We start from the raw sequence: 131,614 nt of genomic DNA on the forward strand, positions 1-131,614 counted from the left end.
GGGACATTTATGTCCATTTGTGTTCATATTCATAGTCATATTCATATTCATTTCATATACAGAATATGAATAATAATTTAAAATATTTCTCTAAAAACCAGGCATCATTTCATGGTGATAAAACTTAAGTTACTACCAGTTAACTGAGGCCTGTTATTATTCTGAACAGTTCAGTCCATATTATCAGTAGTAGGGCTTAATTGGCAGCACTGAATATTATAATTTCTGTACCTGTCTTTAAAAAAATAATGCAGTATTATAAGAAATATGCTTATTTACTTCATTGCTAAGAGATATAAGAATGATGGCACTCTCATTTATATCAAGTTAACATGGTTATGTGAGCTTTTGGAAGATAAAACTTCCTAATAATTATGGATTAGAGGCACAGTTGGACAGAGGACGGTTGGCCTTTTCTTTACATTTGGGCTTTTAGTTGAATCTCAGAGATGAGAGGGGCATCATTTTTTTTTTTTTTACTAAAAAAGTATATTACCAATTTACCCACAAACAGACTAACTATCCCTTAAATTGTAGATTTGTGTACATATTCTTGACACCTTTTCCTCTGTGAATTCCCAGCGGGATAAAATAAAGCAATCCCAGTTGACTTGTAGGTCACCTGATGCGCTGGGATTTTACCCCCCACTCCACCCCCACATGCAGCCACCAGGCAAATGTGATGTAACCACCCCTTGATTTATTGAAGGATCATGACCACAATTATATTTGCCATGGGTAACGTTTTTCTATCAGGCTTCTGTCCCAAATGAGGCTCCTGAAAGTGCTATAAAACTGTCAAACATACCCTGATTTATGCTGAAATTCTGTTTTACCTCCTCCCGGCCATGCGTGCTGATATGCAATTGCGTTTCGGCTTTTGTGTTTTTGTGTTTGTGTGAAAGTGTGTGTGTGTGTGTGTGTGTGTGTGTGTGTGTGTGTGTGTGTGTGTGTGTGTGTGTGTGTGTGTGTGTGTGCGCCCGTGCGTGCATGCGTATGTGCGTGTGTGCATGTGTGTGTGAATCCACCAACTTCACACATTTGTTAAGGGTCCAATTATGATGATGATTTGTTCCTTGCAATGGTTTTACTTGGATGACCTAATTTCCTCATAGAGTGTGGGAAGAAGAAGAAAAAAAAAATCTTCTCCTTCTGCTCACTCCTTCCTCTACTTCTGCTTCCTCTGCTGCCATGACGCTGCAGCCATCCGTGCGCTGACAAAACAGTGCTGTCGTGAATTCCAGCAGCGACGCCGTGACACAGCCTCTTAAACCCGTGTCAACCCCCCCCCCCCCCCCCCCCCCCCCTCACCACAAACACACACACACATGCACCCAAACACACACATCCTGCATGCTTTGTGGAAGACTCTGGTTTTGCATGACGACACACCAAGGACGCACACACATATGCAAACACATGCAGTGACAATCCACTGACAGAGTTGACACCAGTCTAACAAATGTCTGAAATGTTGTCATATGTTTCTTTATGCCTTTATGCTCATAACTCTATCTGCATCTGTCTCTGTCTTTTGACACCCGTCACCCTTCTGACTTCACATATATTTCCACAAGGAAGTACGGATTTCTTCCCAGCCTGTAATTTATTTGCAGAGGGATTCTTCTTTCATTCAATTTCCTTTCTCTTTTGACCTCTAGATTCTAACCCTTCACCCTGATTAGCCTGGCTGGGTCAGCTATTCTTCATAATGTGCTGCTAACCAGCCAACTTATTTCTGTGTTATTTCCTTACAAACAAATAAACACATTGTTGTGAAGTTTCTTTCTAATAAAAATCAAGAGAAGTTACAAACTCGGGTAAGTACAAAAGGCAGTGAAGCAGGAGTGTGTGCTGCATCCATGTGCTATTGGCGGCGATCGCTGCTTTGACAGGGGGCAGAGGTGATGGCAGGGTCGTCTGCCTTGCCAGGAACTCCCCCGTCAGCCTCCACACTCTCTATATACACACACCCTTAGCCCTATTCAAAGCCACTCACTCATGTGGTAATGTCTCTATTGTGACAGCCTGAACGCTTTTTGGGCAACAGCTTGGTGCTGGCATTTGGGCAGAGGCATGTGTGCGCATATGAGCATGTGCGTGTGTGGATGCGTCTGGCTCATCCACTGAGGAATCTGCCCATGCAGAGCTCGAAGCATTGAGCGAGTTTTCTGCCTCAGCCTGGTGACAAACTAAGGGAGATTTACAGGGCAAAGGACGGGAAACTTTGGCAGTTTCAGGTACCAAGATTAAAGGATGAGAAAGCACCCACACCCACACACACGCACACATATGCATATATCCGCACTCACACGTCAATTCACCTCACTCTATTCTTAACCTCTGATATTTCCACCATCTCAGCAAAGAAGGCAAAGCGATTCGTCATGTCAGAGAGGCTGGTGTTGCCATACAACAAAAGGTGAAAGGGAGTGTGGGAAAGGGCTCGTGCACAAAGCCCTCCCTGCCCCTGTCTGTCGCCCTGTCTCGGTTGCATACGCGGAGCTGAGAGCCCCTTCAGCATCCCCCCACCCTGCAACATATGAGGCCCCTATCTGCAAAAACACAACCAATCACTCTAAACCGAGATGTATGCTCCCATATCTCAAGCTTACTTATGATGCAGTGTCCCCTAGTTCAGGCATCGACACTAACACAGCTATGAGCGATTTCTATTCTAGCCAGTAATCCTAAATATATACGTTCATAGATAGTGTGCCAAAATATCTCAACATCAGGGTTCAGCAACATCTAAAAAACAAATCCTTTAACTCAGGCCAGACAGCCATTCAGCAAGAGAGACTGAGGGAGGGGAAGGCAGCGGGACAGAGGGAGGGAGGAAAGAGATAAAAACAGCTATTCAGGGAGAAAAATCTGCTGGTGTCCATCAGCTCTGCCCAGAAAAAGGGAGAAGGAAGGAGAAGGAGGATCTCCCTGAGACTGACGCCAGCGATATAGACAGAGAGGCAAACAGACAGAGAGGCAAACAAATAGAAAGGCAGAGCAAAGAGGATATTCACACTGTTCCAAATGTCTCTTCATCTAGGCATCTATTTGTACACCTGATTCATTCGGGTTGCTTACAAACAAACTGTTTGGGACACACACACACACACACGCACGCACGCATGCACGCACGCACACACACACACACAGAATACTGCTGAGTCGTAGGCAAAGTGAACATTGTCCGGCATATAGCTGAGCCCTGAGAAAGGATATTTACTGTAAGTCTGCTGGGGAAAAGCAGTCAGTGTCTTGCCATCTTAATTGTGTCCTTCTCAAACAAAGGAATGAATTAACAATCAATGAAAACTGACCTTGCCTTCCTGTATCACATCCCCACTGGAGCTGACCTATTAGTAGCAGTAGATGTGAGCAACAATTTAAATAACATGTGGGATCAAAGCAAGGTTTTCTCCAAAACATTTTCCCACCAAATAAAAGAAAATCTCTCTTTATGTCGCCCACCACATTATCTCAAATATGATTAAAAACAAAAGGGAGCGAGCTAAGGTGTATATGTTATTAGCTTCAGCCAATGTCACATCATTTTAATGGTGTTAAAAGACAGAGAAATGAATGGATTAAAGGTATGTTGGAGCCAGCGTGATAGATTGGAGCATTCCCAAACCGTGACAGTCTCTTGGCAAGAGAAGAGGGAGAGATGCCCAATTCTAAGCTCCCCTTGCTTGCTTAGTGCCAGATATCAGTACAGTGGTTGGGATCAAGTAGAATCATACATCATTCATAACAACTGCCAAACTTTTTTAGTGGCTGATCCCTCAATGAGTTACTGTTTTGTACAGTAGCATTTAGGTGGAGCTGCCTCTGATGGCACGTTTCCCATTTAAAGTGATTACTTTCTTGACCATGAAGATTCTGGATTCATAGACAACAGGTCTATTTTACAGAATCCACATGGACAAATATTCATATCAGTTCCCTTTTGCTACATTTTTTTATTGGGTTTGGGTGTTTTGCTTTGTGTCCAACAATTTGACAGTTATACTGGGAATAACCGAGTTATTCATGTCCATGGCGACATTGTGTCTTCTTGTTACTATCAGGTTTTTGTTTGTTTTGCAACAAGCCCTTATCCTGTTTTATGGCGTACGCTTATCATTCTTGCCCAAGTTTCCAGGTGCTTTATGTATGAGTGTCAACAGACTGAGTAAAAATATATAAACAAAGTGTCGTTGTTTCCTTACTTATAATTTCTATTGCTTGTAATCATATTATTAAGATGCTCTTTAGTCAGAAACTGTCTTTCTTTTGTTGCTTCTCAATAATTTGGTAAAATTTGAGACAGAAAAATTTAATAGGGATGCTGGGGAACTTTAACACAGACAATCAGAAACCTGTATTAACAAACAGGAATAACTGGATAACTGGTACAAGTACAAGTAAACATGCTCACTAATTTGTTGAGCATACACTGTGAAACACAATAAGTTAATGTAATGCAATAATAAAAAAAAAACTGCATTAAAATTTTGACATGAGATTAACTTAAAGTTACATTTATAAAAATTAAGTCCATATTACTGGGCATTTTAAAATGGTGCTGACTTAATTTTATATGGTAAAGATCATTATTAATTAAGTTATTTGTACTTCATGTTTCAGGTTCACTTTAAAAATCTAGTACAGGTAAATTAAATGTTTCTGTTACCTATATAATAAAGTATTTAACTTATTATTATTATTATTTTACAAATTGTTTACTTTGCAATAACTTAAGGTTCTTAAATTTAAATAATCTATACAAACTACCCTTTCAGTAAAAATCTTTAGTTATTCTAACTCAAAACTGACTGATAGTGTATTTTTCTTAAAACCAATTACACAAAATAATAAATAATAAACATTTAATAAATAATACACAAAAATAACAGGAGTGAAACACTGATCGACAAATTCAGAAAAAAATGTAAAAGTCAAGGTGTCATACTGATGGTCTAATCCTAATGAGAAAAATCCCACTATGACCATAATGAAGGTACATTCTGTCATTCAACAATAATACATTCAAAATTACTGCAGAAGAGTAAAGCTGACAAAGAGATGCAGACATCTCATATATGGACTGGATATTGATCTGATTGTGACTCAAAAAAAAAAAAAAAAACTGGACCCGGTATTGTGAAAATTCACAGTTGACTTCAGTTAAATTCTGTGCTGCTTTGTTCACTGTGTCAGCAGCAGTGCAGTGTTTGCTTGCGGGATGCCTGGAGGAGTCAGCAGTTTGGTAGTATTTCACACATGCTACACCCACAGTTTTATGTTCGCAAAGCTTTTTGACTTGATCACAAACTGTGGTCAAAGTGAACTGACACCACTGAAAAGATGACATATTCCCTGTTCCCGTCTCGCTCGCTCTCATCATGTCAACATACACTGGGAAGCTTTCACTTATGGAAACATATCAAGTTCTTGTCAAATGAATTCAAATTGTTTCACATGATCCATCTCTGTCTGTTCCCCTCCATGTTTGAGGAGGAACTCAGCGCATGAAACCTTTCTGCTGTGAAAAAGACCTTTTGTTGATGTCATCAAGACAAATGTCCACAGGACCTGTTTGATTATGAATTAAACCCTCGGCCGCTCCTTTATTCACAAAGGGTCACCGCTGCAAGTAGCTCCACATGTTTGATTTGGTAGATCTTTTTACATCAGATGTCCTTCCTGACACAACCCCGAATGGATTTGTCCACTCGCGGGATCTGTATTATGAAATCATTTATTTTTACAGATGTTGATATGGTTAATGCTGAATTTTGAAGAGTATATATTTACATAGTTAAAGTTAACTTATTGTGCTCATTTCTAGCTTCATGTTTATAGTCTTGAAAGTAGCTTTAGGTGAGTTTTATTTACAATCTTTGGATTGTAATGATATTAATATGACAGTGGTTTAAAAAGTCATTGAGGGTATTTTAAAACACTCTACACATTTATCATTTCAAACTGGTAAATTTCCACACAAAACTTTGACCTCTGTACAAATCTGGCGACAAACACCACAAACTGCACGCCTGTTTCTTTACTCTTCCAATTCTCAAAAAAATCTCAAAAAACTGGTTAACAACAGTCTGGGGAAAAAATTAAAGAAAAACATAAACTACTTACCAAGAGTCAGTGTGGGTTCAGATCAAGCAGATCAACATCATTGGCACTACTAGATGCAATCAAACACATCACAGATTCCAAAGAGAAAACATAATATGTGATTGGGCTGTTTTTAAAAACTGGAACATTATGGAATCAGGTTGTAGTTTTAAATTGGGTTTGGAGTTATTTAAGAAACAGACCACGGTAAAGTTCAAAGGTTGTTGTTGTTTATATGTGGGCATTGCTTGGGGTGTACCCCAGGGGTCACTGTTGGGCCTTAAAATGTTTAATGTTTATACATTAATGACATATGTAACATGTTCACAATGTTAAAAATGGTACTGTTTGTTGATGATACAAATATTTTCTGCTCTGGTGATGATTTGCAGCATTTATTAGATGAAACTGCTGCTGAAATAAATAAATTGAAGATGCGACATGATTTAAACAAATTATTAAATATGAATGAAACTAAAATAATATATGGAATCAGGAGATGAAATGCACATGTAAAGGTTCAAATAAATTGGGGTGATATTGAAAGAGTCAATGATGACAGAAATCTTGGGGTAATAATAGATGAGTAACTTAGTTGGAAAGCACATGTTAAATATATTCATTCTAAAGTATCACAAAGCATTGCAGTACTAAAGGCCAAGTAGGCATTAGATTGGATGTCCCTTCATATCATCTACTGGTCACTGGTTTCACCTTATTTAAGCTATTGTGCAGAGGTCTGGGGCAATAACTATAAAAGGACATTACATTCACTTTTTATTCTTCAAAAAAAAAAAAAATCAGTTTGCACCATTCACAATGCAGGTTATATGGATCATACAAACTCACTATTCTTACAGCCTGAAACACTGAAATTTAATAATAATAACAACACTGATTATCTCTTCATCATGGCACCTGTAATTGAACATTTTAGCCTCAAAGTTGATGTGTTAGAAGCAGGAAAAACGGGCAAGCGTGAGGATTTGAGGGAGTTTGACGAGGGCCAAACTGTGATGGCTTGACGACTGGGTCAGAGCATCCTCTTGTGGGGTGTACCTGGTCTGCAGTGGTCAGCATCTATCAAAAGTGGTCCAAGGAAGGAACAGTAGTGAACCAGTGACTGGGTCATGGGCAGCCAAGGCTCACTGATGGGGAAAGAAGGCTGGACCATGTGGTCTGATCCAACAGTTACTGTAGCTCAAACTGCTGAAAAAGTCAATGCTGGTTCTGACTGAAAGATGCCAGAATACACAATGCATCATAGTTTGTTGTGTACTGGTCTGCATAACCGCAGACCGGTCAGGGTGCCCATCCTGACTCCTGTCCACCACCGAAAATGCCAACAATGGGCACGTGAGGTCCTGGGTTTGAATCCACCATCTGGCCGGGGCCTTTAATTTGCATGTTTTCCTCTGTGTCTGTGTTGGTTCTCTCCGGGTACTCTGTCTTCCTCCCACAGTCCAAAGACATGCAGTTAGTGGGCTTAGGTTAATTGGTGATTCTGCAACAAACTGGTGACCTGTCGAGGGGCTACCCCCCCTCTCTAAGAGTGAAGAGTACATTTAGCAGGTTGGTGTCTCTCAGGTGTTAAAGCCACATTAATCATTTAGTCCATTTAATGGCAGTAAGCAGCAACAGCAGCAGGCTACATAATATTATTGTATTACAGGTAGAACAGAAGCTTTCCTGCTGCGCTGACTTAATTCAATAAAGTGACGTGCAGATGTACAGAAAGTCTCTCTGTTTGAGTCTCGCACACCAAAACAAAGAGCTCCAACTGGCTGAAAGCTGCTGATACCCTTTCATAAAACATATTTGTTTCAAAATAAACATCTAAATTACTTCTTAAAGGTAAATACATATTTTCCAATGAAGTATGGGTTGTTTCACATTTTCCTCATTCACAATAATGAACAGAGAGCAGATGCACATGCTGGTGTGATTTGTCACCATCTCCCTAGGCCTACACTAATGGACAGACACTCTTTGTGTGCTAAACAAATTAGCCCCATTACTAAGAAGCAGACAGTAAGGGTAAGACAGACACATTGAGAGAGAGCCAGAGGTTTAAGATAAGGGACAGAGAAGGAAATAAATGTAGTGAAAAGTAAGCATGAAAGGGAAGCAGAGCAGGGAAGAGATTTGTGTATTCTATACATTGATTAAGCGGGAATGCCGTCTTATCCAACACCATTTTGTGTGAGTGTATATGCGTGAGCCAGGCTAGACATCTAAGCACTTCGAGCCCTCGTGAGAGAGGGCAAATGTGCATTATCGTCCATCCATCAGTCACTCATTACTCATTCACTTACTTACACTGAGAAACACACGAACACACACACACACACACACACACACACACACACACACACAAACACACACACACACACACACACAAACACACACACACACACACACACACACACACTCACACACACACACACAAATGCTGATACGCCCTAATACATGCACTTAACACCAGACTGGATGCGAGTGAGACACATTTATCTCCATACAGCTGTGTGGAAACGATTCTGAGTGCATTTGCGAATGTGTATATGTGTGAGCGAATGTGATCCAGCAGGTTTCAGGTCAAAGCAATTCTCTGTTAATCTGATTGACAGGGAGACTCCCTCATCTTCTCCGTCTTCTGTCTTTTCCACCATTTATCACCCATTTTCTCTTTTTTCATCCTTCCTCCCAAATACATTCCTCCCTTCCTTTTACAAGTTCTCACCTCTTCTTGCCTGCTGTACGTTAGACATGACTGTCCTCCCCTCCCTTTTGCTACGCTTCATTCTCCCTCCATCCTGTCTCACCCTTGATGATATAAACACATCATTCTGCTTGTGCCGTGATCACATTACCTGTGGTAACATGGCTCATAACCACAGCACCTCTGCCACGCAGAAGTAAGTGTGTGTGTGTGTGTGTGTGTGTGTGTGTGTGTGTGTGTGTGTGTGTGTGTGTGTGTGTGTGTGTGTGTGTAAGCTCCTCAATGCTAGCTTGTATAAAAATGTGCCCTGAATGGTCAAAGTTAATGGAAACTGAGGCACAAAGACTTTCCGCTCATTGATGGGAGTGCTGTAGTGGCCCTGAATCTTTTCACTGGAATTACTACAGTAACATATAAAGTTGTATTAAGTGGAAGGTCATTGCTTTTCAGTGTTAACATTTCACAGCACTATGGAGATATCAGCTAGACCTCATTGAAAATTAAATTAATTTGAATATGTTTGTTGCATGTCATCCTCCCGCTCTCTCTCGTCACAGTTCTATTTCTAATTAAGGCATTAAAAAAACATATTGAACACTGCATCACATAGTGAACATATTCATAACCTGCATTTCTTAGACACGGAGATGGCAGTGTGGGTCGGTCTCAACAATTTTGTCTTTCCAAGAAATTTGTCAGAAATGGGGCAATTACTGGATGGATTGTCAAAGAAACTTGCTGCAAACACTGTACCACATTTGGGTATTATAAGGCAGGCTTAATACCCAGCTACAAAACTGTAATGATTAAATTTTTCATAAACACCAACAACTTGGTTGAAAAACGGAGAAATGTGTTTTGTGTAAAATATTCTTGCAGGTATTCTCATTCATCAGTGCTCTTTTCTCATAATTTTCTAGCTTCATTCAGTAGTTTTCACAAACAGCACAAGGACTGCTGTTTAGCAGATTGTGACATGCAGATTGAGCTTCATTTACATTGCTGGCAAAGTGCTCCTTTAAAAATAAAGCTAAGAGAGAAAACATCAAAAGAAAAAGAAAAATCCATATTGATCCTGTGAAGGAAAAAGGTGCCCCGAACCAACACAGAGCCTGTGAAGACTCAGAAGAAAGATTCTGAAAGTCGTTTTTTTGTTTTTGTGCACTCATCGTTGGGTGAATGCAGGAGTGAGCCTGACATTGAGGTCACAGTATGCTGAACCTCTGCACCTATAAGGTTGAAGCTATTGTATCCTAATCAGCAGAGGTTCCACAACTCTGGCCTAACAACTTCTAACCCTTTGTATGGATGTATTTGAAGTATGAGTCAAAGGTGATGATGCAGCCAGAAGTGCAATACTCACACAAATTGGCTCGTTTAGAGGCTAAAAAAGAGAAACGCTTTACTGGTGTCTCCTTAGACATTATCATAGTGATTTAATGATATGCTGCAGGCCTCATTTAAACTCTTAGCAGCTGCTTGGGATCTATACTGCCATGTCACTCAGCAATCAATATCTCTTACACGCACACACTCACACCCATACAATACCCTGGGAGGAATTTCTTTTATCGGGAAACATCAGATCAAGCAGATACACTTGAATGGCTATTGGGGCCAGATTGACTCACAGTGAGGGGACTCAGGATCAATGTTTTTGCTCGGAAGCCAAACTTGTCCTGTTGTTTTGTGTGTGTGTCTGTGTGTGTGTGTGCTGGAGCGTGTGTCTAGGGAGTATTTGCCTGCTCAACCAGCTGTCTGCTTATTCATGGCATATTAATATTAGGATGGCAGTGGTGAGGATCAGAGGGACAAACCGGCAGCTCCAGAACAGGCCGAGCGGATCCGTGGGCTCGCCTGACAAGAAAGGCCCCTAGCTGAGCTCTCCCGCTGGGTTTAAGAGACAAAGACAAGTGCCTGTGTTTCCAAACATCAGACCCTCTCACCACCCAGAGGTCAGGAACTTGAAATAATCTAGCTCAAGCAGGAGGGACCAGACTCACACACACACACACACACACACACACACACACACACATACACACACACACACACACACACACACTTAGGGATTAAAGCTTTGATACGACCCTGCTTAACCCAACAGCGGAACAAATGGCGGGGCGTCACAGGGGAAGAGGGGGCTGCAGGAAGAAAGTTCTGAAGGGTGGGGGGTCTACGTGGGCAGAAAGACAAAATATGACGGTGAAGGGGATTATGGCAATCAAGGGGCATATGCTTGACAGACAGATATCTAACGCATGTTCACTAAAAGACTTCAGATGAAGCAAGAGGGTGATATGGACTGAATGGACTACATGATCAAAGCAGACAAATAAAGAGAGGACGAAGAGAGAGAGGAGACCTTGATGCAGTGAGTTATGAATGAGCTTTGGTGGTCTAAAAGCGACTCGTGCTCTTTGATCTGCCGCTAATAATGTTTCTCAGCCACAACCTCATCTGAAATGCCACTGCCAAAGGGAGACAAATGTCCAACAACCAGATACAAAAAAATCAATCAGTCGAGTCATCAGCTGTCTGTGGACTGCATCACTTTTTAAACACAACAAATCGCTAGACTATATTTAAGCACTGTGATATTTAGAATGGGAAGTCTAAATTATTCAGGGCCAGCTGACATTTTTTGGCCTCATGCTATACTGAAGAGCAGAATAATGTCAGCTATAGCCTAGGGGTTGCAGTGGTTGTTTTTTTTTGCCACTCTAGACTACTGGGCTAAATTTGGATGACTCTCTCAGAGCCTGTCAGGCGCTTGCTTTCATTTACTCACTGAAGGGAAAGTATGCCATCTAGTGCACCAGTATGAAAGTCCACAAATCAAACAGAAGATGTACGTCAGAGGAGTTCATCTCTGTGTGCGTCATCCACGGAGAAGAAGTGACGCTTTGCATGAGTAAGAAAAAAATGATGATTGTAGACTGCGCTGTTTCATTCTCATTTAAGCTTGTTTATGACTGGGTGGAAATGCTGTGTCCATGAGGCTAATAACATTATTTCTTTCATTTTGTTTTCTTTGGGAAAAGTTTAAAATTAGAGGGCGCACTGCAAAGACAGTTATGCACCGTGCTGATCTATGATCACAAGATGACAAAAAGATAAAGGTGGATGTAAAGTAGGCCTTGAGAATTGCTTTGACCTGACAATTCAAGGACTCACCAATGTATGTATATATTTTTATATATTTTTATACATTCTATTTTTTGTATATTTTACACATGGTTTATTTCCGTATATCTCTTGATTATATTGATCATACTAGATTATAATATTTTTATAATATTTTTATTTTAGAGAGTTTGATTTTCTGTTACATGGCACTGAACAGGAGTGGCCCTCCAATCTCATTGTACATCCTGTATAATGACAATAAAGGCATTCTATTCTATTCTATTCTATTCTATTCTATTCGACAGATAAAAATGTAAAGAATTTCAGGTGCAAAAATATTTAAAATCTTATATAAATTCCAAAACTCCCACAGAGTTTCAGTGGTGTACCTCTATGGAGTCAAATTTAATGAAAATGCACATAATTTACCATATTCTTAGGTTTTTCTTATATTTGGAAACAGGGTGAAATGAAAACTGAAGCAAACCTCCTCAACATCCACTCAAGAGTACTATATATATAGTTCAGATGCAAAAGACGCTAAACCCCACCTCCTTTCCAAATGTACTATAATTTTGCGTCATAACCCGCTAAATACCACCTCCGCCTAGCCTGAATTATTTGTGTGTCCTCAACAGCATCTAAACGCCACTTCCCATTGCCCGCAAAAGCCTCTAGAGCCCTAGAACCAATCAGAACGCAAGATCGAGTCACATGACTCACGGGCTGCATCGAGGAGCCCGTTTTTGTTGGTGGTAAAGATTGTTAATAGAGCTGTAGGTGAGTTTAGCATTGTTTTGTGTGTAGAAAAAAGTTGTAACAAGATTTCCGTCAGTGAACCTGCGGAAGGATCGTTACTGGCTGCCAAGCGTACTCTCCAGCGCAGAGCCAGCGGCGCTCCAGTTTCCTTCGCTGCTTAGGGTCTCTCACATGGTCGGCTTGGTGTGTACCCGCATGCGGGTGGCGCCGGTCACAGCCACTGTTTGCGTCTCTCCACCTAGTGATGTGAAAATGAAGCTTTTGTGAAGCACTGGACCGCTTGAACAAATTGCTTCGTAAATAGGTTCATTACTCGAAGCTTCAATTATAGCGCCCTCTCCTGGAAAAGTGCAATGTTTTAATCTACACACCTGCATGTGCACGCGCACACACCTCAGTGATCTGAAGCATCTTTGCACTGTTTGAGGCACACACATTATGAACAAATATCATGATATCAGGTTCTAATTACAAATGAAGATGGACGAATGTGTGTGTTGTGTTATTGAGCAGAGTGCTGGGAAAACATGGCACTAACTGGCTGTGCTTGTGTAACTACCGCTTTTGCGTTAATCTTGATATGACAGCGTCCGTAATCACGTTGAAAGGACGAGCCAGCAAAGGTTGTCTTTAAATCAAACTCAGCAGTAACTGTTGGCCATAACAACGCTAAAACTGTGCGAGTATGAACCTGGCTCACTGTCTCGCTCTCGCTCCTTCATTCTTAACCAGCCAATCAGCTGAACCAGTCAGGTGATTCATTCCGAGAACATATGTCACATGATTTTTTTTCGTCCTGAAGCAAGCTTCGAAGCAGTGCTTCTATGGAGTTGTAAGCCCAGGGTTCGAAGCACGTATCGAAGCTTCAGTTTCAAACTCTCATCACTATCTCCATCGTTGCGACCACTGCAGTTTAGTACCTACTATTCTGTTATTGTTAAAACAAATATGCTGCCATTCTGTGATGTTGTGGTTGTACTGTGTGAATCTATGTAGAAATCGTTTTATGATAGTCTAATATTTGGGACTTTTGTCTTGATTCATACTGGGCAGAGGGCGGACTGAAGAGAATAATCGCATGTCTTATTCAAAAATGTATGGCACATAGGTATGGATATGGATAAACCTGTCCACCCCATTGATTCCCAGAAATGGTGAATTTCTAATTTATTTTGTGTTCTTTAATCATATTACGGTTCAATCAAAGGTGATTTTGCCACTCTTAACTATGTCTGTGTGGAAGAAGTGGATGTAGCAAAAAAGAACCTCTGGATTTAGCTGGTTTTGCCACAAAACACCACAGTATTTGTTAAAAAGTAGGGAAATGACTATATTTACATTTTTTACATTTACATTTACAGTTTGTTCTCTCAATAACAACCTCACCATCGCCTATATATAAAATGAAGAGCCTCAAAATATATTTTATCTATTCAATTGATGCTTAAAACATCACATGAAATATAATTTTATCTTGTTTTTTTCATCTTAATCATGGTCAGTAAAAGAAAGAAAGAAATACAAAAAAAATGTTACTTTGTATACTCCTGCTCACTTTCTACATATTAAATTGAGGCAAGTTAATTTAATATTTCTTTTATTTTAAATATGCTCTATCTAAGTACACTATAAACTGCAGCAATACAGACATGAAATCTTCATTCTGGGGTCTTTTGCAAGATACACAGCAGAAGCACAACATGAAATGAAGAATGAATGCAAATGCTGATATTGTCCTCTCTGGATGTTCTTGTAACACTTGACAATTACAGCAACGATGAAATAAATACTCTTGGGCTTGGAAAAAAGTATTCACCCGTTCCTGATTAACACCACAAAGCACACAAGGAAAAAGTGCACCTCCCCCTCCCAACTAATGGGCCCTTTTTACCAAATCTATGGAGAGGAGTGGACAATTTGCTGTCTATAATAGCACTGGCCAAAAGAGACAGGTTACTCAGGCGATGAAAACCTACTCCATCTGAAATGATCATGCTGGATCAGCTGTGGCATTGCCCGTCTCCCAACCGTGAAGAACTGTGAGCCGAGGGCTGCTATAATTAAAGCGCTTATTGATTAGACTTTGCGCTCCTGCGTCCCCTGGACCGTGAGCCGGAGGCGTGGGGCGGGTCAGTCACACTCACAGACATTCAAATCACCCCAGAGCCACGAGAGCAATGTCTATGCTAATGTCTATGGTAATATAGCCCAGAGTTTAAGTCGATTATTGATGCTTTCTCTAAATGGACGGTTGATCCACAATTGAAGCTTTATGTGAATGGGTCAATAGCAAGGAGATTGATACCAGGGCATGGGGTCAGTTTCATTTCAACCCCACCGGTTTTAGGAAATGAATTGGGAATTACCCTGTTAATTGGAATATTAATTGGAAAGTAAATGACATTTCTCAATTCCAATAGGGATTTCTGTTCATCCCCTGGTACTGAACAGAAATGTACAATATCCATGTATCAAGGCCCTGGGGAATAGGTCAGAGACCCTCATTTGCTGAGGATCAATCTGTCACTAGTTTTAATTCAGACATTTATATCCTTTTTAATAACCTTTGTCAAATTGTGTGTGTGTGTGTGTGTGTGTGTGTGTGTGTGTGTGTGTGTGTGTGTGTGTGTGTGTGTGTGTGTTTAAAAAGAAGACAGAGGCAGAGAAAAGCGAAAAATGCATAAGAGAACATACAGTAAGTCCCGAGATAAAAGCCAACAAGAGAACTGGGCTTACATATATTCGGACCAGACAATAACAGCGGTTGATGGTTGATGGACCTCTGGTGGGTGCTGGTGTTGGGGCCAAAGCAGAGCATCATGCAATCAGTCTGAGAAAGGTCGGCGTATTGATCGGTGCCCATGGCTCCACTGTTACATATCAAAAACATCTTTGCTCTTCCCAACACTGACTTGATGTGCACTGCTCTTTACAACACTCCTTCCCCAGACGCCCATTCTACTTGTCAACAACATCATCTTCTAGGCCCAAACCCAGACCTATAGCTCTTTGTTACCACACACATGGCCTTTATAGGAGGCTGTTTTTCTTATTTGGGTTTGAGATAAATGGAAAAATGTCTATCTGATCACAAACAATTACAGTCTTTCACAAATTGATAAATACAAATCCTCTGTGTTGGGTGGGGGTATTAAAATTCAAGCTTGTCTGGAGTTGATTCTTCATCAAAGAGAGGAGACTCAGCCAACGGTACAGTATGCATCTGATGAAACATTTCTTTAATGACTGGCATATTTGTGAGATGCCACTCATATTGTGCCTTTGCCTGTAGGTACTTTGAACTGTTCACTAACCACTGATGTATGTCATGTGGGAAAACTTTTTTTTGCCCTCGCCTGTTCCCACACACCCGGTATACATTAAGAAACTAGCACAGAAGAGTACAAAGCGGGTACAACCCAGTGTGACTCACCAGTAGGTGTAAATTTAGGTCTCTACTCTGTGATGAGAAAGTAGTGGTTTGAGGCACAGGTTTTTGGCTTCCTTAGTCTTTTTTAAAAAAAATGGCTTCTGAAAGAACAACTGCAATTAATGCAGCTTCATAGTGCTTCATGTGTAAATATGTTCTTTAGCAGGGCCTCGTGTCCATGTACAGGGGCATAACAGTGTGCTTCTCATTCCCATTTGCAGTCGATATTGGATGAGGATATGAGAGTCGGTATTGATTGTAATTTCCTGCAACGCTACGTTCCACTCTCTTGCTTTATCAGGAGAGTAATTCCTATCAGCCACGCTGTCGGCCAACCAGCGGGCCTACTTCGGCTACTTCCCAGGACAGCCACTAATGAATAAGAGAGGAGTGAATAATCCGGTGAGGCATTTCTCCTCTGACAAACAGGTTGCCACAGGGATGATAATGATGAGTCTGGGATATTGGGTGTGGGGGAAATGTGTATGCGTATAAGTGTACATCAGCAACCAGGTTATTGTGTGTTATTAAGTGTGTGTTTTGCTTGCATGTGTGCCTGTGTGCTTTTGTTAGGTGCATGTGTTCTCCAGTGAAGGCTTACACCAGTCAAGTCTTCACTGCCTTGGGATGTGCTGGTGTTGATTGAAGTCATCAAGGGCACGAAGCCAGTATTTCCACACTGGCAGCAGATGGACGGCCAGTCAGGGGTTTATTTTTGCTATAATTGTGGAGCTAGTAATAATAATGTGCTGCCTGACATGCATCAGAGCTCAGGTTATATAGGGAAGGTTTTAGTTCTCTGCTGTTTTGTCTCAGTTTTTCATCAGCTATATCTATTATATACTATATCCATGGCCCTGATATCTTCTACCACGTCATTCATTCTCTCACTTTCCTTTTAAATGTCACCTCATCTTCCCATTCTTTGCTAGTTTAAATTTACATTATTAATCTCCGTGGCAGGCTGGTGAAATGCTGCTTTAAAAATATTGCACTGGCATGTCCTACACTTGCTTCCTGTACACACTGTTGATGCCTGCTCTTTCCTGTACACAACTTCCTTTCTGCGCCCCAATACAGTTTTTAGCCTTTCTTCTTTGTTGTTCAAGTTTAAAATAAAACTGCCTGTAATCTCTCTCATCAAAGACTATGCGTAGCCCCTCCTGTGTTTTCACTTATTGTAAAAGTGAAAAAAGCACACACACACAGAACCCGTACAGGTTTATCCACCCATTCAATGATGAGAACAGGCCAAAAACAATTTCAGCCTCTGATGGAGGTTTACCATAGGTACACAGGGCCATTAAGCAAAGCTTATTTCAGAGCATTTCTTTCATTTATGTTTGTATTTGTCACGGTCCTGGGCCGGTGGCCCGGTGTTTTGAGTTCTCTTAGTGAAGTTCTGTTTTTGTTGTATTTTCTGGTTGTGTTTCTGAGTTTTTCTTACAGTTTAGATTCCCAGTTTGCTGTAGTTTCTGTACTCTGTTTTTGGTTTTAGTAATTGTATTTCATTCTGTTTTCACTTTGTCCTTGTTTTCCTGTGTCTCTGCGTTCCTGAGTCTGTTTTCCTCAGTGTGTCTGTCTCCCTGTGTCTTGGCCCCTAATCCCATGTTTTGTGTTTAGCTTCACTTCCTGTTGTTTTCCTGAGTGTGGTGTTTAGGTTTCCTTTTAGTTCTCCCTGTGTTTTCCCTTAGTGTCCCTCCCTTATGGTGCGGAGTCTCTTGTGTCTGTTTTCCCCTAGTGTGTATGTGATTCCTCGTGTGGTGTCTTGTCTGCGTTTGTGTCTTGTTTGGTCACTTTCTGTTTTATTTTGACAGTCCTGTGTTCCCTGTGCTTTGTGTTTGATTTTTGGTTCCCCTGTTGTTCCCTGCTGTTTCCACTCTCCCTAATTTCCTTGTGTGTATTTAATCCCTCAGTTTTCTTCTGTTCATTGTTGCATCATTGCCTGTGTACCCTGCCTGTTGTGTGTGCTTTCTCTTTTAGTTTCCAAGTGTGTCATCTTTTGGTTTTGTTTATGACCTTGGATTTTGTTTTTTGTATTTTTGGAATTTGAAATGAGTTCCAGCATTAAAGCTGCCTTATAACTTTAGTCCGACTCATACGTCCTGCATTTGGGTCCACCCCTGCCAGCCACACAGCCTAACTGTGACAGCATTATTGATAAACTCAGTCATTTTAACTCGCTGACCGACTGTAAGACATGACCTAATTAAGTATGTTAAACTGTGTAGCTTGTGGCTTTCAGAGCGAGTTATGTGATGAGTATCTGTGTGTCTATGTGTACAAGTAGTTACAATCATATATGTGTGGCTGTACCTGTTGCATTATGGGTAGACCTGTGGTGACTCCGTAGCTTGTATAAGTGAGTTTGACTGTTCCTCTGATACAGGCTGCACAGGTTTGCACTGGCAGAGTCTAAGAACAATCCCAAGGTGGAATACGGAAGTCCAGCCTGGCTGTAACCGCTTTTCTCTGTTTCACCACCTGGATGAGTTTGGTCTGCGCAAGTGAGTACTGCAAGAGATAAAGAGTTTTTTATTTACTGCATGGTCTGAATGCTTTTCAGAATAAAATTAATGTTGCTTTCTCTATTTCTGACCATTTCAGTCTACAGACCTGGAGCAAGCTGTTGTGTCCAGTGGTCCAAAGCCAGAGTCCCACTCGAACGAATTGTGAATTACACCATTCAGTCCGAAGATACTTGTTGCATCAGAGCAGTACTGTAAGTGTTCATACAGCTTCACACTGTATTGAAAAATATATATATTATACAAATATTCCTAAAAAGAGCAGCATGAGATTGTAGAAGTTAGCACTGTTGCCTCGGTGGTTCTTGGTTCAAAGCTGTTGGCCAGCTGGGCTTCCCCAGTCCAAAGATGTGCTTGACAGATCAACCCGTGACTCTAAAATGACAGTAGGTGTAGATGTGAGAATTTCAGTCTGTGTGAAATTTCAAAATTGAGTTATTCTAAGCTGTTAAAAAATAGATTTATATTATATGTTTCCCGCATGAATTTTGTTGTATCTGTAATCCAGGAACTCTGCATATTCTTCTCTTATCACAATTTACTGACAGGTCTGAGTTACCATGGGTCTTAAGTGACTTTAGACATTTTTAAAATTTTTAACGTTTTCAGTGCCAACAAAAACACAGGTTTAAAAAGCCATCAGGCAGCAGGGTGTCTCAGTGGAAGAGCAGGCGACCATGTATGCCGCGAGGCAAAAGCAGGTAGCGCAGGTCCGCATCCTGACCTGTCGCTCTTTACTGTGTGTCTTGCCCCATCTCTCCTCCCACTTTCCTGTCTCTCTGTCAAATAAAGCTGCTATGGCCAAAAATAAATAAAATAAAAACGAGCCATCAGCTCTGTTTTAAAGCAAGAAGGTTCTGGTTCCAAATCCAGTTTGTGCCATTTCTGTGTGGTTTGCTTGTTCACCCATGTCTGTGTGGGTTCTCTCCAGGTATTTGGGCTTCCTTCGACAGTCCAAAGACATGCGTGCATGTTAAGTTAACTGGTGATTCTAAACTCACCGTAGGTGTAAATGTGAGCATGAATGGTTGTCCGTCTCTCTGTGTGTTAGCCCTGTGATGGATTGGCGACACCCCGGACAGGTCGCCAAAGTTTACAAATTTACTGAGTGTTGAGATTGGAAATTTTCAACCATGTTACAATTACAGGTTACGGACAGTACGTGGAAAAACAATTTGCTCCAACCCTGATGCTGAGTGGACAAAAAGAGCAATTCAGAAGGTGGGCAATGAGACGAAAGCACTGCAAGAGAAAAGACAGAATGAAGAAGGATCGGCTAGCCTGGGGCTTCACTTAGAACTGCTTTGTTATAAACACGTGTGTACAAGCATTTGGAATGAGAATGTGTTGCATCCCACCAACCGGAGAACCAGCCCACCAGCCCATTAGCAGCAGCATCAAAAAGCACACCGCAGAAGAAAGAAGGGGGGAAAGGACAGAGGAGGACCAGGAAAGAGAGAACACGTGTGTTTTAAAACTGACAACTCACAACATAAGTCAAAATTACTGCCGTCAGCTGTGTTTAATCGAACCCATCGTGGTATGTGTATAAATATGCACCAAGGTTTTAGTTCTCGTTTTCTTTTTCACACCTGTTTTTTTTGTCAGCATTTCTTTCAGTGTACTTTAGTTGATAGTCTTTGTGCTTCTGTTATTTCTGGCTCTTTGCATGTCCATTACCCTGACCCCCTTCTACTATATATAGTATTCACTCACTCAGTCATTCTCTCCCTTTACTTTTTTGACTTCATCCATCTTCCCATTGTTTATCTTAAACTTTAGAATGAGACAGTTACATTATCGGCCTGGCTGCTTGTGAAATGCTGATCTAAAGTTCTAGAACTGGCATGTGTTGCCTTCTGCACACTCTTACTGATGCCTACTCTTTCCTCTTTACCACTTCCTTCCTGCTCCCCAAAACAGTTTTTACCCTTTCTTCTTGCTTGTTCTACTTTGTAGGTAGTTTTATATGATACCAGTCGCTTTCGTGAAACAACCCCACTTGTGTTTTCACTCATTCTGAAAATAAAAGAAATGCATTACACCCATAAAGTCAGTTCATTGGGTTCCACACACTAAAACCGGTGATTTCACAGTTTTAATAGTTGAGCTAAAACAAATAAATTAAGCTTAACGGCCGTCACACACCTATTCAGTGATGACAAAGATCCAAAAATAATTTTTTGCCTCCTATGTGGGTGTACCACGGGTGTGAAGGGCTATTGAGCAAAGCTTAGCTGAGAACCGCTTTTTCATGTATGGTTCTGTGGTTGACAGTGGGATGAAAGAGGCGACTTAATTCTCTCACTGATGTTTCTGATAAGAATTAATCAAATTCACACACTCATTGATTTCAATTCTCTGATTGACTGTGAGAAAAATTCCAGTTCTAATCAAAATTAGTTGAAATTCAATGCTTCTTTCGGTTGGTAAACTTTTCAAACTGAGTGTTACCTAAAGTGGAGGCAAGTTGTGGCTTTCAGATTGAGCAGCAAAAGGAAATGATGAGTATCTCTGCGTCTATGTGCACACGTAGTTATGTTTATGTGTGTTTGTACATCTCAGCGACACTTCTCTTGTACTTCTTGCATTGTGGGCAGGTATGTGGTGAATGTACCAGATGTCATTTTTGGCTTTTAACAGATGAGCTCAATGTTTCCTCTCCCCATCGTGCGGACGTAGTGACTGTCCCCCCCATGATGACAGGGTTTGGGTGAGGTGGGGGAGAAGCGGAAGGGCTTACAATTTATAAGAGCCAAGATCAGAACTTGAATACTCAGAAAGACGGAGATCTTCTCTAGTTGGAATCCTCATTCACCCTACGCTTGCTGTGTGAGCAAGACTGCTTTGGGTTGGTACTCTGCTATCTGATCAGGCAAGCAGTGAGATTACAGAGCTGGGTGTAAAAGTTTGTGCAGACAGAATCTAAGCTTGACTTCTGAAGAACAAAACGAAGGTGGAATACTGAAGATGCAGTCCAGCCTGGTTATAGCCGCTCTTTTCTGTTTGACCACCTGGATGAGCATGGTCCATGCAAGTGAGTACTGCAAAAGATAAAGAGTTTTTTTTTTGTTTACTGCATGGTCTGAATGCTTTTCAAGGTAAAATTAATGTTGGTTTCTCTATTTCTGACCATTTCAGTCTATAGACCTGGAGCAAGCTGTTGTGTCCAGTGGTCCAAAACCAGAGTCCCACTCGAACGAATTGTGAATTACACCATTCAGTCCGAAGATTCCTGTCGCATCAAAGCAGTACTGTAAGTGTTCATACAGCTTCAAACTGTATTCTAACATATATTTTATGAATATACATAAAACAATGGGCAGTATGATATTGTAGAAGTTAGCACTGTTGCCTCACACAAGTAGGTTCTGGATTCAAAGCTGCTGGCTAGCTGTTGTCTCTCTATGTGGAGTTTGCTTTCCCAGTCCAAAGACGTGCTTGATAGACTAACTAGTCACTGTAAATCAGTATTGGCCCTGTAATGGAGCGCCAACCTGTCCAAGGCATATTCTGCCTCTCGCCTGAAGTCAGTTAGGATAGCCTCCAGCATCTATCCCGAATCTGAAATGTACGGATGAGTATAAAATAATTAAAAAAACAAAAGGAATTATAAAAATTGTCTCTTTAAATTACACAACAATTAATTAATTTTCTTTTCTTAACTTTAGTGATGTCTAAGTTCTATTTCTTGTTCTAGTTGGGTATTCAAATCAGTCGGGTATTCAAATATATGAGATTTGGACTTCGGCTGCCATGGAAATGGGCTGATGGGAATTACATAGTTTGTTTGTTCATCGCACTCAAAATTATCCAGCAGATTCAGCAACACCATTTCTTTCCAGAACATGTGCTAGCCATTCTTAATAATCCAAAACCTCGTCAGCACTTGTCACTGGAACCACTTCGTATTGAAGGAAAACTGCACAGCAAGAGCTGCAGATTGTTTAGAGTACCAGATACCCGCTCTGCAAAGAGAAGAGGCAGGAAAAGTTTCTTAAAAACAAAATTTCTGAACTTACAGATGTTCAAATATGAACAAGCAAGCAGCAGAGCATTTATTTGTTATTATTATTAACCTTTATTTTATGCAGGAAGTGAAACTCTTTAGATCAAAAAACTATTTGTGGGAATGTCCTTGGCCTAGATACGCATCAATTACCTCTGATATTAATGACAGAGGAACCCAGAGCACAGAGAGAACATACAAACCACACACACACACACACACACACTACCCAGATCGGAACCCAGGACCGCCACACTGTGAGGCAACAGAGCTACCCAATGATCGTCTGTGCCTTCAAGCTTAACACCAGTATATATTTAGAGATGCTGTCAATTATTAATCACTAATGACTGACTAACAATTGCAGGTTACGGACAGTGCGTGGAAAGACAATTTGTGCCAACCCCGATGGTGATTGGACAAAACAAGCAATTCAGAAGGTGGACAATGAGTCAAGGGCGCTGCAGGAGAAAAGGCAGAATGAAGAGGGATCAGCAAGTGAGATGACACCAGTGGCATCCACAGCATCCACAAAATCACAAAGCACCCCTCGGAAGAATGGCAGGAGGGGGAAAGGACAGAAGAGAAAGTACAGGAGAGGGAACAGGAGACAGAGAACGCATGCTTAAAAAAACACAAGACAATTTAATGTTACTACAGTCAGCTCAGCACAGTTTGCTGTGGTTTATTCAACTTGTCCTGCTTTATTTCTTCAACAGTAGATAACATTTATATAAATAAATTACAAAAATAACATATCAGCAATACTTTATATACGTATATATATATTCCTTGTTATTCCTTGTTTTCATATCATGTTTACATAAACATACAAAAAATATGTATTTAAAGCTTCACTGTCGACTGCCAATAAAGCACTTTTTGTGATATATTGTTTTTTTTGTTATAAGCAGTTAAAACACAATTTAATCAGCATTTGTGGAATAAGTTCTTGTGAACTCCGATTCAAATTGTCTTTGCTTGTACCTTTAACGGCACACTAACCACTACCCTGTTTTCTGTGTCAGCCTGAACCTGCTCACTCTCAATCTACTATAATAAACTGGTGTTGATTTAACTCAGCCACTCTTATTTTATATTTCAAATTGCCTCGATCACATCTTTATTTTGCCCGATGACATAATCATCATAGCTGGTTGCTGAAATGTTGCTGTGAACTTTAAGACTGATACTTGCTACGTTTTGAATTCAGTCAGTCTGATTGATTCCCACAGCCCGAATTACAACCTGATAGTTCACCTAAAATAGAGGCAACTTGCGGCTTCCAGATTTAACATAAAGAAAAGTGATGACCATCCCTCCTTTTATGTGTACATGTAGTTAAGAGTTATTAGGTTATTTATGTGAGTTTGTACTTCTGAATAATACTGTAGCTGTACTTGTTGCACTGTTAATATTGCAAATGTAAAAGGTGAACTCAATGCTTCCTCTCACCGCTGTGTTAGGAAGTTGTGAACAAGCTGATCTATTTTTATTTGTCAAAATCAAAACTTGAAGCGCAGAGAGGACATCAGAAAATGCCACTCACGCACTCACCACGCCTGTCATGTAGGTGAGACTGATTTGATTCGATACTCAGATAACAATCGGGGAGGCGCAGAGATTACTTAGCAGGGTGTAAAAGCGTGTGCTGACTGAACCTAGGCTCAATCTCTGAAGAAAAAAACCTATGGTATGATACTGAAGATGCAATCCAGCCGTGCTGCAGCCATTCTTCTTTGTTTCACCACCTGGATGAGTTTGGTCTATGGAAGTGAGTACTGCAAGAGTAAAAAAGTTTAACATTTGCTGTCTAGCGTGAGCATTTTTCAGAGTAGAATTAATGTTACTTTCTCTCTGTGTGACCTTTTTAGCCCACGGACTCGTAAAAAGCTGCTGTGTCCAGTGGTCCAAAACCAGAATCCCACTTGAACGAGTTATAAATTACACCATTCAGTCTGAAGATACTTGTCGCATCAGAGCTGTACTGTAAGTGTTCATACAGCTTCATAATACACTGAAAATATATATGAATTGATGGGTTGCACAGTGGTGCAGAGATTACCACTGTTGCCTCACACAAGGTTTTGGGATGAAAACTGCTGGCTGTCTGGTGACATTCTGTGTGGAGTTTTTATATTTCAGCTTCCACAGTCCAAAGACAAAGACTAGTGACTCTAAAGTGACAGTGAGTGCGAATGGGCGTCTGTCTCTCTGTGTTAACTGTGATGATCAGGTGACCTCTCCAGGGTGTAGCCTGCCTCGCCCAAAGTCAGCTGGCATGGACTTGATATATAATAATACATAAATAATATATAATATATATAATAATAGAGAAATTAGATTTTGACCACTACATCAATTACATAGGGCTGATGGGAATTTCATCTTATTACTTAAAATGATATCCAGTAAACTCTGCAACACCACTTCTAGAAAATGCCCTTGTCATTCCCAACCATCCAAGCATTTATGCTAGCAGTTGTCATTGGAATCACTTTGAGCTGAAGGAAATTCTTTGAAAACCTGTTCACAGCGAGACCTGCATAATTGTTTAGAACCAGCAGAAACCCTCTGCGCAAAGAGATGCTGCAGGCAAAGTTTTTTGAAAAGCAAATTTACTGTGTATTAATATTGGAGATGTTCAAACATGAAGAAGCTAGAAGTGAAACTCTTTAGATCATTTGTGAGTGTGTCCTGGGCCTAGATAGGTGCAGAATGCAAAGAGAATATACAAACTAGCTGTGAGGCATCAGTGCCAACCACTTATCCTCTGTGCCTCTAAACCCGACTGACCCTGCCAGTGTATACTTAGAAACAATGCATTACAATGCCATTAACGGCTAACAATTACAGGATACAGACGAGGCTCGGAAAGACACTTTGCTCCAACCCCGGTGCTGAGTGGACAAAAAGAGCAATTCAGAAGGTGGACAATGAGACAAAAGCACTGCAAGAGAAAAGACAGAATGAAGAAGGATCAGAAAGTGACGTGACACCAACAGCATCCCCAGCGTCAAAAAACACCCCTCAGAAGAACAGCACAGTGGGAGCGGACATCAAGGAAGGAGGAGCAGGGAGCTGAGGAAATGCAGCGTAGGAATGACAAAAGAGTTAAAGGTTTAATCATGCTTTGTTGTCATAAATGTGTTTGTTAATGTAAAAATATTTTTGAAGCTTTTATACTATCAATTGCCATTAAAGTACTTTTCAGCAAATGCGCAATAATTGTGTGTGTTGTAAAGAGTTAAACGAGATCTGCATTAAAATTTGTCAAAGATGTTCCTGGGAACTCTGGTTCTTAGTAGCTCTCATTGTCTTTGTACAAAAAATAGAACTAACTGATGTGCAGGAAGGAAGCTGAAATAGATAAACAGCTAAACACTGATAACAATCTAGATAAAATGCAAGCTTCATAAACCCAGCTCTCATTTACATCAACTGGGCATGTGCAACAAAATTGTACCAGCTGCCAAATAAACCTGTGCCAGTGGCACATGCTACCTATAATAGTTGAGTGATGGTTTCTATTACCTATTCAGGGGTTAAAGGAAGGTGGTATATGTGGTTTTGATCTTTATCGCTTGCCTTCACCAATATACTCAGCACAGCTCTCTGAAGCAATCGCTTCACTTGGATGTCTCTGTCTCAGATGTCTCTGTCCCATCCAACATGCTGCTCAATCAATCAAGCAACAACCAAATTGCACAACCAATCAAGCAACAGCTGGCTTCATAATACCACTCTAATCAAATGCTAAGGCAACATACTGTCCCAATCACATTTTACAGCAAGCTATCTCAGTCACCCACTAACACTTATCTAAAATTATAACAAATATCACTGTTAGTTATATAATTAATATGCAGTGACCTCACTTTGCAGCATGAAGACTGCATCATCCTTTTAGGGAAAACTGGGATCTACCACGGCTGGCGTAACAGCTTGCATTGACAGACAGCTCTTTTGTACCTCACTTAGCAGATAGGCTTACATGTGTTGTCATGCGTGCAACGATTTTTCTTTCTGTCTGTGGCAATAATAATCTACAAATCATCATCTGAGCAGGTCCAAGCTGACGGTTTACTTGTGGGTGTGCAGGAGGACAGACACATGTCTGATCATCATGATAACAGTGGGCATTTGCCACTAACATATATTTGAACATTCTAAAGAAGCTAATATTACTGCTAGCCATTTCATTTGTGAATTATCGGTTTTAGAATCTGTAGGTTGTTTTCTGCATGTCTCAACATCTGATCAGCCTGTGACGCACGTAAAATACCACAAAAACATCTCCAAAGATCACACGAAACCCAAGGCACTGTATTAGTTGTATTTTATATTTTAGTATATCCCTTTGTATTTTTTTCCCCCCTGATGGATATTTGTTAATGGAAAACTGCTGTTTTCCATAAGTAAAAAGAAAATGAAGCAAAATTCAAATTAGGTTTTGTTGTTTTTAGTGTGCACATAAATGTTTTAATAGTTTAATACTATTGCAGCAAGTATAGTAAACATAGTAACCAGGTCATATTCTGGTGATATTTTCTGTTTCAGGGCTGTGTTTGGTTTTCTTTGAAACTGTGGGCCTGCCATACCACGCTAACCACCACATCCTGAATGCAATTGAACAGGTGGGTCTGTATGAGTGTGTGCTTGAGGGGTCTAATTTAGCAGAAGACTAATAGAGGGGCTCTTTCCGCTCTTCTAAGAATATTAGGTGCAGTGTTAAAAAATGTTTCAGTAGTCAATGCAAAATGCAATAGCTCTACACGCAATGCATACGCACAAAGACACGTTTATTTATAGGGAGACTTGAATACTTTTTAGTACTGTTGCATTAACAATAAAAAAAATATATGTATACTGTGTGTTCTGTGTGAAAGATGAGATGAATGTAGATATGAACAAATGGAAGATTTCAGCATTTTTCATCTTATTGTTTTGATCTTACAGCCTGCAGATGTCCACTTTCCTCATCTACGCCCACAGAGCTTGGAAGGAGGCGAGGATCAAAAAAGCATCAGATTCCCTGATGAATCAAATCTGTAGATAAAAGGTGAAATCTTTATGAACCATAAAATGATTTATAGGAAGCGGGTGCGGCATTGATCTGACCTGAGACTTTAACACACACTGTAATGAGGATAAAAAGCACTTCAGGAAGATGTTTTTGGAGTCAGGGCCGGAAGGCGATTCTGAAGAATGATGTAGAAATGCAAATATTTATTTCTGGCTTGCAGCTCTTATTAAAAGTGATAAAATAAGTTGTGTGTTTTTGCCTGCAGGTATAGACTGGCATGTGCGCTCTAGTATTCTCCACCAACGAGCCGTTTTGTGGTAGACTGGTGAGGGGAAAGTGCAATCTCACATCATTTCATGCAACGCATGACTATATTTTAGTCACACGTGTATAGGAAGATATTTATTGTCACCTTCCCACCACACATGTGTGCACCCACACTCGTAGCATTCACAGCTTCATGAATAGGTTTGCAAAATGATGCAGCGCTGTTTAAAATGAATAAAATTTTACAGATATTTTTCTGAACCCTGCTTCATACCTCTCCATGCACATGTGTATGACAACTGAAAGCAAAAGTCTAGTGTTTTATGATTTTTACCATACTTTTTACCATACTTCTGTTTAACCACAGTTTCATTTGTAGTTTATTGTTTGTGTCCAAATGCTTAACAACTCAGTGATGCAAATAGCAACAATGGTGGACCACCAAGCTGGGTTAAGGACTGGGAAAAACCCATTAGTCTATAGTGCAAGCAAATGTCTCATCAACCTCAAACGCTCTCCACTCAGCCCCTCAGACCTCCCCCAGCTCTAGCACACTGAGACAGAGCTGTACTTTCTCTTCCTACCCACACATAGTAAACGCGGTTTTTAATTACCATCTTTTTTTTTTCTTAATCACACATCATTGTGTTAGCACACCCAACTGACGGAAATCTGCTAACTGAAAACCCCTAAAACCTTCCACCTGGTCTGCTTGAAGCCCACCATGTCTTAGTGAGGGGCATGGAACACGGCGACCAGTAAATAGGCAAAAATGATTAAGATGACACTGTGACTGACTCACCCCAGGTCATGAGATGCTTCAGACTTTTGATTGGTTTGATATCGTGTTTGTGGCTTTAATTATGATTTATAGAGGTGACATTCTTTTTTTTTTTCATGAGTTTATTTCTGGATCATTTTATCTCAGAATATTCCTTAAAAATACAGATCATATTATACCAGTTATCTGTGACTATAGGTAATGAGATGGTTAAAATATTGGAAATGTTAGCTCACTCTAGTCTGCAGGTCATCGGGTCAGTTAGTTGGGCGATATGCCTAAACTGAATTCTCATTGGTTGGACAATCACTTGCTTTCATATTGAGAAATGCACTAAAACATTCGTTTTTACTATGTTGGATTCTTCCAAAAAAGACAGATAATGCATTTACTGAGTATTTACTCTGAGTCCTCCCTGTGCTCCCTCCCTGGCTGCACTCCCTGAACAGTGCAGACCTGAGGATGGACAAACAAATGCTGGGGGGTGTCCATGCTGAGCGGATTATGGTTCAATCAATATACAGGACTGGTAAAAAGAAAGTACAGCTTCTGTCAGTTTTACTCATCAGATCATAAAAAAAAAAAAATACAGTCTCAGATGAACAGCAACACAACATATTACACCATGCTATTATTTATTTAAAAAAAAAAAAAACAGCATGCAAAAACAATGTATGAAAAACTGAATCCACACCACGATTCAGTAACTCCTAGAACCACGTTTCAGAATCAGAATCTTTATTGTCATTATATGTCAAACATATAACGATATGGCGTTCCAGAGCACCCATCCAAGAGATAAGTGTCTGCGGCCTTGGTGCCATCAAGAGGCGCTGGTGTTAAAAGGAAACAATAGCAAACACAATGGGGTAGGTGAGGAGAAAACAAGCATCTCATACTTTGCTCCGTAACAGGGTACAATATGAGGTTGGAAAAACCTCTGCATACACTGTAAACCCAGATTTTGATTCCACTTAAAAATACTGAGTTCATATTACTTAAAATTGCCTAGAATGTGAACATTACTTGTTAATGCTGAGTAGACTGTACTTTTTGATGGTCTATCTTATTGTAATCATGTGTTTGAGTTCAAATAACTTAATATCAAGTTTTGCACCTGCTAAAAATCTAGTTCATACCAGTTTTAACAGAGTGGATTAACATGCAGCTGCATGGTGGCATGATGGTTAGCAGTGCTACCTCACAGGTAGAATGCCATCTAGAAGGTCTGGGTTCAAATCCTGGCTTGGCCCAGGCCTCTCGCTGTTTGGAATAGTTGACATTTGGTGTTTTTGTTTGGTTTTCGTTCACAACGCTCTCTAGTATGGTTTTTTTTATTGTTCCATGGACAAATGTCATTTGTAAATGTTAATGTACCAGCATTCAGCATTGATTGATCAAAAGACATTCTATTTTTTCATGAAATATAAAAGATAAGTTTGGTCAATTAGAACATACAATTTAGTTCAAGTGGATATGGAGTAGTGCTTACTTAACAGGCTGAGTTAATTAAACGGTTTCATTACTTAAAAAATTTAAGGCAACAAGTTACCTTGGTTTTTTTTAAGTAGATTCAACTTATCCGGGTTTACAGTGTAGCGTAGTGCAATAACTTGAAGTAATCTTTTCTGTATGACTTTATCAGTCTTTCACATCACTGTGAAGGAATTCTGGCCCACTCTGCCTTATAATGTTGCTTGACTTCACTGAGGTTTGAGGGCATTTGTTTATGCATAACTATACCACCGCAGCGTTTTGGTCTGGTTGAGGTCTGGACTTTGACTTTTCTTTTTTAGCCATTCTGTTGACGTCACTGACCCGTTGCGTGACCCAGTTTTGCCCAAGCTTTAGTCGTCAGAAGGATGGTCTCACATTAGAATTCAGAGTTGGGTATACAGAGGAGTTCATGGTTGAGTCAATGACTGCAAGGTGTCCAGGTCCTGTGGCTGCAAAACAAGCTCAAATCATCACCCCTCCACCACCGTGCTTGACAGCTGATAAGAAGTGTTTGTGCTGATGTTGTGCTCGGTGTGGTTTTTTTTGCCAGAAATGCTGTGGTACATCATGGCCACTTTGGCCTTGTTTGTAACGTTGACCTAGAAGCCTTGAAGATTGTGCAGAGTCAGTATTGCAAACCTAAGCCATCAGGTGGACTATGTGCCTGCCTTTAGATCAAGCTTCCTGCAGTACAAATTTATTTAGAATGTTAAAATTTGCCCAACCACACTAACAGTATAATGCTGATTATCCATTGTTCTGTCACCACTGATGATCCAATTGTTAAATATATAATAAAGATTACAGCGGGCATTTTTAGGCCCTGGAGACTTTTTCCTTTCAGAGTGTTATTATTCTTTTTTAAAACAATACCTACTTTTACTTAGGTAGCATTTTAAATACAGGACTATTTAGGAGCCTTCCAGTACGGTATTCCTGCCTCTGTTTTAGTAAAGGCTTTGAGCTATAAATATGCTGAGTGTCGTTTTCTATCCAATTCTTCTGGGATCTTTTGGCTCACCATTTACAAACGTTTAAGCGTCAATGAGCGTGACATTCTTCATCGACCCAGCCATCAAAAAAAGGGGACTTTTTTGGTTTTGTGACCAGATACGCAAAGACATGTGATAAAAAGATAAAGAGATGTTAGACGTCAAGCTCCAGATAGAGCTTTTCTCTCTGCACGCACCTACATGATCATTTTTAAACATCAAACAAACAAAAAATAATTCAAATCACCGCAGCATAGCCATTAAAGTGCGACATTTATTACCCAATATCAGTCCATATCATTATACAATGGCAATAATAATTTATTTACATATTTACAGGCAGATATCAAATGAAGAAAACTGATATTATATTAACTTCACAAGAGTTACGTAAGATAAGGTCAAATAAGCAGACATTCAAAGTCCTTGGCAAATTCTGTAGTTGCAATAGTACTGTCATTATGGGGGAACATGTATATTGTATCACTATTTCCTTTGTGTGTTATTATGTATTCTATGCCAGTTCTTTCCATCGAGATAAGCCATGCTGGTCTGTGTCCACAGTTTTAAGGTGGTGGAGCAGATTCTCTTGCCGCTCACTGTGGTGAATCTGTTGAAAAAAAAATCACAGAACAGAAAATAAACAAAAGCAATATCAACAATTTTGGGTTCTGAAATGTAATACTTAGAAAAGGCCTACGGAACTTAAAGACAAACTTTGCTCACAAACTTAATATTGGCTATTTTTTCTGACTTACACCACTGCTGTTAAAGAACATGACGGCGGCTGCTGCACGTAGTAACTCTTCAGCAGGTCTCGGTGGACTTGGGTATTTGAGATTTTCTGACAGCAACTTGAAATCCCACCTTTAAAAGAAGACACAAGATTCCAACATTATCATCAGCATAGCCCTAATCTAACATGAAACAATGCAGAAACATATTAATTCATAAAAGCATTCATTAATTACCTTGAGCAGTGGCCGTGGACACCATGGCAGTTACAACCAAAAGTGAGATAAATGTGAGTCTCGTCATTGTGTGGCCGTAGCTGAAACAGATTTGACTTTGCACACTGCTGCGAGCCCTTTTAAAGAAGACCACCAACACACTCAACATTCATTTATGCCTCTTGCAAGCTGAGCAGCACCCACAGATACGCACACGGCTGGAAAGTAGAGTAGAACAATTTCCTCCCACAACTGCTCACCAATGCGACGCTTGTCTCTCCACTCGCATCCCCGGTGGTCTGAGGGTGTTAATGCATTTTTTCCACTGCAGTAGGATGTGGTTTGAAACATTCATTATAATTTTTTATTCACAATGCAAATTATATGGAAAATACCAGCACCTGGAGGATCTTAGAGCACCTGATCTTCCTAACTGTGGCCAGTGAAAATGATCTTATTCCTCTTTGCTTAATTTCTTTCTTTTTAATTAAAAGGGCTCAGTGTTTTGTTGTTTTTTTTTTCTACACATTAACTGATGAAATATGCAAGTCTGGATCCACTGATAATTTGTTAAGCTCAAAACCATTTGGAAAATGTGATGGAAATGAGACCAACACACACAAAGGGAGGACTTTCATGTAACTGCAAATGTTATGGTGAATTCCTCTCACTTTCTAGCACGGAAGCTTTCTACTGTTAGGTTTTTGAGGTGAGCGTTTCTCTGTGCTCTCATTGCTGATGTACTCATTTCTGCAACCACACTGCAGACAGACGGATGAAATACATTTCCCTGTGTTGGTGTCATGGCATTTAAAAATATATGTGATGTTATACACAAATCTGCACTCATGCAACGATGCTGGAAATGTTCCATTGTTCCACTTTAACCTGTATAGTTTAAGGTCACCTATACTTTTATGGATCTGATGAAGAGCATGGCAGGATATATTTAACTCTGTTTCAAATTTGAGTGTCCCCGGTGGCTTGTTCATAGCTGTTGTGCAGTTCAGCTGTTAGACAGATATGGATAAAAATTATCAGATGGTAAACACACCTACATTAGGTCACAAAAATCCCTGACATACCTGGCAGCAGGTAGAAGTGAGGATGGTCATTCCTTTGAAAAAAAAAAAAAAGAGTTGTTTTTTAATAGTGATACTAATGCTAAACCAAAGAGTTATCATCCTCATGAATGTATTGAGGCTCCATATATGTATATTTACAATGATTAGTCCTACCAATCACACATTGGTTAATTATATGGAATTTTTGCAGTTTTCCAAACTGTCCATTAGATGGCGCTACCACCAGGTCTCAGTCTGTGCTTCATTACAGCATATCAAAAAGGATCCAAATATGCTGTCATTTTAATCAAGAATTAACTTGTGAGTGTTTTCTATGCTGATGTTGGCTTACATTTGCATTTATAACATTTTCCTGAGGAAAAATACTGCTGGCCTGTTGATTCATAGCGCAGGTTTCTGCTAAGTAATACTGTGACTACATTTAAATTTGAAATAGGAATGACACAAGAATAAATATTTTAATATTAAGTTGTAAAATAGGCAATGGATGTCTTTACTGTAGATGATTTAGGCTCTTTTTTTCAAGGTCAGACTCTGTAAACGTCTGAGAGATGCTGACCGGTGCTGGAGGTACCAAGATATGAGTCAAGGATTTTCCAGGTAAGCTTCAAAAATTGAAAGCTGTGCTGAAAATGACTTACTGTACAACTATGTCAATAAAGCCATTTGCACAAAGTTGCTAAAACATATATAGTCTTTGCTTCTCTGGCACATTGACCCCTACACAATGTGCTGCTGTGTCTAGTTGATGCTTCAGGAACCTCAAACCAGAGCTGAACTGGGAAAGACTGCTTTGCTCTTAGTGCAGCAATGTAAGCTGCAATGTAATTAAACTCAAAACTTACATATCTCTGTGTACCCTAAAGAATTGAATAACTGTTTTGTGTGTGTCAGTGACTGTATTCACTGAACTGCTGTACTGTCTAATATTATCTTAAAGTTAACACAGCATTATTGTAAAAGAACACCGGCCATGTGTGAACAAAGGTGAAAAATGTTAACTTCAAGTAAACACGAATCAAAGAGAAACAAACAGATATGGTCATAATTGTGGTTTGGTTTTTGAAAAAATTGAAATCCAAGCTTTAAATGTTGAAAACAAGTGAGGAAAACAAAAAAGTTGAAAGCACCTCAAATCCTCATTAGTAAATTTTGTCTATTGATCAACATGAATTTAGTACTTTTCTCATTTTAAAGTGCCTGTATTAAATATTTTATTAATGTTACTTTATTAAAATGAGCAGCCATTTCCCAATGTGTAAGGAGTCACTCATCAAGAGTCTATATTAAATAAATTTAGGATTCAGATCATTTTAATTAGTGAAAAAAAGGCTTTCTGTCTGATTCCGTGTTAATGAGGTTACTGCAGCTGTACCAGCCTATGTTACTCTCATTTGTTAAATTGTGTCTGCCACCACAGGCACTTATTAATGTCAGTGGAAACCCCCCTGACTCACAGCCAGCGGTGGACCACAAATACTATATCAGTGACTCTAATTTTATGCAACATTTCAAAATTAAACCTGAATGACATTGTTCTCAAGAATTAGACATCGATCTAACATGTTTCACATTATTAGCTTTATTTTGACAGACACTGAAGTACGATGTGTTCCAGATGCAACAGTACATGAACTTTGTGAAGCTGAGACACCTGTGCGCACTGCTGAATAAAGACACACACAAACAAAAGCTTTGGTGCTCTCTGCAATTTTATTATGCACAAAAATCTGTGCAGAAAAGTAAAAAAAAAAAAAGCGGAAACAATGTAATATAATGTAATACATCTGTGGCTTGTAAGCATCTGCATACTGTTCACCTGTTCAGCTTTTGCTTCCACATAAAATGAATGAATTCTGTTGTATTAAAATAGAAGTATTGAGGATGCATAGCTTTACTCTAAACATGACAATTTCTTCTTCATTTGCACAATCTTATTGATGTATTGATTATTGTACTAAAATATCTTGTGCATTTCCAAAACACTCTATCGTGGTGTACTTATCATGATAGCGTTGTGCTCTGAGGTCTCCTCTGTTTTCCGATTCCTAATTATTACCTATTGAAGTGATCATAAAACAACTGTTAACTGTTTTTCATAATGGCTAAAAGGCAAGAACAATGTGGGGTTTTTTTTTTCATTTTTAACAATTTAGTGGTTGCATGATTTGTTTTCGTAACATTATTATAATTCACTCATGTCTGTTTTAGTTATTATCCTTTTTTATATCACAAATATTTGTTATAATCTTTCACTGCATAACACAAAGATCATGGAGGTCAGAAGTGTTAGGCTGATTTGTTATTGTGTGTGTTTTGGGGCTTTTTATGCCAGTTCTTTCCATTGAGATAAGCCATGCTGTTCTGTGTCCACAGCTTTAAGGGGTGTGAGCAGATTCTCTTGCCGCTCACTGTGGTGAATCTGTTGAAAAATCACAGAACAGAAAATAAACAGTCAACAATTAGGGTGCTGAAATCCAATGCTTAAAAAGACCTACACAACTTAAAGGCAAACTCCGCTGACAAATTTAATATTGGATACTTTTTTCTGACTTACACCACTGCCGTTAAAGGACACGACGGCGGCTGCTGCACGTAATAACTCGTCAGCAGGTCTCGGTGGACGTGGGTATTTGAGATTTTCTGACAGCAACTTGAAATCCCACCTTTAAATGAAGACACAAGATTCTAATGTTGTAACCACGATACAATACCGTAACTGACCATAATCTAAAAACACACCTTTGAATAAACACATGAAATTCAGATGTTATTGTCAACATAATCCTGACATATTTAACATGAACAAGTTAATTCCTCGTGCATAGAAACACTCAAATTGCCCTCACCTTGAGCGCTGCATTCGTGGGTAAGAAGCACAAGTGAGACGAAGATGAGAATCACCATTGTTGGTCTGATATGTAGTCTGTCGTGCGAGCCCTTTTAAGATCCTCAACACTGATAGCATATATTTGTGTGACTTGGAAGTTATACATGCTTTGCCCTCTGAGAAATGTAGAATATTATCTCCTCCCACCTTACACCCACCCTCCACACCCGTAACCTTAGGTAAATTTTTACTGTAGTAGTTAAAATATTCGCAAATTGATGCAATATCAGGATCTTAGATCACATGCTTTATTTAAGGAATCTGTATTTTTGTTGACATTTTCTAACACATCAGTTTTCTTAATGCTTTCTAGCTGTTATTATTATAACCTGAATTTATAATCAGGGATGGATGACTGGAGTCCAGCCTCTTAGAGGAACAGGCACCACTGGCAGACCTGCCATTTCTGGTGTTCTTGATCAAATGCCAGCTGAGCTGCCTGGCGCTGATCTGGGAGCACAGGCCACACTAAAGGTCATTGGGACCGCATGCCATGCTCATGGCATGGGTTCATGTTTCTGACAGTTTGGTAGCTCCTGTTTGGCCTTCCACAAAGTACTGGTTCTGCTGCTGTGTTGATGCCATCCTGAAGGAGCTGTCTGCCTCGGCAACCTGAAATGCGCGCAGTACTATCAGTAGGGACACTAGCAAAACTAGAGAAATGTCATTCAGGAGGGATCAGGAGAGAACAGTGGTCTTTGGCCACTATTACATGTTTAGGGGTTGTCTTCGTTTTTCCAGTGCACCTGTTGTCACTTTCATTTGCACCAAAGCAGGTGAAATGGATTGGATGGATGTTTTATGCTTTATGACAAATTGATTCATGTTACATGTGCCTGTGGATTGCTGCTTAGCGATGACAAACCACAAAATATTCTGGATTATGTCAGTGCTTTCCGTTTTAAACTTCACCAGGCCCGCGAGATTGCAAAGCAGGGGATAGGGTGTTTGTTTTCTTTGTCAGTCCCGGTGCCAGTCTGAGGCGCATTATAGTGGCCCTTACCTTGTGGAGAGAAAAGTTAGTGACACTGATTTCATCATTGATACGCCGAATCGAAACCGACAAATCAGACGGTACTACGACCAAGAAAATGTTTTTTCTTGTTCGGATCCAGTCGGAGATGTGAAAGCGTGTTCATTTTCGTGTTTGTGTTGGCTCCGCAGCTTTTGTGATTAAGCTGGACCTCTCAAAAGGCTCTTGGCAGGTGCCATTGACTCCCAAGGCCAAGGAAATATCTGCATTTGTGTCGCCAGATGCTTTTCTACAATACACAGTTCTGCCTTTTGGAGTGCGCAATGCACCTGCCACTCTTCAAAGGGTTGTCAGCCGTGTTTTGGCCGGGGTGCCAGGCTGTGAGGCACACCTGGATGTTTACTCGGGTTCTTGGGAGGAGCATGTTGAACAGTTGAGAGTGGTGGCTGGCAGATGCAAACTTGACCATAAATTAGTCTAAGTCTGTCTTATCTTTCAACCCCAGCGAGACCTAGTTTTAATTTTAAACTTGAAAGAGTTCCTTTATTTTTATTTATTTATTTGTATGTTTTAAAGTACAGCACTTTGTGTTGTGGTTGTTTGTGCTTTAATAAATAAAGATGGTATGGTATAGTAAGTGCGAGATTGTGCACGCTACGGTTGTGTACCTGGAGAAAATTGTGGGGGGGACGACAAGTCGAGCCCGTCTATCCAAAAATCTAGGCCATTGTGACGTTTCCGTGCCCTCATCCAGGTGTGAGCTGCAGCGCTTCTTGGGAATGGCAGGTTATAGCAGAGGTTTCCGTGAACAACGTTTCTGCTGTTGCTGCTCCACTCACTGACCTGTTGAATCCCACCGTGAAATTTACCTGGTCTCCTGCATTTGGAAGTATTAAAGCTCGCGCTCCCATCATCGCTGCGCCACCGTTTACGCTCCCGTTCAAACTGGACGTTGATGCAAGTGACACAGGAGCGAGCGCTGCTCTTCTGCAAGGCGGCTCTGATGGCGTGGAGCGCCCGGTGTGCTAGTTCTCATAAAAAACAAAACAAACAAACAACAACAAAACGACCGTCACCAGAAAGTTTACTCCACTATTGAAAAGGAGGCTCTCGCGCTGATTTTGACATTTGGAAGTTTACCGCGGCTCCTCCCACCGTCCGATCACGGTAAACACGGGTCACAGCCGCCGGGTTTTTGTTAATCAAGTGTTTAACTTAAAGTAGCAGCTGATGCGTTGTGCATCGTTAATTACAGTCCTTCAACATCATCATCCAGCATCATCATCCATGTTATGTTTCCCCATTGGGCGGAGGTTTTACGCACGACCGCGGAACGTTGATCCGTTATTTTGTTGCTTTATTGTCACCCTCATTAACCTGCCCTGTCACGTCTCTGATTTATTCTTAGTGCTGATTGGTTGGTGATGGATTGCTGCACAAATATAAACCCGGAGGAGGCGGAGCATTGGCGTCCTGGTCCTTTCTCTCCTCCTGCCTGATCTCCATCAGCTACAGCTTTGCTTATTAACTCTAGGTTGAGTGGGAGTTACCAGCACTACTGTGGGGTGAGGTGACAGCATGGTTGCCAATGTGTTCTGGCCCTTCCTGTCTTTTTAAAATCTCTGGAAATATCACTGGTGGCTCACCTCCACTCAGCAGCTTCTTCCTAATGTTAACTTAAAACAAAGGTTGCATCAGACATTTATGTACATATAAACTTTCTTTTGACACTCAGGAAAATAAAACATATATTTGCAGTTATAACTCAAAATTTTGATAGCTTCATTACCTTGCAGTTGATATTTGTTGATTAACGGATATTTTCTTCAATTATGCAACAAAGTATTGATGTCTCCAGTACAACGATTCACTTAAAGATTGTTCCAAGTATCGTCTTATATTGTTCTATTATTTGGCAGCAAATTGGAGCCCATAAAGATACATTACATTGCCAAAGGTGTTTGCTCGTTTACCTTCACGCACATATGAACTTGAGTGACATCCTAATCTTAATCCAAGGGTTTACTATGATGTCGGCCTTTGCAGCTATAAAAGCTTCAACTCTTCTGGGAAGGCTTCCCGCAAGGTTTAGGAGTGTTGGTGGGAATTTTTGACCATTCTCCCAGAAGCGCATTTGTGAGGTCAGACACTGATGTTGGATGAGAAGGCCTGGCTCAGAGTCTCCGCTCTAATTCACCCCAAAGGTGTTCTATCAGTTTGAGGTCAGGACTCTATGCAGGTCAATCAAGGTCCTGCTTTGTGCACAGGTGTGCAGTCACGTTGAAACAGGAAAGGACCATCTCCAAACTGTTCCCACAAAGTTAAGAGCATAAAATTGTCCAAAATGTCTTGGTATGCTGAAGCATTAAGAGTTCCTTTCACTGGAACTAAGGGACTGAGCCCAACTCCTGAAAAAAAACCCCAAACTACAATCCCTCCTCCACCAAACTTTACACTTGGCACAATGCAGTCAGATAAGTACTGTTGTCCCTGCAACCACCAAACCCAGACTCATCCATCAGATTGCCAGGTGGAGAAGCGTGATTCATCACTCCAGAGAACACGTCTTCACTGCTCCAGAGTCCAGTAGCGACATGCTTTACAAGGCTGCATCGTGCTTGGTGATGTAAGGCTGCTTGGCCATGGAAACCCACTCCATGAAGCTCTCTCACTGTTCTTGAGCTAATATGAAGGCCACATGAAGACTGGAGTTCTGTAATGATTGACTCTGCAGAAAGGTCGCGACCTCTGCACACTATGCGCCTCAGCATCTGCTGATCCCACTCTGTGATTTCACATGACCTTTGGCTGAGTTGCTGTCCCTCCCAATCGCTTCCACCTTGTTATAATACCATGAACAGTTGACTGTGGAATATTTAGTAGCGAGGTGGCATCCTGTCACAGTACAACAGTGGAATTCATTGAGCTCCTAAGAGCGACCCATTCTTTCACAGATGTTTGTAGAAGCAGTCTGCATGTCTTTGCTTGGTTCATACGCCTGTGGCCGTGGAAGTGACTGGAACACCTGAAATTAATGATTTGGATGGGTCAGTAAATACTTTTGGCAACATAGTGCATGACGCAGCGTATGGTAATCTGGCTGAATTCTTAAATTTGGCAGATCACATGCAACCACACCTGGTTGAAATGGTAGAATATACTATTAGATTAGGAACCTGTTGCTGGATGAATGAAATGAACAAAAAGGAGAACTCTCTTTTTCCAATTCACAAATCAGAAAGTGAACAGTTTCTTATGCAGTTTTTTTTTTTTTTTAAGTGAAGCCTATCATGCTGGTCATGCTTCCTTCCTCATTGTGAGTTATCATTTCTGCTTTCCTTAGACAACTATTTTTAACACTTTATTAAAAAAAAAACACTATATCCAGTAAAGTACCACATCACCTGACAGTACAGCCAACTGATGTCAGCTATTTAGAAGTCTATCTGCACACTGCGCAGTACTATAGGTTCTGAAATGCGTTTTCAGAAATGTAATTTTTCAGATTAGTTGACTGTTACAGGTATAAACGATATGATTTGCAGGTGGGAAGGTGGAGAGAGTCTGTCATTAAAGACTGTTGTCAAAGCATAGTGTTTTCTTGGGAATATAGAGGAATATTTATTTATTATTTTTTAAATTGACACCATGTTGTGCTTTTTTTTTTGTTTGCTTGTTTGTTTTTGTACATGATGCATAAAGACTTCTAAGAAAACATGTCTTTAGGCCACAAAGTGACGCAGTGGTTAGCACTGTTACCACCTACTGGTCAGCTGGGCCTTTCTGTATGGAGTATGCATGTTCATGCGGTTGCTCTGGTGTCATCCCACAGTCCAAAGATGTGCTTGTTGGGTTAACTAGTGAGTCTAAATCGTATATCTGTCTCTTTGTTTTACTGTGATGGGGTGGCGACCTGTCTAGCCTTTACCACTGAGGACACTTGCAAACAATCTAACAGTCCTTGTGCAACAAATGCAACACATGACACAACAGCTTGGTAAGATTAAAGTGAAATAAGAATGACAGTGTTTCCCTGAGCAGGTGCGACTTTGAGATGCCAGTGTGTCATACATTTAACTATAAACTTGGTACTTAAAATATAAGTAAATTTCTTACTTGGTTAAATCTTAAAGCCTCACTGGACAAGTTCAGAGATGTAACTGTAATTTGAGAGGATGGAATGACCAAATTTGGGTGGAGGATGCTGGGAAATCTGTGGTTTGCAGTGGAAAGCCTTCGGACCGCCGTCCTTCCTTCCCCTTTCCCTGTGCTTGCAATAACCAAAACCGTCAGCACCAGAGGAAAAGGAGGGAGAAAAAGTGAAATAGGTGACACATTGTGTCAAGCAACCGGCACATGATATGTGCAAAATTGCTGAAATCAGTAGATTTATGCCTAATTCAAATCTTGTAATATCTGATTATTAGACAAAAACGAAACCCTGTTAACTTTAACTTCAGGTTAAAGATGACTGTTACCTTAATATGAATGCCCATCCACCCAAAATATCTGGTCTCTGTTCTTACTTACCTTGTTAAAGGTAATGATATGGAGTGTTTCTCTGCAGACACGATGCTCAGAGACTGATTAAACACTTTACACTTTGCTTCATGTTTTTTAACTGCAGTTTAAGAAATCACAGAGAATAGAACATTATGAAATTAATAATAGTAAACAAAGGCCACCCACTGTGCTAAACATGCTTTTATTTAGTGCCCATATATTTATTTGGGGATTATGGCAGGTGTGTATTAGTGCAATTTACAACGTACATCACTTTGTTACTCACTTATTACATGTAATAATAATAATAAAAATATTAGAAAAAGTAATGCACAATCACAAAAAAAAGGAAATGGGCATCTGTAGTGTCATCGTTTCCTCCACCCTGATGCAAACACATGCTGTAGAAAACCTGAGGACACAATTCATCCGGTCAGTGGCGCCCGGTTCCTCTTTTCATGGGATAAAAGCCAGCGGTCTGCTGCAGGGAGTCGGTCTCCTCCATCTGCAGCATCTACAGGTCAGCTTCTGCACAGAACCTCTGAAACATCTTACATGGCAACCATGCAGCTGTGCATCAGACGACTCGCATGCCAGGTCCTTCTCATCGGGGTTGTGATAGCGGCAGCAGCCGCTGGTAAGTTTCTTGCCACATCGTTGTTATATTATAGTTCTAACTCTGCAGTTCACTGCTATAGCTGGCATTACCTGCTGAGACATTTATTTAAAATTGTTTAAATTCTGAAAAAAATGGAAAGACTCTGCTCATAATACTGAACAGATGCTGTTGTTTCCTAAAAACAGAGATCAAGACAAGTACTTGCTGCAAACAGGTCAGCATCAGTCCCATCACTGCCCCCATCATTGGCTACAGGATCCAGAAGAAGAATCCACCCTGTGTCCGTGCTATCATGTGAGAGTTATTGCCTTATTTTATCTGAAATAATCAAAAACATTTATGCATTAATAATTTTTATGTAGATGAAAAGCAAGTTTATGAAAGTAAGTCAAATGAAAAATGTGGGCTGAAGGATTGAGAGTTATTTTCTTTTCTCCACCCAGATTTGAGACGACAGAAGGGAAAGTCTGCAGCTACTGGAAACAGGACTGGGTGTTTGAAAAGATCAAGGAGCTAGAGTGAGTCTTATCTCAGTCTGTTTCCTGTTTTGAGTAGTTATTGGTGTCTTTGCACATAATGTTGCCGAGGTATATCACAAACCGATTTTAAACGTTATCTACTGTGTGCGTGTTTTACAGGCAGGCCCGCAGAGCAAGGAACACTCTTAACACTACTGCTACTACTACCACTACTACCACTACCACCACTACAACCTCCAGCCTGTAGAGAGCATCCTTCTTCATCATAAAGAGCTACAGCTACTGACATTTGTTTTGATTTTAAATAATTTAAAATGCTTTCTAATCAGTGTTTGATATTTATAAATAGAGATATTTATTTTTTCTGTTGTGTCTTTTTCTTTATAATTTCGTGCCTATGCTGTTTGCTCGTTGCATAGACACACTGTATATATATCCATGATGAGAGTAATACATCTGAGAGTTGGATGGTGTTTGTCATAAATAAAATGACTAATCCTGTCATGTATCCACAGTCTTGCTGTTATTCTCTCCAATTATCTGATTTTCTGTACAAATTAGCTATAAAATGTTGTCTTAATCTACTCTCACAAACAGCTACACTGAGAGCACACAAAACCCACAAGTATGCTGACATTTGTATGAAGTAATCAGGAGTTATTTATTACATTAATACAAAAGTGTTGTATGGTAGTGCTCGTGGTTCCTCCCACACCCATTCTTAAATACGGCTTCAGTTTACACTCAGCTACACTTTACTGTTATTAATAACATAGACAAGCAAACATAAATATTCATGCCAAAGTACTAAAAGTCACCTTTAGTGTTGTTGTCTCAAGGACCACATTTGTCATGATACACAGCCAGGCAGCAATGGACAACCCCGTGTAAATAGATTCCTGATGATGTTTTAACCTCAGTTCATAGTTTAAGGCAGATCGTTTCAAAATGTTTTCATGGCCCTGTTGCAATGACTGTCAAGATGTTCGACGTGGCTAACAAAGGGATGCTGTTTTACAGAGTCATTCTGCCATCTAGTGGACGCTTTAAATGATAGCGTGCATTCAGTCAGACAAGTGTCTCACTGAGGGAGTCACCTTGTCAGACTGGAATACCAGCGCTCACATCATGCAGTATCAGTATGATGCTCCATACCATCTGCCTCACCCTGCTCATTTATGGGCTTCCTGTCACTGGAAAATATTCCCTAAATCAATGACTGTGCTTCCAATCCAAAGGAAGGATACTGAACATTACTTGAAAGTTTTTAATTATTATTATTTTTTTAATTGTTTAACCAATGCTAAAGGCTCTGAAATAAGTTAGAAATTCATTCAGTGAAAGCTTCACAATACTTCATAGTGACAGGATCTTTTAGTTTGATTACATAAATGTAGACAACAGTGTTACACTACTGTGAAATAACTTCATTCATTTGTGAGAAATGCAGCAGATTCGTTTCAGTGAATGAAACAAAACAGACGTTCATGTGAAGATTTATTGAGCGACTGAGTAAATAATCAACATTATTTGGGTCAAATTTGTTCTTCTCACTTTTGATACTGCAGGATTGTATTAGGCCTGAGGCTATAAAGTCAAAGCAAAGGCCTTAATCTGGTTTTTGCTAAAAACAACTTTCAGTGTTGTTCAGGAAAGTCTCACTTATACAGATAAAGTATCCACGTCCATCACAAACTGAAGGGTTTCCAGTTTCACTCATTGAAGCTTTACTTCCATCTGAGCCAGCCTTCTCCAGTTTCTTGCATTTTGATATAAAAAAATAAATATTTCTTACTTGCGAAAGCTGCCAAACAAAACCCCTTTCATTCAAATGTATTAAGCTTGTCTTGATCTTGAGGTGTATGTTTGCTTTAAGGCTTTAAAACAGGCTTCTATATATATATATGAATCAAAATAAGATAAGTAACAGCGAGACACAGAATAATGTGCTATAACCACTCTATTCAAACACTTTAGTCAGTGATTCATAAACTGCAGGCTTTGGAAGAGAGAGTCTTACATGATTGCCTCAGTATGTCTCCGATGGCATATTGCTCTCTGTATTCCTTTATATGGTTGAAGGGCACTGGCTTCCTACTGTAGCTTATACCTAATGCACACACACACACACACACACACACACACACACACACACACACACACACACACACACACACACACACACACACACACACACACACACACACACACACACACACACAGCAGGAAATCACATCATAAATGAGTCTTCATGTCAGATCTGCTGATTGACCAAAAGTTAAATGTGACGGAATAAACTTACAGACAACTTCATGGAGGTGGAGCTTCATGCTCAGTGTGCAGCAGAGGAGCAGGGCGGTCATTGTGATCATACCTCCTGGAGCCATGTTGACAATGCGAACACGTGGCAGGGCACTCACTGAGTGCGTGACCTCTGCACATATATATCTATGTAGTTGTTCAGCTGCTGATGTTTTTGTACCTTGTGGTTTCTAAACTGAGGACAGGAAACCCGCTGTTGCATCAGAGATTGAAACCTGATTCAAATTTAGACATTTACTTTGCTACTGTACAACACTAAGGTTTGTTTTATGTCAGACTATAAGGGCCCGGTGCACTGGTGCATGCAGTTTATACATGTCCTTGTATATTTCAGCATGTTCCAGCACATGGCTGCAACTTTATGTCTCAGTGTGTATGGCTACATAATCACACCTAAATGCAATTTGCTATGCAAGATATAAGTTTATATATTGTTGTGGTTTATTTATTGTTGAAGTGCTAAAAAATGACTGTCATAGCCTTTGTCATACATTGGTTTGACATTATAGCATAAAGCAGCTGTCAGGGTGTTTTACATCATCAGCAATCTTGAGATTGTTTTGTGGTGAAAACTATTCGAGTATGAGAAATTTGCCAAATTTCCCCACCCCCTTCCCCTGGTTAGGATGACCTATTTAGTCTGCACAAAGGCGACAACTTCAAATCTAGCTCAACTGCAACATCTTCAAGTTGTAAATGCTTTCTAGCATGCAGTATGTATAAAGAAAAATGTCGTGTACAAGCTGCACAGAAAAATTAAAACCTGACAGTAATTTCTGCAATACTTAGACAAGCATTTCTGAATGTTTTGCAATCAACATGAGTTTATTTGCACCGCATACTCCATGCAATTGCTCTTTTTCAGTGGGAAATCAGGGCTGGAAACACATTACTGTCACTGTAGCTGATAAGAATCCATAGCCTTGCTCAATGGCACTTAAGAAGCATAAATACCTGTTGACACACGATGGAGACAGCTGTAGAATGGACTACTTCCTGAATAGCAGTTATTAAAATGAATCAACTTTATGGTAACCATTTTCCTTCCCCTGAAATTAACGGAGTCTTTGAGTTTACAGTAATTCATTAATCAGAGAACAACATAATGCCTGAAATTTATTTTAGTTTTGCTATTGTCTTTGCATGGTTATAGTTGTTATGCAGGATCTGATTATACAGTTAATCATCGTGTCCGGACCCTTGAGCCTAAATTAGTTCTGACTGTTCTGAGCTTTGTGTCATTATGACTTGCTTCTTGAAACCTTTGCTGTCCTCCTACTTGGCAGGCTGACCCACACATCTAATTTAGAACATCACGCATACACATGCCACGTTTGATGATGGAGGACACCATGCTCAAGTGACAAGCAAACCTGGCCACTTTTTATGACCCACAGCAGTATCTCACATCAAGAATCATTTTATATATGTTTTGTAAAGAAAACAGCTTATTGGGTTGAAAAACATTTCTCATGACAAACGTCCATTGGTGTCATTCTCCTAGTAACAAAGGTCATGGTGTGGGAATCACCTAAACATTTACCAAGATTAGTCAGGTACAAATCAAACAAAACAAGATTACGATAACTCATCAACACCCTGCCTTCTATTTCATCCTGTCTGTGTTTCTACATATGTAGGCATATGCATGTCAAATCTACAGCATATACTGATAAAGGGAAAGGTGACATGACTCAGCAGTGTCTCTGTTTAACATCCTAATCCTTAAGAATCCTCCATAAAACACAGGTACTTACCATCCTGTGGGAAATTTTTAAAAAGTCCAGATTAATGTAATGTCTTGAAATAGTTACAGTGATCTGACACTTAAAGGTTCAGCTCTGGCCAACCATTGCTTTTTAACAGCTCCTACCATCCAGCTGTACCTGCTAAATTCTCTATCAAATGCTCAATAACCAGTCCTTTAGACTATCCACCACTGCTCAGATAGTATGAAGTGTGCTTATGAGGCATTTCTCATCAAGAATACTTGATTTGTGTAGTTTGAAACATAGTTTCTGCTGCTACAGTGAACTGAAAAGGCAACACTAGTAACACAGTGCTAAAAGAATGCATCACAGATGGGACTTTCCATTTTCTTTAGGGGTTTATCACTTTAAAGAACTCCTTCACTGACTTGACCCTTGCTTATATTTGTCATTCATGCTCATTTGAACATGCTGACTGAGCCTACACATATTTAACCTGCATGTTTAATTAAACTGGACATGGCAGGAGTTGTCCCCTCTTCATTGTTAAGGCTTTCATTGCCAGATTGCTCACAAAGCTACTGAAAGCTTCTTCGCTCTACAGCCTGTTTTCACATGTGTTTATGTGTATTTTATGGCCATAAGATCGCAGATCAACTTGTCTAGCCGACTGGTGTCACGATAAGCAAGCGGAAAGGACCCAAATGCAGATGCCACAGACAGACTTAAGTGAAACAAAAACCAGAATACAAAAGTACAAGAGCCAAAACTAAATACACAGGCATACTAAGAAAAAGAAAACTCAGAAAGCTCTAAATCAAAGATTCAAAAGATCAAAACTCAGATTATAACCAAATCAGAGAACAATTAATTACAACATAGTCCAAAATACACATAATACACAAAACTCCAGGTCCAACATCCAGGACTATGACAGCTGGTCCCCAGTCAGTCTCCCATCAACAACCAAAGGTTTATCCACAATGTAAATCTACAGATAAGCAGAAAAGGCTGCAGGGAGCAGCTTGGCATGGAACAAGAACACATAAACTATTAATTTCAGAAACTTGAAATCAAGCTAGTTTCCAGAGATAATAGCTAACTGCATCCACAATATAAGTTTAATATGATTGCTGCAAACAGGCAAAGGGACTTTCTTTATGAGATGAAAATCAGTTTGAGATGTAACCTTAAATTTGATATGTTTTGTTTGTTTGTTTGTTTGTTTGCTTGCTTTTTATTTATTTCACTGGTCAAGCACATATATATATATATATATATATATATATATATATATATATATATATATATATATATATATATATATATATATATAGATATATATATATATATATATATAGATATATATATATATATATATATATATATATATATATATATATATATATACATATATAAAATCAAGGTAATCAGTCTATAATTTTAAAAGATAAAATCTAATTAAACTCTTATTTTTTAATATTTCTTACTTAATGAAATCATAAAGGTTCACTGACTAAATTCAGACATATAACTGTAATGAGAGAGGAAGGAATGAACATATTTGGGGGAGGATGCTCAGAAATCTGTGGTTTGTGGTGGATGCCTTTTGACCTCCTTCCTTCCCCTTTCCTTGCACTTTTAATAACCATAACTGTCAGCAGCAGAGAAAAAGGAAGAATAAAAGGCGAGATATGTGTCAATATTAAAGATTCCTTTATTGCCACTTTGTTAAAAAAGCCACAATGTGATTGAGATCTGGGATTAAAACAGTTTCTTAATCATGTAGTGCATGCTTTGATAGACCTGTAATGTTTGTCTGAGGGAAGACATTCAAACAGCTGATGCGTGGGGTGAGATGTGTCCTTTAGGATGCAACATTTTTTTCTGCAGGCAGCTTGATGTGTGTACTGTATGTATAGGCAGCTGTGTTTAAGTAATCGTTTGTGACTCTCTACAGATCCTTCTTATCCACTGCAGAGCTGTTACCATACCATGTCAGGATGCTGTGGGTGTTAAGAAGTTGGAAAGAGTACCTTGAAGAGATGATGAGGAAAATTTGAGGAAGATGGATGAAGGAAAGATGAATCAGAGAGCAGAGTTAGCAAGGAGGAAATGAGGGTGAAGAGTAGAAAGTCAGCTGGTCCAGATGACGTACTTGTGGAGGTATGGAGATGCCTAGGAGAGAGGGCATAGGACTGTTAAACACAATCCTGGAAAGTGAAAAGATGCCTGATGAATAGAGACAAAGTGTACTGGTACCATTTTTCATCAACAATGATTCTGTGCAGGACTGTAGTAACTACAGAGGAATACAGTTGATCAGTCATACCAGGAAGATAAGGAAAGAGTTGGTGACTCTACTGTAGAAGAAGAAAGGAGGCAACAGTTAGTGAGCAGCAGTATGGCTTCATGCCAAGAAAGAGCACTCCTGACCCTATCTCTAAGGGAGAGGCCAGACACCCTTCGGAGGAAGCTCTTTTCTGTCGCTTGTATCCATGAGCTCGTTCTTTCGGTCACTACGCTAAGCTTGTGACCATAGCTGAGAGTGGGGACGTAGATTGTGGATGCTAAATTGACAGCTCCGCTTTCATGCTCAGCACCCTCTTTACCATGATGGACTGGTGCAGCGTCCGCAGCCCCAAGCCGTCTGTCAATCTCCCACTCCCTTCTCCTGTCACTCCTAAACAAGACCTCAAGATACTTAAACTCCTCCTACTAGGGCAGCAACTTGTCCCTGAGCCAGACTGGGCACTCCACCCTTTTCTGCCTGAGGACCATAGTCTCAGACTTAGAGGTGCCAATTCTGATATTAGCTGCTTTACACTGCGAATCGTTCCAGTGTCCGCTGGAGGCCACCGCCTGGTGAAGCGAGCAGGATCACATCATCCGCAAAAAGCAGAGAGGAGATTCTGAGGCAAGTTTATGAAAGTAATTCAAGTGAAAAATGAGGACTGAACGATTGAGTTATTTTCTTTTCTCCATCCGGATTTGAGACGACAGAAGGGAAAGACTGCAGCTATTGGAAACAGGACTGGGTATTTGAAAAGATCAAGGAGAGTGAGTTATTATCTCATTCTGTTTCCTGTTTTGAGTAGTTATTGGTTTCTTCAGACATAATGTTGTTGACGTATACCAGAAACTAATTATAAACATTGTCCACTGTGTGTGTTTTACAGGCAGGCCCGCAGAGCAAGGAATACTCTTAACATTAGTGCTACTACCACCACTACAACCTCCAGCCCATAGAGAGCATCCATCTTCATCATAAATAGCTACAGCTGCTGACATTTGTTTAAATGTAAAATAATTCAAAATGCTTTCTAATGTTATCTGTATATGATATTTATAAATAGTGATATTTATTTTTTCTTGTGTCTTTTTCTTTATAATTTCCTGTCTATGCTATTTGTTTGCTCTTTGCATAGACACACTCTATGAATCCATGATGAGAGTAATACAGCTGAGAGTTGGATGGTGTTTGTTATAAATAAAATGAATAATCCTGTCATGTATCCACAGTCTTGTTGTTATTCTCTCCAATTATCTGATTTTCTGAGCTCAGTTACAACAATCTTTCTTGACTTCATTGAACACATTCATAAAACAGACAAGCAATAATTTAAAAGCACACCAAACCCAATGTCTGTGACCATTTGAATGCAGTAACAGCTATGCTATCACTCCTGGTAAACAATTACAGTGAAGGAGGCTGAGATCATTCTTCCCCACTGAACCACATATCAGCCATCTTCTTAGGATGTGAATGACTCTCTTGAGGTTAGTCCAAAGCACTCTCAAAGACCAAATTTTGTTTGTTTGTTTGAAGTCGTTCTGTAGAAGAGTCACTTGAGTCTTTGCAGTCACTCTCTTGCTGCATAACTGAACTTCTGGTGAGCTTTAGGCAAAAGAAATCACAAGGTATGATGCTTCTTCCTTTCTAACTGGGGCATTATCATGTTGTGAGTTCTTCGCACATAAGCTTTAGTTTTGTCAGTCTAGTAAAATGTGTGATTACTGTTGTGATGTGTTCGTTTGCAAGCTTCATGTGCACAGTAGTGCTGCTTTTTAGCTGCGTGGCACAAGGTGTCCGTGCAACCCTGAACCATTTATTTAAACTGAACTGTTGAACAAATGATTCCTTTAAACTTCTGTTATTCTGTTTGTCTTTTTATTTTATTTTATTTTTTTTGTATCTGTAACACAAGACAAATAACAATTGGTTTAAAAACTGACTGATGAATATCGTTTTTAATTAATTTTCCACAATTTACAGAACATTGAAACATTAAAAAGAAGAAGATCCCTGATTTTTTTTAAAATATCGACTTTTTTTTTTTAACAAAGCTTTTATACTTTGAACTTAGTCTTTTTATTGTTTCTTTCCCAACTCTAATTAGCTTTGGTTAATGTCATTACATTAATTGTTTGTTAGACACCATCCATCCATCCATCTGAGCAAGAATAATATAACTAATACTGTGTAATTACTTTGAATTGAAACATACAAAGCAGATCATTTCAAAATGTTTCCATGCACCTGTACCCTGACCTATCAAGATCTCATGATGTAGCTGACAAAGGTATGTTGTTGTTTTACAGATTCACTCTGCCATCTACTGGGTGTCTTTAAATGACTGCCAGTGCATTTTCAGTCAAAGGAGTGTGTCACCTTGTATGACTTGCACATCAAACTCTTGGGAACTTTACATGAACTCAGAAATAAGTACTGCTCATCGAAAATTGCTCACCTTTCAGCAGTCATGCTTTTCAAAGTACACCGGACACTCATGTCACGCCAATAAAATGTATACTATGTGCCTCAGTGTACTCATTTGTGGATCTTCTCTCACTGATTGATTGGAAAATATTCCCTAAATTCATGACTGGGTTTCCAATCCAGAGTAAGGACACTGCACATTACTTGTAACAGTTTATGAAAACTGTGCTAAAGGCACTGATATAACCTATAAATTCATTCAGTGAAAGTTGAATGACACATTTTAGCGATACAATGTGAAATAAATTCATTTATTTGTGAGAAATGCAGTATATATATATATATATATATATATATATATATATTTGTATATATTAGCACATTATTTTAATCAGGCAGCAGCTTCATCGCAATGAATGAAATAAAACAGATGTCAATGTAAAGCTTTATTGGAAACTGAGTGAAAAATCATCGTTTGTCTTAACTCCGTTCTTCTTGATAGTGGAGTATTATATTAAGTCTGTGGCTGCAGAAGTAAAAAGCATAAAGTAAAAGCAAAGGTATTACACATTTTCTCAGTTTTTAAAATATATATCCTCAGCATAACTTGATTACATAACCTTTTCTTTCAAGCAAAGGTATAGGTGCAGTGGGCATTACTTCCAGCTGTCTAAGGCAACAACCAGCTTTGTGCTAATAAAACGTGAAAGCCTCTGTTGCAGCGGCGGAGTCAGATCCACTTCCATCACGAACTGAAGGGTTTCCAGTTTTCCTCGCTTCAGTTTTATTTCCATCCGATCCAGACTTGGACAGCTTCTTCAGTTTCGAACTAAAAAAATTAGTAGTTCTTACATGTGAGATCCCCAAAACACATTTTCATTCAAACTCATTATGCTTGTCCTGATCTTTAGCAACACCTAACTGATACTTAAAAGTGAGTCAGCATGTCATACCTGAGTAACTCCAGAGTTTTCCTCACCCACTCATCTTTGCGAGTGGCACACACCTGCTTGTTTGCAACAGTGTAGAAGCTGTAATAGTGAGACACACAATCAGTGTGACGTAGAGTATCATAGCACTAAAGTGTATAGATTTATATTTTATATTGTTTTTTTACAATATCATAGGCCAGAGTCAGTCCTTTAATGCTTTAATAACTCACTTTAACGATTTTAGATTTTAACATATATATGAATCAAAATAAGACACGTTTACAAATGCATCTCTGATGGATTTCAGAAGCACACAAACAGGAATTTTATGTCAAGTTAGTTTCATGACTTTGAGGATGAATCTGAACATCAAGTAGGAATCAGTGAGGAAGGTATTTGAGGGAATCTTACTAAAATATTCAGAACCTCACACTGAAGACACATTTTGGTCAGTATTACAAAAATATTGAGGTTTGCCCAGCTCTTTTGTGCGTGTGATTGAATCTTCTTGGATTAGATGGATTTAGAACAAAGTCAGTTGTAACTTAACTTTATAATTAAACTAAATTTTAAACTGTTCAAAAATAATTGTCTTATTTTTAATAAACAAGAATCTGCAGAAATAAAATTAGTGCTTCTTTCTGCAAACCAATTCCCAGTGTTTTTTTTGTTTGTTTGTTTTTTTTTTATATCTTGGAATAAATCCAATCCACCCAGTTTGGCCCTCACCAATCGGTTTGCAGATGTTTGGCTTGCTGTGACCATTTTAGTCACATATTACAGTGAGAGATTAAAAGGTTGCAGGCATAGTTGGATGGCTTGGAAGAGAGAATCTTACATGATTGCCTCAATGCGGCAGTTTTCCTTGAGAGATTGTTCTCTGTATCCCTTTATACGGTTGAAGGGCACTGGCCTCCTGCTGTGGCTTGTACAGCAGGCTGTGCTCGAACGGGCACCTAATTCACACACACACACACACACACACACACACACACACACACACACACACACACACACACACACACACACACACACACACACAGATACCAAGGCACCACATCATAAACATGTCAATTCATCTTTGAGTCTTCATGTCAGATTGACATTATTGATTGACAGTTTGTTAAATGTGAGGAAATAAACTTACATGCAGCTGGAGCTGGACTAAGTATGCCCAGTATGAAGCAGAGGAGAAGCGCCGTCATGGTGATCATACCTCTGGGAGCCATGTTGACAATGAAAAAAAGTGGCAGGGCACTCACTGAGTATGTGGGCTCTGCACATATATATACTTTTTCCACTACAGATGTTTTCGTACCTTGTGGCTCCTAAATTGAGGACAGGAAGCCCACTGTTGCATCATGGCAGCCAAAGTTGCAGAGTTACAATTCAGGCATGTACTCTGCAATTAAACAACACCAGGATTTGGTTTTGTGGGATGATACAGGCCTGGTGCACTGATACATTCGGTTCATGTGTCTCCATTGGCTCTGAAATATAATTATACTTTCTGGGTGAATGATAGTACAGTGAAGTTCTTCATATACAGCAAATTCTAATCATTATATATATTAACTTTGTTTTAATGTCTCCAATATTCCAGAACATGCCTACATCTTTACATCTCTGTGCTGATGCCTACATGCCTACATGTAAATGCAGTTTGTTACACATGATACTGCCTCATAGTATTGTAGTGCTAACAAAAAAAAAAAAATCACTGTCATAGCCTTTGTCATACAGTGGTTTGACACTATAGCTTAAAGCATCTGTCGGGGTGTTTCACACAATCAGCAATCTTGAGATTGTTTTGTGGTGAAAATTAATCGAGTATGAGAAGGTTGTCAAACTCCCCCACCCCCTTTCCCTGGTTAGCATGACCTATTTAGTCTGCAAAAAGCTGACAACTTCAAATCCAGCTCAACTGACCTAAATAGGTGCAACATCTCCAAGTTGTAAATTCTTACACGTGTCAAACGTGGCGTGTACAAGCTGTTAACAAGTAGATGTATAAATGAACACCTCAATTACAGTAACACACTGACATTAACGTATTTAGACACGAATATGAATACATTGAGCTTATTTGAGCTACACACTCCACGTGAGCGCCTTTTCTCTGTGAAAAATCAAAAGCGTGAATGCCAGCAATACACTACTGCCACTGTAGCTGATCCATGGTCTTGCTCAAGGACACTTCAGAAGTATAAATACTTTTTGACACAGCATGGAGATATCTATAGAAAGCTACTTGAATAGGCCTTCAGAGTCTCGCTGCATTAGCTGTAAACTGTGTGATCAGCAGATGTGCTCTTGCCAGAAGCTGATTTTTCATGTCCAGCATCACAGAGCAATTATTAAAGTTAATCAACATCATGCTAACCATTTTCCTTCCCCTGTAATTAACATCTTTGAGTTTACAGTAATTCGTTAATCAGAGAGCAACATAATGGCTGAAATTTATTCATTTTTGCTATTGTCTTTGCATGGTTATAGTTGTTATAAGGGAGCCGATTATGCACTTAGATGAGACATCATCTTGTGTGGACTCTTGAGCCTAAATTAGTTTTGACTGTTCTGAGCTTTGTGTCATTATGACTTGCTCAGCTCCTGCCCTTCTTGAAACCTTTGCTGTCCTCCTACTTGGCAGGCTGACCCACACATCTAATTTAGAACATCACGCATACACATGCCACATTTGATGGTGTTTTTGCTTCTTTCTTTGCTTCCCTTATCCACAGGGGGTAGTGTGGGCATGGCCCATTGATGGATGCCCAGCTAAATTTAATATATTGAAATAAAGCAAATCTAGTTACTTTTTTCATGCCACCAACAGGAATTGTCTTTTTAATGTGTAAAATGGAAATCATTCTTTTTTTTCTGTTTTCCTTTTTTTTTTTCTCCTCTATTTTATTTTGTAGAAAATAGATGAAGAAACATTCACAGTTACAAAATTAACATTGTGGGAGTCACCTCAACATTTATCAGAATTGGTCGGGTTCAAATCAAAACACACACAAAAAAATGAGCAAAGCAACTCATTAGCATCCCGCCGTCTCCCTGTGTTTCTACATCTGTAGGCGTGTGCGTGTTCAATCTACGGCATGTACTGATAAAGGGAAAGGTGGCACGATTAACTCGACAATGTCTAGTTTAGCAGCCTAATCCCTGCTAATCCTCCATAAAACACAGCCGCAGTTACCGTTATGTCTTCTTCAGTCACAGAAACACAACACCCTTCCTGAGACTGTTTGTTTTTAATGACATTTCCATTTTCAGAAAAATGTCTGAAATCATTAATAGTTTTAAATCTACTAATTGAAGCTATATATATTTTTACACATTATTGACCAAAAAAGTAACCAGTTAATTCAGAAATGCCAGGATGACAATTAGTATTTCAGCCAATAAATAAATCCAGATTAACGTAATTAACTACTGGATTTTATTATATTATTGTAGAGTTGTGTGCAAGTGCATGCCAACTAATAGTCTACCTGTGACTGGTCTCTGCTTTTTAACAGCTCCTGCCTGCTATGTGCCTCTATCTATGTGCATAGCACTGTCTGCCATTGCACAGGTAGTGCAGAGCGGGTTTATGAAGTGTTTCTCATTGAAACTGCTTTATGAGACATGAAGCATGGTTTCTGTAGCTATAGCGAACGGAAAAAGTAACACTAACAACATAACTGGAACAAAATTGTGTCACAGAGGAGATTTAACAACTTCTAACCCACTATAAATAACTCCTTTTCAAGTATATTACTGTTTATTGTATCCCAATTTTCATGTTTATGTCTGTTCTCATATTATTGGGTTGTTTGTTAAAATACTTCTATTATTTTACATTTTGAAGTGATGATTACTTGTGTGAACTCTGGGAAGAATGGTTGTTAACTCTGTAGCAGCTAAGTGGGATCCAAACAAACAAGAAACAATTTAATGAGATACAGATTAAAATAGCTTGTGATTATTTTCAGTTTGACTAACTTATTACTCAATTTTTTTGTTGTTATTAGTCATGCTTTATCTCTCACTTCTTCACAGGCAAAGGACATACATATAATCTTATATCATCATCTTTTTTAGACATATTTTTGGTGATTGTTTGCTTTAGAGTGGGTGTGAAGCAGACTTTTTCTCCTCTTGGGCCCCTCTCCTTCTTTTTGAACTCATGCTGGTGGACAGAGGACAAGAAAAGAGAAAAAGGGAGGGGAGATGAGAGGGTGGGGGTGTATGTGTGTGTGGAGGGGGGGGTCACCATTGAGTTGTCCACCCACACAAGGCCCCCTCTGGTCACCTGCGTGGGTTTGGGCCTAAAGAAGGGCGAGGATGCGCGCACAAGCGTACGCACGCACACACACAGGGACACACAAAAAGAACAAAACGGCAGCTTTCTAACCCCAAATGTCAACCGTACCAAAGTACTTTGGAATAAAAGCATTTTAAATTAGCAAAAAACTTCCTCAAACCAACAGAGAGGGGGCATTGTCAGGATCCTTAAAAGCACTTCACAACAGAGATGAGTATAGGCAGCGAGAGAATCAGAGAGATAAAAAAAAAAAAAAAAAAAAAAAGAAAAATCTCCTAAAGCTCTTGGCTGTGGCACGATCTTCAAAAAAATCATCATAATTAGCATCATTCCAGACAGTCAAACCCGTGAGGCATGAAAACAATGCAGTCTTCAATATTTTATTGCGTTATGGTAAATTATTTGATGTGTAATTAAGTAAGCCCGACAGATTCTGTCCTCATCGTTTTCCTCCTACATGCCATCTGCCCTGTGTGTCCAGACTGTGGGTGACTGAAGTAGCTGCGGGGGGAGATGAGGAATTATTGTGGAAAATTATAAGAAAACTTGTGATGTAACAGTCTGAGTTCACTTTTGTTGTTCAAACCAACGCTGTAACATCCACGGCCTCCAATAGAGTGAATAGTAGAAGATGAAAAGGGGGAAAAATAGAATTATAAGACCTCTGTGACACTAGGAAGCGCCTAGAGGTATTTTAGTCTGGCAGAGCAAACTCCTGGCCGGGGAGACTCCGGAGGATACAGTGAGCCAGAAGAGGTGAAGCGAACAGAGGGGAAGCGAGTAAGTTGGTAGAAAGATGAGTATTTTTAGGGTGGTCTGTTATCTGTGGAGACGAGGGCGTGTGGTATCACAGCCGGGTCATATCGCTGAGGGGGGAAACAGCACGGGCTCTCGACTGAGACGGTAGATAAGGAGGAAGGGAACAATGAGTTCTCTCTTGCTCTTGTATATACACTCATACACACAAGACACACATGCACACTAAAAAAAAAAAGACCATAACCACATCCACAGGAAGACACACCGTAGCTTCAGTCTTACACGGCCTGTTGCAGGTACTTAGAAACACTCGACCGTGTTAAAAGATTGTTTCAGAATGGAACCAGAGGCCTGTACAGGTGACCTAAGAGTGTGTTATTATTCTAAAGACTGTAAGATAAAAAACCAACAATATTGTGGAATCTCTTCTCTGCACTGCTTTTCTCTCTGTCTTGCATCCTCCCTGTCTGTCTCTCCTCTATTGTAGCCCTCTTAAGATGTAAATGCCAGCAGAACAGATGGATGGAGGGAACATCTCATCACTCTGACACCATGTTTATGCAATCGCATGCAAACACATCACGCAAACACACTCCGCACACATGCACGCTCGCAAACACATATACACTCCATAGCAAGATGCTGATGGAGATTTCTTCAATCATCAAAGTGAGCACATGATGCACAGCACACACAAACACGCACACATACAGACACACATACACACACACACTTTTGGTGTTTTGGTGTTTTTGATGAAACCTTCTGTTCGCTTCTTCCTTTGTTGATACTGAGCGCATGCGTGCGCGGACACCGACGCACATCCACACACAAATTGAGTAATTCGCTAGACTAGCAGCTGTTATGGAGAAAACCGGGTACCAGTGAAACGCCTCTGACATGCTAATGACGCTTTGTCGACCCAAGGAGTTCAACACACACACTCTCACACCACACAGATTTAGAAAATCTGACTATTATCTGTCATATAACCCAGAGGATATCAGCCTAGTCGTGTGAATATTAAATGGTTTCAGCTCCCAGTGCGATGTAAGCACTCTGTGTAGGACTGCAAGCCAAATGAAACCCAAGCTCGCTCCAGGAATATCTTAGAGAGGCTTTGAGGGAAGATCCCTTTTCAACACCCCATCACCACCACCACCACCACCACCACACACACACACACACACATATACACCACCACCACCCACCCAATCAAATCCTCACTGGCAATGCGCTGCTCCTCATCTCTCTTCCCTGCTTCCTTTGTTCATCTCTCTCAGCCGCCCACACCTACCGTCCCTCGGGCTTTTCTCTTAACACTCTCACACACATGCACAAATTTACATTTGGCTACTTTGTATGTACTTTGCTTAAATTTCTTCCTCTTCTTTCTGTTCTCTTCATCACTATTTGACACTTGGCAATTCTGTGTGTCTTTAAATGCTTGTTCACATGTGCGCATGCACAGGGCCTATATCTAATGGTCAACAATACAGATGTGTGGGCAGGAGCCATCTGGGGCCCCACATGGAACAAAAAGTGTGGGGTGATGTGTGTTTGTGCGGCGAAGGGCTAGTGGCCAAACTTAAAGTAGGGGTTCGACGCAGGGGGATCTTTGTGGAAACCCCCTCCGGAAAGCTGTGATTCTCAGGGGAGAGTGGGAAAAACATCCCGACCGTCATCAATCAAAACTTTGGTGACACAAATGACCAGAAACAACGGTGCATTCTCCATCCATGTCACTGTGTCCCCTCCGCCTCACTGCCATGTCCCACCCACCTGTGCCACTGCCCCATTGGCCTTCGCCATGCGCCGCCCGATGCGATTGGCTTGTTGGTCCCCGAACGAAATCGTGGTCCCCTCTTGGCTAATTGGGCCTTTGTGATTGCGCATTCTATCGTGGGGCTGGCGAAGAATGAAACGTGAAAACGTTATTATGGTGGGTGGGGGAAGAGTGGCAGGTCGATGCGGGGAGATCGTTTTTGCCGTCTCAAAGTGCCAGATGCTCTTCCTGGGGCCATTATGATGCCACACAGGGCTTTGAGATGGTTTCGACGTAGCAACTGTGAAGACACAAAAGCAAGATGGAGACCGACTCGCACAAACACATACTTGCAAACACAGGCACGCACACACTCACACATGGACTCTCATATACAGTCCTTTTTATAAACCACAGTCCCCAAAACCAGACAAACACCTGCCATTTAGCGCTCTTTGTTGCTGGTCTTCAACAGGGGTTATCAGAACTCACCTTTGTACGTGCTAAACAAGGACTGAATGAGGCAGAGCAAGTCTTTGCTTCACCTTTTGTTGTTAAAATGGACAACAGAGAAGAGAAAACCAGACTGGGTCAATATGAATTAAAGTATTTACTTCTTCAAGCTGTGCGCCCATCAGGAGACATTCTTTTCCAGAGTCCCTGAGAGAGGGAGAGTGTAGGAGGACGGGTCATGAGCCTGGCTCTTTGTTCACTCCATCCACACTTATACACAAGGCCAGACTCCTGCACCTTTTGGTTTGGGAGTGTTTTTTTTAGATTAAAGAATGAGCTTATTTCTTTACATCCATGCGGGATTTAAAGAACTGTAGTTGACAGATGGTGGGGAAATGATTGAAGCTCCATCACTCCTCCTGCTCTCAGTCTTAAAATAACCAACAGCCTTACAATGAAATGATCCTGACCATTCAATGGGTTTCTCCTCCTTCACTCAGCACTCATCAACAGGTGGCGCTGTAGTCACATTCATCGGTGTTTCGCTGCTCAGGACAAAGGAGAACCTCAACCCAATACAGGCACTTCGGGCCTTTATCAGGAGATTGTGAGACGTTCGTGTTTTGAAATACACGCGACTGTGATTTTTTTTTTTTTTTAAGTGCAGCGTTGTGACGTTTATGACCTCCTGCACCCTTGGGGCCCTCTTGTAGGTTATGACTGCTAAATGCCACTTCTGAAGTGCGCCAGACAGCCTTTACTGAGTAGTCATTTATTTCATTTAGTCATTTACTTTCTCCTCTATTATACTCCTCAGATGAGATGTTTTAAAGTGGACTCCAAGCTGAGCAGGGATTACGTCAGTGGTCACATCAATGACAATTATTTGAACAATTTTATGCAGTTTAAATTTACAGTCACAGGGAAGTTATTGTTGTTAACTAATGCCTCCCATTTTAAACACCAGGAGCTACACATCTTCATTTGCCTTCTTAGAAACGCCAGCTAAAAATACTAAGGGATAACACACTGACGCTAATATAGTGTAGAGAGCAGTCGTTTGGCTCATGTCATTTATCATTATGGGAAGCATAGGAGTGTAGGAGACCGCCCCAGTACCCGCTGCTGCATCCAACTCGCGTTCACACTTGGTTTCATTCAAACACTTTTTTCCCACCGGGATGGAGCTGCTACAGCGAGCGCGCAGAGCCAACGGGGCACGCACACGCTTCCACATGGCTGCAAACCTATGGCGAACGTTATCGGCCACCATCTGGATATTAACATTAGTTTCAAGTTCGAGAACGAGGATTTATCCACCAAATGAAGGTAAGAAAGGAGGGAATCGTGGCTGCGTTTGTGTGACACAGTCGGGCTTTTTTCCGCTCTTGCATGCCGGGAGAGGTGCTGCGTGCGCTCAAGGCGCGTCCTAGGATAGTAAAGAGCAGGGCAAATTTACAAACATTTAGAGGAGGCAAAAAGTTGGATTTTGAGAGCTTCTTGTCATATTTGTACAGTCCAGCTGTTTCCAGTGTTGTAACGAAGATTTTTTCTTCTTTTTTTTTTTTGGTTCTTTTCTTTTCTGGATATGGTTATTGTAGCGAACACAGTACAGCTTAGTGTAAAATACTCATGTTTTTGTCATAAACAGTTAAACCTTGAAACTGATAGTTTCGGTTTGGTCTTAAAGCTTAAAGCTCTCAAATCAATAGTTTTGAATTTTATGAAATATGTAGATATATCTGATGTTAAACATACACATCTGACACCATGTAATAGAAATGAGAATCAGTTTTCAACCTAACGATGTCAAACCAAGTGAGGTAAACATGCTGCTACTTCCATAACTGTCCACAGCTTAACCATCACTTACTTAGTGGAGAAGTCTTTCACATTCATTTTTGTTCAAAAAAAAAAAAAAGTAGGCTGGTTGTCCTGAATCCACCTGCATGTGTGCGCATTTGCAATTTTAGTGACCCTGCTGGACACCAGGACAGTGCCAGGAGAGCTGAAATGGGCAGCCAGTCCTTCAGAGGGTGGGGGGAGTGGGAGCTGCCTTTTTTTTTTTTTCTTTATGCATACACTGTTTACAACCTGTTCTCTCTTTGGAAAACACACTCACACACCCTCTCTCGCTCGCTCACACGCACACATGCACACACTTGGTCTGGAAACTGTAAATAATCGTCCCACAGATTTTGAAATGTGCTGTTGTTCACCAAGCCTAAGTGCTAATATGAGACTGCTGCCATTGCGTTTGGCACAAGTAAAGGCATAAACCAGCTTGGTGGTGGGTGTCATTTTTTAGGAATTTTTACTACCAGGCAGTTGCCAGAATGAATTCTGGAGATATCTGTTTCAGATTTGATCTTCTCTTTGTGTGTTTTTTTTTTTGTCACTGTCGTGATTTGCCATCCATGCTCCTTCCTCTCTCTCCCTCTCTTTGTTGTTCTGGGTCTCTTTTACCTCTTTGTTGGTTTAAGAGTTAGTGGTGAACTTGACTGTTATTTCTTCAGTCGCCGTGCCCCTTATACTCTCACATGCTGCTTGATTGACAGGGTCCTGGTCTGCACGCACTGAGCTTTTGATTACAGGCATTGCCCCCACCTTCCTCACCCCACAGCTACACACATACATACAAAAACTCTCGTTTCTGTATGTTTTTTTTTCTCCCTTGACAGCTGCGTAGGCTGACAAAAACTCTGAAGGAGACGAGACACAGAGACATCATACCCCATGTCAGCTTTTATACAGCTGACTTCCTCAACCCGCAAAGACACTACGACAGCAGCCAGACACTCATGCTCTGTAGGCATGTGCACACGCTCATGCTCATACAGGCCCACATTTTCACACACTGTACATAAAGAAATGCGTGGTTACACCAAAGACCAGATTCTGTTATATATTCAAGGCCAATAGCAGTTCTGATACTTGAGAGCATTTTGAGTATTGAATCCTCATGGAAATTGAATATGATTAAACCATATAAAGAATTGACTTAAAATGGGGTAAAATGTACATAAAACTGGAAAGTCTAAAATATTTACTGCGCTGTTTGTAAATTGCCCCAAAAATATACATAATATTATAATTAGCTGATCAGTTATGTAGGTAATAAGCCCACATTAGACAACAAAATTGAATCTGGTGACATATTGATCAGGCTAAAGGCACACACTAACACACAAGCATGCCCTCCTACTTCAAATACACACATATCCTGTCATTCTCTGCCTCTCGCTCTCTTTTTTCTCTCTTTGGACACGGTGCATTTAGTGTGTATACAGCTCTCACTAGCAGAGAGAGAGCAGATTATTATTCAGTGGCAATAAAAAGCCAATTTAGACTTGGGAGGCTCAGCGGTCATTTGAAGGGTCACAGTACAAGGCAAATAATCGGCTCTATTGAGATGGATGGTGCAGTGAAGGTTGAGCCCGCTTCACTCATATGGAAATGTGCCTGCAAAAACCTTGGAGTCGCAACAAATCTGAACCGCCGTCCACTGCAGAATATTGATGCAAGAGTGAGCGTTAGCCTGTGAGGCTTCGCACGGCAACGGTGAATCCGTGGATGCACACCAGCATCTGAAGTTTAGTTTGTAGTTTAGTCCCCCAGTGGACAGGCAACCTACCTAAGTTTTCCACAGTGTGCACTTTTTTGCCGGCCACCACTGGCGTGTCTGTGTGCTAAGAAGCTAAATTTGATGCTACGTATGCAGTCAGTTTCAGTTGATGCCAGCACAGTATGAAAATCAACTTCCAGACACTTTAACATTGTTGCCATCACAGTGGCTATTTAGATGCTTTTGTCAAAATTATATAACAGCCCGCAGCTGCCAGCATGGAAGGTTTTTGAAAACCCTTCTCTGCTGGTGCTTTGTGAGAAATTGAACTGGCGTGTCATCTGAAATTTGAGCGCCAGCAGCCTTTTAAATGGCTGCTGCTCAGTAAATGACTCTTTTATGTTAAAAATCAGACTTTCTTGAATAAGGAGAAGTTTTGTAAACCTGTTCTCAGAGGCTCCACCACATGACAGTTACGTTTAATTAATATTAAGCCATTTAAGGCCACTTTGATGGAACGTTTGTTTCAATTCATTTTCAGCAATTTCAAGGTTGGGTTTCATAATGCCGACCTGAACGAAACACATTTCGAGAATGCGTTGTAAAGCCTGTAGGCAACAGCATTTGTCATACACGCACAAATGCTGTCCTTACTAGTGTAGTAATATGAATGTGTTTGTTTGAAGTGGGAAGAGGTGAGCATTATGGATGAGAAGAACATCCCCATCAGGACATACCAGGTGTGTAATGTCCTAGAGCCCAATCAAAACAACTGGCTGAGGACGGACTGGATCCCTCGGTCTGGAGCTCAGCGGGTCTACGTCGAAGTCAAGTTTACACTGAGAGACTGTAACAGCCTTCCAGGAGTCACCGGCACCTGTAAGGTACATGAAAACATGTTCAGGATGTCTAAGTAGAGCATACTGGTGAATGTATGGCCTGACTGCGGCAAAAAGTTTTAACAAAGCAGAAAGGAATTCTGATAAAGGGTCTGACCTTTTTTAATATGTTAACTCTCATGATAATTACTTAATGGACAGACTGCTGCTAATGGACCTTTATTTTATATTACAGCTGCTGTTTATTCAAGCACAAACCCCACTTTGACTCATTATCATATTAAGAGAAAAGATGAGTACTGGTGCTGACCATAAATAGGCGCTTCAGTCTGTCTTTTGTTTGTTTGTTTTTTTGTTTTAGTTTTTTTTAATTCCCTTTTTGTCTTGTAGGAGACATTTAATCTGTACTACCACGAGTCAAACGAAGACAGAGAGAGCTACATCAAAGAGAACAGCTTCATTAAGGTGGACACTGTGGCAGCAGACGAAAGCTTCACCCAGGTAACACCGAACAACCGAGTCAGGCTTTGAATTCCCTCCTCCACTCACTGCAGTGTGCTCCTATGTGGAAAATAACCCCCCCAGGCACTCAGCTGTAATGTTTTTTATTTGTTTTACAAGCACTTTTATCTTGGAAGTCCATTTTGCTGTCCCGGGAATGTTGGCATGGTGCTTTTGCCTAGTCTTTGCTGAAGTGACTTACATTCTAGTCTTGCAGGCCTTAAAGCTTAGTTCGCCTGAGCGATCAATAAAAGTTCTTCTGAATCAGAGCCAAGTGCTGAAGATGTGGAGATCAGTGGCGGTTCAATTGAAACGCCCACTTTAAGTTGAACAAGCAAATTTAATTAATAAGGAGTGACACAGTTTACTGCGCTGTCTATTAATGCAATGTTGTTTCCTCTCCATTCAGGTGGATGTTGGAGACCGCATTATGAAACTGAACACGGAGGTGCGAGATGTAAAAGTCACGACCCGGAAGGGGTTCTACTTAGCCTTTCAGGATGTGGGCGCCTGCATTGCTTTGGTTTCTGTCAGAGTTTTCTACAAAACCTGCCCACTCACAGTTCGCAACCTGGCAACTTTTCCTGACACCATCACCGGGGCTGACACGTCCTCCTTAGTGGAGGTACGGGGGTCCTGTGTCAACCAATCAGAAGAAAGAGAGGAACCTAAAATGTACTGCGGTGCTGACGGAGAGTGGTTGGTTCCTATTGGTGGATGCCTCTGCAACCCTGGATATGAAGAAAAGGGAGGTGCATGTAAAGGTAAGTGATGCTGGTTACAACAGAGCTGGTTCTCCTTCATGCGTTCATAGACTGACGTGACGTGTTGTTTCCTAAGGTATTCAACTGGAATTGACAGTTGTGCTGTTGATGGGCAATATGATTTGTTGACAATAACACAATAGAAAATTGACACCACTCAAAATATATTAATACTGAGGCGGCAGATAAGCTGAGAACAAAGAAATGGGACCAGATGGGTCAACAAATTAATGGGGTTTCTATTGGTTATTTAACTGTGTGGTGATGAGAAGAGTAGGAGAAGCCAAGAAGTGATGTGAAATTTACACTTGATTTTCAGCAGAAATTCAAAAAATGAGAAAGCACTTATTAGCCTGCTCAGATCAACAAGGTGGCAAGCTTAATTTGTATGGATCAGCCTCATAAGACACATGGCCAGCCATGACTGAGAGTAGGTTAAATTAAGACTGATCTTTTGCAAGTGCTAAAGAGAGTTGAAGTTCTGCTTTGTGTACCGAACACTAAGGTCTCCATATGAGGTGTGCTCGCATAACCACAGCCATCTGGACAAGAATGTCTTTCTGTCGCTTACAAATTTGGTCTGAACTTTACTGTAACAAATATGCAAGCTGTTCACACCTTTCAGCGACTCACATGTGGCCTGGATGACGTGTAATATTTGGAAGTGACTGTTGTGATAGTGAAGACTGCAAATGTCCATGCTTATGTGACAAAGTGGGGTGAACGGGGTTCAACAGACTTAGTGGAGACACTTTTACAACATGGCTTGACTCCCTCCATTCATGTTCACTGAAACACACACACATACACAGATGGGCAGAGACTAGTAGATGAAGGGTGGAGTGGGGAGGGGGGGGGGGGGGGGGGGGGGGGGGGGGGGGGGGGGGGGGGGGGGGGGGGGGGGGGGGGGGGGGGGGGGGGGGGGGGGGGGGGGGGGGGGGGGGGGGGGGGGGGGGGCTCATTTCACTGATGTGCTCCCTCAGTTTATATTTATGAAGCCTATCCCAGCAGGCTAATTGTATAACAAACAGACCCATAATTCAAAGAGAAAGGGGATACTGAGAAAGAGAAATATACAGAGATGGACATAAAAGAGGGATGCATTGCCAGTTGGCCAGTTGGTGATTAAGAGAGAAAAAAAATTACTTTTTCTTTGCAATAAGGGATGCAGTTGCCAAAATTCTTATGAATACTTTGTGTCTCAGATGTTCTTGGAACCGTCACCCGCTTAGCCCATTTGTTCCTTCTGAAAAGAGGGGAGGTTTGTGGGGTGGTCCCTGAAGCCTGAAAGATGTTTCCTCCTCAACTAGATTTAGAGAGACCTTGACTCTGTTGAACCTCCAGCAGATGTGAATGCCATCTATCTATCTGCTGCTCTCTTCTTCACTCCCCACTCTCTCTGCCTGTCAGGTTGTTGGCTGGGCGCAGCTGCCTCAGTGGAAATTCATCAAAGTCTGGATGAATACAGAATGCTTCTCTCCAAACCTCTGACCCGACAGAATTAGACAGACACCTTAACGCTTCTTCTATTTTAAGTTAAACAGTTACAGAGAGAAACGGAACAGGAGGGCATAGTGGGATGGAGGGAAAAGAAATTGATTTTAGAAGGGAGTAAGATGATCTGTCCTTTCAACATGTCACAGATGTTTAAAGATTTCTGGATCATGTAGACTCATGTGTCATCTTTGAGGCAGCACAACATATTCAGGTAAAGACAAAAACCAGGCAAACTAAGCTTGGGTGGCAATACTTGTCATTACAGGCTGTGTTCATTTTGCACTTGAAACACAAGCATATGTCTCAGTTTGGATTCTTCGGTTAGTACACTTTCATATCTTTCATACGCTAGATGCATACTGTACAGTTATGTATCTAATGCAGGAATCTTAGGCCCCCAGCACACAGATCTAGAGACCTGTCTAAGACCATCTGGCAGCCACTGTTTCTGAGGGATAAAATTTGTAGTCCCTAAATGGTTGCAAGTCATTGCTTGCAGTTGCTATGAATCAATTGCTAAAGCCCAAATCATGCAGACCTAGAGGTAACCACCTGTTTGCTAAAAGTGTATTCTAGTTAGAGCGTGGTTGCTGCAGGTTGCTAGCAATTTCTAGCATCAAATACAACACAAACTGGAAAAGGAGACAGTTTGTCTTAAAATTAAAAGTTGCAACATTTTTAAAATTTGTTGTTGCAACAGTTAGGCACAACAAGGCGAACAATCTCGGTTTGCAGTTTGCGTTGCATTTTTTCAGTTTCAATACAACTTGGAGAGTAAATGGTCAGTGTCTGGAAGACAAGTCGGGATCTTCCATGCAACTACGGGCAATCACAGTAATCTGCTAGTGACCAAAGTAATCACAAGGAGGCTTTTGCTGCAGCATTCTTTTGCAACCGATTTCACCTGACAGCAGCCACAACCATTCACCAGCCGTCAGGGAATACAAAATTTGCCCTTGAGATCAGAGACTTGCCGGGGTTGGTGATTGAGTGACTGATGGCTGAACACTCAACACCTCAATACTATCTCGATACTGTCTAACAGCAGCAACTTAAAATTGTGCTACTAGCTAGCTAGCTAGGTAGCATTGCGTTGACAAGATTATTCTTACTGGTTGAAAAGATGTAGGTGGTTCCTCCCTCTCCACGATGTAGCTTAAGATGGTGGCCGTTGATGGGTGATGGTGTAACAGGGGTCCACTCTCACCTTTTTGAGCATTAGGACTACACCATCCAGGTTCTCGTGGTGCACTGCATGTCAGTGTGGAGCGCAGTTGAAAATGGTGAAAGATTAGTTTGGAATTAATGAGGTCTGTGATGGCACAAGACCAAAATAATTCACACAGTAGCAAGGAGCAGTTTAATGTTTGGAAGATATGCAAGAAATACCCTCATTAAATAACCCCCTAAATAATCTTTTTTTTTTTTATGCTTATTGTTGATTTTTTTAAGGTGTTTGTAAAGACAAAGCAGAAGATTTAGACTAATAGTAAAACTTTAAATAAGTGCTTTAAATCATAGTTGTGAGAAATGTAATTGTAGCCTAAGCTTGTCTGTTAAAAATGATTCATAGTTGCACATCTCCTGGTTAGATAGATAGTTACACACATTAATATTTCCAGAAACACTGCTACGCTGTCAATGCATTTTAGCATCTGTGAAAATTTCTGTTGAGTTAAACTGAAACAAGTGTAGGCTTAAAGGAGTAAAATGTGAGAAGTTCATTTTCAGGGTTGACACAAAGTAATGAGGATGGAGAGGATGAGAGGAGAAGCTCTGGAGAGGAAGAAGGGATTAGATCTTGAATGGGGTGACAGAGGGGTTGAAAGAAGGCCACTGACAGCAGAAGGCATCAATGCAGAGCTGCTCCTCCCCTGCTGGGGGTTTGTCACTGGGTGCAAAGGGGGCAAGTAGAGAAACACAAGAGAGAGGGAACTCCCCCTCTTTCTAAACCCTTGGTTAAGACCGAGGTCATGACTGAGCCTGATGAAGACGTCAAAAACTTTGGCTGACAGCCACACACACACACACACTTGCAGAGAGAGTTTAGTCGCATAGAGCAGGGTCACGACCGAGGTAGATGAAGACGTCAAAAGTTTGACAGCTGCAATCCGTCTGGGAGGATCGGAAATGAAGGAGGAGAGACAAGAGGCGAGCAGAGGAGAAACAACAGAGAGAATGTGAAATGTGAACGGCTGAAGAAGTGGAATGAAAGCGGAGCCTCCTGCTTTTTGTTTCAGCGTCTCTCTGCTGGCCTCCTTTTTTTTTTTTTTTTCTGTCGCCCAAATCTCCTCAATTCTGCTCACTGCTTGGGAGGGTTGGAATGTTTCTGTGTGCGACTGTGTTTGCATGTGTGTTCCCTCCATCCAGAGAGATTTCATGGTTGCGCTTCTTTCCAGTGCACCTGCAGTGTCTCGTCAACAGCAGAAAGCAGTTGGACAGAAAGAGGCAGAGGGAGAGGCAGCAACACTGAAAGAGAGATGATAGAAAGAAAGAGCAAGCGGATGATAGAACGAGTGCGTAATCGCTGTATTCAGTCCCTCTAATTATTGCATTGCATTTCTGGACTCCAAACATGTTGGACTGCTGACTTAGAGTGTGTGTGTGTGTGCGCGCGTGTGTGAACAAGTGCACGCGTGTGTATGTGTGTACTGTATCTCTGATTTTCTGCCTAACAAAGCCCTCCTTCCAATATACTCACAGTTTGGAGGAGTGCCCAGGAATGCCTAGAGAAGAGTGTGATGGGGCAAACAGAGAAGGAGGAGTTTGTGTCTCATGTGTGCATGTGTGTTTGTGTATATGTGCACACATGGCAGGTGACGAAGCAAGCAAAGACACTGGAATGGCACAAGTGATTGTGTGAAGCGAGCCAAACTCAGGTGGGGGGGGGAAATGGTTTGCATTCCTCCATAACAATCCACCAGTGTGCGTGTCTGTCTGCGTGTGCGCTATTGTCTCCTTCTCCCAGGTTGTCCTTAATGTACAGGAGGTTTGCCAGCTCCACCAGGCTGTGTTGTAGCCCACTGGCATCAGCACAAGCTCTGCTCTCCCTCTCTGTCTTGCTCCTATTATCCCTCCTTTCTCTTCTCCAACTCCTCTCCCTGATCCACAGTTAGGGGGTGGGGGTGTTGCTGCTGCTGCTGCTGCTGCTGGTGGTAACAGGGGGTGATGTGTGTCTGATAGGGAGGGGGGTTATTGTTGCAGAGTCCCTTTCACATGCTAATGTTCAACACTGTTGGCTTTAGGCAGGCACACACACACTTACAAATCCACACTTCTCGCTTCAGACCACCAGTTTATGTGAATATTTAAATTTAGACAAACTTAAAGCTGCGGCCTCGTCTGGGTGCCTTCCTGAGGTTTTGAATGCAAATTGACTCTAGTGACCCTGTAAAATATGAGATAAATTGGCGACATGGGAAGTCAGGGCAATTTTGGAGGCATTCAAGGAAGGCATACAAGTAGAAAAAGATAAGGACCCAATCCTATCTCCAGTCTTATCTCTAGTGTTTCTCCAGAGTTTTCTTGGGTCGTTAATTAAAATGGGGCATGACCCCTGTGATTAACAGCAACCCCTCCTTCGCGTGTGACGGTCTATCAATCCGTCAATCCATCCCTCCCTCCATCCATCACACAGACAGGTGTCAGACTGGAGCAGTGAGGGGTACTTCTTCCTCTATCTCCACCCCTCTGGCTGGAAGAACCAAGGGATGATGACAGCTAACACGGGGTCAAGGAGAATTCACACAAACACACACACACACCCTCACACATGCATGCATACAGTGTGCCGACAAGCTCTAGTTAGATTTGGAATGAGCTGCATTTGCATTTTAGGTAGGCAGAAGAATGCATACTCAAATGAAGACAAGGCTGATAGTAATCACAGGGCACCTTCCCCCTGCATGTCCCTCCCTTCTCCCTCTCACTTACTTCGTTTTTCTCTCTTCATCTCTTTATCTTTCGCTTCTTGTCAGTCTTTTTCTTGTGCTGCTCTCCCAGTCAACCTTCCCAATCCTTTACACTCTCTGTCACTTTGTCTCGCTTGTCTCAAGCAGCCGAACATCTGATTATTTGTAATTATTGTCCTGTCTAGCAGCCAGAATGTTAATGCGCCCGCAGACACGCACACATCTTTTCAGATTTTCACCTTATCAGTAAGTGTGTTCCATATCGCCGCTACTTTGCTGGTCAAACCCGGCTCTCGCACGGCCCTCCATAGCGTAGGGTTAATGTCGGGTTAATGACACCCTCATGGGCTCTCATTCCAGGTCACCAGAACCCACCCTCCTCCTGTAGCCGGTGCTAAAGGAGACACAAAAGGCTACAGAGAAAAGAGAGAATAGAGACATAAGGGGGGCGCTGAAGGAAGTTTATGGCTTCAAATACTTGCTCCTTTCTTCTCTCTTCCCCCTTCATTCTGTCGTCTTTGTTTGAGAAAAGGATGGAGGATTAGATGGGACACAAACAAAAAAGCAGTGTGCTACCGCCCTGGCAGATTCTTGTTGAGCCTTGTATCAACCTCTAAGTCCTTAGAGTTCAGATACTTTTCTGTCTTTCTCCATTTAATTCCACTCTTTTCTGCTCATGGCTGGCTTACCTACACTCTTGATAAAGGAATGTGTAAAACAGATGGAGAATGACTGTATTTTTATCTTGAATTTGATTGTCTAAGCTGCCACAACACACGATGAGCCACTCACCACATGAAAGCCATTCTTATCAGGCCGTGAGTGCGTTTTAATGAATTTACAGGTTTCGACCAAATAGTTTTCAGCTGCGTGTGCTTGTGAGCGATGCCACTGGTATCGATATTGAGCTATAAAGAATGCTAGCCAATTGCTTCAAAGGTTTCTCGTGGCTTGAATAGTTGAAGAGGAGAGGGATATATGGAGGAGAGTTATCAGAAAAGACAGATAAGTGGAGGTCGAGGAGGAAGTGCATGGGGAGCGAATGAGCGAGACGGTGAAATGTGAAAGGGAGGGCAAATGAGTGTGTGAAAGAGCAAATCTGCGGAGGCTCACACACAGATGGGGCAGGATGGTTGGTCGGAGTAGATTACAGAGGAGACTTCCTCCCTCTCATCTACTGATGAGAGCGTCATAAAGCATACTAACGCACTTAAACACAAACCCGCACTCACACACATCATTCCCAGATTCCTATCCACTCCCACTGGGATGTCTTCATCTCCCCGTGGAAATGTGAAAGGGCTGGAAAAAAAAAATGGGAGAGAACTGGGAAAGACGGTGGGATTGAGGAAGGAGAGTGAATAGGGTGTGATGATGAAAAAAGAAGGTGTTGAAAAAATGATTGCAGTCGAAACAAATAAAGGATTTCCTTCTGAAAGTAAAGAGTGTGAAGAAATTGCTCTAACCAGCCATGCTTTGCCATCTCTTTTGCTTCACCCGTGGATGTCAAGCAGTATAATTATGCACTCATTTATTGTATTGTTGTTCTGTCAATGCATGAACTCCCTGGTATACAGAGAGAAGATTTATCTCCCTCCACTCTCCCTCTGTCTCTCTCAGCCTCTCTCCTTCTCTGTTTCTCCTCTTTCATATATTTAAATGTCAATTATATTTGTGTGGGCTGCCAGCGCTGAGGAGTTTTGATGTATTCAGTTCTAGTGTTTCTGGTTTCTGCGTGTGAGTGGGAGCTGATCAGTAAGTGTTCTTTTAGGTGTTCCTTTCTTCGCTCATCAAAATTAAAGATAAAAGAAGTCAAAGTGCCCCTCCCCCCTCTCGCGCTGTATCTGTTTCTCGCTCTAGATTTTTCTTTGCAGTTGTTTGTTTTTGGATCAAAATGCTGTCCGAGGAAAAGCGTACACCGTGTGTCAGTTTACATGCTCTCAGAAAACAGAAACCGTATCAGGGGTTAGGACCTAGGAAGTAAATGTTGACAGCACTAATTTGCAGGCTGCAGCAGGGTGGACTATAACTCCTATAATCTGATTATTCATTAATATCTTGTTAAAAATACTTTGTGCAGTGTTTGGTGTATATGTTCAGATGCATTAATGCATTTCCTTCCCATAAAGAATTTATACATTTACTTTAAAATTGTAATTGATTTCTTTTTAAACAGATGTGCATGGCATCGAATAGGAACAGCTTAAATCCAGAAAACACGCCACCTGTGTGATTAGGCACACTGCAGGAGCGTGTATCAGTGTCAGCTGCACAAATCCCAAACAGGTTAACTCTGAAAAAAACAATATAGTTGTTGCACAAATATTCGCTGTCAACTAAATACACCTCTTCTCAGATATACAGCACTGTGCAAAAGTGTTTAGCCACCCCTCGTTTCTTTAGATTTTGCTAGGAATGTGGGAAATAGGTGCAGTGATTTATCGAAATGTGTGCAAACATAAATGGAAATACAGCATATAAAGCAAAAAACAGTTTGGACAATTCTAACAAACTTGAAAGTCAATATTTGGCCTGAACTCTCTGAGGCAGCTTTCTTGCCATTTCTTTAAGTAGTCTTCAGGAATAGTTCTCCGGGCTTTTTGAAGTACATCCAAAGCGCTTCTTTGGATGTTGGCTGCCTTTTGTTCTAGATGATCCCACACTGCTTCAATAATGCTGAGGTCTGAGCTCGGGGGAGGTCAATCACGTTGATAGTGTTTCACTGTGTTTTTTTTGTATCCAGGTATGCTTTTACTGCATTGGCAGTGTGTTTGGGATCATTGTCATGTTGAAAAATGAACCAACTGCTAATCAGACATTTTCCAGATGGTACTGCATGGTGGATCAAAATTTGACTTTTCAGCGTTCACATTCCATCAATTTTGACAACATCTCCAACATCACAGCCCCAACATGACAGATGGCTGTAGACACTCACTGTTGTACCTCCTCTCCTGACCTCCTCTGTGGCATACTGACAATGATTTGAAACCAAAATTTCAAATCTGAATTAATCACTCCATGACATCTGTTGACACTGATTTTCAGTCCAGAAATGCCAAGCTTTTTTTTTTCTTTTTCTAATAGCTCTTTGGGAATCACCTTGTTGGTGGTTTTTTATGACAGGCTACTAGTAACAGCGTACTAAAGATAGAATTTGAATTTGGGGGTTTTGTGCAAAGTTGTCTGTTGTGTGTAGACACAACACTAGTTCCTAGTCTTTCTTATGCTTGAATAATTCATAGGTCAGTGTTAAGTGGCCTAACTAAAAATAATTCCTCTAAAAATGATCAGGTACAAGGGCTGGACTGAAAATGAGTGAAAAAAAAGGCAATGATCAAAGAAAAACACCTTCAGAAAGCTTGGAGAAGTGCTGCTCAAGACTACTTTAATGGTATAAAGAACGAAGTGGAGACTTTGTCTGAAGTTGCCCTTTATTCTCGGTAGCACACAGCAAAAATACTCAGGTTCAGACACGTTCTCACCTCTGGAAGTACTCAGTTTCAAAGCAAGGGTGGTGCCATGGGTGGAGCATGCAGGAGGAAGGTGTGTGATGCATGAGGTCAGAGTTATCAAGTAGTGGACAAACACTGCTTGTTCCTGGAGAAATTTTAATCCTGTTTTTCACGCTCGCCAAAATAATCATGTTTTCAGTGTTACTCACCAAAAATAACATTGTGTGTTAGTACTTGTCCCGTGTTAAAAGTCCAGCCTAGGCTCACACAGCTCTTAAAACGATTAGGGTGCTCATTCAGGCCTGAAGCCAACACATTCAGATACTGTCAGAATAATGGAAAGGAGGGGCGTGGCTGTGGGTAATTGTTATAGACATGAGGTTCTTGCCAGCCTTGCATGCACGTTCCAAGAAACACATTAGTCAAAAAGGCCTCACTGTAACTTTAAACATGTTAACACACTGGCACTTAATTTTAGAAATACCTTTCACCATATATTTTCTGAAGTTTGAGTCAGTGTGACCTGCTTTTATCTATATCAAATGACATAATTTTTTTGTCTGTCTCTGCAGCCTGTTCTGCTGGTTTCTATAAGGCCAAATCTACAGATCCAGGATGCGCTAAGTGTCCTCCACATAGCCACTCCCTCAGAGATGGGGCAACTGTCTGCGACTGCCATTCTGGATTCTTCCGTGCTGATAGTGACCCTCCGTCCATGGCCTGTACCCGTAAGAATACACAGGCACACATGCGTGCACACACAATATGTGTATGCATTTGCACAAACAAAGCAAAGAGCACAGTCTCGTTACCCAAACGCTGTATCTCTACCAAACAGAGGGACACACAATGCGTCTGAATGCCACTCCTGTTTCACGATCCCATTCCTTATGACTAAGCCACCATCTACATTCTGTTAGGGAGTGATAACTAAAGACATCGGGAAGTGAATAAATGTCCTCTCTCTCACCCTTTCTCCCTCTCTCTCTCTCTCTCTCTGTAAGTCTATGAGTAGGTTCTGTGTGACAGACTTGGAGGCCTTGGTTTATGTCTCTTAAACTTAATTATGCCTATATACAGCACATGGTTTTCCTGGCCTGGGAAAAGTAAAAACACATACACACAATCTCTCAGACACACATACACGAAATAAAGGCCACAGACGAAAACATCAAACCCATCAAAAACATCTCAGAGCCGTATGATTTTCAGCCTGATGCCAGATGTCTGCATTTTAAGCTGTGCCAGAAGCCCCCACACATTCCGTTCACTTCCACATTTCTAATTCTCAGTATATGGTTGATTTCATTTATGCTTGTCCCCCTCTTTTTCAGAGCCACCATCAGCCCCACAGCAACTCATTTCAGTGGTGAATGAGACTTCGGTGGTCTTGGAATGGGCCCCCCCTCATCGTTTGGGAGGAAGAAGTGACACAAGCTACAGTCTGGAGTGTCTCATCTGTCAAACTGGGAGCCACGGTCACACTGGCGTCAGAGCCCTTCCTAGGAATCACAGCATCGCTCAGCCTGAGGCTCAGCACAACGGGTTGGGAATGCAGTCAGACCAGGGGATTGTGGGACCTGAAGCTCCCCATCTAGGCAGAGGTGTTTTCCAGAGCAGGCCTGGAGATTACCCCCGGCCTGGTTCTGGCTCCGGCTCCGTCTCCGGCTCTCAGCTCTGCGCGCCCTGCGGCTCAGATGTGCTCTTCTCTCCCGGTCAGGCGGGCCTCAAGACCACCAGGGTGGTGGTGAGCGAGCTCAGGGCCCACACACACTACACCTTTATTGTCCATGCGCGCAATGGGGTCTCCCAAGCCAGTGGTGCAGGGGCAGCACAGAGCGTGTCTGTCAGCGTCACCACCAACCAAGCTGGTGAGAAAGAGAAGTGTTTGTTTGTGATAAATCTGTTTGTCAGATTGTTGACTGTAACACAAAATCTGCGTATAGATGTTGTCCGTAAGTGGGTCAGCACAATAGAAGCCGCTACTCAGTGCAGGAGGGCCCACAGGGAAACAAGGCCGCATGAGTAATGTTCAAAGCTGTAGAATGCACAAGCAGCATTTGCACAAGCTCTCCATGTAGCTATACCACATATGTACATGTTTTTCCACTAGTGATAGTAAAGTGATAGTAAAGGTACTTGCATATTGGGTTGCAATAGCCCAGATTACAGTGTTTCATTTGAGAACTGACAAGGTTTTGGATAACATTTGGGAAGCAGCTCTGCATTCAGAACTGCCATGTAAGAAAACAGTCATTATAGAATTGGCAGAGGTACTAGTTTACTCTTCAGCCATTTTCATACATGGCCTGCGGTGCTAGACTTTTCTCAGCGTTACATGATGGAGCTGTATGTGAGAACGCAAATATGTGACACCATGAGATATTTGCTTTTAACTACTTGCAAGAATTTAGCAGCCAGCGGTCCTGCATCCTGCCCCTCTCCCTCCTGCATGCTTTATTTAGCCAAACAGAGTGTTCTGGTAGAGAGAGAGCACATCTAAAAGCAGACTAATACTTTTAATGCCATCCTGACTTGATTGTCTCTACGGTGCACAGGGTTCATGTGTGAAAACTGGTTAAGTTGTTAGTGGAGAAGCACACAACAGGCCCGTGTCTTGCTCCCTCCCAAATGGAAACTTGTTCTCTTACTATCAATGTCACAGTTGCCATAGTTATTACTCTGTCCTCCTACACCTAACAACAGCTGAATTAATTATAGGGGTGTTTTCAAGAGGATGTCAGAAAGCATTCTGGAAAATGTAAATCACTGACTTGAATACAAATAGAGAGAGTTGGTTAAAGGGGAAGTAGATACAATAAAAAGTAAATCATAACAGTCAAATAGCTGAAGTGAACCGTGTCGACACGCAACAGCACCAGTGTACCAAAGGGTGGGATTTTCCTTTTCCTAAAATGCTTAACCGCAGAACCATTTGAAAAGTCACCCGCATTTTATGAAGTGTTTCATTTTAGTTGTGAAGGTGTCAGCTGGTGTGTGGCGTTCCTCGCACATGCTCTCCATTAGTTTTCAGCGTGTGCTTTTATTTTATTTTATTTTTTTGTGCATGCTGTTACATCTCAACTGTCATTGCTGTAAGTCTTTATGGTGGCATTTAGAAAGCAGCACACCTGCCTAGTTCCAGGTGCCCCAGGGAAATAACTTAGCTGCGTGCGCACAGCATGAGAGTGTGCCTGGGATCTGTCAAGCCCAACCTGCACTACCATATGGCTCGATATCGTATGAGCAGCCACAAAGGAGGACAAAGAGAGAGTTAAAAGGGGGGAAATGTGGAGGGTTTTAAGGGGAGAGGGAGTGGAGAATGACGCTTGTCTCTGTGGAATAGAGAGGAATGAGATGTAGGTCAGCTCTCGGGTGCACTGGGTCAATAGGACTGTTGATAAACGGGCATTTTGAGCTGCGTTCAGGGCTGTGAAACTGTCACACACTTTACTTTATAATCAGCATCAGGGCACGTACAGTTTATCATTCTACATAGAGGTGAGACTAGTGCTTCTCAAGCTTTTTTAAACAATACAAAATATTTGAAACTTTTTGGCCAGTTACCCCCTCGACCAGAGCAAAAACATTTCAGTGCCAATGTGATGTAAGAGCCAGTCAATGCCACTGTCACTGTACAGTGACTCAAGCAGCAAACAGTTAAATTCTACATTCTGCTGATTGCAAAAGTGGTGGAAAACCACTAAGACAAGACTGCAATTGCACTGAGCCGAGTCTTTCTTGTGGGTTGCGCTTCAGATTTAGTAACAAACAGGGACCTGTGCATCACTGAGGATAGTTTCTGTGCCAGGGAGACAACTGCAGCGATCAAACTCTTTTCCAGGCACAGTCGGTGTCTTTGCTTTGTTTTGATCAGTCATTACACAAAGGGAAACTTTACACAAATATATGGATCACCTCTTTTTCTGTGGTGTCTGTACTTCTGCTACGCATGAAACTCTGTGCCATTTTCTTGATTTTTGTCTGTCAATAAATGTGTGGAAGTGGTGTCGTGCTCACAGTAGATGGGATTGTATTTGGTGCTTTTTCCTTCGGTGAGGTTTTTGTGGCAGTTTGCCTGAAAACTGGAATATTTGCAATAAAATGCTATTTATTGAACTTTTTTTAATTGATGCAATTGTGGCTCAAATATGTTAGGGATTTTCAACAGCTGATATGTTATTAAATGACCTTTTAGAAAAAGAATACGTACCCCCTGCAGTACTCCAAAGTACCCCTAAGGGTATGAGTACCATCTGAGAAACACTGTATTAGTTCTCATTATATGTCTCTCCTCTCAGCACCCTCTCCAGTGTCGTTTATCCAAGCCACTGATGTCACCAGGCACAGTTTGTCATTGTCATGGCAACAGCCAGATCGACCCAATGGGGTCATCCTGGAGTACGAGGTCAAGTTCTATGAAAAGGTGAGTTGCCCGCAGGTTAATTCAGCTCAGGCAGCTGTTTGGAATGTCAATATGCTGGCTCGCTGTTCGTATCGCGCTGATGGTGAGGATGGATTTGCATTCAGTCACTGAATAGATACCCTTCTTTTTGTCCTGTCTAATCAGGATCAGAGAGAGAGGTCCTACCGCATAATGAGGACCTTCTCTCGGAGTGTCGATGTCACGGGCCTCAACCCCCTCACTGTTTACGTGTTTCATGTGCGTGCTCGCACAGCTGCTGGATATGGAGAGTTCAGCACGCCTTTCGAATTCTCCACAAATTCAGGTATTCACACAGCGATGTTCAGTAGAGTTTTTTTTTTAAAAAAAGCAGCTATGAGTTTTTATGTTGGTGACTTCTGTGTCCTTCATTGTTAGATCCCTTTCCTCTGATTGGAGAAGGAGTTAACTCTGCCTTCCTCCTGCTGTCTGTCAGCGGGGTTGGAATTTTACTGCTGATATCTGCAGCTGTCTTCATCATTAGTCGCAGGTATACACACACACACACACACACACACACACACACACACACACAGCACCACAGACATATGCATATTAAAGAACCCTTCCGGTAGGCATACACACCTCTAGACTTGCTAGGCCGGCTGGAAAGTTCTCATCAGTGCAACATTGACATCAACTTGGGTGCAGCCTTTCTGTTAACTACTGCTTCTGACCAAACTGCTTCGGCGCACACAAAACAACACCCACAGTTCCCCTGCTATTGTGGGCCTAAATATTGTGTGTGTGTTACCTGAAGCTTTAAAAAGGGATTAGAGTGGAGACGGTGATAATCCCTTTGTCCCTGACTTGTCATTACAGTCTCTTCACCAACATCATATGTGTGTCAGCTTCCGCTGGCGTGCACCCTCGCCAGCATGCGCAGATGCCCACACACACACACACACACACACACACACCTGCTCAGACACAAAGGTGTTTTTGACAGTCTCTTTGTTTAATAGAAAACACCTTTTATCTTGCGCTACCTGAGGCATTGTGCCTCCTCCCTCTCTCCCTTAAATGCTTTGATCTGGTCGTTCTTTGCTTTCCCGCAGCCCGTTCCTCTGCCTTCCTCATTGTCATTGCTTTCCGTTGCGGCAAATCCTTGAAAATCCAGTGAAGGCACAGGCCTGCTAGAAAAGAGGCATACAAAGTTAAAAGCAGTGTGACACACACATTGCCTTTTGTCAGGTCAAATGACTAAAAATCACAGCAAAAAACTTAAGTGAAAATAGTTGGTTACAGGCTCGCTTATGTTCATTGTCTGTTCGTCATTTATGTCTCATCAGGAGGAGCAAGTACAGTAAAACAAAGCAGGACTCAGAGGAGGAGAAACATCTTAACCCAGGTACTGCATAAGAACATAAGAACACACGGATGCTGTTTCTCCTTCTCTTCCTTCAGATCCACCTGCACATCTTATATGCATACTGCCAAAAGACATTTACATAACATATGCAGTTATACAACTATTTCTCACCCTCCTCTGCATCCCTCCTTCTCCTCCCTCGTCTCCTCTCCTGCTCTCGCCTCTCCTGCCGTGGCAGGAGTAAAAATCTATGTGGACCCGTTCACCTATGAAGACCCCGATCAGGCAATCCACGAGTTTGCCAAAGAGATTGATGTCAGCTGTATTCACATTGAGAAGGTTATTGGCATGGGTAAGCCTGGCGTTGGTGCTCACACGCGCACACTCACAAACCCACACACACATGCTTACTTGGCGCTGACGCTGCTGTTTTGCTCTGTGTGTGTAGGAGAGTTTGGGGAGGTGTGCAGTGGTCGGCTGCGTGCGCAGGGAAAGAGGGAGATCTACGTTGCCATCAAGAGTCTGAAGGCAGGATACTCTGACAAACAGAGGAGGGACTTCCTGTCTGAGGCCTCCATCATGGGACAATTTGACCATCCGAACATCATCAGACTAGAGGGCGTCGTCACGAGATGTGAGATGCGTATTTGGGTTATAACTCAATGTGCATGTTGGGAACTTTGCCAATATTTATAAAACTCTACCTGTTTAGGCAAGCCGTTGATGATCATCACAGAATACATGGAAAACGGCTCTCTGGATGCATTTCTTCGGGTATGGGCCTTTTATTATACTTGAACAAAGGATTAGATCACAGATGAAACTCAGTCAGTAATGACTGCACAGCTAGCTGTGGGCGTCTATGTTAACTTCCCCTCCTGCCTCTCCAATTTTGACATTTCAGAAACATGACGGCCAGTTCACAGTGATCCAGCTGGTTGGCATGCTGCGCGGGATCGCCTCAGGTATGAAGTACCTGTCAGACATGAACTACGTTCACAGAGATCTGGCAGCGCGAAACATACTGGTGAACAGCAACCTGGTGTGCAAAGTGTCCGACTTTGGCCTGAGCCGAGTTCTGGAGGACGACCCAGAGGCCGCCTACACTACAAGGGTAAGACACGCAAACACATGTTAAAATAGAGATAAAGGCTTTTGTGATGATTACAAATTCATTATTCTTCATCACTTAAATATTTCCAGGCTCTATTTGTGCTATCACATCTTGAGTTCACACATTTGTTGTTAAAGACAGCCAGAGAGCTGTAGAGTTTGTCAAATGAATAGACACCACTGAAAGAATGAAGCTTTGAGAAAAAAACATTGCAAGTGCTGAGGCTGTTCCCTGATTGATTAAATCAAATCTTAAAAACATAAATTATTCAATTAACTAGTGTGACTTTTACTCCTGTTTTAGGAGGCCACTGGGACTTATCTTTCTCCTGGAGGGAAGATCCCCATCAGATGGACTGCTCCAGAAGCTATAGCCTACAGGAAGTTCACTACAGCCAGCGATGTGTGGAGTTATGGTATCGTTATGTGGGAGGTGGTTTCATACGGAGAGAGACCCTACTGGGATATGAACAACCAAGATGTGAGTAATTTTGATATTATCTAATCTATGAGATGCCCTCCAGAAAAAAAGAATGCTCTACTTCTTGATATGACTACCATGATATAAATATTAAATGATCTTTATCCCAGAAGGAATATTGAAAATAAAAAAGTGGGTTATAAACTGTAACATAAAGCCGTCTGTGTTTTTTTTGGGCATGTGATCGACTCCATGAAGCTAAACAAAATAAGACACGGGTTTAAAAAGCCACAGTTGACCCTGAAAAACAAGCATTAACATTAATTAGAATTTTCCATAAAGAAGTTGTAAGCTGTGACTTTCTCTAGAAGTCAAATTAAACTTTTGCTGATGTTCACACAGCAAATGGGACTTAAATGAACCCGTCTACATAACAAACTCCACTTCTTTTGCATATTTTAGACTTGTGGACAAAAATAAACTGTCCTCTGTGTGCTGCGTTCTGAACTATGCCTTTGACCTCTGTGCTGTTTGCAAAATGTGCAAATTTGGGTTTGAGATCCTTTGGTTAGTTCAAACCAAACAAAGGACATTTTATTGAAGATAAATACTGAGACTTATATGAACTGGCTGTTCAGTGCTGTTACTCTGCCAAGCCAGCCGGTGATTGTGTTTTTGGGACTCTGCACTGGTGACAGACGCGGCTGGAGGCATTATGTTTTCTGGTTTTCCTTCCATCATTAGTCTCTCCCATACTTATTAACACGATATCTCAGGAACGTCTGGAGGGAATTTTTATCAAATCTGGCACAGCCGTTCAAAGGTCAAAGGTCACTGCGGCTGGAGAGCATTTTATTACATATATTTACTTGGATTTAAGGATGGACTGATGAGATCAGACTGATTTTGCGGCTAAAGGTGACTGTGACCTCACAAAACAAGCTTTTTGGACAGAATTCATACACTAATTACACTGAACAGGGTAATGACGCAAAGTGATCAAATCATATATCATGTTCTGCAAATGCACTTTTGGTGCTGTAAGCCAGTAATAGAAGGGGAGATGATTGTAAAATCTAAGTTGAGCTGTTAGAGGAGGTATGCGGCAGGGGGGGGGGGGGGGGGGGGGGGGGGTACCTGCATTTTGTAAACTTTACTGAGATGTGAAGAAAGATCTTGTTACAGAGCAGATTTGCTAATTGAACAGTCGCTTTGCTGTCGAAGCCTGTTCAGTCTGAGCAGTTCAAAGAACTAACATGATGTATGGACATGTTTGCATATGATGGATTTCATCTGCAGCATTGTTTGGACAGTTTGTCCATCTTTCTTTCTTAAAGTTTTTTAAAGGTCAAATAAGCACAAGCAGAGCTACAGATGTAGCTTTTGCTCTATATCTACAGTGTGCACAGGAAGATGCAGAGCTGCACACATCTGCAAAAAATTAAGATCAATTGGAGTTAGTGGTGAGACAACTTTGGGAACATCTTGGAAAACTGCAAGACAGTAATAAATCTTTGGGGAGAAGAATTTGCTTGGCTTTTCGTGAAGTTTAACCGGTAGTTGCGCTTTGATTGACATCTTTTAGTGGATGATTTTCATCATTTCCGTACAAAACCACAGATTTCCTTTTTTTTTTTTTTATTGAAGTGACCGTATGAGTTCCGGATGTTTTTACACAGATATTTGTGGGTCACAGAGAATGACTCATGATGCTATTTACCATCCTTCTTTTTTTCTGGAGCCACAAGGAGGTCAGCATTTGTAACTAAATGTTTGAATCATTCAAATTTAAGATGATGAACACGGTGAGCATTGCACATTGGCATGAGAAAGACGAGTATAGTTCCCATTCAGGGAGAGTGGAACCCAGGTTATTTGGCTAGAATTTACATGGCAGGCTGTTGCAGACAAGCAACAAATGTTACTTATTTTAAAAGAAGGCCAATCAGTAAATGTATACTTTATGCTTCTTAAAAAACACATGAACTGCGTTTTGCATGAGAACTGCCAATGCTAACCAAGGCAGTTATGAGTCCACCTTAAATGCATTGTCAGTGTCTGATGACAATGTAAACCCTTCCTTTAGGTGATCAAAGCGATAGAAGAGGGCTACCGACTGCCTGCTCCCATGGACTGCCCCGTGGTGCTGCACCAGCTCATGCTGGACTGCTGGGAGAGGGATCGAGCAGAGAGACCCACATTCAGCCAGATACTCAACATGTTGGATAAACTCATACGCAACCCTGGGACTCTACGCCGGACAGGAGGGGAAAGGTATTTAAAGTACATGTAAGCAAAGACTGAAATTTCCACCTGCAAAGGAACAATTACATGCATATCCACATTCATACTGTACTCACACCCACTCCCACATCTTTAAGGGTTTTTTTTTCTTCTGTTATGATTTCACACTCCTATTTCGGTCCCTTGCCACCACCAACCTGCTGTTTCTTTCTGCACATATAGGCCCACAGGCACAATGCTGGAGTCCGGGGTGGGATCAGAGGTGTGTGTGTCAGTCATACCGGAGATGTGTGTGCCAGAGTGGTCGCTGTGTGAGTGGCTGCAGTCCATCGGGTTGGAGAGGTACAGAGACACCCTTGCAGCGGCAGGTTACACCAGCCTTGACAGTCTCCTGGCTCTCACACACCAGTAAGTGTACCTTCATGTGAAAATGGATTGAAATAGGAGCTGCTCTGGCATTAAAAATGTCTTAAAAATGGAATCTTTGAGTATTTTTTAAGCAATGGGCATACGTGAGTTAAAACTAGCAACAGGAATCCGCTCATATTTTTTAAATCAAAATTCAGCGTCATGAAAATCTGAAAACTGGGTGTAAAAAATGTATTTATTCTGTATAATCATAGCATTCATTCTGTCTTGTAATATTTAACCCTTTAATGTTTTAGTTTCAATACTTATTAACTAAAAAAAAAATCAGTTGATCTAATCTTACAGTCTGTTTCCACTAAAGTAGCCTCAGTTTCTTAAGTTTAACTGGGAACACACTTTTTTTTTGCCTCCCCAAAAGGGGGGGGTAATAAAAATTACTGAAGACTGTAACAATAGTTACAGTATAATAGTATAATAGTAATAGTGTAATAGTCTTACAAATGCTAATCTTTTTTAAATTAGGTTTTCTTACATTAGCAGCAGAATCTCAAAGTTTTTTTTGCATGTATATACTGTATATAAACAAAGGATGCAACCTTCTGTCAGGAATGGTGAGGACACAAACCAAGTGTGGGACACAGAGGCAGGGGAGGTGAAAAGCAAATGAGCCATTGTTGGTAGAAATGCAAAGTTAAAAAGGTAAAAACTAAGCTGAGCTCTAAAACCCGAACCCAACAGAAACACAGGGAGCAGAAACAACAGAGTAAGACAGGACTATAAATACACTGGGTGCTAATTACACAGCTCCACACAGGAGGGAGCAGAGTACAGGTGAAAACAATCAGTCACAGGTGAACAAAAGCAGGAAGGAACAGACAATCACAAAAGAGGTCGGAGCAGAAAGCTAACCTTAAACAGGAAATAACCAAGAGGCACATAATACTGAGACACAAACACTACACTAAACAAGAAGTCAGAGACGAGGATGCACAGAAGGCACGAGAAGCTGGAGGGGGAATAGGAAAATACTGAGGCGACTATAATAATAATAATAATGATAATAATAACACAATAATGATAAAAACACAGAAATGACAAACTGTAATAACACTAGAACAGCAATGAAAACAAAACAATAATCCAAAACTCAAGATCAACACAAAGCCCTGGGACTTTGACACTTCCATCCATCCATCCATCCAAAAACGTCCGACTGCACCTCTAGAACAAAGACCTTTTTAACCCAGCATGATGTTTATTTTGTAAATTATGGTCCCATTTAGATTTTAAAAAAAAGATGGGAAAGGATAAAATGTTTTTGTGTGTGTCTACGCTGCAACTGACAAGTCACTAACGTATAAGCATGCAGTGTCCTCGCCTCCTCACTCATCTTGTCTGCTTCCAAAAAACAAAGATGGCGACGACTGTAACATCTTGAGCCCTCAAAATTGGAGCCCTCAGACCAATCCACGACATGGCATTAGCTGCAGTAGCCATCTTTTATGTGCAGTCTTTGCCTGCATTAGTTTGTGGCTTCTGAATTGCATTACTTTGGTTTGTTGTTTTACTCTTTCGCTTCAGAATAGTTCTGGGAGACAATGGTGTTCTGTGGCGGAAAGGCATGAAGTATATTAGGCAACACAAACTCTCTATGTTATGGCTGTAGTTTAATTGATAGACTGTTGGCCTGTTATTATCCAGTGATTTAAATGCATACTTGAGCAGATGCAAAACCCTAAATATCTCCAAATGTTTGTGTGTGGTGAAAGTCAAAGTGTCTGTCAATTTACAATAAGTAGGTGATGATAAAAGAAAGCGACACCCAGCCTTATCCTTTAAATACTGCATATTGTGCCTTTGTTTGTCTGAACGTTTATCTTTGTGTGTGCACCCACAGGGAGATGGACAGACTTGGAATAATCACACCGTCACATCAGGACATGCTAATTGCTAGTGTGCAGCAAGAAATATTCTCTCAAATGCAACACATGCAACACACTATGGTTCCAGTCTGAGCTGGCACACGGATACAAACCTGTTTCTGAGAAGAATTTCATTTACCTCATCTGTGCACTTTAGAGGGACTTTTCACCAGTGGAAATACAGGGTGTGGAGGAAAAGTAGAAGCACGAAGCGAGACGAAGAAAGAGAAAAGCAGCACTTTTTGTGAACTTCCATCCTGTGGAGTTTTCTATAAACCGTGATCTGGACGTGGTCGCAGATAGCAGTGAGCTACCGACAGCTTAGACCGAAGCCTCATCCTCTTATCCAGTTTCACTTCTCCTTGTTTTCTTATCTGTTTGGTGAAGGCTGACATGTGCATAAGCAGAATGGCTTCCAACCTTTTTTTTTTTTTTTTTTTTGGCTGCTTTGTGCTCAACTTGAACAAAATGTAATTTGTTTGCCCGCGTGTCTGTGTTTGTGCGTGTGTTTTTTTGCGGCGTGCGTAGCGTGAATGCATCCTACATGAACTCTCCCTTGTCAAGATGTCAGCTATCATTGAATAACCTTAATATGCAACATTAAAGAAGGAGCGGGAGAAGCCGGACAGAATGTATCATTACAAGCTCTTAGTAGTTTCACACAGGAGGATCATGCTAACCAACTGTATGATTTTGCTTGTGTTTTTTTTTTTTTAATTATATTCATGTTTTTATTTTGAACTGTATGAATTTTTGATTCTGTTGAAGTAGACATTTAGATTAGGATGTTGTCCATCGGTGTCCGTGTATTCGTCACTTGTTCGATGCTAAGAAATAGACACATGAAGCCGTTTGTTTATTTATGATCTTTTTTTATCTAGTTTGTGCATAGTAAAATAGAAACACTGAGAAATGTTGTACTGAGTGCCATATTGCATTGCAATAAATGCCAAACCATCAGTGGATGTAGGTTTTAATTGTGTTTGAACAGAAGTTTTGAACTGTAATATATTTAACGTCCACTGTAATGTACTCTTCAGGCACTTTATGTTTATAATTTCTCAGTTTGGCAGAAGAAACTGTCCTCTGTGAAAGTTGAGACTTAGTCAGAGGTGCCTGTAACAAGGAAAACAACTCCAGAAGAACACCCAGCTGAAAGTCTGCTGGTGTTATCACACACAGTGTTGCGTTTGAGTGGGTACGAAAGAGAAAAGAGACGCAGAAGAGGAGAAAAGAAGGAGGCCGAGTGGGAGAAAGAAAGCTGTGAGGAGAAAGGAAACTGAAATTAAAAGAAGAGAGAATTAAGAGTGGGCTGTCACCATGAGCGTCTGTGTGGCCTCATGGTTTTTTTTTGGGTTTGTTTCTTTTTTTTTTTTGGCTAAATTGGGCTGAGCCTGCAGTGCAAACATGACAAATCAGCAAACATCTGTCTCACCCTACAATACTACACAAACATACAGTGCACATATATGTGTGTTTGGACACGTGCTCACCCATGGACTCTGGTACACACACACACACACACACACATATATATATATATGTGTGTGTGTGTATATATATATATATATATATATATATATATATATATATATATAAAGTTAGCATATGACTGGGTTTCATTCTGGCAAAAATGTCAATGTTTTTCTATCCTAATGAGAGTTGCCTGCACACATACACGCAGTGAATACACACACGACCCCCTGCCTCCCTTTCAGTGCGTCCAAATCACACACAGCAAGCAAAATGCTGATGGTGGTTAATGAGGCAGAAGCCTGAGTAAGAGACAGAAAGAGGAAGAGAGACAGAGGGAAAGAGTTGTGTTGGCTCGGAGCACTGAAACAGGCAGCTTCCGTCAAATAATGAGACACTGACACCACATTTAGCGGGTAGCCTTTTGGAATGATGCATCAGCACGCTGAACTCTACCTGAAAAAAATAAATATAGCAGCTGTTCTATTTAAAAAAAAAAAAAAACTCTGCAAAGGATGAATTAGCTCACTATCAACTGTTTCAAACTTTGCTGTATGCTTATAGTCTTTATGACCAAGCTTGTAGCTCGGCTCTGTGATGACTGTTGGTTGTGTCATCGCGTTGGTCCAGACTGAAATTTGAATCCTGCTGACTTTGGTGATTCCCTGATATTTCCTATAGTGGCACCATCAGAGGAAGGTGCCAGAAAAAGCCTTTCCTTTTCCTCCCTTATCTCATTTTTTTTTTTTTAAAGCTGTGGATTACTTCATCCTCACACCTTTCAGTCCACTCTTGAGACATCAGGCATCACTGCTAAAACAACCCTACCAGACTCATTCTTCACTCTCTTGTTTTGTTTTGATTTTAAAGTGTTGCGTTATTGGATTGTGATTGTGTGTCTGTATCAGTCACAACTTTTGAAGGGCAGCACTTTACTTTTAAGGAGGTTTAACATGGCACGTCAACACACTTCACACTGTTTCATCTCCACTGTGAAAAGGTCATGTTAAATTAGCATCAGTAAAAGTCAAAACTATACTACCAACAAGGCAAATGTTTATTACTCATAAGTTCAGGAGTTTGGGGGTTTTCATGGTTTGTGAAGTGTCAGCAGCCGCTGAATGGACCCTGTGATGAAATTTAATACAGATATTGGTGGGTCACAGAAGATGTCATCTTCTGGTTTTCACTCCAGTGTTGATCCCTTACCAAGTTTTTTTTTTTTTTAAAGATATTTCATGCACTGTTTTGAATTCAGACATTTTCATTGCATTTACTACCACAAAGCACAGCCTGCAGGTGCTCCAAATTGTCATAAAATGGATCAATCGCAGGGACAAAAAGGACACCGTTTAGGGCTGAATCCACAGTGACTGATGGTAGAGTGAGCAGTAGATATTTTAACCCTAAAAGACACTCTTGTTATATTGAGAAGGGCAGCTCAAATTGAATCTTTCAGTCTACGTGTCTCAGTGGGAGGCGATTGTGGGTTTTTTGTTCCTAGATTAGGGTGGGTACAGAGCTGGCTAATCCTACCCGCTCTTCCATGTGGGAGTGGCAGTGGGGTATCTTTGCTGTGCAGCCAGCCGTAATCTAATGGGAGCGAGATCGGGCTTTATACACGGGCATGCTCGCTCACACGCAGCTGGAGACGCACAACACAAAGTCTAGATTTGTTTCAGGATTAAAAGCATCACCTCAGTAACTGACATATTGCCACAGGCATTCCCACGGTAAGCCTGATGAGGTCGCCTCTCTGTGTGCACGTGCATGTGAGGCTGTGAGTGTGCCAAAGCGTGTGCGTGAATGCGGCTGTGTTTCGAGATGCTGCTGGTGATATATATGAAATCACAGAAAAAAAACCCAAAAATGAGCAGTGACAAATTCACGTACACCCTCACACCCAGACACACAAACTCACAGCATTCAGTACCACTAGAGAAGCAGCTGCCTAAGTTGGCAGCCCATGTCCCTCTCATTATGCTGGCCAGTCACTCGTGTCCTGGCTCTCCCTCCCCTGCTGCTGCTGCTGGACAGGTAGCATCTGACACACATTAGCCTGCTATTAATAACTTCTGTTGCAGCCATTATCACACACTTAGGGAAAATGATCCCCAGGGTGCCATTTTTGCAGTGACACGCATTAAATATCCAAAGCCACCTGATTTTCTCTGAAGTTCTGCAAGCAAAGCAACCTTTTCGTAAGACGAGACTCAGTTTTGCTTAGATGGAAACTCTTCTTGGTGGCGGTGCTTCGATTCAGCTAGCCTACATTTTAATGCAGATAGTGGCCACCTCAAGTTTAATCCAGGATGTCTGAGATCAAAAGTAAATCCTGAGGAATGTGGGTGGGTGTGGCCCATGGACTTCTCCCAGCAGAAAGGGAATGCCACAGTGATTAAGATTAATCCTACAGGTCTACACAATCAATACAAATACCGCCACAGGATCTCCACAACATCAAGATCCTGTGGTGGCCTTTTACTATGGTTCTCTCCAACTTAATTCAGTGTTCACATTGTGTCTGTTCAGATTTAGGCTTTATTGAGCCATAGAACAACATTTCTGACAAGGATCGTGGCATGTGTTACAAGAGCCTATATGTTTGTCCTTCTTTTTAATGATGCCTCCAGGATGGACAGGAGGTCAAGTATTTATCCCTCAGTGCAATGAACCTTTGTGAGTGTACAGAAGTGTTACACACAGATGAATTTGACATTGAGAATATAGTGGTTTTTCTAGTTTGTTTCTAACTTGTCTTTCTTAGGCACACAAACTATGATAGCAGGAGCAAGAATCTGTTTTATTATTGTATTTTTTTTTTTTTAAAGCCTTCAAAAGCCTTCAAAATAGATGAGTTCCCCTCTTAGAGTCTAGTAGATGTGCTGCTGTTTTGTTGCGGTTGTCTAAAATAATGAAGACACTCAGATCAGCGAGTGCACTGTTGTGTTATTGAATCCCAAACTGCAAATTTGTTTTTCAGAAAATTCAACTTTTACAAAATGTACAGAATACAAACACGACAATGACTGTATATTTGCAGGAGTGAAGTGCCATGAATCAGCTGGGACAGGCTCCAGCCACGCCCACGACCCTGAATTAATTAAGCAGAAGAAGATGGATGGATGGATGGATGGATGGATGGGTCAGGAATCATAACAAATGTGGAACCTATTTTCATGAAGGTGCCTGTTAAATATAACATTTGTGTTAACTGGAATGAGTTCATATCACCTGCCATTTTATCTGCTAATAAACCTGTAGAGAGAAAATACACCATTGAGTGCTGGCAAAGTGAAACACGCAGGACTAGTAAATCACCCGATCCAGAGCTTCAACAATATTTGATTTAACATGAGGCGGATGCGTATTTGATTCTGTGTAATCAGGGCAGAGCAGAAATGTAAGTGGTGTATGTGCTGAAACTCAATCCACTCTCACTCTGTATGCATTATGTGCTTCTGTGTGTGTAGTGCGTTCATCCATGTCATTCCACTTTAATATATATATAGGCAAAAGCCTGGCAGCTCTGCAAGCCTTTAGGTTTGATAAACCTGCGCCAAAGTACCAGGTTGGATTTGTTTTCCATTCCACCGCAAAGAACGTTAAATTGGTGAGAGTCCCACGAGCAAGAGAAACAGATTAAGAAGAGATGGGTAGAGGCAAAGCACCACGGCACACTGTCAGGGAAAGTTTTGTCCTTCATCAGCCCTCCATCCCTCTATTCATCCATCTCATTAAGGATGGCTAGATGATCAATAGGAGAGAAGCAGTGGAAGGGGATTAGGATTAGAAATCGATGGCTTTGTTTTCTTCAGCCTGCCAAAGATAAACACTGCCTTAAGACACTGTCAACGCAGTGGAGAGTCTTTCAAGGCTTTTCATGTGTGTGTGAGAGGGCGCAGCATTCCCTCCATGTGGACACACAGACATCTGTTAGCAGCTTCTCACGCAAGTTAAAAAGAAGTGTTTCGATCCCTGCCATGAGACTGGGAAAAAAAGGGGGAGATGGGCTCTAATTCAACTCAGTGGGAATATTCTACGGTAAGATTCAACCAAGACTCTGCTGGCATTTTGTAGACTTTTTATCCAGCACACTTCATCACTCTATTGTCAGAACTGTTGAACTGTGAGTGGGAGATACAGGTTATGCATCACAGATCAGAGACCGACTTCACATCAAGTCACCATTTCAAGACTCTGAGAATAGCTGGAGATGACTGATGAAGAGGTAGTATCATAATTTGCTGGCTGCAAAGAAAAGTGATGCTCCTAAAAACCTGAGTGGGCTGCAAGGAGTGAGGCAAGGCATTCTGGGTAGGTGAGGCTCCACCTCCCACACAGAGATTCAAAAACATACCCCCTGCTTTGATCTCTCTTTCTCTGCTTTCTCTCTCTGCTCCTCTTCCTCGCTCTTCTTTTCACGTGCACGCCTGCTTACACACCCACACACACACACACCCACACACATGCTGCACGCTCACCCTGTTTGTTGTGGCTTTCGCCCCTCTCTCCTTTGAAAGAACAAAGCCATTTGTTTATGTTTCCTGCAGATGAAAGCTCAGCTTTGTGATGGCCCATTCACCCCAGGTACAGAAGCTGCCGCTTCATCATGTTTCTTTAAATTCATGAATTATTTCCAGATATTGTTAGTTTATTACACCTTCTTCATGGCAGGTGTGTATAAATGTGCGTTTCAGTTTTTAACCTCGTTGTGCATTCTTTTTGTGATAATCATCGTGATCATATTCCTATTCAAAGTCACAGGTGTCTGATGTCTATCCCAGCCTGCATGTGTGCCGAAAGCAGGGGGGAGGAGGGGAAATAGATTGGCAAAGAAAGATAGTCATACAGTTTCCAGTGTATGTAACATGCATGTGATTGGCTTTGGAGCTTATGGACATTAAGAGAACATGCAAACTCCCAAGTAGAAAACAGCACGCAGGTCTGACGCGCCTATTTCACACTCCTTGAAGAATAATTCTGAAAGGTAAATATATACTGCATTCGATGCCGACTATTTTTCCCGTCGCACATGACTGCACAGCAGCAGCACAGTGCATGTTCTGGATCAATGCAAAGGAAACAGTGCCCACGCCATGTTCATTAAAAGCTGGGTAACATGCCTGCTTGTGTTGCTCTGTGGTTCATTAATGTTTTAACAGTACATGTGTGACTGTTGTGGTGCTCTGTGGCAAAGTGGAATAAAATGCTGTTCACTGTTGTATCAAACTGGCTACACAGATTTATTTTTATATGTTCAAGGTCTTAGCTATGACTCCGTCTGCCCATCTGTTCTTCACTTCACTTTTTATATTTGGTCATTTTTTGGCTAAAAGTTGTTCACTATTACCAGAGTAACCCAAAAGCAGAAGTTCTCAAAATGTGAAAATAAAACTGGGAAAATAAACAGACAAGAGCTTGATGCTGCCCTTTAATTCAATAGATTCAGAATGTATCATTCTTTGTTTAAATGATGCTCAGTTGGCACTAAGGAGCCCAAAGTGTGCCAAGACATACACCACCATCAGCAGCCCGAACTGTTGATACAAGGTAGGCTGGATCCATGCTTTCATGTTGTTTATGCCAAATTCTGATCCTACCATTCGAATGCTGCAGCAGAAATTGAAACTAGTCTCCCAATCTTCTAATGTCCAGTTTTTGAGCCAGCTGACAAAAGTGGCACCCAGCGTGGTCTTCTGTTTCAAAGTTTGATATGTTCAGAGATGCTCTTCTGCATACCTTGGTTATAATGAGTGGTAATTTGAGTTACTGCTGCCTTCCTGTCAGGTTGAAACAGCACAGCCATTCTCCTCTGACCTCTGATATTAAAAGGGCGTTTTTGCCCAGAGAACTGCTGCTCTCTGGATATTTTCTCTTTTTCAGGCCATCCTCTGTAAACCCTACAGATGGTTGTGTGGGAAAATCCCAGTAGATCAGCAGCTTCTCAGTTTACAGAGACTTGGTTAATTAGATATTTGCATTAATGAGGCACTGAACAAGTGCACTTAATAAAGTGACTAGTAAATGTGTACAGCACACACACCCACACAGAGAGGTGTGGGTTTTTTTTGTTGTTTTGTTTGTTTTTTTTGGGGGGGGGGGGGGGGGGGGGGTAGTCTCAAGTTTAACTATGCTCAGCCTTGTCCTAGCCTTAGGTGCCGTTTACACGAGACCATTTTCATTTTGAAACGGCATCGTTTTGATGCGTTTCGGCCTTCTGTTTACACGACAACAGAGTGAAAACGATGTGTTTCGGAAACGGGGTCCAGAGTGGAGCGTTTCAGAAACGCACCGGCTTACGTTCTCGTGTAAACACTTGAAACCTGGGTGATTTGAAAACGCTCGACTCGCACATGCGCACTATGGTTGCGACGGCCACAGTTTTTTGCGCACGCGCAAACTGATAAACAGTACTCACGGATTCACGAGCGCTTCTTATACTGTTCTTGTGTTTTTACCGTTTTGTAATTCAGCGTTGTGTGCACCAGCGATCCAACCTCATCGTCAGTCCACACAAAACCTCTCACATTGGCCGTTTTGTAAGTAATGAACAATTTGCCGCAGTACCTACTGTGTCACTCCACGCATGCGCGTCTTGCATAAACAAACTTTGCAAAGAGAAAACCAACGCCAACTTGTGGCCTGGCATGGGAACTACATCGTTTCCATCGTTTCGCATGTCATCGTGTAAACGCGGATCGTTTCTGAAACGTCATCGTGTAAACAAAACGCTGAAACGCATCAAAACGACACCGTTTCCAGTGAAAACGGCTTCGTGTAAACGGCACCTTAATTTAAACCCAATTCTAACTTTAGCTCTAAAATTAGGGCTTAACACTAAAGCAGGCCTTTGTGCAGGGTGCTAAAAAATCAGTCAAAATATTCTACATTTCACAAAATTTCATCACTCTGATGGACTGGAGCTCAAATTGTTTTGTTTGTTTTTTTACTGATAGCTGCACATGTTTTCATTTATTTTTGTATTTGGTTGCTGGTGACAAATGACTACAATCAGCTAATACACACGTAGTTGAGCAGTTCTTGAGAAAGCTGCAGCCCACAGTCTGAACAGCCAGTTTTTAAACACGCACAATCACACACATTCAGCAAGTGTATCCTTGCAGCTGTCCTCTTTCTAAAACAGTATCTTAATGATTGCCCGCATGGACGACTGTAAATCGTAGCGACAAAAACATGGCTTACATTCTCTCCCTGAGCACAACAGCAAAAACATTTTCAGAACATCACTGATGAGTAAGGAATTCTTTAATAATACCTTACTCAAGTTAGTTGCACCTCTGGGTTGGTTAAAGAATACCCTCTCTGCTGAAAATTGGGAAGTAAGCACTAAATAGGCTCGAGAAGGAGAAAAAGGGATTGTGTCTGTGTGTGTCTGTGCACACTGAAAGGTAGAAGGACAAAAAAGTAAAAAAGGGAGCGAGAGACAATTTCATTCTAGGACAGTTGGGCAGGTGGCTGCTGATCCTTGTCCATCACACATTCCATCAGTGCCCGACATGCCTGACTTGTCACCCTGACTGACATTCGCAACTCTTTCCCGCACAAGCATGCAGAAAGTGCACCTGCATGCACACAGGAGGCCAAACGTCAGCACATACACTTGATTATATTTACCGTGTGCTTTACTTCAATTTTACTTTTTCTCCAAGAGAAAAAGTGAAATAGAAGTAATGCACGAACGTGTTCATATACTCACAAATTATTGGGAAACCTAAACTCTGAGCCCTTTTGCTGGCACGATTTGGGTCCGAAAGAGCCGCTGCTGAATCCAGTGATGAGTTCTATCCTGTGGTGAAACATTTCTTTCCGATGACAGCAGCCTCTTCCGAGATGACGATGCTCCCATTCATAAGGCACAAGGGGTGGTTTGATGAGTGTAAAAATGATATGAATCATATGTTCCAGCATTCACAGCCACCAGATCCAAACACCTTTGGGAGATTTTTGGATCTCTCCATCACTTTTCATCAAAACATCAAAATATGTTTTATAAGAACAGTGTTTAATCTCTCCAGTTGTGTTACATTTGGAGAGTCGTTATTAAAACGTTTTATGCTGTTTTGTCCTTTAATTTGTCACCCCTTGTATATAGGCTATACTGACATTCATACTGTAGTTCAGTATATTTCCATTCTACATTTTATTGCTTATAATTGGTGTCACTCTGTCTGTCCTTTGACTTTTCCTGTTCTCTTTTCATTTGCCACCACATTATAATATAAACTGTTAGAAAAATAGTTGTGCTAGTTAGAATAATGATGCTTATCTGAATTGCCGTTGCTGAGCAGAGAATGTCTACATGAGGAGGAATAAACTTTGTCTGACCTTTTAGGAGTGATTGCACAGAATGTACTTACCTGACATTAGAAGTCTGAGCGTTAGCGGAACTACGTCAGATTGTCAGTGTGTGGGTTACTTCCCCTTTGTCTGCACTCCTTCCTGTGCAAAGGGGCCATTTTTCGATACTCAAATTCGTACTTGCATACTTGCTAGTTCATACTTGGGAAGTTCACACGGGAGTACGGACTTCCCAAGTATGTCACAAACCCACCACTAGTGTACTTGATGACATCACAGCTCAGCTCCGTTTTTCCGCCTTCCAGCCTAATTTTACTGTGATTAAATATCAGTTATTTTAGTAATCGAGTTTTCTATCGATTATTCCATTGATTAATCGAGTAATTGCATAAGAAAATACTTTTTTCGTATTAACAGTTCATCTGCATATTTTTACTTCCGTACTGCAGTTTTTCACTGTGTGAAACAAATAGCGGTGGATGGAGCAGCTACAGAGTTCTCTTCACTTGCTGATCAAGTGGTTGATGAAGGACCTCCAGTTGTGTTTAATGGTGGTTACAGAAAAAAAGCGTCTGTTTTGCTAGAAAAACGTTTCCTTTCACTCCACCTGAGCACACAGTCTGTATAGCGGCTCCGCCCCTTTGCGCTTGCGCAGACAGCTGCCTGCTGCTGTTGTGTTATCAGTTTTTTGTTGAAAAATTGCGAGGAAGCAACAGATTTGTTTCGAGGATTTTTTTTTATAATCGAATTATTCGAGTTACTCAAAGAATTGTTGCAGCCCTAAATATCTACAATGGAACGTGGCCACAATATGCCCAATAACTAGATTTCTTTAAAAAAAAAGCTCTGGTATAAACACTTCATGGATAACTAACTAGATCTAAAAACTGGAAACTTCATCTCTTAATAAAAGCATTATACATGTATACACAGCAGAACAAAAACAAACAGGTCAGATGTTAAAATTATTTTATTTTTTATTTCGGATGACTCCCAACACTTACAACAGACAGATGGCATTTAGAATAGAGTTAAATAAATATTAAAAACATATAATTTGATCGTTTCTGGAACAGGCTTGGTATCAGTCTTCACGATCTCCACGAACAGCATCAGCAGATGTTCCTGCTCCGGGTGAAAAGGTCCACGATGACATTAAATATTTTTAATGTCAGTCGTAGTTCTAAATAGGCTTTTTAAACAAGTAGTAGCATATTTTTACATCTGGGACGAAAGATGAACGAATGATTAATTTCCAAATCTACTGACAGCTCTCCAGTAAGACATTAAAGTTTAATAAGACTATCCGGTTAATCTCAGCCAAACCGATTTGCTCAGGAACTTAATGAAACACTGAAATAAACCAAACGACCGTAATTCACGCAGATGATCTATACGTTATAGATCATCTGCGTGAATTATATCTGTATTTAACTTCTATTCTGGTGAAAGGCAGCCAAGGTTTTGAAAACGATGTGCCCGGAGATGAGCCTCGACCGCCCGGTCAGCTGACAGCTGGCGAGGCGGAGCACTTTTGCATTTAAGCTATATCTTGGTAAACTGAGCAGATATTTGAGGTTTACACATTTACATTCTTGCCTGAAAACATCTTAAAAGTTTATTTAGTGTCACAGAAGCAGTGACATTTCAAACTTTACTCGCAGTTTTGACCGCTCTTCTGCCATTGCCGCTTTTGAGTTTCGTTCGAAATGCATTCTGGGATACTTGGCTGCACCAGGTACACAGCAGGACCCGACGGATCCTCGATAGGAGGGGCGGAGCAAGAACACTTACCTTGATGGGTACTTTGAATGGAACAGTACTTAGACTGCGACTGATGACGTTTCACAAGTACACAAGCAGGCATATTGAGAAACGGCCCACGTGCCTCATATGTATAAGAATCATAAGAAGACTTCATCGGAGAGCAGCTGCTGATGCCGAGCTGATTGTAACTCCTCCTTCTTATACTGGAAGCTGATCGTGTGCGCCTGGTCCTCGGTAGAACTCCTGAATTTACCTCACATAAACCAGCATGACTAGCATCATTTTATGCAGACTGCCAGCTACTTCCAGTGAGCTGTTTTGATAAAGCCATTTTGCACCTTGTCTCTTTTTAAATACCATCTTACTTATAGGAGTAAATTCTATGGTGATTTATTTAAAACAATGTACTATCCTCAGAAAAGCAATCAAGATGTCATATCATTTTATATGCATGGCTTGTAATGTCAGTGTGATGTGGAGGAGTGGGATGTGTGGCTTTAAATACGAGTCCTCCTTTTATCATCCATTAGAAACACAATAAAATGACCTATAAGCAGCTGATATTCTGGTATATGTATTTATGCCATTTAATTCTACAGTTCAACTAATAGGGGTGAGCAGCACTGTGTGATATTTCTAGTGGATGTGCCATCACTCTGAGTTCTTTCTGAGACATTGTGGTGCCATCTAGTGGGCCACTTTTCTGTGAATGTGATTATTTAAAAAAAATAAAAAAATTTTTACACAATATAATTTTATTATATTTTACACAGTGATCAGCTACAAACACTGTTGCCCACAAACAGGCAGGTTAACTCAAATAATACAGTAATATGGTGCAGTGGTGCTTGTGGACACAGTCGGGGAGTCTAATTAAGGTCAATCTCGTTTCAGCAAGTGTCACCATTTATGGAAGACAGAAGGTACCGTTTGTCTTTGCTTGGTTTAGAAACCCAAGGATGCTTCAGTTCACACTTTGTTTAATTTGGCAAATTATAATGAATCCAAGGTGACCGGAGACTGGGGGGGGGGGCAACTGGATTTGTTTTGTCTCACGCAGCCAACATGCTTTTAGCTGCTTTAAACTTTCATAGCGTATAACAACAACAACACCTTTAGACAAACTGACAAACAGGCATGGCAGCAAAAATGTTTCCCAGTCACACATTACATGCATGCAAACACATGCACAGACAGAGACATAAGGGCACAGGCGTACATGTATGTGCTAAAGCACACACAAGCTAAACAACAATTTTAAAAAAGATAATTTTATCCATTTTTTTTCTTCTTTGCGACCTTTTTGAATATTAAAAATGAGTAATTGCATGGTTGATTCTTTTGTTTAAACTGCTACAAAATGTATTTTCTCACAGTCAGCTATGGATTTTAGAGGGTTTTTTTTTTTCAGTGATTACATATTATCAGAAAATATTAACATTGGTTATGATTATACCTAAGTTAACATCAGTAAGGCAATTTGAACAAAACCATTCATTGTCAGATCAGAGATTGTTGAGTGGAGCACCACACACCACTGGAAGAAAGAGAAACCTGTGCACGCACAACACCCACAACATTAACTGTGTTTGAGTGTGTTTTGAACCAACAACTGATGACAAAATAATAAAACATCTATGATTTCAAAAGACCTCGGCCACAATAAAATTATACACAGCTCTGACATGCCTCTAGTGAAGAAAACGAACACACATTAAGTAAAGTATGATGTCGTAAAGTTGAGTCAAAAACAGAAATAAGTAACACAAACAACATGTCTGTATTGCATAGCCAGACCTGGGGAGAGTGATGCCTGGACTACATTTTCTTAGCCTGCTTCCAGCCTAAAACCTGATTCTGGATAAGTGGCAGAAAATAAACACGTGGAGGTTTGGACGCTCTGGAAACTTTGGGATCAACACTAGAATTTAAAATGGTATTTTTGTTGCACTGAGCCCGGATTTTATGAACACTGAAAGTATCCACAGTGCCGGTGTGATTTCTCCACTTGATATCAGTGAGATTGTCCTGGAGCCGATGCCTTAGAACGGTTTTCTATAGTATTATAATACTTCTGACTGTTTCTTCAGCTGAATGTAAATACTTCCAAAAGTTCACTCCTTTGGTTTTTGTTGGACTCAGCAAAGCAAGCTCCCCACATTTCCTGGTGGCTTTATCATTAAAATCTTACAGATGACCTCTGGCTCCACCCATCACTGCTGCCTCCACTGTGATTTACTGAAGAAAGAGTAAGAAAGAGAAGATTAACATTAGAGAGACAACAAGGAGGCTGGCAGACAGATACATCCACTCACGTCTGTTCTCTGATTTAACTTTGAATCATGAATGAACTGTACACCTACTGTCTCACTCTCCCCATCTGAGCCCCTTCTGGACTCTGAGCTGCAATGCAGAGGAGAGTACACCCAGCTCCGATCCTCCTGAGTCTGCTGTTACCAAATACAGCCAGCAGGGGGCAGCAGAAGAAGAAAGGAAAGGAGAGGAATTAACACTATATTGGAAAAGAGTGCGCTGCAAAGACAATGCCCATTCCCGGAGCCGTTTCAAGCTGCACTCTGCAGTTTTGCATGTTGCAGATTCTGAAGACGAGGCGCCTTATTTCTGTGCATTTATGATTTATAAACACGAATCAGAATCGGAAGTTAAAGCCTGGTCAGTAACATCAAATGGAGTCATAGCCACTCTGTCCACATGATGCAGATCAACTTCAAGAGTGACCTCACCAATTTTCAGCAGCCTCTCTATGACTGCAAAATGGAAAGTCTGTCTGTGTGATGAATATCTTACTTCCCCTCTTTGTTGTTTATAAAGTGATCCACTTGTAAATGATTTTGCTTCTGCTTTTTAATGGGCTCGACACACGGGGAGCGACAAACGACAGCGACGAATGGGTCGCATCGCCACTGGGGTGAAACCGAACACACGGGACGCGATAGCGACGGCAGCTTTGCGAATCGCGCTCTTACGTCACTCGTCTCCAAGAAATGTGATTGGTTATGAAACTGGAGGGATTTAGACATTTTCAAAGCAGTCCGTGTCAGACACGGCAATAAAGATGAGGAGTCTGAAGATTTTATTGGAACTGACAGAAATCTTGCTGTTAAGTCTCCTCTACAAAAGAAAAAGACAACCTCGCGTTCATCCTATATTAGCACAAAAGTCCTCTCTATCCGTCTGTTTAACGTTAGTGTTACACCAACACGTTCTCATATGGCTGCCTTTTATGTTTAACTCGATAATCACTGCCTGAAGTGTCATATAATATAGGAAAGTCAAACCCAGCTAAAACGATGCTTTCCTTCCTGCTGAAAGTGGTTGCAGACTGCAGTGTGTAGCATACTCTTCGCTCATTGGTCAGTCAATGAAACTCTTGCTGATTGGTTTAGTGCCACGCGACAGCGACAAAAGTAGAACATTTTCCAACTTTGTTGTGTCGCGTCGCCTGGTCGCGTGTGCACGTCTACGTGTACGAGCTTGAAATTTCACATGCACGAACGTCGCCGGTCGCTTAGCTGGAGGAGGGCAAGCGATTGTCGCCTCATCGCACAAGCTCCATAGGAAATGAATGGAGAGCGAGCGACGTCGCTCCCCGTGTGTCGAGCCCATTAGTCATGAATAATTGAAGTAACACAGAAACAGGTTTTAAGATGCTCAACTTTATGGTGATTTCCAGCACCAGAAAGGAAGATTACATTCTGCAGAGGCTCTGAGAACACCAAATCCACTGTGTTGCTGAGCTTTACCACTTTATTGCTTTATTTTACTTTTAAAGATCATTATGGAGCTCATTATGTCTGTGATAGGCCTAATGGAACAGTTAGTAGCAATGCAGTCTAGTATATGCAAACATCTCCTAGACTATTAAATAGCTAACTACTTTGGTGGTGACTTACATTGTAACTTGAACTAGAGTTTAGCTTACGACGGCCAAGAACTGGAGAGTACACCCAATATCTGCCATCTGCATACTGATGGATGGACACACATACACACACACACACACACAGATGGACACAAGTATATAATGTGTACACATGAAAATGGATTTGAAGATAAAATTATACAAAAAAATAAGATGCATAAGAATGACATAAGAATGTAGAAGCAGTTATGAGAGCAAAATAAAGTAGAAAATGTAGAATGAATGGAATAATGCAGCTAAAAAAAAAGAAAATCCCACAAAGGATAGAGCTTTGGAGAGCTGTGAGTGGCGCTGACAGAGGGAATGAATGCAGACCGACAGCTAAAGATCATGCTGTGCAGAAAAGGCAACATTCAAAAAGCATGAATTGTGGCTCCTGGCAGCCTCATGCTTCACTTAAAATAAAGCATTTTGGAAAGCAAGCGCTCCTCCTATAGTACGTGCAAACTGCAACAAACACAGCCCCCCTCACCATCATAACTCTACCACGCTGTCCTGACTGGGCCACTGCAAAAGACCCAGCAGATCAAAGAAAAACATGAGATAAAATGATCTTTACTCCCTGGAAACTGATTTATTCATAAATCACTGGTACGATCGTTTTGGTTTGTTAGACCATCTTTAAAGTGGTTTATTATCTCTCTTTGAACATTTTCTGGAAAAACAAGAACCAGAAGCACTGGAGCGCGGCAATGGGAACTTACAAAGTATATGTCGGAAACTTGCACCTCCCCATCCAGCGAGTTGTGGCTGCTGGAGACAGACAGCTGATTGTGCGACGTATGTGGTGACCGCTGAGACACCTGGGGGCTTTGAGGGACAGAGGAAGGGGGTGTTGATGGCAGGTGATGACAGGAGTTGGGGGGCGGGGAGTGAGAAGATGCTGGACAGACAGGGGTGAATGCTGAGGCAGGAGGAAGGGTGGAGCTCTTTGGACCTGTGGCTTGCACAGCTGATTGAGAGACTGGAGAAGAAAGACTTAAAGACTGCGCAGGAGTTGGAGAGGTGAGCGGTTTGGTGGATGGACAGATTGATGAAGTAAGTGTGGAGGATGAGTGCCCAGTGGACTGAGAGGTGGAGGAGGAAGAGGAGGCCACAAAGGAAGGTGGAAGGGTAGAGGAGGAATATTGAGAGCATGGATTAACGGGAGGAGTGGATGATGTGGATGATGCAGTGACAGGAGGCAGAGGATCAGATGACGGATGGCCGGGTGTGGGAATTTCTGTCATCTGTGTGAGCTCCGTGCTCTTTGGGATTTTACTGCACGAACCAAGACAGAGAACACTGTTAGAATACCACACATGAATTTATGGAAACCATCCAAGGATTTTCATTGCATATGCATGTACCTGAGCTCCACCTCCACTGTTATGGTGTCCTGTCGTTCAATGTGAACCTCGGCTACCTCCTTTTGTGACCTGAAAGCGCACAAAAAGCACAGAGCAAGCATGACTGTGACTGAACAATGTCACCGAGCACATCAGATCTAACGTCGCAAATTTATCAGATATTCCCACCTGGAAATGTTTGGTGAAAGCATTTGCCTCCTGTAGCGTGGGTGCTCAGGTGTATCAAAGGGGGTGGTGGGTAAGGAGTTGTTTGATGAAAGAGTGGTAGCAATAGATGCCGTGGTGGCATCTTCAAATGAAGGAGGAGTGCAGGGTGGTTCTTTCCCTGAGGAGAAACGTTAGGTAAGAGATCATGAGTTAAATCATTAACAGGACATAAATTCTTAAAAAATAAAAAAAGATGTGTCTGTACCAGAGTGTACAACACTTCTGCTGTTTTGAACTCTACATGCCTTATTCTTTTTATATTAACATTATATTAATTTACTATCAGTATGTCTGATTGGAGACCATTCACTTCATATGCTTCACTGAAAGTGAAAAGTTTTCTTGTCATCGCTTTGCTGTATTGCACAAACTGATGGCAATTAAAATCTGTGAAGAATGATAAATGTGAGCTTCATCTTGACCCTGAGGACAATTTAAGTGATCACTGGATGCAAGTTTCACTAAAATCTGACCCATGCTATAAGACTAATAACAAGAAAAGGTCATACCATTGTCCTCCAACATGGGGAAGCCGCGAGCTCCTCTTAGGTTCTCGAAGTTGTCCAGGTTTTCCGGCCTGTCATCAGTCAGTGAAGGACGCTGGCCTGTTGAGCTGGCTCCTGCGCTGGACTTGGACATGAGAACCCCTCTTCCTCTCTTTGATGGAGACGATCGCAACGCTGTAAATGCAGCATACAGATTACGTGGACTCATTCCCTTCATTAGCAGATCTGGGCAAAATAAAAGCATCCACTTTTCCATCTTTGTATGTACATGTGTGAACTCACAGCAGCTCTTCTTGAAGACAACTGTGCTACAGAACTTGTAGAACCTCTCAGCATAGAAGCTCGGTCTGTGAACTGACACGGTGTCCTGCGGGAGAACGCAGGCCGCAGTAATTACATAAAAAAAATGAATATGATTTAGAGTGCTCTGTTTGGCTTGGATTCAAAACTATTGCGTAACAGTTGCATAAAAGATACTCACTCCATCGTGGATGAGGGACTTCCAAGAATGTTCCAGCTTCTTAATCAGCCTGTCAGATGGAAAAATTCAATTATTTATTAGTACATATCTAGGAGTTTAGTGCTAAATCAGTGGCTACAACCACACAATGCCAATGTGCATTTTAACATCAGTTTTACAAGACTTGACATGTTATGTTTCTCACACCTCTGTGTGTCTTTTTAGAGTTTATTGCTAGACAACATGACCTACAAGGCATTACTGCTTTTCCATGATCTCTGTAAAAGTAAACTGATGATTCAGACATAATGTAATCCGTCCAGAGAAAGCAGAACTAGAATGCAACCTATATGCAGTTCTTCATACTGGGAATGCAGTAGAGCTGTAATGTAAGAGTAGCTTCCACCAACATATTAAATGACTTTGTAGTTAATACCAACAAAATGTGAGATCTTCAGTGGCAGACTGTTTCAAATGCAGCACACATTGATCGCCTACCTGTAGGACTGCAGAATGTCAATGATTCCGATGAACAGCAGGAGGCGCTCCCCTTTCGCACCCACAGCTGGAATTCCACCCATACTAGAGAGAGAAGAAAAGTTACAGTCATGTGTAGATTTGGCATGAGGATGAGGACAGGCTTTATGGAACGGTGTCTCACGTGTCATCGTGGTCCAGTGTGTCCCTGCAGGTGGAGCCTCCCTGTATTGACTCCATGGCACTGGAATACAAGGATCTCTGCCCTGTGGGCCTCTTTTCATCCCCTCCTCCGACAGGTGATCCCTGAGACTGACGCTCTCTCTCTGCTTGGGTCTTGTTGTGGACCCCAAGCAGCAAACTGTAGTCCATAATCTTAAAACTCTCCAGAACCTGATGTAAAACACATGAAATTTTTATGAAAGCTTTGACTTTTTGAGAATGGAATTGATGTTACAGCCTAGCGGCAGGTGATATTTAAGGTTTCCTCTTTTCTTTCATGAGGTACCAGACAGATGTGTGGTTGGCTTGGCCGCTACATTCAAAATAAATCAGAGGCACGTTGGTAATCTACTTTTACAAACAGTGTATCCAACTCCTTTCTATTCACCCTCTTACCAGACAGTCTCTTTGCAGCGTCTTGACCAGAGCATTGAATGTGTCCTGGTCCAGAGTGAGACCTTCAGGAATATCACTCAGAAAGTCTAGGTCTTTAAAGGTGGGCTTGGACTTCTCTCTTTCCTTCTTGGATGCTCGCCGCTTGTATGTTGAGCCCTTTAAGTCAAACTTAAGGTGCATGCGCACGGAACGTGGTAGAATATTGTTCATCACGACCACTCTGATGTTCTTTCCTCCACACTGGACACAGTAGAGGCCAAAGAACTTTGGCAGTAAAGTCCGGGGGTTCTGGTTCAAGTTCTGGAGAGGGTTTTTACACAGCAGATAGAGAGAAAGAGGAACAGGGAAGAAACAATGGCACATTAGTGGTTCATTTTGAACGTAGCCTGTGAATTTCACCCCCATTATAATGCACATGCTAGACAGCGTGACTCATCGCCAGGCCTCAGCTCCTACTTGTGTTCTTCCACTGTGTGCATGCTGAGCCCTTTAAGGAGCACTCAGCATGAGTCCATGCTCTCACCTATCACAACACCATCACCTGGTGACATCACTGCTGGCCTGGCTCAACTGCAGAGGTTTGGATTAAGAGGATAAAGGTGACTAGAAGTTTCTGTGCTGCACTGCTCTTTGGCGTGCGCTCATGTACACAAGCAGCTCATGCCCACACACTTAAAACGCTGAATGCAAAGACCATCAGAAAAGCTACAGCAAGATCTCATTCTCCAACTCCTCACAGATTCTTAATGATGATCATGTCGACACGAGTCAGTTAGCTTACTTTAAACTTGTTGTCTGCATTTAAATTATTCAGTTGAAATGATTCTGATGGATGAGAGACTTACCATATAGTACCCAGGGAGCAATTTCTGTAGAAACTCAGCCTCTTTGTGCAGCACAGTTTTGATGATAAACTCATCATCACGGGTCACATAGAAAATTGAGCCACTAGCTCCTGGATTTGACAGCTCAATCAGTGGCTCATTACACAGAGAGTACTAGACAGAAACACAGATAAGAAACAGAGCACAATTTAACCTGGTGCATTTTCCTCGATTTCAACAATCTGACCCCACCATCATTGAAAATATGCAACAGCCAGAAGAGTGAAGTAATTCATTAATTTCATATAATGCTTGTGTCACCTGTTTTGATTGAATAATTAGGTTCATGCAAAAATCATCACATCTTTTTCTGGACGGCTGCATAGCTTTGCTCCTGTTTGAATCAAAGGGCTACATCTATCCACTCACTCGACATTACTCATCGGCACAAAAAAAAAAAGGAGCAGTGTGTGTATAGACTGCTGAAATTACTACAAATTAATGCTGTATTAGTCACTCAACTACTTGCTATCTTAACTGTTGCATTCATTTACCTTATGCAAGTGTGCAGAAAGCAGGAATTATGTTTAACTGAAGCTTTCTGTATATATTAGGCTTTGGCTTAATGGAGGCACTCCAGCAGCATCAGCGAACTTCACGCTGTATATCTGACAGAGGTACTGAGCCATTAGGAACTTTTACATAATTAAATTCTTTGGTTGGAGGCTGGAGGAATATGCTGCAAAGTAAGAGAGAGTGCCCTTTGATTGTAGTTAATTTGGCTCACACAGCAATGCAATTTTCTATGGCTTAGTTGACAAAATGCAATTATCTTGTTACTCCACCCCTCCACTGGCAGCACAAACACATGCAGACACAAAAACAAACTACTCTGACCGTCTGCTGCCACTACTTGGAATTTAAAAAGGAAGGCTTTAGTCTGCTAATCTCCCTCTGGCACAGGTAGAAGTTTAAGCTTAAATGTACTGCTGAGAACATGCTATGTCACCGCATGTGCGTGTGCACGTGTGTGTGTGTGTGTGTGTGTGTGTGTGTGTACCCCGACATGCACAGTTATAAAGGCTCGTGCGACAGTGACTACATATGTACAATTTTCTTTTTTTTGTGTTGATGCTTAATGTCCAGTCACAGAGATCTGATCATGTTTTCCACCAATCGTTGATCAAATGGGCGCATAGACAGGATTTCACATAAATCTATTTTTAGTTTCAGCCAGGTAGCAGTACATCTATTATGGTATTATATTATCAGATTAGATTAAATAAAAGCAGAATGTAGAAAGGTACTGATACTGTTTTCCAACAGATTGCACATAAAATCTACTACCATATGCAATCTAAGTTTATTTGAGCTTTACTACTTAATAACTATAAAGCTATAACAAATTTTCCCAAGAAAGAAAATCTTTTTAGCCTGGATGTTTTAATGTAAGAAAAAGTGATCCAAGTGATTCCGTGACCTTGGGTGAAGGTCATTGTGTATAAGTTTGAATATAGTTTAATTAAAGCAGGAATGCTTGAATTATGAATGGACGGATGATGGATGACTCGCCATGTCACAGGCTCATCTGTCCTTGGTAGCTGGACAAGTTAAAAAAAAAGTGCTTCATTTCTAATAACTGGTGGAAATAATATTCACATACTGCAAAATATATGTAGTTGTACTGTATGAATACTGCATGAATAATGTTCTAGCTTAAAGTGGTTAAATGGCTGGTCTTGGGCAGGTTTGTATAATTTGAACCAGATTACAATGAATCCTCTAAATCAAGTGATACAATTCAGGCAGGATGACTTTAGTCGAAAGAGGACTGATGTTCTGTTTGCAGTAATTGTTTTTCAGGGCAGTATGGTTCTGTTCTAGGACCTCCCCAAGCAGCAGCAAAGCCCCTCACAACAGAACAAAATAGGCATAAATGACAAAAGATGTGAATATGACTCAGAAACAGCATGAAAACGAGGAGCTGGCATGGAGGTGGGCTACAAAATGGCTTGTAGAGATAGTACCAATTATAGGCAGGCTAAAGTAACTTAAATAATGTGCCCTATAAGAGATTTTTCACTAGGATGTGCAGAAGGATATCAGCTGATGAAGTGAGACTGAGGGCTAAACTATGCTTATTATACATATTTCTGTTTATGCATAATCAATAAAAGATCCCTTCACTGCTCATCCTAAATGTAAAGGAATCACAGTGTCTTTACACTGTACTTTAGAAGATACTTGGATACACTGACTGCATTATGAGCCATCAAAGAAAATAAGCACCTCACCAGGTAATCGTCTGGTCGGATCCCAAAAAGCTCTCTGAAGTAGCGGAAGGCCACAGGGGCGTAGGTTTTAAACCTGAAGTCTGGGAAGTGGTGGGCTGGTGTGAGGTTGCTGCCTTCACTGTATGGAGCAAGGTGCAACCAACAGAAAGGGTATAAGGAGGTTAAAAATTACATGAAATACCTCGCAGAAATTGTATGCACATCCAGTTATATGCACCTGGGGAAGAAGATGCTTTCAACCACGTAGAAGTCCTGCATGAGCACATCTCTCTCGGGCTTGGAGCTGAGGTTGCCGACAGTATATCCGATACCCAACTGGATGGCTCCTTTCAAGGCAGAGGAGGTTGTCTGGAGGCGGACAACAAAGAAAAGAACAACAGAGCATGGTGTGGGTAGAAAACAGCTGAAATCGTGATGCCACGAAAACCTGCAAACAGTATTGAGACAAAAAGGCCAAAAAAAAAAAAAAAAATGATTAAAAAAAACCCCAAACCTTCTTGTATGTTGTCTCTCCAGAGGCATCTACCCTTCTGTGGCCAATCTTCTTCTCATGTCCTTGGCTCGCTCCAAATGGGGATGGCATCTGTCACAAGGAAAGAACAGGGAAGGGAAAATGCATGTAATATGCATTTCTCCCATTAAGGCTACACTGAATGCAAGAAACCAGTACAGATGAGAGAAGGGCCTGAGAAGATGACAGACACAGAGAGACAGATGAGGGGAACAGGCGTAGAATGTGAAGCAGCATCTCACCTCTGATATCTGAGCCTTATTGCTTGATTCTGCGGACAGGAACAGAAGGATAAAGTGCAAAAGAAAAATGTTAAAAAGTGCCGACATCTGTGCATTATTCAGCATAATTTAAGCTCGTTCTGTGGATGCCCTGCATCCTACTTCACAGGACTAAAGTTTCAGGCTGCCAGTTCAAATTAGCAGCACAGATGACACAGTGCAACATAAACAACTTCACCTGCAGAGCTTGAGAAGATCAAGTTAGCAGCCTTGTGATTATCATTCAGATCCACATTCCTTGGCTTGGGATAATTTTATTTTAGTTCATTTAAAAGGGAAATGTACATAAGCTACTTCTGCAGCATTCATTAACCTTGTAAAAAAAAAAAAAAAAGTGTTTAACTCACCGCAGAAGAGTTCGGTCCCTACAAGTTACAAATTGTTTGATAATCCACAAAGAAAAAAAGATGCAGTGAAACTGACTAAATCAAACTGACATCCGTCAGTGTGACTGCTGCAGCGTGCCGCCTGTGTTTTCTATTCCTGGATCAGTGAGATTTGTAGAGAGAAGGTAAAAACTCTATTGGATTGACTTCCTTGTTAATCTGAGTGCTGCCATTGGCTGAGGTGTCCAGATCACATCATAGACCAATCACACACAAGGATTACGAAAAATCCTTCCAAGCGACATCAAGGATGCAACTGGACTGCGTCCAGAGAGCAGGAAGGAAGGAAGTGAATGAGAAAATACAATTCATAGCATGACACAGTCCTAGAAACGACTTTATTTACATCTTCACTGTAGCTTTCACGTTGTGTGACGGTCAAGGTTAAGAAAGCATTGCTGACAGAGCTGAGATAATGGATAAGAAAGCCACGTTAAAGCACACAGCACACATCACAGCAGATGTGGTTGTCACTAAATCGTGATGGAACGCTTTACTGATCACATCATTTAATCACAACTCTCTCAGAATGTAAGTATGATCTCAGCTGTCAAAAACTCAAACTAACAAGAGGAATATTAAAATCACGACAGCAGTAAGGTAGAATAGTCCTCTGGGGCCATGAACTATATGAGTGTGTTCTCCTCTCACTGACTCTTTGTTTTACAATAGCAGCTGTACTGATAACAAGAATACAATAAATATTAGTAACTCTGTGTGGATGTGCTTTCAAACAGGCTCCTACCCTGTTCACTGTTTCAATGTGGTATGATTCCATACAAAAACTTGCTAAGTAGCTGTAAACACAATGCACATCTGAGTCTCATTGGAGTGTCATTAGTTTTGCAGGTGTTTGCTCATGAATAGGTAGAATTCTGATAATTCTGCTATGTTAAAAGTTATAGGATCCCAACGGTTATTGGACTTCATCTTTTAATAGCAATCCAGTTATTTTATCCAATTCATTATTATCAGGCTGTCCTAAAAGCTCCCTGAAAAGCCTTCAGCTGATCCAAAATGCTGCAGCTAGAGTACTGACAGGGACTAGACAGAGAGAGCAGATTTCTCCCATATTGGCTTCTCTTCATTGGCTCCCTGTTAAATCCAGAATTGAATTTCAAATCCTTCTCCTCACATACAAGGCCTTGAATAATCAGGCCCCATCTTATCTTAAAGACCTTATAGTACCATATCACCCCAGTAGAGCACTTTGCTCTCAGACTGCTGGCTTACTTGTGGTTCCTAGGATACTTCAGAGTAGAATGGGAGGCAGAGCCTTCAGCTTTGAGGCCCCTCTTCTGTGGGACAACCAGCTCCCAGTTTGGCTTCAGGAGACAGACACGCTCTCTATTTTTAAGATTAGGCTTAAAACTTTCCTTTTTGATCAAGATTATAGTTAGAGCTGGATCAGGTGTCCCTGAACTATCCTTTTGTTATGCTGCAATAGGCCTAGGCTGCTGAGGGGTTCCCATGATGCACTGAGTATTTCTTTTTCATTCACCTCTTTTCACTCTGTTTATACTCCACTCTGCATTCATTAGTTATTATTAATCTCTGGCTCTCTTCCACAGCATGTCTTTTGCCCTGTCTCTCTCTCCCCTCACCCCAGCCGGTCGCGGCAGATGACTGTCCCTCCCTGAGCCTGGTTCTGCTGGAGGTTTCTTCCTATTAAAAGGGAATTTTTCCTTCCCACTGTTGCCAAGTGCTTGTTCATAGGGGGTCGTTTTGACTGTTGGGTTTTCTCTGGAATTATTGTAGGGTCTTTACCTACAATATAAAGTGCCTTGAGGCGACTGTTTGCCGTGATTTGGCGGTATATAAATAAAATTGATTTGAATTTTTAAGACTGATACCAATATTTGGTGATTTAAAAATCCGATATATCAGCCAATGGGTTTGTCTTTCTGACACATCAAAGATAAATATGTGCAGTTATTTATGAGTTCTTACAAAGATGATATGACAAGGCAGTTTAAAAATAATCTTGTTAGTGTATTACTCGTTTACGCTCTGTCTGACTCAGATCAGCAGGTTGCTGTGTTCCAAACACATGCTGCAGGAAAGTACAACGTGACCTCTGGTGGACAAACTATGCAACATAAACACTCATAACATGGTTGAACAGTGTTTCTTCCATCTCTTCTTGATTTTTTTAATTATTTTTCAAATGCAATTAATGCCAGTAGCTAATCTCAGACAATATATCGGCCCCTGCCAATATATCAGTTGGGCTCTAGTTAAGAAATTCAAAGCCTGAAAGGTGAACTGCATCGTGTCAATGAAAATGTCAGGGGATCACCACACCTGTTCTTCCTCTGGCCACAATTATTGGTCTGTACAAAATTTAATGGCAATCAATCCAATATGTGTTGAGATATTTTAGTCCTTAGACAAACTGACTGGATGCAACCTGACCTCACCAGGTCAGCAGGTAAAATGGAAAAATGCTGAATAATGCCTTTACACACAAACATAAAAATCATTAAAATCTTGGTAACAATATGACAAAAGTAAGTGGATCCTAGTGATGTGTGTGTGTGTGTGTGTGTGTGTGTGTGTGTGTGTGTGTGTGTGTGAGTGTGAGTGAGAGAGAGAGAGAGCAGCGACAGGACAAAAAGGCCCATCTTTGGTCAGGATGCACGCACCTGTAACCTGCAGATTAGTACTGCAACAAAGCCTGTCAGGCAGAACAATGAGGAGGAGTATCCTGGAGTGGACGTGCACGCAAAGCGTCTCTGTGGGATTAGGGTCAGGCCAGAATAACGTGTCACTGAGTCACAAGCAATAAACAGGACAAACCCACTGTATCATCTGAGATTAGCATGTGGGTAACAGGCTACCTGTATTATTTTTGAATGTGTTAAATGAGTTAAAAGGATGTGTACAATAACTGAGATATTCTTGTTATGACATATTTTGTGTCAGTGTTGAGAGAAATATGCCTTCAGGCCTGTGTGTGTGTGTGTGTGTGTGTGTGTGTGTGTGTGTGTGTGTGTGTGTGTGTGTGTGTGTGTGTGTGTGTGTGTGTGATGTAAAGAGGATTAGAGCTTTCCCTTATCAGCTGAAAAAAATGGTGGCCTGTTGCTGTGACATTAATGTGACACTAGACAGGGGGGGTAGATTTTGATGCCTCAACAGCTTTGCGTACAGATATAATCTGTTCAGAAATATCAAGTGTAACTGCCTACGACCGAGCAGACAACTTACTGCACCTGCTCAACTAATGAGGACCACATCTGCTTTCTTCCACAAAAATAAAAGAAAATGCCACAGCATGGTATGTGAAGCTGTGACATCCACAGCAATACCTGAAAATGATACGCATTTAAGAGATTACTGTGTGATTTATGTTTTAATTCCACAAGAGATTACATGAGGCACTCTCCAGATTTAGCTAAGAAGAGGACCAGACAGATGGCAAGAATTATGAAGACAGAGAGAAGCTGAGGAGAATAAAATGACACCTGAGAGCGCATTTACCAATGGATGCTCAGGAGCTCATTTTGTGTTAGCCTGTTAATAATCATGCACACACAAAAGGACTACTGTCATGTGTTTGGCATGCAAGCAACCACTTCCACACTCATTCAGGCAAATTAACTTTCATGCCAGCTCAGCTTTATTCGGTTTTGTGGGAATGTGTGGACACATCCCTAACGCACCTTGTGTTTGTGCCAGCCTGCAATGAGTCAGTGACATTTAAAAGCAGTGACTTCAATCTTGACAGTTATTTAACCCAGCAATCTATTATTCAGTTCTACCCGTTAGTGGGATTACCCTGGGATACTACTCTCTGGATCTGTCTTGATGCGATATTCTTTCCTGTACCTAGCTGAATCCATGCACTGTTTGCACTGCATACCCGAATTTCCCAGCAGGTTAGATCTGCTTTCATCGGCGGCTTGCTATTACTAAGCCCACCAAAAATGATGGCACAGTTTGGCAATTTCACAGAAACACATACGAACCGGGGTCCCCGAAGTCAAGCTGCAAAGAGGGACCAGCGGCCGCTGCTTCGCTCGGGCTACCGTCATCCCCGGTTTCCGCAGCCCCCGCTTCCATCTCCGGGACGGTTCCTGACGACGATGCGCAGCTCTGTCCTTCCTCAGCGAGAACCAGATGTTGCTGGATGCAGAACCCCTGACATTTTACCCCGTCCGATATTTATTGCTACAACTGCAGGCCACATATCGCCGTGGAAATGTAGCGGCACGGGCATGCTCAGAGCCAGCGGTGCTGATCATCAGCCGCTGTTCTGCGTCATCGTCGTTATCACGCACCGGCTGGTGCGCGTGCCACTACAGCGTGACCCTGCAGCGCTCAGCAAAGCGACAGCATGCTGGGATATACCGCAGGAAATGATAGGCCTGTGTCTGTAAGGGAGAAGGTCCTGTTGTCAACAATTTAATATGAACAGTAATAAATAAACCACCCGTCTCCCCCAGAATACCCCAAACTCAAATATAAGCGTTCAACATATTTCCACTGAGGTCCTGTGTCAGGTCATTCCTGTATTTTTTTTTTTTTTTTTTTTTTTTTTTAAAGTACAAGACTTTCAGATACTGTTCATCTGATGTAGACAGGTTTTTAGGCATCAAACTTCTGTTCTCCACCTGTCCAGTTTACCCCCCACACTGCACACCAGGCTGAGATATAAGTTTTCAGTTGATAGCCCTTTGGAAAACACCTTGTTGGAGCAAAAATACCATTTTATGCTCATCAAACTGTTATCTTTGGTATTTTTCATCGATAAAATGTTTTTGCAACAGGCTACTAGTAACAAAAACCCTGAAGATACAGGGTTTTTGTATCTTCAGGGTTAGGGAGTGCCCTTTAGTACTTGATTCATGTACTAGTGTAGACACTAGTACATGAATCAAGCTTGAATTATTCATAGGTCAGTGTTAAACATTCCACTGCAAAGGAGTGAAAAAGCAGCCAAAGATGACCTCTGAAAGACCTTCAGAAAACCTGGAGAATTACTTGGAAAATTATAAAGAAATGAGGGGTGGCTCAAGCCTTTTGAACAGTGCTGTATACATCAAAAATAAATACACTCCTCAAAAAAAATAAAGGGAACACTCAAATAAGACATCCTACAACGCCTGGGCATGCTCCTGATGAGGTGGCAGATGGTCTCCTGAGGGATCTCCTCCCAGACGCTGCCTCTGGCGAGCACATGGAGGGCTGTGCGGCCCTCCAAAGAAATGCCACCCCACACCATTAGTGACCCACTGCCAAACCGGTCATGCTAAAGGATGTTGCAGGCAGCACATCACTCTCCACGGCGTCTCCAGACTCTGTCACATGTGCTCAGTGTGAACCTGCTTTCATCTGTAAAGAGCACAGGGCGCCAGTGGCAAATTTGCCAATCCTGGTGTTCTCTGGCAACTGCCAAGCGTCCTGCAAGGTGTTCGGCTGTGAGCACAACCCCCATCTGTGGACGTCGGGCCCTCATACCGTCCTCATGGAGTCGGTTTCTAACCGTTTGTGCAGACACATGCACATTTGTGGCCTGCTGGAGGTCATTTTGCAGGGCTCTGGCAGTGCTCCTCCTGTTGCTCCTTGCACAAAGGCGGAGGTAGCGGTCATGCTGCTGGGTTGTTGCCCTCCTACAGCCTCCCCCACATCTCCTGGTAGCACCTCCAGCCTCTGGACACTACGCTGACAGACACAGCAAACCTTCTTGCCACAGCTCGCATTGATGTGCCATCCTGGATGAGCTGCACTACCTGAGCCACTTGTGTGGGTTGTAGAGTCCGTCTCATGCTACCACGAGTGTGACAGCACCACCAACATTCAAGTGACCAAAACATCAGCCAGAAAGCATAGGTACTGAGAAGTGGTCTGTGCTCCCCACCTGCAGAACCACTCCTTTATTGAGTGTCTTGCTAATTGCCAATATTTTCCACCTGTTGTCTATTCCATTTGCACAACAGCATGTGAAATTGATTGTCAATCAGTGTTGCTCCCTAAGTGGACAAGTTGAATTCACAGAAGTTTGATTTACTTGGAGTTATAGTGTGTTGTTTAAGTGTTCCCTTTATTTTTTTTTTTTGAGCAGTGTATATAAACAGCCCACTGGTACCCATTAACACTACAACTGACAATTACTATCATTAACATCTGCTGTGTAGGTACATAGGTACAACACAATATTCAAGATATTTATTTTCCAATTTAAACACATAAGCCATGATTTTCAGGTATAACATTGACAAGTCAAGTGCAAAAATAATCAGTAGCTGTGCAGAAATCTGAAATTTATTGCATTCTATGTCCTCACAGAAAACTGACACTGGCACATGAACGAAGTAACATTCAGAACTGAGTAGATGTAATAAAGAAAAAGGAATGGCTGTTTGGACTATGAAGTATGCTGTGAAGTGCTTCTACTTTGATTAACTAGTGAATGTTCCCTCATATGGGCATACAAGGTTTGGCGTCAGTGGGCACTGGAGATAAGTTGCACGCTAAGGGTCATCAGGCCTTGCCCCGCCCAGTGTTGGGTTTACAAGCAGACCGTCACTGGTCCAGGCACACAGACACAACCCTGAAGTCCATGGGAGAGGTCAGGAGTCAAACACATAGGAGATGGTACCATTACAGGTATGTGGGCAGGTCCTTCTCCACCACCTGCAGAGACAAATGCAAAAGTTACTAGAGTTGGAAAAAAATAACCATCGCAACATCATCAGCAGAGATGAAATACTATACACAAAACTGAGTAAAATATGGACAAAAGTATTGGGTGACACCTCTTAGTCTTTGAATTGAGGTGTTTTTAGTCCCATTGCTTCAGGTGTATAAAACCAAGCATCTAGCCATGCAGTGTGCCTTAAACATTTGTGAAAGAACAGACTGATCTAAAGAGCTCACTGAATTTTCAGCATGGGACTGTGATGCCACCATTGTAACAATTTCAATTTGTGAAATTTCTTCCCTCCTAGAGTTTCCACAATCAGCTGTGGTATTATTACAAAGTGGAAGCATTTAGGAACCACCGCTGAGTGATGAGGCGCATTGTTAGGTTCGGACCACCGTTAAATAAGGAAAGACACAGAAACCCGTAGTTGATCTTCTGACCTGCAGGGAGAGTCTCTGTCAGACATACACACACGCGTGTTGGCTGAGGGAGAGTCTGAACCTTCTTCCTGCTTGGCTCTTTTATTTTAGCATCACGTGAGTTTACACAAAGCTCAGGTAACAACATCACTCACGTCACATGATGTAATTATGTGTGTGTGTGTGTCCTCAGGAAACAGGCGTTACCTGCTTTCCATGTGCATGTTTATGATAAACACATTGTGATACATAGAAAAACAGTTAAATGTTTATCTATTCTAACACGCATAATGTGTCAAAGTCTCAAAAGCTCAGCTGACTCAATAACTGAAAAGTTCCAACTCTCCTCTGGCCTTAATATCAGCACAGAAACTGTGTGCAGGGAGCTTCATGGCCAAGCAGGTCCTGCAGGTGTAATGTGTGGGTAGCATAGTACTGGTAGGCAGTGGGTAGGTGCTCACCTTGCAACCGGAGGGTCGCTGGTTCGAGTCCCAATCTGAGTGCATGCTGTCGTTGTGTCCCTGGGCAAGAATTAACCCCCATTGCCTAAGTGTGAATGTGGTTGGTGTTTGGTGGTGGTCAGAAGGGCCGCAGGCGCGAATTGGCAGCCATGGTTCTGTCAGACTGCCCCAGGGCAGCTGTGGCTACATTAGCAGCTTTCCACCACCAAGTATGATTGAGGTGTGAATGAATAGTGCATGGAATTTTAAAGCATCTTTGAGTACATTGAAAAGCGCTATATAAGTCTAAGGAATGATTATTTATTTACAGAAGAAAATGCCCAAATAAGCACAGAGGTTGAGATTAAAACTTCATATACCCTACATCCTCCAAAAGGCATTTCAAAGCATGCATATGTGGGGACAATTTTGACCAGGATATGTCCTTCAATGCACATATTAAACAAATATGTAGGACCGCTTTTTTGCATTTGCACAGTATTTCTAAAATTAGAAACATCGTTTCTCAGTGATGCTGAAAAGCTAATTCATGCATTTATTACTTCTAGGCTGGACTATTGTAATTCATTATTATCAGGCTGTCCTAAAAGCTCCCTGAAAAGCCTTCAGCTGATCCAAAATGCTGCAGCTAGAGTACTGACAGGGACTAGAAAGAGAGCAGATTTCTCCATATTGGCTTCTCTTCATTGGCTCCCTGTTAAATCCAGAATAGAATTTCAAATCCTTCTCCTCACATACAAGGTCTTGAATAATCAGGCCCCATCTTATCTTAAAGATCTCCTAGTACCGTATCACCCCAATAGAGCACTTCACTCTCAGACTGCTGGCTTACTTGTGGTTCCTAGGATACTTCAGAGTAGAATGGGAGGCAGAGACTTCAGCTTTCAGGCGCCTCTTCTGTGGAACCAGCTCCCAGCTTTGATTCAGGAGACAGACACCCTCTCTATTTTTAAGATTAGGCTTAAAACTTTCCTTTTTGATCAAGCTTGTAGTTAGGGCTGGATCAGGTGACCCTGAACCAGCCCTTAGTTATGCTGCTATAGGCCTAGGCTGCAGGGGGGGTTCCCATAATGCACTGTTTCTTTTCATTCATTATTGTACGGTTTACAATACAAATACAAAGCGCCTTGAGGTGACTGTTGTGATTTGGTGCTATATAAATAAAACTGAATTGAAAATAAAATTGTAACTGTGGCTTACACTTGGATCATCTGTTGGGCCATATCTCTTCACCACTTGTCCTTCTTTGTTTATAAGGAACTACAGAAAAATAAAATAAGATCATTAATTTTTTTCATGTTGTGGGAAGAAAATAAGCTTTAAATACTGAAGAGCATTGCAGAAATATAGTGCTGAATGTATTAGCAAGTTACCTTTGTGAAGTTCCATTTGATGTTACTGTTGAAAAAAGAAAAAAAAATTAGAGATGAAATCCTGTAAACACGAAGGCTGGTTCTTTCATTGTGCAGAGTGAAGAAAACTGGAATTCATGGGGTTTACACTGGTGTGCAGTTTATCAGGTGAGTGATCGTTTCATTCATAAAATAATTTCTCTGCAATCAAGTATGTTCAATGTTCAGCTTAATGTGCTGCTTCCATCTCAGCCATCAGGCAGGTCTGTGTTGGGTTTTCCACTTTGTTACACCATCTTTAACTCCAGTACAAAAAAGGGAGAAGAACAGGGACTGTTGGGACTGTTCTGTAGTTTCTTCTTAACAAATGCAGATAAAGTCAATCAGCCCACAGACTCATTTTGATTGCCGATTTAAGTCAAAAATCAGGCAGATGTTTGTTACAAATACGACTAGCTGCAAGTAAGAAAGAATGAAGAAGCCTCAACAATTAATGAATGACCTCTCTGACACTCGAAACTACAAAATTAAGGAAATACTGGGATATCACATCTAACCGGGAACAAAATATTTTAATAATTTAGTTCTATTTATCCATTAGATTAATAACAACACTTTCCATAGAAGAAATAAATCTCAGTATATGAATCAACATTAGATTTTGGCACTATTTGCAGAGGTGACTGATGAGGACATTCTGAATATAATAAACAATGATTGACCTCTTACACAGTAATGTGATCCACTCCTTTACCCTATTTTCTGTCCCTGACACCTTATGCATTTCACTGCATAATACCCTCGTCTACTGTTGTCATTTTTGTCCCTTGTTAAAAAAAAAAAACACACACACACACACACACACACACACACACACACACACACACACACACACGGTTGTTTTTACTTTTCCTGTAGAGTTTAGCTACAGTACAGCAAAGTGTGGACAGTATTAGCACAGTAGCAAGTGAGAACAGAAATGATGCAAATGCTGTAAATGCTTTTTTACAACCTCAGCAGAAGCAGACGAAAAGCAGAGAGGAAGAAGGGAGTGGGATTAAGTAAGAACTCTCCCCCATTTCAGGGTAGACTGACGTCATGAGTGCCTGCTGTCATGTGGGATGTTATGATCTAAGATGCCTTCGGAAAAATAATTACAAAATATTCTGAACTTTGTCCCTTCCAGGGCTACAATTTTAAGCTATTGCACTAAGATGAAGAGTTCAATCACAGGCTTCACTTGTGAAATATGGGTGGCACAAGAAAGTTTTCTTGCAGCAAGACCTGAACAAATTAATATGGTAACTGTACACTTACAAACAAAAGCAGAACAATAACGTACTTTCCCAGGGTTCCCTTTCCTTTGGGCTGAGCCTTCATCCACTTCCACAGAGGGTGAGCGTTGTCTCCATTCACCTCAATCTTACTGAAGAGATCAAACTCAGCATTGTAACCTTTGGCAAACTCTTTAATCTCCGCTTCTGTCCCTGGTTCCTAAATGAAACCACAACAAATAAATTAAGTTCAGAAATGAAAGCTTTTACATATAAAAATATAACCAATCAAACTTGCATGCCTGGTACAGAGAGCAAAACAATCCATACAGCCTCATCCCTGCCAGCCCACTTTACACACTGAACAGTGAAATAGACTTGTGCTGCGTTTATGGCACCAGTGACAATATTTGTTTGATAAAGCAAAAAATAAATAACAAAGGCTGCAGTTTATCCACCGTACCTGTCCTCCAAACTGGTTGCATGGGAATCCCAGGATACGTAAACCTTTCTCAGCATAGGAGGCGTGCATTCCCGCAAGCTGAGTGTAGTTTACCCTGGTCTTTCCTCATTTAGAGGCCACATTTACGATTATGCACACATACCCTCTGGTAAAACAGAATAAAAGCAGGGTTAAACTATTATTCTCAAGTATTAACTACTGATGCCAAGTGGATGATGGTGTTAATATACTGTACCTGTAGTTCTCGAGAGACACCTCATTCCCGTCTATGTCCTTGGCAGAAAACTCATAGATGGACTTGGCACTCTGCCAATCTCCCACCTGAGCACACTGCACACAGGTGAAGAACAGAAATTGTACATAAGCGAGTCTGTGTACGTAAGTACTGTAACAGCCGAGGACAGAGGTTTATCACGGCCTTAATCAAGCGCTCTTAATGCTGTGTGCACTTTGGCCTCTTGTGTCATCATCCATGTCTCCACCCATGAGTTTCTACACATAACATGTTTAGTCTGTAAACCCCACATTTAGTTCCTTAGTAAGATCATAGAAAGATCTGTCTCGATTAAGAAGCAGGGGGAAAAAGCCGATTAAAACCAAGATTTTTGGTCGGCGTTAATTTTAAATCTCAACAGCCGCTTTAATCAAACTAAATGAAACCCAGGATCTCTCTGACGTTAGCCTGCACCAGCTAGCTCTTTTGATCACTGCGGATAATTAGTAACTTTTAGCGGGACTTTTCAATCATTAAAGAAGTCAAATTTAAGCTTGGCTTGAGTCTGCTGGGTGTCGCTGTGAGGGTAAACCGTTAAATAGCGCCCCTGCTCCGCTAACAGACCCCTCCGTGTATATAGCGGATCTTGTAAGCGAAGCTAGCGTTAGCAGCTGCACCAAGATGGGATCCATTTGTCTGTTGCACTGCAGCTAAAAATAGCCATCATAAATGTTTTACAGCGAGCAAGCAGAAGCAGATATATTAATGCTATTTAGACTCCTGACAATATAAAGCAGTAGGTAAGTGTTAGCTGTGCTCTGTGTACATACCATACTTCTCAGTACTCCTCTGCTTCCAACCAGACCAAACACTGCGGTCGCTCTGTGTAGCCACATGGTGGCTGCGCTCATCACATGATCTGTTTGGCTCTCTGGCTCCGCCCACCGAAAGGCTGGAAAAGGGTTAGTGCTGGATTGGATCAGCTGTCTTTTATAAAGTTATACAATCTCTGGCCCTAACTCTAACAGTGGACTCTTCCCGCTGAGTCCCTCCGGCTGATCAATCCCTGTGCATCTGCACCCGAGACAACCCGAGTGTATTGCATCCCCAACTTATGGCTTATTAAGTAGAGTTTATTAAAATTAATTATTGCTATAGCAGCTTTGCAACCTTGTTCGTAAACACTACACTTCTAACAGTCACAGAGCAATATTATTATTCATTTGGAGTCAAGTACACCTGGATTTAAGGCCAAATTTTACAATAACGTCTGAATATTTCTGTATTACTTAAAAAAAATTAATCTAAAGTTTCACTTTTACATTTTCACTTCAAACTAGTCATTTCAATGTTTCCTTTAAATAAATAAAGATAATAATTCAATTAATATTCATCATCCACAGTTTCCCCCCATGGAAGCTTGTTTCCGCCAGTTCAAAAAAGTGAATGTATTAATACCTATAGCAAGCTCTAATCTCTGTAATAAAATGTTATGGTCAACAGTATCAAAAGCTGCACTGAGGTCCAACAGGACAAGTACAGAGATGAGTCCACTGTCAAAGGCTGTAAGAAGATCATTTGTAACCTTCACTAATGCTGTTTCTGTACTCTGATGAATTCTGAAACCTGACTGAAACTCTTTAAATAAACCATTTCTCTGCGGATGACCACTTAGCTGTTTTACAACTACTCTTTCAAGAATTTTTAAGAGAAAAGGAAGGTTGGAGCTTGGCCTATAATTAGCTAAGACAGCTGGGTCAAATGATGGCTTTTTAAGTAATGGTTTAATTACTGCCACCTTAAAGGCCTGTGGTAGGTAGCCTGTTAATAGATAGATTGATCACAATTTGCTTCTGCTGTGCAGGTGGTTTTGATTTGTACTTAATCACTCACTGGGGAACAACCTGTGGTAGGGCTGTTTGGGGAATACCTCATTTAAGTTTGTGTCTAAACGTGTTTGTACAATAGGAAACAGCCAGCTGCCTTGGAGACACTGCACAGCAACACAGGCGCACTGATTCTTTAGAGAAAGGATAATAATGCATGCTCACCTCTTCTTGAAATCACATAAACATTTTAATAATTGCTGTCATGTTGTCTTTTTTTTTTTTTTACTACTGCCGTACACCAGCTAGAAGTAAGTGACAACAAGATGGGTCAAGCCTAGTTTAAGTCATGACATTAGTATATGTACAGTACCAGTCAAAAGTTTGGACACACTCACCGTGTGTATTATGTTTACTTTGAATAATGAGGTGTGTGGAAGCAAAATGTGTGGGAGATATAGAACCTAAAAGATGAGGGAGAGTGTGAGTAGGGCTGGCTTAACAGATCTGGAGGAGGCCTGAGGTAATGTCACTATAAGCCTGCAACAATACCAACAACATGCAAGTGCTCATTTCTGTAAAGGAGGGTGTGAGGAATGAATAAAACACTGGCCTGAATGTATTTATTGATAGATGGATGGATGGACGAGCCTAGTTTGCTGTATATGAAGACATTAAAATATGAAAGAAGTAACATATTCTGCATATAAGGCAGTGAAGATCTTGAGGACCACTGATAGCTATACTCATTTAGCAGATATATACATCTAATGGGATACTTTTTAAAATCATATGGCTTTAATTCATGACCTGAAAATCTAATGGAAAAAAAAATAGTTTCATTATTCTTCCAACAGAGGGCACTATGCCATTGTAGAAAAACATGTAGATTTAATAACTTTTGAGTCCAGGAAGGAATAATGAGATTTAAGTTGAAAAAGAAAAACAAGACTGTGGTTTATGAAACTCAAAATATTTTTTTAGGCTAGTGACTTATTGTTCTGGGACTTGTTCTTGTTTCACTGAAACAGTGTTTTGCATCTTTAATTATATGTGATCCCTGCTGAAACTGGTTACTGGAGTGGGCTTAACACACAAACAAAAAACTTAAAAGTGTAAATCCAGAGGTTTTCATTTACAGAAAAGTTGGTGTATAAGATGGGATTTTTATTCTTATGCTAGAAAGTCTTTTGTGTTACTCTATTTGATAAATAACAGAGAAACATATTTCCATTTACCACAGCTCATTATTTATGTGTTTTATAAAGTGCAATGTGTCAGTGTTATCAGTTACAACTATAAAGTCCTGGACTTGCTGTATTTCCACTGTATTCATGAGACCTTGTACAATGAAAACAAGAACTAAAAGCTGAATGTGAACATGGACCGATAAGGTGGAATGTGTCGTATCATAGCAATCATGTCAAGAAAGAATATAACTGAGTCACATGAGCAGAGAAAGTCAGCACCGTTTCTAATTAGTTACTTTCAGCTGCAATATGTTTAACGAGTTGATGATATGGACTAAAACCTCAGACTAGAACCTCATAACTTTGAATTGTGATTTGACCAAATTGTCTTGATAATGAGGGCAAAGGACAGCCTTGCGTAATTGCAAGGATTTTCATGCAAACTTGCCGTTAATATTCCTGCACAGTGTAACGCTCAGTGAGTTTGGGAGGTGCGGATGTCTGCAGAGGGAAAAGCTTTTAATTAGAGTATGACAAAACGCAGAATCCACCACAGGTTTCCACCTGAATCATTTGAAGACCATAATTAAGCACCTCACATATAGCCAATTAAAACTTGAATCAAAGGGGTTCTTCTGCAAAAGGCATCAGTAGAATCAATGTGGTGTGTGTATGTGTGGAAGTGTAAGGGGGGTTAGGGTAGATGCTGTAATTAGCCGCTCTGCATGTACTGCCAAAGTGAATGTTTATGAAATGATGCAGTTTTCTGCTGTGCAGGTGGTTTGGGGGCTTGTTTTTTTTTTTTCCATGTAGCACTGCTGAAATAAGTTTGTGTGTAACTGTGTCACATGAACTCTGTTCATTTATAATACAGTGTCAAACTGAGACAATTTGTGCACAGTGCATCATGTGAGACTGGACAAATATACTGAAATAATGTTTAATATGTATCAACACCTGTTACAGGCAGGGCACACACACACACACACACACACACACACACACACACACAAGCACAGACACTCACAAATACAGGATTAATTAATATGATGGGGATAATAAGGTCACAAGATGACATTTCAAACTGCCGTATGACACACAAGTAATCCTAACAACTGTATAACAAGCTCAATATTGTTTAAAAGCCTGATGAATAAAAGGTTTATTTATTTGTTTGTTGATTTTACCACAGCTAGGCTGCGGCAAAGCGGTCGCTCTCATCTGAGGCAGAGCTAGGCAGCCAGCCAACGGCTGTTATAGATCAGATATTCACAAATCAGTTCATGCATGCTGCAGGCATGTGTATGAAAAGGCTGTGTGCAACTAAACTACAAAGCACTTAAGGAAACTAATTATTGCATGTTTTTTCGATGGAAAAAGTGAAGTCAAAAACACATCACAGTTGTCCCTGTGTCAATTAATAAACACAAACATGTTAAAAAAAAAAAAAAAACTAGGATTGCAAGTGTGAGAATTTTTTTTTTACTCCATCAAAGTCGGCATTGGACATTATTACCCCTGAAAAATAGCTCTCCATATATGTATAATGTAATTATAAGTGTTTATCAAAGTAACTTTGCTGTTATTTGTTATCATTTAGTCATCAAAGGGTTATGTTGGGTCAGGCACCACAGATCCAGACAACCCTGGCCTAATGATGAAAAGTCGTATTTGTGAAAAAACGAGAGATAATGAATAGGAAACGACAGAGAACACAGAAGAACACACAAGTTTGACATAAAAAAAAAAAACTGTTGCCTAGAAACAACCTCTGCTAAACCTGACTCCCCCCACCCACCCACCCCCCCACAACACACAGACACAAACACACACACGCACGCATGCGCGCGCACACACGGAGCTATGTGCACCATGGGAGATAAGATCAGATGCTTCAAGAAAAGTTAGGGTTATTTCTCACTGTTCCTAAGCAACAGGTTTCTTGCCTTCACCCTATCTCTGTCGGCTCCGCTGGAGATTAATAGTCAGATATAAATTAAGTTGACCACAAAACTTTATGAATTTCTCGGAAGTTTACTTTCATTTTTATTGGCACAGTAAAAACTGCATCACCTCAGCTGCACCGCTGAGAGTTGAAGGGGAAATTAAGCGAGGGGACGTTCGTCTGTTATTTAACTGTGATTTCTGACTCTGCGTTGCGCTGATTACATTCTGGCAGCATTTGATGTGAAAGGCTGATCGCATCCTTTTGCATCAAAAGTTCTGGTATTTACTATGTTTAAAATTTGCACCCCAAATGTGCAGGTCAGCTAACATTCCTGCAGTGACCAAATCCAATTGATTTGTCAAAACACATTTTAAATATATGATATGATACCTGCAGTGTAGCAGTAGAGGATGTGTAACGAGGATCCCACATGTGGTGCCTTGTAAGGCATTGGGTGGTGTTGTAATTACTATCTGGATATGCACATTTTTCTCACAGCAAGTATCAAACTAGGATAATGCTGAGAAAGGACCACTCACCAGAACACCTACACCACCAGGCTACATTCTTGCATGTTTTTGGAATACATAACAAAAGGAGTGTAATGGAAACAGATGGCAACCTACATTTGCATTGGCAGAGAATCTTTTTACATTTAACCCTCACACTCTGAGGGGCTTGGTTGGCAAGGCAACATGTTCTGCAGTCTGTTTCCCACGACTGCATCTCGGCAGTCCAGATCAGCCTGCTTATCCATCCATCTTCCTTGAGAGAATAGAAGTAAGACCAGGCAGGCATGCCCTCTGTTGAAAAGTTCAGCGTTATGCTGATAAGCAACTGGCAGCCAGTTCACTGCATTCCACACCAATATCTCTTAAATTTATGCTCAGGATCATCACCAAGAGTCTCAGAAGCCTCTGCCCTACCTGCTTATAACTGTGTGAATTTTAATTCAGTCAGATTTGATGATTATGAAACCTCAGTCTGACTTGAACATATTATGACCTCACACATCTTAAGCAATAGATTTCTAAGGATGCTTTTTTTCCCCCCTAAAAGCTTTTTTAAAATAACTGCGCCAAGACATTTTACAGTCTATATCAAGACTCATTAAAAACAAACAACAACAAAAAAACTCCATAAGATGCAGTGTATTTGTTGTATTCCTAGAAGTCTGTTTTGTTTTGTTTTGTTTTTAAATATATCTGAACAAATATATTAATTTGTTCTTAACTTAATAAATCTAACAGAATTGTAATAAAAGACACTTATAAAAAGACACTTAAAAAGAACAGAGATGACAAAACATACAGTTAGGAAAAAAAAACAACTACCTCTCAAATATCAGATAAAAAATTTGTTGTCTAAAATGAAACTGAACTCTTTGGCTGTTACTCAAAGTGCTATGTCTGGATTGCAGACACAGCTCATTAACCATTTAGCATCATCCCCACAGTGAGGCAATGAGGTGATAGCAGTGTGCTGGAAAACCACTGGTGTTGAATGGCAGGGACACTATAAATGAGATGAGACTCATACACATATGCACATTGGTGGTGACCATATTCCAAGCCAAGCTTCTTAGTTATTTAGTTTGATTTAAATATGATATGGATGGGTGATAGCGAAATGATTTAGGTGAGTCTTAAAACCTGTTGCCGTGGTTGTTGTCCAGTAAACATTATGTCTACATGATGTGGGATTATGTGATTTTCAGATTGTGCAGTAAAATTTATACATTTGGAAAGACTGTCATGCCAAATCTTCAGCCTTTATAGATTTGACATTTTACTTTTCATCATATAAGAGGTTCCTTTTTGTATTCATGAGGATTACATGTCATTTGAAGCAGGCGTCAAACTGCACTTTTATGCTGCAAGGCGAATGAGTAAGGTTTCATTCTTATTGATATGGAGAAAAAAAAAATCCCCTGATTCTCATTATTACTGCTCTCAAAGGTGAAGAAAGACCTCATGCTAATTTAGGATCTCACCCGACTGGCAGATTAGTCCACGGGCTCCATTCAGAGAATGACACATATCTGTCCAAAACAAGCTGCAGCAGAATAGAAGCTCTATCACAGCTTGTTGTAAGAAATATGGCTGCATCTCCTCCCTAAAAGTCAGTGAATCGATGAACAGAAGTTTTGATGTTTTTTTTTAAAGGAGATTCACTATGACTCAAAAAGAACATGGGTCGTGTGAGATAAACTATAGAGAAAGTGCCTCGGTTGGAAATGTACTTGTTCAGATTTGTGCCGTTTTAGATTATTAAGCTGCGTGACCTGCTGCTGGCTATCACAGCACCACAACTCTGCTCTTTTAAAAGGGGGATGAGTGTATCAGCAACATCAGAAAAGGGAGTGTAATAAATCACTTTTCACCTGCTGCCTCTCAGCAGGACTTACCTCAGCAGCTGTCTTTAAATGAGGTCTTTCTCTTTCATGTCTATTTGTTGTATTTCATTTGCTTCCTTTACTATTGCCCCTTTGCTTTTTTAAATCTTTCCCCCGTATTAATCTTTTCTTGTGTCTCTGTGTGCCACTACATCCCTGATGTGCGTTTCCATGTGGCAGTGTGGCTTTTTCTGTTGGAGTTATGGTATAAATTCCATTCTGTTTATTATAAATTATCATATCTTCTGTTTGTATATTTTCTATAAGTTGTTTTATGTACATATGATACTGTTGTTTTTTTGTTTGAAATGGGAACACGTGGTGGTATTTCTTACAAAGGAAGTTGTAGTTCTCTGCAGGCTGCTCTCAGCCTGCAGAGAACACATATAGGATACGTGTCTCGTATACGCCATGTTACATGCGCACATGTCACAGTATGCTTACGACCATATATGGTAAGGAAAAAGCCAAGAATGTTGTTTATTACATGCTGTAAACTGTGTTTGATGTAACCCACGTGATCTTATTGTGAAAATCCGAATAAAAGCGCTGCGCAGGAAGCAGTTCGCCAGGACAGATAACTTCCGCTCAGCTGAGAGCTGAGTTCAAGGAACGGATCTCTCCTCCTTGCGCAAGTTGAAATGAGTTGTGTGTTTGTTCTCTGAGTTTTTAAAATGATCTGAACCTATCATTTTCATATAAAATCACAGAGTAAAAATGTGATTTAGGGAAACAATGAGGCTTCCTCTCAGGTTTTTATCAGTTAAAACTTAATTTAATTACATTAAAACAATTTATTGCTATTACATTTTAACAATGCACAAGGTGTTCATCTTTAGAGTTCTTTTTTCCACATAAAAAAATAATTTACAGGCAATTATATTGCAGCATCCATATTGTTCAGCTTTAAAGAAAGCAAATTATTTTAATAAGCTGAACTTTCATTTTTTATTAATGGTGTCTGGCTCCTCCACAAACTTAGATGAGGAGAAAGTGACATGATGGAACATTGGAAGAAAGTAATTCCACCTCTAACCACCTCTGTAAGACCTCTCCTGATATTCAGACAGGAATTAACTTGGTAAATATTAAAAAAAGACCAATGAGGCTGTTTCAGCAGACATATTATTTTGTGGTTTAGAGGTATTCAATCTCCACTGTGCAGAAAAGGTTTCTCCATTGTAATGGGAAGATGGGACAATAAAGAAAGAAAAACAGCACTTCTAACAACAGCATACAGCAGGTGTTTTGGGTTTTTTTGTAACTTGGTACTGTGCTCATAATGAGCACAGTACGAGATGAATTTTTTAGGACCTAACTATCCTGTTGTTTTTGTTTTCTTTCCTGTTTCTGCTAAAGGTAGCGCCTGTTTGACAGCTGCATGACCTCAGACACCCGTCTCCCCTGTTTGTTCCCTTGTGTGTATTTCTCTTGGATGGGTGTTCTGGAACGCAAATTTTGTTATATGTTTACATATAATGACAAATAAAGTCTTCTAGTCTAATATGCAGACCAATGTTCTTTACAAAATAGATGGGCCTATTTATTAGCCAAAATTATGAAGATCATTAAATTCTCATTGCAACAGACTGGTGACCTGTCTAGGGGGTACCCAGCCTGTTGGATGGATGGATGGATGGATGGAATTTTGTGAGTAAGGATCAAAAGTCAAGGTCACTTTGACCTTACATGGTAATGTTCATTCATGTGAAAGCAGCTCAAAAGCACCTTGAGGGAATTTCATTACAGCTTATATGATTGTTTAGTTGGACTCAAGTATGAACTAATTAAAATAAGCTGATCAAAAATATAGACTGTAAATAAAAAATGGATGTAGCCACTTTGATGTCACCCATTGCTTTGAGGTGTCTGTTATGAAGCCTTAAATTCAGCATTTTAAACACTGGCATCTGGATTTATTTTTTTTTTAATCAGAAGGGCAGCACGGTGGCATAGTGGTTAGCACTGCTGCCTCACAGTTAGAATACCATCTGGAAGGCCTGGGTTCGATTCCACCTTGGCCCAGGCCTCTCCCTCTCTCTGTGTGGAGTTTGCATGTTCTCCCCGTGCTTGCGTGGGTTTCCTCCGGGTACTCCGGTTTCCTCCCACATTCCAAAGACATGCATTTACTGGGGTTGGGTTAATTGGCTAATCTAAATTGCCCATAGGTGTGAATGAGAGTGTGAAAGGTTGTCTGTCACTCTGTGTTGGCCCTGCAACAGGCTGGCGACCTGTTCAGGGTGTACCCTGCCTCTCGCCCTGTGACAGCTGGGATAGGCTCCAGCCCCCCCGCGACCCTTAACAGGATGTGCGGAAGCGAATGGATGGATGGATGGATGGATGAATCAGAAGTCATGATCAAGGGCTGGATCTGACTAAGAAATGAAGGATACTGCATGCTCATACATGAGAATTGCCCTCAAGCATAATAACCTGCTTTATTGTCTTATTGTACATTCTCTATAATGACGAATAAAGGCATTTTATTTTTATTCTATTGTATTTTACTCTAAATTGCACCAACATCATACTGTATATGAGAAACAATGACAGAGACCATAAGTTAGGGTATCAAATCAAGTATGAAGTTTGTTTGTTGGTTGGTTGGTTGTTAGCCTGCCCCCGGAGGGGAACGGGGGATTGTTTTTGGTATGTTTGCTGTTTGTTGACAACTGTTGACAACAGATAATTTGTGTGGATTCTGGATTTGCAGGCTCCTTGAATTTAACATGGGAAACTCCATTTAACGGATATATTTGGTCATATCTCAGCTGAAAAAAGAAAAGAGAAAAATCCTCATTTTTTTTGCAGTAAGAAGCATGTCACTATTGTCCATGGAATTTTGATCAGGATATGATCCAGATACATTAATACATTAATAATTACTAATTAATACATGAATATATGACACAAATTTTGACTTTTATCCAATCACTAAATTCCCTTGTTATCACCCCCCCCCCCCCCAACAAATTGTGTGTTTTCCCATTAGAAGAGATAAAGCTTTTACAAAAAGAAAATCTAATTATTATTGTGAACAATGATTTGTCCTTTTTATATAACAATTCACTGAATTTATTTAACGTTTATTTATTTAACAACATAACTGCAGAACGCATATTTCTTACTTAAGTACTGAAGATGCTGTTACACATGCACCACAGAGCATCACTGCCATCACACAGGCTTCAGTGAACTTTTTATTTGTGTTGTCTGTTACCTTCCTTTACATATGGAATTACATCGCTGTTTCGGAGAGTTGTCACCAGCAAAGTTTGGATTCCAATGAGGAATTCTGCAGAAGCTGTTAAGCCCATACCACCAGAGACATGAGTAATTACACACTCCTCTGGTTATGAAGCATAACCTAGTGGGGAGGCATATATTTGCCATGCTATAAATAAAACTTGATTGAAGGGATAATTATTTGGAAGATAGAACATGGATTAAAACAGGCCCTCCCTTGTATTGTCACACTTTCAAATGCTTGAAGTGTACTAGTCAATTTTTTTTCTTTTTTTTTTACCGCCCTCTTCTCTTTCTGTAAGTGTCCACAGCTGACATGGTACAAAGAGTGGACCAATGGAAGGCTTTGACAGGTGGAGATGGTCTGGTGGGCTTGACACAGACACTGTAGATACAATTTCAGGAAAATTTATTTTCCTCTCTCTGCACATACTGGAAACATTCCTCACAGATTTTGGTCCATATTGACATGACAGCATCACACAGCTGCTTCAGATTTGCCAGCTGCACATTCATGATGCAAATCTCCCACTCCACCATAAAGACCATAAAGTCCTAAAGACACTCAATTGGACTGAGATCTGGTGACTGTGGATGGAAATTAGTTGAGCTTTCTGACGTGGCACACAATCAGAAGATGTGTACACTGTGGTACAGGCTGTGGCATTTAAAAGATGCTCAGTTGG

The 131,614-nt window shown here is 41.1% G+C and overlaps 8 protein-coding genes across 12 annotated transcripts; 3 read left to right on the top strand and 5 right to left on the bottom strand.

The window, feature by feature from the left end:
* Nucleotides 1–21,349: 21,349 nt before the first annotated feature.
* Nucleotides 21,350–23,748, top strand: LOC115795570 (C-C motif chemokine 20-like). The gene is made up of 3 exons (XM_030751544.1): nucleotides 21,350–21,713; nucleotides 21,818–21,932; nucleotides 23,053–23,748. Exons 1-3 carry the CDS (start codon nucleotides 21,647–21,649, stop codon nucleotides 23,312–23,314), a joined length of 444 nt encoding a protein of 147 aa, XP_030607404.1. The 5' UTR covers nucleotides 21,350–21,646; the 3' UTR covers nucleotides 23,315–23,748.
* Nucleotides 23,749–24,328: 580 nt separating this feature from the next.
* LOC115796482 (lymphotactin-like) lies at nucleotides 24,329–25,943 on the top strand. The gene is made up of 3 exons (XM_030752906.1): nucleotides 24,329–24,459; nucleotides 24,560–24,674; nucleotides 25,542–25,943. The coding sequence occupies exons 1-3, from the start codon at nucleotides 24,381–24,383 to the stop codon at nucleotides 25,768–25,770; spliced, it is 423 nt and encodes a 140-aa protein (XP_030608766.1). The 5' UTR covers nucleotides 24,329–24,380; the 3' UTR covers nucleotides 25,771–25,943.
* Nucleotides 25,944–31,523: 5,580 nt separating this feature from the next.
* LOC115796481 (eotaxin-like) lies at nucleotides 31,524–32,400 on the bottom strand. The gene is made up of 3 exons (XM_030752905.1): nucleotides 32,220–32,400; nucleotides 32,007–32,115; nucleotides 31,524–31,858 (listed from the first exon to the last, which is right to left on the bottom strand). The coding sequence occupies exons 1-3, from the start codon at nucleotides 32,365–32,367 to the stop codon at nucleotides 31,735–31,737; spliced, it is 381 nt and encodes a 126-aa protein (XP_030608765.1). The 5' UTR covers nucleotides 32,368–32,400; the 3' UTR covers nucleotides 31,524–31,734.
* Nucleotides 32,401–35,092: 2,692 nt separating this feature from the next.
* LOC115796502 (monocyte chemotactic protein 1B-like) lies at nucleotides 35,093–36,258 on the bottom strand. Its single transcript, XM_030752928.1, has 3 exons — nucleotides 36,133–36,258; nucleotides 35,841–35,949; nucleotides 35,093–35,705 (listed from the first exon to the last, which is right to left on the bottom strand). Exons 1-3 carry the CDS (start codon nucleotides 36,188–36,190, stop codon nucleotides 35,573–35,575), a joined length of 300 nt encoding a protein of 99 aa, XP_030608788.1. The 5' UTR covers nucleotides 36,191–36,258; the 3' UTR covers nucleotides 35,093–35,572.
* Nucleotides 36,259–51,931: 15,673 nt separating this feature from the next.
* ccl20l (C-C motif chemokine ligand 20-like) lies at nucleotides 51,932–53,679 on the bottom strand. Its single transcript, XM_030752795.1, has 4 exons — nucleotides 53,578–53,679; nucleotides 53,269–53,386; nucleotides 52,452–52,529; nucleotides 51,932–52,327 (listed from the first exon to the last, which is right to left on the bottom strand). Exons 1-4 carry the CDS (start codon nucleotides 53,657–53,659, stop codon nucleotides 52,192–52,194), a joined length of 414 nt encoding a protein of 137 aa, XP_030608655.1. The 5' UTR covers nucleotides 53,660–53,679; the 3' UTR covers nucleotides 51,932–52,191.
* A 7,221-nt stretch (nucleotides 53,680–60,900) lies between these two features.
* LOC115795507 (ephrin type-A receptor 4-A-like) lies at nucleotides 60,901–87,036 on the top strand. Its single transcript, XM_030751468.1, has 19 exons — nucleotides 60,901–61,048; nucleotides 61,693–61,756; nucleotides 63,970–64,168; nucleotides 64,514–64,624; nucleotides 65,034–65,388; nucleotides 74,824–74,979; nucleotides 75,586–76,122; nucleotides 78,553–78,677; nucleotides 78,822–78,981; nucleotides 79,074–79,185; nucleotides 79,988–80,046; nucleotides 80,246–80,359; nucleotides 80,456–80,641; nucleotides 80,720–80,781; nucleotides 80,912–81,121; nucleotides 81,425–81,601; nucleotides 83,628–83,815; nucleotides 84,008–84,193; nucleotides 86,052–87,036. The coding sequence occupies exons 1-19, from the start codon at nucleotides 60,901–60,903 to the stop codon at nucleotides 86,167–86,169; spliced, it is 3,267 nt and encodes a 1,088-aa protein (XP_030607328.1). The 3' UTR covers nucleotides 86,170–87,036.
* An 11,339-nt stretch (nucleotides 87,037–98,375) lies between these two features.
* Nucleotides 98,376–113,781, bottom strand: LOC115795503 (phosphatidylinositol 4-phosphate 5-kinase type-1 gamma-like). Of its 5 annotated transcripts, none has more exons than XM_030751459.1 (18): nucleotides 113,463–113,781; nucleotides 109,070–109,098; nucleotides 108,810–108,899; nucleotides 108,534–108,664; nucleotides 108,317–108,434; nucleotides 106,044–106,196; nucleotides 105,199–105,498; nucleotides 104,765–104,973; nucleotides 104,602–104,685; nucleotides 104,125–104,173; nucleotides 103,926–104,010; nucleotides 103,647–103,817; nucleotides 103,099–103,255; nucleotides 102,931–102,999; nucleotides 102,286–102,841; nucleotides 101,553–101,627; nucleotides 100,002–100,085; nucleotides 98,376–99,876 (listed from the first exon to the last, which is right to left on the bottom strand). In XM_030751459.1, the coding sequence occupies exons 1-18, from the start codon at nucleotides 113,554–113,556 to the stop codon at nucleotides 99,874–99,876; spliced, it is 2,457 nt and encodes an 818-aa protein (XP_030607319.1). In that variant the 5' UTR covers nucleotides 113,557–113,781; the 3' UTR covers nucleotides 98,376–99,873. The 5 variants fall into 5 exon arrangements, with proteins under 5 accessions (XP_030607319.1, XP_030607318.1, XP_030607322.1 ...); XM_030751458.1 differs by having other exon boundaries at nucleotides 100,002–100,088; XM_030751462.1 differs by lacking the exon at nucleotides 113,463–113,781 and adding an exon at nucleotides 109,456–109,557 and having other exon boundaries at nucleotides 100,002–100,088.
* Nucleotides 113,782–115,640: 1,859 nt separating this feature from the next.
* Nucleotides 115,641–121,311, bottom strand: LOC115795512 (phospholipid hydroperoxide glutathione peroxidase-like). The gene is made up of 7 exons (XM_030751476.1): nucleotides 121,154–121,311; nucleotides 120,345–120,439; nucleotides 120,110–120,254; nucleotides 119,715–119,866; nucleotides 118,394–118,418; nucleotides 118,221–118,280; nucleotides 115,641–116,130 (listed from the first exon to the last, which is right to left on the bottom strand). The coding sequence occupies exons 1-7, from the start codon at nucleotides 121,232–121,234 to the stop codon at nucleotides 116,098–116,100; spliced, it is 591 nt and encodes a 196-aa protein (XP_030607336.1). The 5' UTR covers nucleotides 121,235–121,311; the 3' UTR covers nucleotides 115,641–116,097.
* Nucleotides 121,312–131,614: the final 10,303 nt, after the last annotated feature.

The sequence above is a fragment of the Archocentrus centrarchus genome, chromosome 17, assembly GCF_007364275.1.
Source record: "Archocentrus centrarchus isolate MPI-CPG fArcCen1 chromosome 17, fArcCen1, whole genome shotgun sequence".
NCBI classification, from domain to species: domain Eukaryota; kingdom Metazoa; phylum Chordata; class Actinopteri; order Cichliformes; family Cichlidae; genus Archocentrus; species Archocentrus centrarchus.

What these genes read in the sequence shown, in the direction of transcription:
- ccl20l (XM_030752795.1), bottom strand. Translation starts at nt 53,659, where the DNA reads ATGGCTCCCAGAGGTATGATCACCATGACGGCGCTTCTCCTCTGCTTC. An exon ending in TGCCGCATTGAGGCAATCAT is followed by an intron (nt 52,530 to 53,268) that starts GTAAGATTCTCT and finishes TCACTATTACAG; the next exon opens with CTTCTACACTGTTGCAAACA. An exon ending in AAAACTCTGGAGTTACTCAG is followed by an intron (nt 52,328 to 52,451) that starts GTATGACATGCT and finishes TAATTTTTTTAG; the next exon opens with TTCGAAACTGAAGAAGCTGT.
- LOC115796482 (XM_030752906.1), top strand. Translation starts at nt 24,381, where the DNA reads ATGATACTGAAGATGCAATCCAGCCGTGCTGCAGCCATTCTTCTTTGT. An exon ending in GATGAGTTTGGTCTATGGAA is followed by an intron (nt 24,460 to 24,559) that starts GTGAGTACTGCA and finishes TGACCTTTTTAG; the next exon opens with CCCACGGACTCGTAAAAAGC. An exon ending in TGTCGCATCAGAGCTGTACT is followed by an intron (nt 24,675 to 25,541) that starts GTAAGTGTTCAT and finishes TAACAATTACAG; the next exon opens with GATACAGACGAGGCTCGGAA.
- LOC115795503 (XM_030751458.1), bottom strand. Translation starts at nt 113,556, where the DNA reads ATGGAAGCGGGGGCTGCGGAAACCGGGGATGACGGTAGCCCGAGCGAA. An exon ending in TGCTCCCTGGGTACTATATG is followed by an intron (nt 105,499 to 106,043) that starts GTAAGTCTCTCA and finishes AACCCTCTCCAG; the next exon opens with AACTTGAACCAGAACCCCCG. An exon ending in GACATTCTGCAGTCCTACAG is followed by an intron (nt 104,174 to 104,601) that starts GTAGGCGATCAA and finishes TCCATCTGACAG; the next exon opens with GCTGATTAAGAAGCTGGAAC.
- LOC115796481 (XM_030752905.1), bottom strand. Translation starts at nt 32,367, where the DNA reads ATGTTGAGTGTGTTGGTGGTCTTCTTTAAAAGGGCTCGCAGCAGTGTG. An exon ending in GTCCACGGCCACTGCTCAAG is followed by an intron (nt 32,116 to 32,219) that starts GTAATTAATGAA and finishes CTTCTTTTAAAG; the next exon opens with GTGGGATTTCAAGTTGCTGT. An exon ending in TGTTCTTTAACAGCAGTGGT is followed by an intron (nt 31,859 to 32,006) that starts GTAAGTCAGAAA and finishes TTTTTTCAACAG; the next exon opens with ATTCACCACAGTGAGCGGCA.
- LOC115795570 (XM_030751544.1), top strand. Translation starts at nt 21,647, where the DNA reads ATGCAGTCCAGCCTGGTTATAGCCGCTCTTTTCTGTTTGACCACCTGG. An exon ending in GATGAGCATGGTCCATGCAA is followed by an intron (nt 21,714 to 21,817) that starts GTGAGTACTGCA and finishes TGACCATTTCAG; the next exon opens with TCTATAGACCTGGAGCAAGC. An exon ending in TGTCGCATCAAAGCAGTACT is followed by an intron (nt 21,933 to 23,052) that starts GTAAGTGTTCAT and finishes TAACAATTGCAG; the next exon opens with GTTACGGACAGTGCGTGGAA.
- LOC115796502 (XM_030752928.1), bottom strand. Translation starts at nt 36,190, where the DNA reads ATGGTGATTCTCATCTTCGTCTCACTTGTGCTTCTTACCCACGAATGC. An exon ending in CCACGAATGCAGCGCTCAAG is followed by an intron (nt 35,950 to 36,132) that starts GTGAGGGCAATT and finishes CTTCATTTAAAG; the next exon opens with GTGGGATTTCAAGTTGCTGT. An exon ending in TGTCCTTTAACGGCAGTGGT is followed by an intron (nt 35,706 to 35,840) that starts GTAAGTCAGAAA and finishes ATTTTTCAACAG; the next exon opens with ATTCACCACAGTGAGCGGCA.
- LOC115795507 (XM_030751468.1), top strand. Translation starts at nt 60,901, where the DNA reads ATGGAGCTGCTACAGCGAGCGCGCAGAGCCAACGGGGCACGCACACGC. An exon ending in GAGTCACCGGCACCTGTAAG is followed by an intron (nt 64,169 to 64,513) that starts GTACATGAAAAC and finishes TTTGTCTTGTAG; the next exon opens with GAGACATTTAATCTGTACTA. An exon ending in CTCCTGGCTCTCACACACCA is followed by an intron (nt 84,194 to 86,051) that starts GTAAGTGTACCT and finishes GTGCACCCACAG; the next exon opens with GGAGATGGACAGACTTGGAA.